This window comes from Cyprinus carpio, chromosome A6, assembly GCF_018340385.1.
Source record: "Cyprinus carpio isolate SPL01 chromosome A6, ASM1834038v1, whole genome shotgun sequence".
Taxonomy (NCBI): domain Eukaryota; kingdom Metazoa; phylum Chordata; class Actinopteri; order Cypriniformes; family Cyprinidae; genus Cyprinus; species Cyprinus carpio.
The window spans coordinates 10517394-10661572 of record NC_056577.1 but is presented as its reverse complement, the minus strand read 5'-3'; the positions used below and the strand labels follow the sequence as shown (position 1 = coordinate 10661572).

Here is a 144179-nt window from a genome sequence, read left to right as displayed (position 1 = left end):
ATCTCATATTTCATAGGAATATTGATCTATAATTTATTTTCATTTTGTTTTTTTGTGTTTTTGTCTTGTTGTGTGTCTTATAAGTGTGTTTTTTATATTGTTTTTGTCTTGGTGTGTTATAATTTTGAGTTGTATGAAAATGATGCCCAAAAAGCCATATTATGATTTTAAGACATGTGTTATTTTTATGAGATGTTTATTTATAAAAAATAATTTTAAGATTTGAAAGATTTAATGATAGTTATGTGTCATTTTTATATTTCCCCAAGAGTGCTAAATCTGATCATTCTGTCAATATCAGTCATATTTGAAGAGTAAATCAAGACCAAGAAGAGGGAGTGTTTATGATCAAACCTCCAAAACATTTTATATCTCTAAAAAGCCCTGAATGTGCTCTGTATAGGACATCCAGACTTAACACTGTGGCATGTATGGTCTCAGAGAAATTCACTAAAATATAATGTCCTCTACAGAGAACAAAAGTCCATGCCTGGGTCCCAGGAGGATATTATTTTCTTTAACGTCCACAAATGACATCAACCGTAAGCAAACACCACCATTTCACTGTAGAAACAGCAGTCAGAAGCTGCCGGAATACAGCCGCTTTATTAGTAAGAGTTTATATTTTCATTCTGAAGGTTCAGCAATCTCTTGTCCATTGTAAGCTCACATTCTGGATAATTGTGATTAATAAACAGTCTCCCTGTTGTGCAGCTGAATTGTACATCTAAGTAGAGTTTCACTTATATATTTGCAAATCTATGGCACCAACCATTAATCAAACCTGGCACCCACTCAAACAATTCAACTGCATGTTAATAATGTATGCTACAATGAAGTAATCTTTGCATTCTAGACACTAGATAACAATGCATTTCAATGATTTTGTAATTTTACCTAATTGTTCCATTACAATAACAGTTATTGCTGGATCATAAATATTATGTTCAGGAGGTATGGTAATAATATAATGGTAATAAATGGTCACATTGTGAACAACTAATCACACAGCATGCATTTGAGTAATGTGTGAGTAAATATATTTTAGGCATGTAACCTTTTTCATCACCAAACCTCTCAACATACTGACAATTTCAGTCCTTTAAAACCTCAAATATTTCCACTAATCTATATTCCCCAGCGAAGTCTGTCTAGTTGTGTGTATAGGTTTTCCTAAATTGAGAGTCAGGATAGCTCTACATCTAGATGAAAGAGGAAATTGTGTTGCATTTCTGGCCTTGTTGGGAAAATTAGAAACTCAGTTTTTTGTTAGATAGAGCTGGACATGGTGGAGTCTAGATTTTATCTTTTGTTCTTCATCCTCTGAGGTTCTTTTGGACCCTTAACTCGTTGCTCTGGGCAAAGAGTGAAACAAATAAACCCCATCACAATTTTTTTTTTTTTTTTTTTTCATCAAAATAATAAGCCCTTTTCAAAATAGCATTCTTATAGTGCCCATAAGAAAGCTACTATGCTACACAAACCTTTTGTGTGCTGCATGGGTACATAAACAGTAATGACTATATACTGAGATAAGAAAAAGGATGGGAACAAAAGGCAAAGAAACAGTGAGAAAACATGAAGTGTATCAATCAATGCCAGCTATTACAGATGTATATATGGTGCATGTGAGAGAAATTGTGGTGTATCAATCAATGCCAGCTATTACAGATGTATATATGGTGCATAACATCTCTAATCTGAGCAGATATTCTTCTGTAAAGCACAAAAAAAAAAAATAATGCAACCCTCAAATACACATCATTTTGTGTCTGCAATTCCTGTAATGTTTTTTTTGTAAAATAAGTCTTTTTTTTCTAAGCAAATTAAGATGTGAAATGCATACATGCTATCTGCTGTTCACAATTCTCCTGAATGTGAAACTAAAGCAGTTTTTGTAAGGTGCTTTGAAAAGGAACATCTAAATGGCTTAAATGTCAATATAAATGTGCCTTGAAAAATATACAGAAATGCGCCTTTACATTTGAGGATATTTTTGAGACACACCTGCTTGATTTGTCAAATCCCCATATACATATATGCACACATGCAATGTAAGAAAAAAATGGATAAAGTTGTATTTGCATGTACTTTTCTTAGAGTGTGTAGTTTAATGCAATTTTCTTAGACATTTATCAATAGGTTTTTTGTTTAAACCAATTACCTGTTGTTTTTTTTATAGATGGTCTTTTTTTTTTTTTTTTTTTATCATAATGACATTCTGACATTTCCAACACTGTCAATATGAAACACAGTGATAAATACCAGATAACTGCTTACTCCATCAACATACTCCTATGGGAGAGCCCTATTGAACACCTTTAGAATGAATTGGAATGCCAGCCAACATCCTTGCCTGACATTATGAATGCTCTTATGTCTGAAGGGAGCAAATCCCCGAAGCTATGCTTCAACATCTAGCAGAAGAGTTGAAGCAGCAAATAAATTGAGGACCAATATCAGTATTAATTACTTTTGTTGAAGATATTGAATAGGGGTTGAAGCAGCAAATAAATCGCCATGCAACAAAACAATAAAGTTTCTAATCTGAAAAGATCTCAAAGAAAACCATTTGCTCAACTGTCCCTTCACCCATCCTTAAGCCACCCTTCTTCCTTCCCCACCTCAGTATCAGTAAAATGACTTTGTTTTATATATATATATATATAGTTTTTTTTAAAAAAGTTATTTTTATTGGGGAATTGGGAGTTGTTTGATTCACACTGTCACTGACATTTGCAATGTATGAAAGATGTGAAAGTCAGAAGGAGTTTACTACGCGTTCACCTGTGACAAGCTCCCTGAGGTACATGCCAGTGTGTTTCTATCAACTGTTACCTTTCCATGAATCTCTCCAATCTAAAGGCCAGAAATGACGACATGTAGGTATGTCTAGTGTCAGTGGGGGATCTAGAACATGACTTGTGCATTACTGAAAGGAGCTGGTACTCTTCACACTAGAATTTAGGGGAAGTTTGATGTCGGTGTCTGGGTTACTGCACTCACAAAAAAAAAAAAAAAAAAAAAAAAAACACAACAACAATGACCTTGGAAAAATTTTAAAAGAGTTAAAATTAATTATGTTTGTTTTGTTTTGTTTTTGTGTTTTTTTATTTTTGGTTTGTTTAGTTGAAATGTTTATCTACTATCTATCTATCTAGGCATGTGTCGTGGTACTCTTGTGAACACACACCGAACATGGAAGAGAAGAAATTGTAGAATAAAGTTATTTTTGTTTTCTTTGCACACAAAAAGTATTCTTGTAGCTTCATAAAATTACTGTTGAACCACTGCTGTCACATGGACCATTTTAACGATGTCCTCTTTACTACCTTTCTGGCCGTTGAACATGGTGGTTACTTTGCTGTCTATGCAGGGCGAGAAAGCTCTCAGATTTAATCAAAAATATCTTAATTTGTGTTCCAAAAACGAACAAAGGTCTTAGGGGTTTGGAACAACATGAGGGTGAGTAAATAATGACGTTATTTTCATTTTTGGGTGAAATAACCCTTTAAAGCATATTGTATAGTATAATGCATTTATTTGTCAATTCCATACACAACTTTGCTGGGCTCCAGAGACACCTCTCAGCCTGGGTGTCAGACATTTCTCTGATCTCAGCATGTGAGAAGAGGCAAAGAGTGCTTTAAAATTGAACCAGACCACAGGATCTCTCACTTTGCTCTATAGGATGTGCAGAGAATATAATTTTAGTGTGATTTAGTTCAGTAATCTCCAGGAGATCGAAAGCTGTTGGAAACATAATGATAACATGATGTTAAAGAAAATAATATATATATATATATATAATATATATATATATATAAATATATATATATATATATATATATATATATAGACAATCTTATCACAGGGCAGTAAAACATATTTATATATGGTTCACATTGGTTTACATTGTGAAAGTTTAATTGTAGTTGAGTCTGTTTGTGGTGTCTGTATTTTTTCCATTTATTTGGAAAACGCAAAATCAGCTGTTTACCAATTTCTCTGCTACACCACTTTAAACTTTGGTTAATTTTTTTTTTTTTTCCAAGGTTGGTCTCTAACATATTTTTTCTCTTCTTACAAATCTTGTTATTTGTTTTCTTGCACCAACATTTTTTGTCCAATATTTGTAAAAAAAAAAAAAAAAAAAAAAGTATCCTTTACCATCCTCATTTTCACTCTCTGTGCAAAACAAAGTTTCCTCTTGTAAACCCCGTTGAGTAAACCCCCACTGCTGTTATTGGCTAACTTTTCGGTTTCTTCAACAGGTTTCTTTTATCTAACCAAGGAATAGTCCACAGGTAGTTTTCTGCATCATATGCTCATGCAGCATTAGGCTGCTGCTGTTCAGTCTGTATTTCATACAGTGTGATGAGCAACGATGGAAACGTCTCTTGTCCAAAAACATGCTTGTTTTGCTTTTTAAAGTATTATTTCCTCTATTATGTATTGACTTATTAAATATTATATTTAATTTATATATATATATATATATATATATATATATATATATATATATATATATATATATATATATATTAATATATAATATAATATTATTATAATTAATCATTTATTTATTTATTTATTTATTTTTTTCACTCTGCACGTTGTCTGCTATGCTATGGCTCCACCTGTGGAGGCGCATGCCACACATTGAAAAACCTTGAATAATCTCTTATACAGTGGGTATAGAAAATAATCAAACTCCTTTAAAATAATCACATTTTGTTGCTTCAAATGTCTCTACTAACTTTGCACATCTAGGCTTTGCAATATTTTCGTTGCCAAACTGTTCAAGTTCAGTTAAATTTGATGGTGACCATTTATGGACTGCAGTCTTCAAGTCCTTCCACAGATTTCCATTGGGGTTTACGTCTGGGCTCTGACTAGGCAATGCAAGGACATTCACCTTTTTCTGCTTTAACCTTTGTTTCAGTTTTGCTGTGTGATTTGGGTCACTGTCATGTTGGAAGGTAAACCTTCCTCCCATTGACTACTTTCTGGCGGAGGGCAACAGATTTTCCTCAAGAATTTGACAGTATTTTGCCCTATGCAGTTTTCCTTCTATCCTGACAAGTGCTCCAGCCCCTGCTGCAGAGAAACACCCCATAACAGGATATCACCACCTCCATGATTTACTGTACGAATGCTGTTATTTGGATGTCAAGTTGTATTGGATTTCAGCTAGACATATTGTTTGGGGTTAAGACCAAATAATTCAATTTTTATCTCATCTGCCTCAGAATCTTCAAGGTGTGTTTTGGCAAAGCTTAGTTGTGACTGCATGTGGCCTTTCTTGAGTGGCTTTTTTCTTGCAACCCTCCGATACAAGACACATTTGTGGAGAATTTGTGATATTGTTGTCACATGCACACAATGACCACTCTTTGTCATAAATTCCTGCAACTGCTTCAGTTGCTGTAGGCCTCTTGGTAGCCTCTCTGACCAGTTTCCTCCTGGCTCTTTCATCCAGTTTGGAGTGACATCCTGATCCAGGGAGGGTCTGTGTTGTACCAAATACCTTCCACTTCTTAAAAATAAAATTATTGATAAATCTTTAGATTTTTTTCATATCCATCTCCTGACTTGTGCCTGTACACAACTTTATCCTGGAGATCTTTTGACAGTGCTTTGCCACCCATAGTAGATTGTTTGCTTCAGTTGCACTACAAAGACCTGAAATGCTCCAGGAAAGCTCTTTTCATGCTGAGCTAATTAAAATGACCGCATATCACAGCTGAGAGTTAAATGGCTTTTTGTGCCATTGAGAATGTAGCTTCACCTGATTTAGTTTGCAAATCATATTATGAGGCGGGTGATCCTTTTTCCAACTCAGTGATTCTGGTTTTAATTATTTTTTTCTCTCTGACATTGGTGTTATATCTCTCTTCAATATTATAAGTTGCACTGAGTAAATACAGGTGGATAAAACAAAAACTGTGTCCATCTTCATTTCAGGCTGCAAAAAAAAAAAAAACTAAATGTGATTTTTTTTTAAAGGGGGTGATTATTTTCCTATATCCACTCTACGTGCAAATATCATGAACATTTGAGTATCAAATTCATGACTCCTTTTAAATAAATGCATCTAAAGTATTGTCTATGTTCTCCACAGGTTTCCTGGTGGTTGCAGAGTTCAGTGGTTAACTTTTTTCAAGATGAGCTACTGTATGTCAACCGTGTGCCATTGTGTGTTTAATAAAAGTTTTTTTACTACTCCTCCAACATTGTTTTGACCTATACTTTGTGTTTGTTTTTATAATGACCTTGAGACTAAGTAGCATAACACAGACTGAATTGCTTTTTGCATAGACTCTGTGCAAATAGACATAGATGCTGTAAATAGCAACAAAAATAAATAAATAAATATTTTCTAAGTTTAAATAGTAGTTAGATGCTATTCACACTAAGTGTCAATAGTGTTATATGCTATAAATACTTAGTGCAAACAGTGACATATTTGTACCTCAGTATATTGTATATCATAAAACCTTGTGCAATAATAACAACAGCATATGAAGTGTATAGGATTACATTTATCAAAATCATAAATGGATGCTGCCTTATTAGAACTTAACTTGTCCCTCATCTGAAAGTCCACCCCTAATCCTAGCCCTAAGTAGGAAGGGAGCCTGTACCAATAACATGAAGACAGAGTTTCTGAATATTTACTTAATTAAAAAAAATAAAAAATAAAAAAAAAAATAAATAGGCTAAATGCAATAGGAATAGGGCTAGAATAAAATAAAATAAAATAAAACTCAGGTTGGTTGCGTCAAAAGCTAAATGTGGCTAAATCATAACTTTTCACATCATTTCACTTATTATTAAATGGGTTTCTTAATTTTATTTGGCTCAACCAGACAATGTGGGTGGAGTTAGTGTAAAATAGACAAGACTGACTATTTGCACTTATTGTGAATAGACACTCAGGTTCATTAATGCCTACACAAATCTTCAAGCAGATCAAGCATGCTGTGGTGACAGTAATTGATTCCAGCACTGTGCAGAGAACAGCTAGCACTACCTTTGGGCTGTTATCAAATCTCTGCAATCACCATTTCTCCTTTGAAGGTTAGCAAAGCCTACGTTATGCTAAAGACCACAATTCCATCACTCTAAAAAAGACTGCACTGAATTATTGAGCACATCATCACTTTTAAGATCATTAAACAGGAGATATCTCAAGAGCCAGGAACACAAACAAGGTTTCTTAAAGCTCATTCCAGTGAATTTTTCAGCCACAAAACCATGAAATCATGGTATGGGGTATTTTTACATGCATTTTGTAGCATAAAATCTTGACACCTCAAAGGGAAATCAATAAAGTGTTGATGTTTTGAATTGGGTGGAGGGCCAACTTCATGGAGGTAAGTGTTTGTGGAGGGATAGAGTGATGACTCAAATGTGGCACAAAGTTAAATAGGAGGATAAATAGAGAACCAAAGATAATACCAAATAAAATAAAGACATACAATAACAATGAATGTTAAACATGGTCAAAAGAGTACAGAACAGAGTACCTCTGGATATGATAATGCCTGAGCAGTAGTTTTGTTTGAAATGTTGTCAAGAATAGCATTAGAATAGGTTTTCCACAGGTGTTTTTGATCTTCAAATGCACTGGTACTTGTAGCAGGGTTATATAATAAATCTCTCAGTGCTAAAGACAGAAACCAACAGTATTAGTTTAGAGCTGGATATAAATGAAGGATTGTGAAGCAATAACATCAGGATGATGGCTAAACCAGGGTTCTGATCCACTGTAGACTTGTACTTCAGCCCTGAAGTATACACATACAGACATCCATACACATTCAAGCATCTGGCGTGATAAAGACAATATGTGTGGAACGTCATTGCAGACACCATCTGCAACATGAAAAATGTAAAAACATTCTTTCGTTTAATACATCTGTAATACATTTCCAGTGTTTAATTTTCTCTTGATTAAGGTAAAAACCAAGATGAAAATAAAGCCCTGATTCATTAACAACACATCATTCAGGATGGAAATCTGACTTCTGTGTGTTGCACAGTTGTTCATTATGCTTTGACATTGTTTGGAAACTGATTTTATATATTTGAGTATGTTGAAACCCAATGCTTACATTTAAAAGTGTAATGCAGCATTTTTGCTCATAAAAAAAAAAAAATAAATAAATAAAAAATAAAAAATGAGATGGTCTTGAGATAGTCTTCCCAAGTAATGCAGGAGGCATTTGAAATAGGACAGCCTTCATTGCACCACAGCATTCAGTCATGGACTGCGTTCTACAAAGGATGCAGCCCCAAAATTGGGACACAACTATTGTCTGGTTTAAATTTTTTGAACATTCTATTTATAAAAAATCAGAGTAACTGAATTCTGGAAAACAATAGTTTTTGTCTATTGTCCTCTATTTGTATTAATAGTTTACAAATGAGGTTTATATTTCCTCAGCCTCAGATATTGTGGCCTTTGTATGAATTGAGTCATGAAATCATTACATCTGTTAATTTGAGCTCATTCATTTTCTAGTTAAGTGAGTCATATCTATATGCATATCCTTTTTGTACATGTTTATGCAAGCTTGTGCAAGTGTGTCAGAGTCACAATAACTGTTGCACCATTTTAAGCTTTATTTAAAATGTAGCTGCTTCAAACTACCATTATATTTACAAAACAGTCAGGATGTAATACAATCATAGAATACAAACAGGGTTTTTTTATTTATTTATTTTTTATTCACTGTGCATTCATTCCTCTCTCTATTTTGATTTGCTTCCCCTAAAGCAATTGCAAAATCATACTCACATAATAAAAAAAAATAATAATAATAAAATGACACCAGCTAAGGGACATACAGTAGCCTACTAGGTTCTATGGGATGTACATTGCCTTAAAGCAACAAAGAGATTTACAGAACCACCAGCTCTCACAGTGAATGTTAGGTTCTAGGGGTCTTAATAGTAATCATAATTGACATTGGCCCCGTGTCTGTAGGAACTGGGGTCCTGTTGGCTCATAGGTGCATTCTCATCATGATGATGCTGCCGGCCCTGGTCATTTGATCTGGCCTGGTCCATCCAATAGGAGAGATCAGTCTCAAGTCTCTGGAAGTAGATAACGGTGAAATGAGAGCGGATATATGACGCTGTATGGAAAAGGATATAGGTTACATCTGAGCTCTTTTTTTGCACAGATGCAACAGAGAATGATAGAAAATTAATGGGGAAACAGAGTGAATGAAATCAATGCACATTGGAGACCAGACTCTAACTCAGTTTCACAAGTGTCACAACGAATCATGTCAGGAACTGGATGAAATGTGTTGATGAAAGAAATTGAAAATATTAATAATAATAATAACATTATTCAAAATTACAATTCACCCAAAAATGAAAATTCACCATACATTATTTCATCATTTACTCATCTAACGCATCTGACCTTTTTTTTCTTGCACGGAACACAAAAACACAAATATAAGTACTGGTGTTTTTTGTGATTTTCTATTTAAAATGTGATTCTTAGAACAATAAAACAAATGCCTGTACACTTATGTACACTGGGGAAAAACATGGATTATCATATGTCTACTTCAAATTTCTTTTGAGAGAAGAATTAGTTTTCCTATTTTTACCCAAAATAGGATGGATTGACCATTATTGAGTGCTGTAAACACATGTAATATCTGTTTCATTTATACTGGAAGCCGGAGGGCCCCTCGTGCAGAAACGCCACATATACATCACAGAAGTAATATAACTTATGACGCAGGACATCCCTAATATGGACAAAGGCATCCAACTATTGCTGTGACTGAATAAAAATAAGATAGAAACTTTTTGAATGATGAAACATGAAGACAATAAACACTCAACTGCAGCAATATATGGTTTATCTATATATATGTATTTTAACCAATATATGGTTAAAATGAATTAAATTAAATTAAATTAAATTAAATTTTTCAAAAATGTTCAGTGCAAGTTATTTTTCACATGGATTTGTCTGTTCAGATCGATGTGTGAAAAATGGCAGACAGGCTAAATAAAAATGCAAATTCAAGTTGACAGTATACGTACAGCGGCACTTGTTACAGAGAAGAAAGGGAGTAAAACAGTAATTATATGTTTTCAGTCAAGCATTCAGATTTTAGTAATCACTATGGTGTTTATCAAACAACAAATACAAGAGTACAGTGACAAGAGAGTCGTGAGAAAACAGGGTCTCCATTAGGACCCCAAGCAATTCTGACTTACAATTTGCATATGTTTACTTTAAATTTTGAAATAAGCATTATTTGTCCTATATTTACTCAAAATAGGGTGGTGTGAGCATTATGTAGCACTATAAATACATGTAATGCATGTTTCATTCATATAGAAAGCCAGAAGGCACTTATGCGCAGAAACTCCAAATCAGGGAAGATCTCCGTTTTTAAGTTTCGTTACAAGCTGTTATATATTAGCAATAAAAAAGCGCTTAATATATGAAAATTCTTACATATAGTTAATGTCATAATGTTTTAATATTTTAAAATTTAGTTATATAGTTTTTTTTGTTTTTGTGATTTTTGTTTAATTATTGTCTGTTGGTACCTAATTTCAAGCGAGAACCCATTTTCTCACAATATATATATATATAGTCTAAACAAACCATTATATCTCATCCATTCAAATTAAAATGTTTATCACATCGAACATTTGTTTTGGTGTGAACAGGCCTTTTAAACAGAAGAAAGTCAAACGTACTGTACATACACACACAAGCAGCTGTGTCCAGCAGTTGACCCAGTGTTATTATATGCATCAATAGTCAGCTGCACAGTACTAATCACATAGGGCCTAGTGAAATCTTTGACGCATTCTAGATTTAGCTGAGCCAAAACATTACCTTGTCCTCACTATAACTATATCTAGGCTCAGCTTCATTTGACTTGGCTGATAACTACTTGACATTTAACAGTTATATTGAAATTGAAATTGAATTCAGTGTGAATTTTTAATGCACTTAAAAATAAAATGATGAGGCAGACTGCGTGATAACACAGTCAATGTGAGTGCAAATGCACTTTTTGGATATGTTAGATATGGATATTACATACAGTAATTGACACAGTTTGTATGATTACTGTTTTACTCACTGCCTCATCGTAGCCCATGTACATGAACTGCTGGATCCACTGCTGGACATCAGGACGGCTCCGGTCCCATACATTTCTCTTAGGCCTGTGAAAAACTGACAGAAACTCTTTAGCCTTGTACTGCGACACTGCGATCTGCGCTTTAGGCCTGGCTTCTAACTCCTTTGCTGTGGAAAGAGAATAGGAAAAAATCAAAGCCAGAGTCAGAGATTATACGATTATATATGATTAGATGCTTCCTACTGTATCTAATGTAAAACTAGATTACTATTACAACAGACCAGGAGCGACTGAAAGAGCAGGCCCCAGATCAGTGTAAAAGAGAAACATGTATTAGCACAGAGGATGATAACAGCCTAAAGGGACAGAACCGCTGCCCAATTATCTCGCTCTGATGATGACACACAAAGACTCTGACCTGATCTACAGCCCAAAGCTTCCACACCTCCATGTTATAAATATCAGCAATGTCTTTTGCTTATAATCATCCATGTTATCTTCCCTTGGAAGACATCAGCCATCAAACTCTGTCAGCTTTGGAGGTCAGAAGCTGATGGGGAATTCTGGACAAGTGTGAAGAATTGATGGAGGAAAAGATGGAGGGCATCAGGCTATAATTAAAGGATTTATATTAAATGACTAAACTATTGGCATGATGGGCAGGATGGGTGATTAGGTGGAATATGGACTGGTAGAAAGAGAGCTATAAACCATAGATCACTAAAATCTTATTTATATATATATATATATATATAGATAGAGAGAGAGAGAGAGAGAGAGAGAGAGAAAGAGAGAGAGAGAGAGAGAGAGAGAGAGAGGCTGACATCTCACCATCTTGTTTCATTAGGATCCTCTGTAGTCTACTCCCAGATGAACCACCTAAAATAAGCAAACAGATAAAGTTATCTGCAATATCCATATCAGTTGTAAACACTCATATAGATATTATAATTGACTGAAACTTACTGTATTTTTCCCTAGATTTTCCTTATTTTTGTGCTTTGAAAATTTTGTCAGAATAATGTAAATTTTAGAAGAAGGCTACAAACTTTATGGGATGGTCCTAAATCCTTACAGACAAATCCTTAATAAATCCTTAGACATATATTAAGCACTGAAATGTTTAAATGTGGCCCACAATGATTAATTAACCTATATCTTCTGAAGTCCAAACTTCAGGACACTTGGACACACCCCTGGTATAGACAATAGGATGCAGGCCAAATTATGTCACATTTTGCCTACAGGAGGCGATACAAGATTTTTCATGTCCTAATATTATCAAGCAAGAAAAAATGGCTGTCAACAGCCAATCAGAACTCAAAAGCCAGTACATTCTTTTGTGATTGGACAAAGGTCACAAAACTTAATTCATAAGTTGTCAATAAGATGATTCTACATAAACATAACTGAAACAATTTCAATTTAGAAACAAGCTAAATTTGTAATGCAAGGGGTGTTATGTCTACATCAAAGATATGCAACTGTGATTAAGTTTAAATTTGCCAACAAAACAACTGTATTATTTTTTTATTTATTTTTTTCTGCTTCCACATATGCCTTAACTGCAGCTTGTTGCTATTTTAATTTTTCTGGTTGTGTTGATTAGATTTCAAAATGAATATTTTTGCATTTTGAAAAGATTTTTTAAAAGAAAGCGCATATTCTAAATAATACACTTTAAAACAGGTTATTTTATGCACAGTGAAATGTTGTTTGAAATGTAATTTGCAAATTAAGTTTAAAAAATAAAATTTTCAATACTAAAATGTAATGCAATTCATCCTTATTTTTCCAGTATAAATGAAACTAATGATAACAATAATGAATTGAATTGATGAAATGAAATATTTTAAAATATAAAAATTATTTTTCTTTATTTTTATTTATTTACAATTTTGTTTATTGTTTTTTTACTCAAACTGAAACCATGAATCACTGTTACATTTGCACTGAAACATTTTAAAGTTGAGTTAAAAGTTAAACACTTTACAGAGTTTCAGGCATTTACGTTTTATGTCACACTTCATAAAACCCATTTACAAGGCTTATAAGTTCACAACACCCTCATTAACTAATGAAGCCACTTTAATATATGGTTTCTGAAAGCCCAAAATGGTATGGAAATCTTTAAATGACATACCTGAGGGTGAGCAGAGAGACAGGATGCTTATGAGAAGGACGGCTTGAATACAAAGGCTGTGGAGTGACATGCTGTTGTTCTATCAGCTGTGGCTGCACTGTGTGCTGGAAAAGGATTTGGTCAGGGATGAGATGAACGACGAGGCGCCATCCTGGACGAACAGGCAAACATTCCTACAGGCGACCTGTTAGCACTTGTGGAGGAATGTGTGCAGGAGGCCAACAGAAACCCCCAACCCCTACAAATACCACAGTGTGTGTGATGTTTGAAGTGTGCTTTATGTGGTTTGATTCCTTGTACGGTTGTTTCAGGGTCTCAGGGTTTTAGTTAAATTAAGTTTTGATCAACTTTTTGAAACAAAGTTGATCAACACCTTCTTGCTGAAAGAACAATTATCTTAAGCAGTAAACAGCATTAATATCAGGAATATTCAGCAATCACTGGCTGGTTTCTAAATTGACATTGCCCAGTCACAGCAACCAAACTGAATATTTAATATTTAATTTATGCTCTGAGTTTAGTAATCCTATTTTATGCTCTTTTTTATTTCCACTTTTCCTAGAGGGTATATTTTAAGACAAAACCAGCAAAACAACTTGGGAGGGAGAGATGTTTTTCCTGATGTAATAAACATCTTTCTTTTTCTTTCTAACTCAATTTCCTGCTGCAGCTTTGAAGTGCCTGAATGCTGTAGGACATCAACTAAGGCCTATGGCTATTTCACAGGGTGCTTGAGTTCTGAAACTAAGACTAAAAAATAAAAAAAATTGATCACAAAAAATAAAAATAAAATAAAATTTAAAAATGCTGAACTAAGTCTTGACAAGAGTCAGAACCAGAGTTCTCATGTCACACAATGCACCAGATGCTAGTCATTTAATGCAGTTAGTGGAACTCACAGAAGATTTCCATTCTTTATCAAATTATTCTTCTGATCGTTTTTTAACATAAAACATATGGATGAGAGTTAAAAGCTCTATCCCTTACTTTGAAACATCAAAGTCAGTAACACTTTACAATAATGCACAATAAATGTAATCTCAGCATATTCTACTACATGCATTTTTAACATTTCAAACATTAACCTGGATTAATAAATGCTGTAAAAATGTTGTTCATGATACCTAACGCATTAAAAGAATAGTTCACCCAAAAATGAAAATTTACTGAAAATGTACCCTCATGTCTTCCAAGATTAAGTTTGCTCATCAGAACAGATTTGGAGAATTTTAGAATTGCATCACTTTCACCAATGGATCATCTGCAGTGAATGGGTGCCATCAGAATGAGAATCCAGACAGATGATAAATACATCACAATAAACCACTAGTAATCCACACGACTCCAATCCATCAATTAATGTCTTGTGAGGTGAAAATTTAAATGTTTATAAGAAACAAATCCATAATTTAGTTATTTTATGTTATATTTTGTTTTTAAATAATAAAATAAAAAAATAAAAAAATTGCATTTTGATGTGAGAGGACAACAGGTGGTGGACTGTTGGAGGAAACATTATTTTGGATTATGGACTGGTATTTTGGCCAGAAGCAAAGTTGTAAAGTTAACTATTGTCAGTGGATTGAACTGTCTTGTAAAATGTTACCACAAAATCAATTAATATCCAAACAACCCAAAATAAAGTTAGAATCACTGAAACACTTGTTTTTATATTTCTTTGTATTTTATAAAATCTTACACTCATGATAGTAAACAGTACACATCATAGTATACTGGAGTGATTTTGCTGCAGTCAAACATATAAGGACTGTGTTCCTGCATGTACTGTACTTGTCCTGAGGGGGATGATCCTCACTCAGAGGTCATCTCTATGCACCTGGACTGCATTCCCACCTGATATCAGCACACCTGCGAGCTCTGTTGTGCTGCTCAAGCTTTTTGCCCTTCTACCATACCTGTGTGTACCATACGTTTATAATGTTCTATTTGTTTTATTTTGTAGCAAGTAAAAATCCAGAGTGTATTTTTATTTTAAAGAAGAACCAGGAGGAGTAACTATTTTGTCCAAGCAATAAAAGACAGTTTGTGAGCAAGACACTTTTACCAGATATTGGATGCTGTTACATAAGGGGTTTTACATAACTTTTAACAAAAAAAAATAAATAAAATGAACTTTTCTCAAGATATCTTGTCCTGGCTCAAATCAAGTTAAGCTAAATAATAAAGACTGTTTTTCTCTTTTTCCAAGAGCTGTGCTATAATGAAAGGGGCAAATAGCCTCCACAACACAGACTCAACTCAGATGGCATTATTCTTTTGGAGCAGGAGGGTCATAACCCAGGCGGCTGGCGGAAGGGAAGTGAGCCCAGAAGGTTCTGGCCAATTCCTCAATCTTGTCATAGCCAGCGTGAGAACGCAGCTCTTCAATCCATGCGAAAAAGTCAGAGGATGTCAGCGCCCAGTTAGGAACACTCCTTTTTTCCCTTGATTCAGCTATAAGCCAAGCAGAAAGACAAATAAATAAATAAATAATAATAATAATTAAAAAAACCCGGAAAATTCAAGAACAGATCCTTACGCAGAACATCAATATTCAGTTCTAAAGTAAATAATGCAGTTTAGTACCAGGTACAATGGGGTAAAAGTTCTTCAAACTTTCCAAAAATAAATAATTAAATAAATAAAAATAAATAAATAAATAAATATCATAGCACTTTCCTAAACATCTGGTTGTCCTGATTCATAAGGCTATAATGTGCATTGTCAAAAACTTATTTTGGAGTAATTTGACCTAATATATGTAATAATATTTAAATAGCTGCAGATTCATGTAACCAATTACAATTCTTAGAATTATCACACATATATTTCAATGATCATATTTTAGGACATTGTAGGACCCCATTGCACTATACAGGATACAAGTGAAATTTATAAAGAGGATTTAAAACTCACCTTGGTTTTCCACTGCCTCTATAAGGATTTCAAATATAGGGACATTGAATATAAAAATGTATAGATGAAAAGACAGTATAGATGCAACTCTTTCAAGGCTAGAAACCAATAAATGCAAATAAGATGTAAATACTAAGTAATGTGTAAAGCTTGAATAGAATGTGGCACATCTGGTAGGAAAGCAGACAGTAGCTGCATGACTTTTTAACTAACAACACTGATCTTAATTTCAGACTATTATTCATTCTGTTATTCATGCCCAGCTTCTGAAGAAAAAGCAAATAAGTAATTTTATTCTGAAAACTGAATATTTAAACTAAATGATATCTACATAGAGAGTAGTAGTTCATGTATATATACAATGCTTAGAGTGTTTCTGAAGGTTTTGATTTAATGCAAAGGATATCACATTATTCATAAGCTTCCATTCAGGGCTGGACTGGGGTTCAAATTCTGCCCTGGACAAATCCCATCCAGCCCACGAGTTCCCCTGTGAATGTTTTGCCAGATTATATAGGGCCTTAAATTGAAGTAAATAAATGAAAAAAAAAAAAAGGACAGAAACAAATAATGATAGATATTACTGAATTCACAGCAAATGCGATAAACTTAATAATGCATTTTTGTCATGCAGAAATGCACTTGACAGTAAAGCACTGATTCTGAATTAGACGTTGAATTAGAATGTAGAAAATTTACTGCTAAACTCTGTCATCAATTCCTTACCCCCATTTCATTCCAAACCTTTATGACTTACTTTCTTCTGTGGAACACAAAAGAAGACTTTGTTGAATGTTACCAAACCATTTTGGTTATCCTTGATTTGCACTACGGAATTTTTTTTCTTAAATTATCTTCTTTTATGTTCTACAGAAGAAAGAAATTCATACAGATTTGGAATGACATGATGGTGAGTAAATGATGACGATTTTCATTTTTTTAGGTGAAATTAAGAACTTCAGCATTTGTAAATAGTTAACACCTAATTTATATAAGACAATGATATTTATCTTTAATCAGGCTCTTGTTAAATTAACATCTTACTTCAATTAAAATAAATTGACTAATTAATTAACTAAACATTTAAAGAGAAAGCTATTAAAGCTATTCTGTTAAATTATCCTTTGCCCTAATGAAATCTACTATAGGCTAGTTCTTGCATAGAATCCAGAGTTTAACTGACTAGTATTAGTTAGATGGTGGTCACAGCAAGTAAAACCATGATCCACATTACCATGGTTATATGGTTTTTAAAACAAATAATGAGTAATAAAAAACTATGGAATTTGTCATTTAAAATAAATAAATAAATAAATAAATAAATAAACTTAACATGGTGCTGAATTGACAAGCTTGTATAGCTTTATGTATTGGCATTTTTCAATTTACCTCGTCATGCGTTTTACATTGTGACTGTTTTCAGTTAGCATCACTACAGGACCTTTAATGTTCTCATATCACATCGAAATGGATCAAGCGACTTGCGCATAACTGACTGTATTTAGTGAAAACTCACCATGACTGACATTTTGACCTAGGCCTATACAAAGCGCAAAGGGGTCTATATTTGTCCGTGTTTCACTCCGTCTCGAATTGCGCACATTGAAAATGCTTGGGAGACGTCTGTTCCGCAGTACAGTGCGATTTCTATTTTTTGTAGGCTATCAAGCAAGAACGGCAGGAGACTGTGGCGGTCACGTTACATGACTCAAGTGATTTTAATGTAGAAAGTGTGACAGCGCACCGGAAAGGAACATTCATGTTTTCATAACCATTGGCCAAAATAAAAAACGAAACTAAAATTAAATAATTGTTGAGAGCAATGGGCCCTTCTGGTGTTTCAGGGGCCCTACGCAACATGTGTACTTTGTGTATAGAGAGGATCAGCTCTGGAATTATTTTATAACTATGGGAAGTTGGGAACTATAATTTATTATAACTTAAGTGAATATAACTTGGTATTCATTGTGTGTTATAAATAATCACATTCCTAAAAGTTATAACCACAGATATGTATTATAAAGCATTATAATGGTACTATTTTTTTTGTAGAGTTGTTGTTGTATAATTATAATGTTACATGTTTTTTTGTATGTTTGGGGTATTTAATAATTATTCAAAAGTTTGGGGTCAATAAAAATTTTTAAGGAAAGAAGCAAGGATGCATTAAATTGATCAAAAGTGACAGTAAAGACTTTTGCATTCCTAGAAAAATTTCTATTTGAAATTAGTGTTATTCTGAATTTTCTATTCATCAAAGAATCCTGAAAAATTTGTCATACTTCCCTCAAAAAACTCAAACAAATATTAAGCAGCACAACTGTTTTCAACACTGATAATAGCAAGAAATGTTTCCTGAACACCAATTCAGCCTATTAGAGTGATTTCTGAAGGATCATGTGACAATGGAATAATGGCTTCTAAAAATTCAGCTATTTTAAATCTTACTGTTTCATAGTTTTACTGTTTTTATTGTATTTTTACTTAATGAACCCTTGGTGAACATGAGATAATAATATATACAAAAAAATTCACACTGACCTCAAACATTTGAAAGGTAGTGCACATCCCCAAATTGTCAGCTTTTCTTACCTGTGGGACAGAGCAGTCCAAGCCAAAGCAAACACAGGAAGAGTGTGAAACACAGACGAAACATGGTCACCCACTGAAAGTAACACAGCAACAGACTACATAAGGCTGTACAGTCATTTTTCTCACCATTTTCAAACTTCAAAGAGATTCAAACATAAAACACTTCAAAAAAAGAAAAAAAGATTGTATTAAAGGAAAATAATCTTGCATCATTTGTCTGCTTAAGATTACCTGCAGCAGCTATTCCTGAAGACTGTGGTGTGTAATGGTGCCCAGACCTTTAAGAACACCAAGTCAGGGCTGGAATGGTCTTGTTTACCCTTCACATGGACCTTTCATATGTCATACCCTTCATTTCTTTGCTCACTTACTCTGTACCTCTTTGTGTACATGGGATTCTCACACTTCTCTCCACAGATGAAAGAATCCCTTGTTAAAGTGGAGGCTTTACTGTGCAAAAATTCACAGACTTAAGAGATCTCATAGAAGCCTTTCTCAGGGTTTCCACCTCTATTTTATAAAATATAATGTTGTCTGTATGTGTGTCATTTCAAATAAATATTTCATGTCTCCAAACTAACACATCGTAACACATTCCAGGACAGATTTGTATACAGTCATGGCCAAAAGTATTGGCAATGACATAAATTTTGTGTTTTGCAAAGTTTGCTGCTTCAGTATTTGTAGATTATTTTTCCACATGCCTCTATGGTTTACTGAAAAACAATGATAACATATAAGTTTTAAAGGGGTCATATGATGCGATTTCAAGTTTTCCTTTCTCTGTGGAGTGTTACAAGCTGTTCGTGTAAATGGTTAATTTTATGTTTTTTAGGGTTTTTATTTTTCTGTTTAGTGTTTTCCTTTCTCTCCTATTTGGGAAATATATATATATATATATATATATATATATATATATATATGTGTTTATAGATGTTTTTTTTTAATTTATGTATCTATTTTTAAACATTTAAAAACACAATTTAAAGCAATGAAGCACTGACTGTTATATATCAGATATAACACACACAGCCATGTATGTACTTTTATTCTGTTTTTGTCTCTCACTCATAGGGAGATGCATTAAAACACAGCTACAGTATAGTAAACATTTCTTGATCAAAATATCTCCCCTGTTTTTTCCCTACGTGATTAATTATTTTAAGAGAATTACTTTTTCATACATTTAAAATCTACTTTTCAGTAGACTTTTTATGTGCCACACAAAACTTAAATTAAACTTAATTATTGGCACCTTTTCAGAATCTTCAGAGATAATTGTATTTCAAGCATGTGATGCTCCTTTAATTTGTAATTAAACTCATCTGTAGCAATTCATAGGTGTTGGCAATATAGAAATCACACTTGCAACCAGTTAAATTTGGAAACTCAGCCTTTGTGAGGATTTGAGAACCAAAATTGTGGAAAGCATGTACAGTCTCAAGGCTACAAGTCCATCTCCAGATATCTTAATGTTCCTACTGTATGTCCACTGAGCACAACATTGTCAAGTTTAGAGCCCATGGCACTGTAGCTAATATCCCTGGACGTGGATGAAAGAGTAAATTTGATGAAAGATTGCAATTAAGAATTGTTCAAAGAGTGGATAAACAACAACTTCCAAACAAATTCAAGATGCACTGCAGGCACAGGATACAACAGTGACAGCTTGCACTATTCGTCGCCATCTGAATGAAACGGACGCTAAGGTAGGAGACCCTGAAGGACCCCGCCACTAACACAGAAATATAAAAAAAAAACAGATTGGAGTTTGCAAAACATACCTGAGGAAGCCAAAACCTTTCTGGGAGAATGTCCTGTGAACAGATGAGACTAAAATATAACTTTTTTTTGGTAAAGCACATCATTCTACTGTCTTCAGAAAACAAAATGAGGCCTTCAAAGAAAAGAACACTATCCCTACAGTCAAACGTTATGGAGGTTCACTGATATTTTGGGGTTGTTTTGCTGCCTCTGGCACTGGATTTCTGACCCAGTGTCAGAAAGCTGGGTCTCTGTCAGAGGTCATGGGTCTTACAGCAGGACAATAACCAAAAGCATGTTTCAAAAAACACCCAAAATGGTTTAAGACAAAGCACTAGACAGTTCTTTAGTGGCCAGAAATGAGTCCAGATCTAAATCCCATAGAGCTCCTGTGGAGAGATCTCAAAACAGCAGTTGGAAGAAGAAACCCTTCAAAATTGAGGGTGTCAGTAATTTTGTCCAATCCATTTTTGGAGTTCTGTGTAGAATGTCTCAGATTGTGTGTGTGTTGTTCCAATTCAAAAAAAAAAACAAAAAAAACATGAGATTATCAAAGCATATGTAATTGCGATGTTATGCTAGCATTTTCATATTAGAGGTCCCTGGCTTGAGAGAGAGTCTGAGTGGGCATCCCTGGGATCCAAAATGTTGCCAACCTCTGATGAACTTGTTATAGCATAAAGTTTTACAATGGCAAAATACTTCTGCGCCCTCTAGTGACCAGTACATGTAGACACAAGGTTTTTTTTTTTTTTTTGGAGGCTACACTACACTCATAATAGCATGCCAACTAGTAATGATAGTGTGCAAGTGGTGTACTGTTCACAGTATGCATATCATTTTTATTAACAGCTATATTTATATAAATTGATATATAAATGGATGGCCTACTACATTTGGAAAAATATACAGTATAAAATCACTGCACATTGACTGATGTATCCCACAATGCAACAAACCTGACCTGACTTACTGTTTGAAGTGTTACATAATATTATCCAAATTAAAATCATCTGCGATCATCTACTGTGACTCATTTATTGACTGACCTGCCAAAAGTTAACATTTTCCACTGCAAAAAAGTCAAATAATTGTATCTATTTCTGAGATAACTATACCTTTTTTTCAGTGTATTTTGTTCCAAATTGCATGTTATCTCTCAAATGTTTAATGGTAGGCAGTATATACAGTGCAGAATACAATACAGTTGTATTTCTTTTCTCTTTTTTAAAGATTTTTTTTGTTGTTGTTGTTCAGCAATGATGCATTAAATTGATCAAACATGACAGTAAAGACATTTATAACATTATGAAAATAAATACTGTTCTTTTGAACTTTATATTCCTCAAATAATTCTAAAAAAAAAAAAAAAAAAAAAAAAAAAAAATCACAGTAAGTTTCTACAAAAAAAAAGCTAAATTGTTTTCAACAAGAAATAATAAGATTTTTTTTTCTTAAATACCAAATCAGCATATTAGAATGGTTTCTAAAGGATCACGTGACACCGAAGACTGAAGACGTACCATGTTGCTGAAAATTAAGCTTTGAAAGTGAAAGTGAAGTGACGTGTGGCCAAGTACGGTGACCCATACTTGGAATTTGTGCTCTGCATTTAACCCATCCATGAAGAGTTTTTTGACAGTATTTTACACAATTATGGTTCTTACTGTAATTATTTTTTTTAATCAAATAAATGCAGCCCTGGTGAGCATAAGATTTATAAAACATTTTAAAAAATCTTACTGACCCCAAACTTTTTAACTGTAGTGTTACCAAGAAACAATAAAAAGCACACAACTTTGACATTACTCTTGCAAAATTTTTAATGCAAAAGTATTTCAACTTTTTGCACAGCTATCAAGTGGAGCTCACTGTTGTCCTTCTCCGCAGCTTTTTTCTCACGTTAAATAAACATGGTTTTAAATAACAATGCTCAGTGACATTCAGACGTACCATATTTTTTAAAAAAAAAGCTCTGAAACTAAAAGCTGAACGGACTGTAATATGGAGGTCTATGCCAACACTTTAATGCTGATACAGATTTGTGAATCTGAATGAGGTGGATATAGGATATATTAGATGAACAGTGTTTGAATGTGAAAGTGGCACATTTGGTTAAGCATCTACAAAACATTCTTCTCATAAGACCCTCCCGTTAGCATTTCTCAGTTCATTCAGCAGGGGGCGACAAGTACCTGTCACCAACTCTCTCTTTGGCAACTCCCATGTACTGTATGTACAGTTTCCTGTAATTCCTCTGAGTCTGCATTATTGCGCTTGCCCTGTAACAACTGTATCAGTCTAAGTCTGGATCAGATGAAGGCTGCATCTGTTGGCTTTCTTGAATCTCAATGTCGGCTAAGTGTGAACAGAAAATGAGCTATCGTCAAGGCAATAGGCTTCAATTATCACTTAAAAAGGCGATATTCATTTAGGTGAACCACTCCAAGTGAAAAGAAGAGCTAAAGTAACATGGAACCACATGGACAGAAAGGAGTCCTCAGCGGAAACAACATCCTATTATTTTCCTGTGGGTTGGTATTCAGTTTGCTGGTGAGAAATGAGCGGTAAGTAGGATTTGCAAATCACTTGGCTCAGTGTAAGGTCAGATCTGGTCTGGTCCAGTCAAGTCTGGTTGTAAGGCTCATTTGTGTGTGGAAGGTCACTGGAGGGGTTTGATAAGGTAAAGCTTCTCTCCATGTTCGTTAGTGAAGATGGGAGCTTTCTTGTAGTGCTCTAACAGTTCATCCATAGTATTGAAGCGGCGTTGACCGATACAGTAGACTCCATTCAACAGCTGCACTTTGAAGTGTTTGTTCTTCCCGACTGCTTTCAGAGACACTGAGAAATCACTCGGCTAGAGAGGAGAGAGAAAGAAACAGAATTTCCATTTAGTGAATTTCAGCCTACAGATGGCGCCATAAACCCTAGCATCCTGGCGCCTCCCCAGCATTGCACATTTTTGACGTCTTCTTTAAGTGAAGTGAAAGTGATGTGACATACAGCCAAGTATTGTGACCCATACTCGGAATTTGTGCTCTGCATTTAACCCATCCAAAGTGCACACACACAGCAGTGAATACATACACACCGTGAACACACACACGGAGCAGTGCGCAGCCATTTATGCTGCGGTGCTCGGGGAGCAGTTGGGGGTTCGGTGCCTTGCTCAAGGGCACCTCAGTCCTGGTATTGCCGGCCCGAGACTCGAACCCACAACCTTAGACAGTTCAAAGGAGTCAAACTTTCTAACCATTAGGCCACGACTTCCCTCAAAGAGTACATCTGAATTAACTCATCAGCTGATTGACTTGAGCTGGGTGTATGCAATAAGGAAAACATTCCAAAAAAAAATACCTTATATTTGGTAGGAGTTTTAATTTCAATGACACATGTCCACGATAAAGAAATGTATTAAACTGTAAACGCGTCAAGCTTTTAAAAATGTACTCTTTGCAATTATGCTGGTTTCATATGGTTTTAAAAAAACTTTAAACAAAAGAAGTTTAAACATTTTCCTAAAAAGTTTACATTTCCTTATACACTGAATACACGGGAATGTACACACCACAATCATTTATTTTCATTTGCAAATGTTAAAATGTACTTTTTACAAACACCATTAATTTATAACTATTAAACTTTTGGGTCATACCACATGACATTTTACAACAAACTAATCTTGACTTGTCAAAGTATGTGATATTTTAAGTTGTCCACAAAATTATGTCTAATGTCTAATAAATAACATAAAAATAAAACAATTAGAATAAATGACTAAAAGCCAGGCAGTTTTTTCTTTTAAACTCTTTTAACTGTGAAGTGACTTTTAATTTGGAACAAAAGAAACCAGTGGACTGACTTTATTGCATCGGAGATGCCACATTTCAGCGCCCGGTTTCAAGAAAGCACTTAAGCTAAGAAATCCCTTACTTATAAGGTTAAGGGAACCCTTAGTGAAACTTGGGATGCAAGAAAAAACCTAAGGTAAAGGAAACAAGGCTGTCATTAATTATCCACCATTAATTATTTAAGTGTTCATTTAAGTTTTGTTATATTTGTGGTTAGTAAACATTTCACTTTAATTAATTTTAGGGTCAAAAAACGGTTGCTTGTTTTTCATTTCACCTTAATGAGTTTGTGGGGTCGCAATTTATTTTTTTTACGATTTTTTAGACTCTATCTTTATGATACACAATTATTGAGAGAGTATAGGAGGAAGTAGCCTACCAAGGCATGTTTTTGTGGTTGTATCTAAAGTTAATGAAATTTAACTTTTGGGACTCAAAACAGACCCTGGTGGTGGATTTCAGGAGTCATCACCTAACACTCAGCTTCAAGTTCCCTCGGTGTTAACATCAGTGAGGATCTCACCTGGTCTACACACACTGAGTGCTTTATCAACGTTCCTGAGACGGCTGAGGAGTTTGGGAGCCCCAGATCCTCAGTCGTTCTACTACCTGCCAAGGCATCCTGACGGGCTGTGCCTTTGGAAAAAGACCGCAAAGCTCTAAAAAGGGTCGTGCGAACTGCCGCCACATTGTTGGAGGTGAGCTTCCCTCCCTTTACACCAGGCGGTGTATAATGATCATCAGTGACTCCCACCATCCTTCCACAGATTGAGAGAGTATCCGATTTGAGCCGACTGAGGGATAGCTTTTTCAATGAACAGTCTGAACTAATACACCCTCAGTACTCCACAATATGGTATGCCACACACTGCACAGTTTGACAGTTCAACACCGAACTTTTAACACAATAATCTGCTACCACTGGATTTTCACATCCATGTTCTGTATGCCCACGTATTCATCCATAACTACATAATCTAGAATGTGTACATTCTGTGTATAGTGTTTAATGTGTAGTGCTAACTGTATGTATGTACATATTCTAAAAGTGTAGGCTAACTTAAGTATGGTCCGACTATATGTATGTGCAAATATTGCATATTTTCACCTGTTGAAGTTGTGTTTATGGTTAACTGTTTCTGCAATTGTGCACGCTCCCAAGATTTTCACTCACCAGGGCACAACTGTGGTGATAGACGAATAAAGTGACTTGACTTGACTTGACTTGACTATAGCAACCATGGCACCCATTGCCGTAGGTTCAGAAACAGTGGTCCGTTTTGTTTGTGTGGTCTGTTTATTGTGAGATGTAGTAACTATAGCAACCATGGTAAGAGATTTTTTCCCCTCAAGGATACACCCAAGTCAAATGAATTAAGGGCTTTCATGCAGCCGGGCTGATCTCTAACCCACAGCATAACCTGTCCCGGAGCAGGTTAGTCATTTCTATGGCAAAAAACACTGGTAAAAGCCAAGCCACTTTCTTAGTGCCTAAAACCCAGGGTTGTCACAAACTAAACTGAAACACACAATTACGTCAAATGGCCAGTGACATTTTAGTATTATTTATATACTATTGTAGTTTTTATTCATATTTTGAATGAGCTTTTATTTTTAATAACTTTAAGTTTTAATTTTAATAGAATTTAGTTACATTTATAGTAATTCTGTTAAATGATTTTGTAATTTTTATTATTATTTTTTAAATATTACTATTTAGTTTATTTAAATTTTAAAACTTTAACATTTTTCAGTTCCAATTTTTAATTTAAAGGCTATGACACACCAAGGTGATAATCGGTCATCGGCGAGCATCTGCCAGCTCAGTTTTTGCAGTGCGTTCCACATCATCTGCACTAGTCGGACCCGATCGGTGACTTTTTGGAGACCAACTGATCAACATGATTCATATTCACTGTAAGTGATATTGTTATATTCACTGCAGGGGGGAGGGGTTGCCTAAAGAGTCAGACTGGTAACCTTGAAGGTTGTGAGTTCGAGTCTCAGGTCCGGTGGGGATTGTAGGTGGGGGTAGTGAATAACCAGCGCTCTCTTCCACCCTCAGTACCATGACTGAGGTGAGACCCTTGAGCAAGGCACCAAACCCCCAACTGTTCCCACAGCTCCGGGTGTGTGTTCACTGCTGTGTGTGTGCACTTAAATGGGTTAAATGCAGAGCACAAATTCTGAGTATGGGTCACCATACTTGGCCACACGTCACTACACTCATATAAATGGTAAACAAGTGCTAGTGCTTTGTTTACAGTTTGTAATCTTGCAGTCCTAGTTCTGCCACCTGATGATATAAACAGTTATTTCCTCTCAAGCTCAACAAGAATGTACTGGCTGCTGGCTGTAGTCTTCACGGTGTGTTCAAGCACAACTATTTGGTCGTCATTATTCTTTGATGTCGGCTTGATGTGTCACATCCTTTATATTTATATTATATTTTAGCTTTGTTTCATTTCACAAATTTTTGAAATAGTTTTAGTTACCAATAATAACCCTGCAAATGACACCATGAACACAAATAACTGCACAGCACTCGAGTGACTATTCACAGCTACCGAAAGCAGTTGTCTGGTCACTGCATTTTGATTAGATCCAGATAAATACTTTACTCACAGAGGACTCGCTGTCTCGCACAAGGAAGTCTCCCTCCACCCCCCTCTCATTCAGCGCACACTCAGCCTGGTGCCGTGTCACGTTGTTATAGTACCAGTCCTTTCCGGCAAATTTCCCCGTGTGGGAGGGTCCCGTGTGGCTGTTCAGCTGGGAATGGGAGCCCAAGGCTAATGGACCATCGTTGAGCACAACCACATAGTTCTTTGGCACCAGACCCACCTCCCCATGGCAGTTCTTACACCTCCACCATTCTGGGTCATTCTCTGGCTTCTCCAGCACCTCCATCATCTCACCCTTCTCAAAGTTCAGCTCCTCCTCAGTGACGGAACTGAAGGGGTAGAGAGTTTGAACAGTGTGAAGGACTCTGTAGCCCTGGCCATTACTGAGGCCCAGCCGTGATGAGAAGACAGTGGGAAGGTCAGCTGACGTGTCCTCCACCTCCTCCACCTCCTGGACGTAGTTGGAAGGGAACCAGCCCACCTGACCATTATAGCTGCCCCTCCACCAGCCGTCACTGCATTTCTCCATCACCATCAGCCGGGCTCCCTTCACCAGGCTGAGCTCATCCTCCCGTTCTGCATTGTAGGCAAACTTCACCACCACTGGAGCGTTCATATCATATATTCGTTCCACTCTGCCCCCATTAGACGAGTACTCATCTGTGCTGGATGTTGGAGAGGCTTCCCGTGTGCTCGTTTTGCGTTTCGTTTTTCCCAGGCCTGAGAAAGAGAAAGAGATGTAATTAGACATCAGACACAGTCATTATGTAAAACGCAAGCCTCTGAGCTCTGCTAATTAGACGTAGAGAATAAAAGGGCAGGGACATTGATTAACGCTGTAAATTCATCAATACTAATCATTTCCTGCTGTAAGAAGACGTGATATTATTACTGCAGCCCACCACATTTCCTCTTTGGGGTTCTCTATCTACCTTTGTCCTTTCTATCTTTCTCACATTCTTAAACTCATCCATCACATCTCCAGTTGCTGCCAACCATAAAGAAAATTGTATTTATACCGAAAATTTTCAGTACAGGTCTTTCGGTTTGGTATGCATGTGTACCGAACAAATAGTGTTGGTTTAACTAATGCATGTGCTTAACTTCATTGAAAACTTCTGGTTTTATATATTGTTACTTTTGATAATAAACAAAGTATTTTCTTTCAAATTCTGTCCCTTTCTTTTCAGGAAATTCAAACAGTAAATGCTGTTTTGACGCTCTTTGATGTAGCGCAACAGTTCGCTGTATAAACACCTCAGTTCAAACGGCAGCGCAAGCATCCCTTCCTCTTTATACTATTTTTAACAAAATAATGTGAAAATGATTATATTTCAACAACAAAGTGTTTTAATTATCTCTTATTTTTCAAAAGTATAACAAATAATTAGAGTAAAGAAGTTGGTGTTAATTAAGCTTGCTTTATTTCAAATTCTGAATTTATGATTGGAGCCTTAATGACAGCAAAACTCTGTTTTTTTTACGTCCATACTGACATAAATTAACATTGTCCAGGCACTTAAACTCAGATGATCCAAGTTATACTGATGTATAAAAGCTGCAGTTGGTTAATCAAATCATGATAAAGCACAGTTTTGGACGTCGACATCTTTGATATTTACTTTTGTCACTGTCGCTATGGTTACAGCCAGGTAACAGTCACAAACAGAATTCATACATTCTGCTACTTTTATGATGTCATGGACTTTTACAGCAGTATTGTAGTAACTTCGGATCATATGTTTGATTAGTGTGAACAAGATATTTTTTTATTTATGAAGGTAAATCTATATAAAACAAATTACATTAATACAGCAAAAATTTTTGACTTTTATTAATTACATAAAAGCATTTTTTTTTCTGAAAGGAATCTCATACACGTTGTTCTTTGTTTCTTTCCAACTTCATGTCACTGCCATGAATGTTAAGAGTGGCATGAAAGACAGACATAAAAGGTTAGCTAATTCTGAATTTACAAAAAAAAAAAAAAAAAAAAAAAAAAATCTGAATGTGTAGTGTATAAATACATTAAAAACTGTATTACTTTTGTTAAAAAGCATGATTCTTACATGTGGAAATGGCACCGTATTTCTGAATATGTCTGAATATCATATGTGAGTATTTCTGAATATAGGTAAGTCAAATCTCAAAGTTTTAAATGAATACATCAAAATACTAGTATATTCTGGAAAATCATTATATTTCTAAGCATATTCCCTGTTTCTTTCTTTCTATTTCCAACTAAATGCCACGGTTTGAGCCGTCACAATGGCAAACAGGCAAGTCCATTCTTAAAGTTTTTCATATGAATAAATTAAAAACTGTAATAACTATCAATCTTGTTTTTTTTTTTTTAATCTCTGTATTTTTGAAAATGTTTTTCTGTTTTTCTTTCTTTGTATTACTCTTTCTGTCTACATGCCATGGTTTGTGGTGCCACAATGGTAATTATGCTAAGAAAGATCATGTGATGATGAAAAAAGTGTATTAAACTGTGTTAAACTGCAACATGAATCTTTTATTGTTATTGTTGTTATTATTATTATTATAGAAAATCAGTATATTTCTGAGCATTTTCTCCTCTGTTTCTTTGTTTGCATGACTCTTTACAACTACATGCCACGGTTTGATCTGCCACAGCTTACGCTCTTCTGTGTCAGCTGCAACACAAGGAGAAGCTGTTTTCTTTCAAATCAAAGTAAATATAAGTAGAAAATGTATCCTTGTGGCGCAGCTGACACAGAAGAGCGTAAGCTGCCTAAAACTTTGAATAAAGTTTTTATTTTTGTTTTATTTGCATACAAAAAGTATTCTCGTCGCTTCATAGTGATAGAGTAAGTAATTAATGACAAAATTTTCATTTTGAGGTGGAGTATCCCTTCAATTAAAACCTGAATAAGAATAAATTAAAAAAATAAAAATAATCAACAATCACCTAATGCATCAAACCTGTAATAACTTGTATTAAAGTGTGGCAAGTTTTTTTTTTTTATTATTATTATTCTGATAATCACCATTTCCATACATGTTATTCTGTTTCTTTCTTTGCAAGACAGTGCCATCTACATGCCACGGTTTGAGCCATCATAACAGTGAATATGATAAGATAGATCACATGACAGCAAAAAACAGTGCTTGAAGTGGGCCATTACACAGTAGCGGCACTTCTATATTTTAATCTTTATATTAATCTATATAGAGCCGTGTGTCCTTTATCTATATACTGTAGATATAGACAATATATAAATCAAACTACCCAGGAGAGGGAACTATGTGAATTATCTCTCTTCTCGACAACGCATGTGAAAGCAAGCAGAGTCGGTCTGGTCTTCCCTATTGCTAGACCATCTCTGCAAATGCCGATGAGAACTTCCATATTTCAATCAATCACGGACGTGCACACACACACACACACACACACACACACACACACACACACACACACACACACACACACACACACGTGTTTACTTAGCTATCTAAATGGGGACATTACATAGACTTCTATTGTTTTTATATACAGATAGTTAGACTTTTTAACCTAAACCCACCCCTACCATTCACAGAAAAGACTCAGATGAGACCGACAGTGGATGCATCCAAACTCCGATATTGCCATTTTCTGCTGAAAGCGTTTACTATTCTGTGTAATAGTTGAGCCCCACGAAAGGCACAAAAACATAAACCACCAAAAAGTTTTTGTGCACTATATTTCAAGTGTTCTGAAGCTGTTCCATAGTTCAATGTGATGTACAGATGAATATTTAAGTCATTTAATTTAAGTTCACATAAACTCTTCTTTCCACTGCGGCTGTCTGTCATTCTCCGTTCAGCAATCAAACTGTGTCTTGTGTTCGGTTACTACAGTCAAAACGATTAAACTCTCTTCAAGAGCGCACCGTAACTGAGGTTTAAAACTGTTAAAAGAAAAGGCTCAATAAACTAACGCACATATTTAATACACCACGTCAGCAGTTCTCAATTCTTGTCCTCGTGCCCCCCTGCTCTGCACATTTTGTATGTTTCTCTTATCGCTTCAGACGTTTGTTCTATTCGAACGTAAGTGCCCTGCGAAGTAGACATCACAGGATATTCCGGCATGTTTCCAGTTCGAATCGAACATATATTTTCCATTCAAAGTGCATTGAAGTGTGCAAGACGTGAATTTAAATTGTATTTATTTACTGAGGAATATGATATCACACTTGTCCGTGTAAAGACATTGTGCAGTGCAAATCCGTGAATAAATGTTCCGAAGTGAAGTAAACTTTTACAGATTTTCCCTGCTCAGGGAGTAGGGAGCGATGAACACTGTGTAGGGACCATGCCAATTGAAGCTGTCTATATGTAGTAGATTGTGTTTAACACAAAAGAGTGATGATCAGGTCAACACAGGGAAGTATAGTAATTCTACATTGATAAAAAAAAATAAAAAAAACTGCGCTGGTATCGGATTGGATCGGTATCGGCAGATACTCTGAATTTTCTGTGTTAGATTGGATTGGCTCCTTTAGTAAATACATTTATGTTGTACCAGCAATGGAAACCTTAAAGTCACACTGAAACAGGAGCAAAAGATCTTATTGTGATGCACAACCAGAAAAATGTAGGGTGGAGACTTGATTCTATCAATCACTTGATGACTGGATGGAGGCAGATCAGCAGAATGTGAGCTTGTGATCATTTGTTAGAAAAGGGCAGGGTTTAAGACGACTCATTTGATTGGAGAAGTCTGGCACACATCATCACAGAAGTCTGTCATTTAACTGGAAGATCAAGTTATGACATTCAATAAAAAACAAACAAACAAACAAAAACATTAATTTACAAAATAGGGTGCATTTGCATGATGACTTAGTTGTTTGGCATAGTTTGGCATTATTACTCCTGGTAATAAACATTAGTCTGTCTATTTAGAGTTAGTCAGGGAAACTGAGTCATTCTACTGCTGTTTACAGGCAAAACAATGACCAAGCCTTTCATTTATAGGCCTGTCTGTGATTTCACTGGCTAAACATTCAAACTTGAAATAACACCGTGTCTTGTTTTCTCAACTCACATCATCTGGTTGGCTTTTCAGAACAGGTGAACTAGTCACAATTCTGCCACACCAGAAACATGTAACACTTATCACACAAGATGCAATGGTTTTGATCAGCACAACTAATCAATTTTTCTAGATTTTTCAAAAAAAATCTTAGTGCCAAGTGTTAAGGTAGTGTGTCACTCATAAGATTAACCTAATTTTTCCTTTTCTTATTTAAAATATTCACAAGCTTGCATACCATGTCGTGAATAATCTGATATTCCAATTAAAAAATATGTGTAAATGAGTGTGTTTTGTCGTTTAAAAATCTTTCTAATGATCTTGATTGTGATCTGTAATGTGAGATGGGCGCTGCCATGTTTGTTCACGCTGCAGCGCAGAGTCCTGTCAGTCAGATTTACAGCACGTGAATTCATCAGTTTCTCCAGAAATACAAGTAATAAGTGGCGGGTGAACTGGGTGAAGAATAGAGTGAACTGTATAGTTACTTACACTGTGTATCTGATATGAATAAAACGCATCTGCAAATTAAATTTGAATGGATTGTTATTGTTGCTTCCATAGACGTGTGTATTTTTCAAACTCTAAATGTATTGTTTTATTAGTATTTATGTGTATTTAAATGTCTGAAACCTAAAATATGCATTATGTGGTTAATAACACTGCATAGTTGTGATAATATGACAAGAGCAGTGCACGTCTATCTCTGGCTCATCGCCAGCCAACGCGCGAAACCACAGTTTTTAATTTGGCAGTTATGTGGTTTTGTTCCAAGTGGCTCAGAAATGGGAACAGAAATAAGAATCCCGTATGTGGGACCGTACTGCTCAAAGGGTTAAAGGGTGTGTTTGGGGAAAGAGAGGCAAGCCACCACAAACCTCTCTTGCAACAGAAGAGAACATGGGTGGGAAAATTATCCTTCACCTCAGGCTGTTTTCACAACACTTTTAATTGTGATGTTATGACAAAGTGCACCCTATTTCATCAAGAATGTGCATAAAATCATTGAAGCTTATTCAAACATACTGATACTAAATGTAAACCAGATTTTGACTTCAAGGCCACACATTGTTACAGTATATAACTTTTCACTCAGACTTCCACAATCTAGGTTTCAAAATGGAAAGTGGGTTTCAAGTGGAAAACCTGGTTCTTTAAAAATAAAAAAAGCTGTTGAAAAGTAAATAAAAAATTAAGAAATATGTTTTTAGTGGTTTTTGTTTATTTTTGTTTTGTCCTTTCTAAAAAAGTTTTAATCAATTTAAGCCCCTCTTGGAAGTTTGCTGAAGCCCCCCTAGTGGGCCTGGGACCCCGGTTAAGAACCACAGATCTAACAAAACAATTAAATATGACATCAAGATGTCGCTTCAGGTTTGACATAAATGACATCAAATGTCATTGGTTATCATATATATTGTGACCATTCATCATTGACATCAAAACTCCTGCAACACATCTTGACATATCTTATTTGAATATACATAAATACGACTTACAAATAATGATTCTATTCTAAGGCTATCATACACCCTTATAATACATTACATATTGTGTGAATTTTTATTTGTATTTTTTGGAAGCTGAACCTTTTACTGTAACTGCATTGAAAAGGGCTGTACAAACATTCTTCAAAATGTATTTATTGCTTCACGGAAGAAAGCAAGTCATACAGTTTTGGAACAACATGGTGGTGAATAGTGATGACAGAATTTTCATCTGTTCAATTTCCCGTCTCTAAAGAGCTCACTGAGTTTTTTTTATCATTCAGAGATAAAATACTTTATTTATTGATTGGTAAGAAAAGAAGTGGTGGAGAGGAGAAAAAAAGGGGGAGAGAGAGAAATGTGGGGTGTCAGAGAAAGGGTAACCTTGTCACAATGGATGAGCAGAGGAAAGGTAACCTTGACAACAACAAATCAGCAGGGAAGGAGGCAGGAGCTGTATGCATGAGCGGCAATGACTGAATGACCTCAGACACGAGCAGAGATGAGATTATGAGGCCAGCAGGTGAAAAACACCAATACACCAGCACATCTGTGTGTGTGCGCACGTTAGTATGAGATGAGCAATTGAGAAACACGCACACACACACACCTTATTTATGTAGCCCATAAACACACCTGAGTCTCACCTCACAGACAGCAAATGAGCACATTTATCAAAGCACACTGAAAGAACAAAGAGCCTGTGAGAGAGCTCTCCTCGCTCTGTCCACAGAGGATTGATAGGCCAATAGACTAGGGACGAGGATGAGCTTTTAAAACATGACACCAGAGGTCAAGCACTGAGGCTGCCTGCATGGTCATGACATAGCTTTTGACTAATCTAAACCTTCAATTTATTTAATTATTATTTTTTGTGGACTCAGGGAGCACTCTTTTTATTTGAAAGAGACCATGTCAAAGTGCTAAAAAAATAAAAAATAAATAAAAATAAAAAACACAACAACAACCAACAATAAAGGTAGCTTGACTCGTTAAGTCAGTGAAATTAACTCGGAAACCATCTAAACCTAGCCCTCACAGAAAACTTTCTGCGTTTTTACAATCCCAAAAAAAAAAAAAAAAAAAAAAAAAAAAATCTCATAAATGACCTAAAGAGCCATCAAAACAACTATTTAATAATGACCTTTAATGCCACTGCAGAGGTTCTCGCCTCCAACCTCCCATTTCCTGTCTTCGACTCCATGCAAAGATACATGTGTCAGTAATTAAACATAGTATGTAACATGCTTTTTAAGGAAAGTGAGGGAGGGGAGAAAAGGATGTTCTAGAGAGGTTAAGGTCATAGGGGCAGAGAGCTGTGGCCCCTTTACCCTGACAGGGAAGGGGTGGTGCAGTGTGTTTGTGTGTGGACAACTTGTAAATAGCTGTCAGCAGGAAAGCAAAATGGAGTGGTCGATCCTAATTGCTCTGTCTGTCTCTGAAAGTGATGATTTTGCACTGAACAAACATCTCTCTCTTTGTGTAGATATCTTGATGACTGCCAAATCCCCCACCTCTATGAATTCTACCTGTGTACATGTAGAAAGCCATATATGCTACCAGTCAAATATTTGGAATCATTAAGTTTTTTTATGTTTTTGAAAGAAGCCTTTAATATTCACTAAGCCTGCATCTATTTAATAAAAATACAGTAAAACAGTAAAATTGTGAAATTACATTTAACTATTAATTATTTATTTTTAACTATTATTACAATTTACAAAGTTATTTTTGAATATATTTTACAATAAAATTTATTCTTGTGTATTCAGCACAGATGCATTCAATTGATCATGTTACATATTATATTATTATGTTACAAAAGATTTCTATTTTTAAATAAATGCTGTTCTTTTGAAATCTCTCAAATAATCCTAATTTTTTATTGAGCAGCAAATCGGCATATTAGAATGATTTCAAAGGGATCATATGACAATTAAAAAACTGGAGTAATGACTGCAAAAAACGTAGCTTTGTAATAATAAATTATATTACAATAAAAAGTTTTTTGTAAATAATATTTTACAATATTACTACTGCATTTTAGATCAAATAAATATAATACATAAAACATAAAAATAAAAAATAAATACTTTTTCCTCTGACCAGATAAACTTATGACCAGTGGTGTACATGAGCTTTAAAACACAAATTAAATCAATAGTCTCTCCATTTCAATCTAATTTACCCATAAAATGTGCTTACTTAAACCACCTTGTTGTTGATAGGAAGATTAAACACGACGTCGAGGAAAAGATGCAACTGCCATTAGGACGGCTCATTTCCTACCATCTGCATATCAACTGCCTTTAGCTTGTTCATCCCAGGTGGTTAAACCATAACCATATGTGTAACACAGAAGAATCTCCACCACAATAACAACAATAACCAACCATGCTACTATAAAAACAAAACCACAGTGAGGTTTCTGGGGGGCTGCAACATGCAATTCTGCAAAAAAAAAACAAACAAAAAAAACAGCATAACAGCTCTGTAACCACCATTAAACAGTCAAAAAAAAGTCAATGTTGTATGTTCGGCACTGGAAATTTGGGAAACATAAGTCTCCGCTTCACAGCCAGGAGAGCTGAGGCTGACTACTCTGAACATGCACACTCAATATGCCCCAAGACACAGCTGATCGATCAGTTCACCGCTCTCCCCTGTGTGATTAACGGCTGGGCAACTAATTAGGTTTTACAATGAAAACCTTCAAATTAGTGCTTCCCTCTTACACACTCTTCATGTTGAATATTTTTCTTTTTCCATTTCTGAAGGCTTTGAATTTCTCACATGGAAATAGGGATTAAGTCAAAAATATCAGAGGGATGGAACTATCCTGAACTTTCATAATTGGGAAAAAAAAAGCTCATTAAAAAAAAATAATGTATATTTAAAAAAAAAAACAATGCAGTTTGGAATATTCTTTATTTATTTATTTATTTCTAAGAAGAAAAACATCCTTAGGGATCCTTATCCATATCAGTATTTTAAAAAGTTTGTGGTGGAACCAATACAGAGAAACAAACAAAACAGGAAATGATATCGTCATGCAAATCCCTGCAGATTCTCATGACTGCATGTCAAGGTCAATAAATCTTTTTAAATATTAACCTTTTCATGTCAGGGTAAGTTTAGCTGATATTTCTGATAATGATATTAATAATTTATTAAATCCGTAATAAAAAAATAAATAAAAAAAGTATTTTACCTTGGAAAATACACTACCGTTTAAAAGTTTGTGGTCAGTAAGATTTGTTAATGTTTTTGAAAGAAGTGCTAACCAAGGCTGCATTTATTTGATTAAAAAGACAGTAAAAAAACACAATAATGTGAAATATTTAAGACAAATGTTTTCTATAAATCATTCTAATATGATGATTTGGTGCTAAGATAAAGTCTTAGTTTAATCAATATTGATGGTTTTCAATGTTGTGCTGCTTAATATTTTTGTTCAAAGGAACACAGTTTATTTTTTTAAATAGAAATCTTTTGTAATATTATAAATGTGTGTACTGTCACTTATGATCAATTGTGATGTAGCCATATGGAATAAAAATATACATTTCTTACTTTTAAATCGCAGTGCATATTTTGGAATATAATGATTAGATGTGTACATTCGCATTTATTTAAACTGAAAAGAAAATATTACGTTTCATTTAAAATGTTTAGTATCCTTGAAAATAGTTTTTCAAAACCAAAAGAAACTGACATGAATCCAGAGAATCTGACACGAATAAGAGTATTTCTAACCATGTGCTTTAAACCGGACATTCTTATTTGTTATTATTTCAGGATATTACAAAATCTTACACAGCCATCATCCAGACATTACTGGATAACCCCTTTATAAAAAGAAATCATAATATATAAGTCTCTTACCAAGTGTATCTTTGAGATTTTTCACCAGAGAGCCTTTCTTTAGACTGTTCTTGCGTTCGACATAATTAGAAGGAACGAAACCTGTTCTGTTGGATGCATTTCGTACATGCCACCACGTTTTTGAGTCATCGAGGAGCCACAAGCGCTCATTTTTCCTAATGTCAAGTTCCTGGTCTTGCTGTGCCGTATAGTCCCACTTGGCAATAACAATCGCCTCCTCTGACATCTTTCATGGAGTCCCTCTGCAATATAAATAAAAGAAGAAATTAGAATCCTTGTCTATCATCTATCATAGAATCCTCGTCTACAAAAAAGTGCATAAATGCCATAAAAACAGCAGATTGTCAGGAGTCAAGCCGAATAACTTTTTAATGTAGGCTGAAGGATATCCTGGACTCCTGAACACCAATGTAGACAGTCTTCCTCTTGTGAACACTAGCATGCAGCTTTGGTCTGGACATTTTATCTCTAGACGCCGAGCTGGAACCGCAGGAGTGACAGGACGGATCAAAAGCCCAGCAAACCTGCCGGTTTCTAAACGAACAGCTCTAAATGTGTGAGTCTCTCTCTCTCTCTCTCTCTCTCTCTCTCTCTCTCTCTCTCTCTCTCTCTCTCTCTCTCTCTCTCTCTCTCTCACTCACACACACACACACACACACACACAACAGAAGGGCTACATTTACACACTACCCACAAACAAACAGCTTTTAAAGCCTCTCCTTTTTACGTTCCCATCTTAAAACAAAGTAAATTATTCAGCAGATACACTGAAGGAGAGAGAAAGAGAGACAGATATTGAAGGAAAAGAAGAAAGTGAACAAAAATATGTTCATAATATCCCACAAAATGACTACAAGTAAAAGAAGGAGAAAACAAGAGAAAAGGAAATATAGCTTTAAAGCAATAGTTCACCAAAAAATGAAAATCCTGTCATCATTTAATCACCCTCATGTTCCAAAGAATTGTTTTCATCTTTGGAAAACAAATGAAGATATTTTTAATATTCTCTAATTTTTGTAAATCCATTGAAGGTCTACAAGATCAATATATTCAAGCTTCAAAAAGTATGGTTAAAAGACATTATAAAAGTTATCCATATGTGAATGAAGCCCGAAAATGCATGCTTGATACGCAAGAATAAAAACCTCACTTGTTCTTGTGCATCAAGCATGCAAGTTTAAGGTAAACGATTGAAAAGTTTGAGAGTAAGTAAATGTCAATCTTCATTTGTGGGTTAACTATCTGTTTAAAGAAAAAAAGTCCATTATATCAACATTAAGATTTTTGTGACCTTTAGTCTGGAGTTTGTAACATACTTTTAAATTACTAAGCAACATCACCTAAATATCAAATAGTGTTACTTCTTCTATGAATTTATCTTCTAGCAAAGGATTATTTTACTGCATAAAAAAAAAAAAAAAAAAAAAAAAAAATTGAATGGAAGTTGGAACTCATAAATTATAATCATGCCTAGTAACAAGACTATAGCAAAGTCCCTTTGAAATACAAGCTGAAAATACAAAGCTCCAGTAGTTAGCGCATGTCTCCAAAACATGCTCCAGAAAGCTGCCTGTTTCTATAGCAACCGGGACTTGCAGTGACACAATGACTTTAATGATTAGCGATTGGCTAATTTATTCAGAAGGTGGGGTTTCCTTGAATAGAGCGGCCATAATGAGCGTTGCAGTTTTCTCCATTCAAAACTATACGAGTTACACCTCTAGAGTATTCTAAAGTATGTTTGCATGGCAGTTTACACTGAACTATCTTCTAGTGTTAAAAATTTCAAATCGCCACAAAAACATAATTTTTCTGATCCTAGATTGATTCTTTGCATAGCATAAGAAAATAATGTATAATAATGTATAATAATAATAATGTAAAAATATATATTTTTCTATACACTGCTGTATGCTAAAGCATTTCTCAAACATCCTTATTCTTATAAAATCAACATAGGCTGCATTTAAAGAACATTTACTTAGACATGCATTTATTGGATTCATCTTTCAGCTCAAAGAGTTTCTAACCGTTTTTTTGTTGAAGCTGCATAAATGAAAACACTGCATCATTTTCAAGTGTCATTTCAAGAGTGTGTGTAAGTAAGAGTGTGAGGGAGTGTGTCGGTGAAAGAGGCTTTATTGGACTATGACAGTGCTGCTTCCTGCTCCAGGGACAGTATGCTCAGTATGCTGTCGTCCAATCACTCTGACAGCTGTCACACAGAAATGCACATGCTAGCTGAATGCCAGTCAGCAGGGAACAGCGAACACTTCATGATACTGTACACAAACACTTGCCACTTCATCGTTAAACAGCCCCTTGCCTGCTTTATCACTGACAGCAGGTTACCTCATTCATACTGCAAGCACAAAATGACGAAATGCAAGTGTCTTTAAATGGTAGGCTGCTTGTATCAACACAAATCACAGGTCTTTTTAACTACACTTAGATTCAGATACAAAACGACAGCTCACAAGAAGCAGCAAGCCTCAGGTATAGCTATAAACAGCTACTTTAGAAGTTTAAGAGCAAACAAACACAGCAGCCATCATTCAAAACTGCTGCCAGATCTCCATGTTCCACTCTCACCCATCCCCAGTGGAGTAGGGAAACTTGTCAACTCACAGATAAAGCTGTCACATGTGTCAACACTGGCTGAAACAATTACAATGACTGCCCGACGGCCAGCATTTTAAACAGCAAGGCATAATATCTCCTCTTTAATAAAAATGCAGGTCTCCCCCAGGATCTTTCCATCCCTTGTGTGGTGTTGAAAGAGAAACTCGCCATGAGTGCAGAGAGGAAAACATTTTTTGTTTGCTCTGACACTCACCTGTCAAACAGGACTCAGTCATAATAAAAGCCTTCCTAACACATGGGGTCTGGGTAAATAGAGGACATTCAGTGCTTACAATGCAACGATATATCCCTGTTACTTAACCATGGCGCTAAGCTCATAAAGCCACATTGTCTAAATTCATAATCTGGTTATGTAACACGATTATGGATCCAAAATCCCATTTTTAAAAGCATTCATATTGAGGTGGAGTGGTTAAAAATCAATCTCCATTACCACTAAATATTGCGCTAATGACTGACTATAGGAAAGGCAGGGCTAAGCAGATGATTTCAAATGATATTATGACACAAGTACCATGGCCATCAGTTTACACACATGCTTAGTTCAGAGTCAGACATAGTGAATCATGACTGAAACTATAAAATAATCCCTGTCAAATTCATCTGTGGCAAGATACGACATCTTTTCTTTAAGTATTTTTAGCCGAAAACTAAAACTGTTGAGTTATACAAACATTTAAACTTAACATAATGCATTTTTTATATCAACCTGTTAAAGATGTAATTATGTATCTACTCCAATTCACTGCTGAAATATAGATATTTAAATGATGGCTGCAATGAAGACTTGCTTTTTACAGATTTATTCAAGCACATAAAATAATGAAGACATGACTAACAGGTTAAATAAAAATATAATAAATATAATGTAGTGCATATATTTAGCAAAAAACTAGAGATATTTTTTTCTAGCTAACTAACAAGCTATGGAAATAGCTGTGTCCCATTTAAGGGGCTGCATCCTTTGAAGGATGCATACTTTAAAGGCCACAAAGGTCATATCAAGCATCGTTTAACCTAACCTTTGTACTAAATATTTGTTAACATAATGGTTGTACCAAAACCATTTTGGCTAAAACCGAAAATTCATTTATTGCTGTTCCGGTTGAATATTTTCGTTGCTGAAATTTCTGTGCATCACTGTTGCAGACTGTATCAGATCAAGAGATGCTATGGGAGCTTTGGTTTCACTCTCGTTTTCAGCAGATGTCCCTCAAAATGGCAGCTGGAAAATGAAACAGCTGAACAACTCAAGAACACTTGAATTTCCTCTAACAAAAGGGTGTGCCAGTCCCAGAGCTTCAGAAATCAAAGAAGCTCTTCAACAAAGGACCTTGGGCATCTCATTCTTCTCTAAACACCTGTTCTCAGGTCAATGCCTTCATAGTGTACAACTGCTTAACACACAATATAGCACTCTGCCTTGAACTGTGAAATATATGTGACCCTGGACCACAAAACCAGTCTTAAAGTGCATATTGCAGGTTAAAAATTCTAATTAATATATAACCTTGTATGAAAATACCATATGAACCATTAATGCAGGATTTGAAAAATGTATTACAAGTTGTGAGGGCACAAATTTAGAAGAAAAAGTGACTGTTTCCTTGACAGTTCTCAAAAACCGCTCAACTGTGCACCGTAAGTCTTGTTTTTTTAGAGCTTCCGCTCCTAATGGAGATGCAGATGTGATGAAGGCCATGTGGAAAAGCATGGTCAGCAGTGAATGTGATCTAAACTTTTGCTTGCTTCTCCCAGCATATGCATCAGGCCTCATGGAGTCTGAGAAAGGAATACTGCAGGTCACCACAGGCTCTACGAGAACACAGCACTGTCCTCCACTACACCTGCTCCTCTTTCCAGATCCCTCCAGAGGATCAACAAGATGAGGCTGTTGTGTATCTAGCACAGCATTCATGATTTCACACACGTTAACAACACATTAGTTATACAGGTGCATCTCAATAAATTAGAATGTCGTGGAAAAATTCATTTATTTGTAGTAATTCAACTCAAATTGTGAAACTTGTGTATTAAATAAATTCAATGCACACAGACTGAAGTAATTCATGTCTTTGGTTCTTTTAATTGTGATGATTTTGGCTCACATTTAACAAAAACCCACCGATTCACTATCTCAAAAAAAAAACTGAATACTTCATAAGACCAATAAAAAAACATTTTTAGTGAATTGTTGGCCTTCTGGAAAGTATGTTCATTTACTGTACATGTACTCAATACTTGCTAGGGGCTCCTTTTGCTTTAATTACTGCCTCAGTTTGGCATGGTGATCAGCTTGTGGCACTGCTGAGGTGGTATGGAAGCCCAGGTTTCTTTGACAGTGGCCTTCAGCTCATCTGCATTTTTTGGTCTCTTGTTTCTCATTTTCCTCTTGAAAATACCCCACAGATTCTCTATGGGCTTCAGGTCTGGTGAGTTTGCTGGCCAGTCAAGCACACAAACACCATGATCATTTAACCAACTCTTGGTGCTTTTGGCAGTGTGGGCCGGTGCCAAATCTTTAAAAAGCTGGTCAGCAGAAGGAAGCATGAAGTGCTCCAAAATTTCTTGGTAAACGGGTGCAGTGACTTTGGTTTTCAAAAAACACAATGGTCCAACACCAGCAGATGACATTGCACTCCAAATCATCACAGACTGTGGAAACTTAACACTGGACTTCAAGCAACTTGGGCTATGAGCTTCTCCACCCTTCCTCCAGACTCTAGGACCTTGGTTTCCAAATGAAATACAAAATTTGCTCTCATCTGAAAAGAGGACTTTGGACCACTGGGAAACAGTCCAGTTCTTCTTCTCCTTAGCCCAGGTAAGAAGCCTCTAATGTTGTCTGTGGTTCAGGAGTGGCTTAACAAGAAGAATACGACAACTGTAGCCAAATTCCTTGACACGTCTGTGTGTGGTGGCTCTTGATGCCTTGACCCCAGCCTCAGTCCTTTCCTTGGGAAGTTCAGTCAAATTCTTGAATCGGTTTTGCTTGACAATCCTTATTAGCTGCAGTTCTCTCGGTTGGTTGTGCATCGTTTTTTACTTCCACACTTTTCCCTTCCACTCAACTTACTGTTAACATGCTTGGATACAGCACTCTGTGAACAGCCAGCTTCTTTGGCAATGAATGTTTGTGGCTTTCCCTCCTTGTAAAGGGTGTCAATGATTGACTTCTGGACAACTGTCAGATCAGCAGTCTTCCCCATGATTGTAGCCATTGGCATGTCACCATATTCTAATTTGTTGAGATAGTGAATTGGTGGGTTTTTGTTAAATGTGAGCCAAAATCATCACAATTAAAAGAGCCAAAGACTTAGAAGAATTTATTTAATTCACGAGTTTCACAATTTGAGTTGAATTACTGAAATAAATGAACTTTTCCACAACATTCTAATTTATTGAGATGCACCTGTATATATTAACAGTTGCAATGTTGTGTTTTGAGTTAGGTATTAAAAGTGCTAGAAAATAATATTTGTTGATTTAGTGCTGTATAAATAAAACTGAATTCAATTAACCATAAATGTAGATCTGCTTGATATTTATCTGATGTAAACTTCATAAACAAATTTTTATGCAGTAAGACAATTTGTGATTGTGATTATTTTTTACTGATTGTCACCAAAATGGGGCCATACAAAACCTTTATAAAGTCCTCCTTCCTCTGGAAACTGTCTAATAATGGCTGACACAACACATGCAGGTAAGGCCTTCCTGATGTGCCTGCTCAGAATGCCATAGGCCCAGCGGACAACTTGCCTGTATGCTGTCCAAATGTCTTATACCAATGGCATCAAAAAGTATGACTTACAGGTAGTTGTGACCTAAATAGAGGCAGCTTGTAATTGAAAAAAATTCAGATGTTTTTAATATTCAAATCTTTTACTGTGTATTTATACATACAAGTATTTAGCTCAGAATATTTACTATGTATTTATACATACAAGTATTTAGCTCAGAATAATAAATTATCTCTGCCCTAAACACATGTGTCTGCTGGCCTGGAGAGGTCCATGCTCCGGTTTGAAGTGCATATATAGGCTGTCTGTAGCACATACGGGTGCAGAGTCAGACGCTGCACAGCAAGTGTGGGGGTCACATTCTCCAATCTCCACTAAGACCCAGTATGCATCTAACTCCCTGCAGCACTGACTTTCCTCAGCTGTGACCATGGCCTCACATTTCCCACACATAATGAAACGAAAACGTGTTTATTTCTCTTTCTCTCCTGCAGTGATGAGAAACCGCTATATCATGTAATGTTAGAGTCAGATATTAACTAGTGTGACACGCCTGACCCACGCTGATTAGTTCCTGTTACTGGTAAGTATCAATACTCATAGACGACCAATACTAGCTTTGCTATTGCCTGATTACATATCGTTGGCTAACGTGTGTATATCTGTAAGCTAACACTGGTCTCGAACCAAGACACCTGCCATGTTCTCCTCACACAAATCAATTTGTCTTCTTTAACCGTTGTTCTGTCTAATTCTGGCCTGTCCCTGCTCTCCTGGCCACATAGCAGGCTCATAATTGTATCTGTGGTCTGTCATAAGTGTAAATAAACACTTAAAATTTCCTCAGCATCCAAACTGTCATTGCGATCCATTGTTTTCCTATGGATCGCACTCCCTCTCGTTACGTCACTTCTGGTTTTGGCGGTTTTCAGATGTGGAAGTAAAATTATCTCACAAAAATGACTCCAGAAGCCTTAATAGCGTATTTTAAAGTATAGTTTAAAGAAAATCTAGTTCCTACATAATTTTTTTATACATCGACTCACTGGGGTCTCTAAACTGGAATATGCACTTTAAGTCGCTGGGGTTTATTTTTAGCAATAGCCAAAAACAAAAAAAAACATTGTATGGGTCAGAATTATCAATTTTTCTTTTATGCCAAAAATCATTAGGATATTAAGTAAAGATCATGTTCCATGAAGATATTTTGTAAATTTCCTAATCAGTTTTCAGATTATGTATAAATTTCAATTTAAAAAAATTGTGAAATGTGAAAACAAATTAAAAGATGGAAGAAAAAGATGAAATTAAGCTACAAGAGATAGAGGGAGTTTCACTGTCCTTATCCATTTGGTTAGTCAAATCCCATGTGTGCTGTGGAGTGTGTATTGAATAGCAGCCAAATATTGCTTTAGAAAAGAGTGAGGCATAGATAAAGAAAAGATATTCAGAAAGATGCTTTTCAGTTGCCTGTGCTCTCAGATCCTATCTACATATGCAATACTCTCACACAAACACAAACCACACATCTAATAACACAGTAATCCAGCTCTTAGAGGCACCGTCTTCATCGCCATTGCTATTATTCTAAACATGAGCTGATTTAAGGCTCTCAGTCTCTTTATTCTCATTACTAAACAGGATTAGGGTTTTGAGCTAGGTTTATTACATACAAATAGTTCAGGAGCTGATACCAGCCGTGAAATTTCAGAATTTGAGACAACTATTCCGATATCAGAGCAAACTAATATAAATACTATAAATATACAATACTAAATAAAAATATATAATAAGAATACACTTTAATATAAAAACCTACAATACGGTCAGTAAAATAGTTTAAGGCTGCGTTTATCTGATCCAAAATAAAGTAGAATTTTTTGTAACAATATAAATATATTATTGGACTGAATTAATTAATTAATAAAGCATTAAAAAACGTATATTAAGTATAAAAAAGTATTATAAAAATACTGTATACTCTATATACACTAGCCTATATAGTATCTAATATTTTAGTATACATTTATTATTATTATTATTACTATTATAAATATTAAAAAGAGGGAAAAGTGACGTTTCGGGGAAAGGTGACGTTTTAAGCAATGTGGTTCTTCATCAGAGAATGTAGAAGTTTAAAGGTACAGTAGCAGTTTATAGTCATACCTGAGTCTTGTCTGATGAAAAGCTATATGGCTTGAAACGTCACCTGTGGTGAGAACAAGAAATAATTTATTTTTGTACTTTTGGAGCAGTGGTGTGCCAACTTTTCCCTCTTTTTACTGTTTTCATTAGCTGAGCACCCTGACTGAAGTTTTTGTTGCCCGTCAGGTGTGCATTTTTAAAAAATATAATAAATATTAACAAATTAAATGAAAACAAATCATTACACATCAATTAAATCATCACTGTTTAATAAACAAAAATAAATTAAGAGCAGTGGTTTTGTGTTTTTCTTGTTTAAGTAATTTTAAAAATCATAATAGACAGTAGCACAGTATTAGTTTGCATGATAGGACTAGGTGTTATGATCCCAATATTCAGCACCATTTAGACGCACCATAAAAAAATTTCTCCTTTGCTGTGAGCACAGCGAGATGCAGCAACACTCTGATTTTGGTTCAGCAAGAAGCCAGGATCATGGCCTAATCCATGTCCGTGGTCCTTGCCTCAATACCCCATAATCAGTCATGAATTTACAATTGCTTTATGCATGACTGGGGAACAATAAGAAAAGGACTAGTATGGTAAAATGGATAGATGAAGACGGTACAATTCTTCACTGCAGTCATCGGGTGGGGATCCTTGACGTTCTATTCGCCATGGGAGTTCCACTCGTTCATTCTTGGGAGTGTTTACATTCCTCCGTAAGAACATGTGAGCTCAGCTTTACAGAAACTTGCTGATCGGATCACAGAGACAGTGCAACAACACCCAGACTCTGTTTTAATCATTCTCGGGGACTTTAATAAAGCAAATCTTTCCCATGAACTGCCAAAATACAGACAGCATGTTACATGTCCCACCAGAGACAGTAATATACTAGCTCACTGTTAAACAGCAATAAAGGATGCATATTCAGGGATGCACATAATTTTTTCAGCCTGGTTCTCACAGAAGAACCTGGAGATTTGGTTTGGTCCTCACACTGCATATAGCGTGACCCATTAAATATAACTATAAAAAAAATCAATTAATAATAGTTATAATATTATTGAACTTTATTATTTTTTAAATAAAATAATAAACTAAATAATAATGTGTGATTATATTATTACAAATAAAAGCTAGGCCTAGTATTAAACACAAATACAATTATTTTATAGAAAACTTAAAAATAAAATGCTAATATTTACTACTACTTTCTTTGTTTCCCTCTTTAAGAAGAATCGCTTTAGGTATTCCCCAATTTTAAGTCGCTTTGGATAAATTTTGGCAGGTTGCCGGCAAGTAAGTATATGCGCTTCCAGATTTAGCACTGCTGCTGATTAAAGAGCGTCAGTGAATGTCACAGTTTTGCATTGTGCTTTGAAAACAGCATGGGATAGCCTAGATTTATGCTTTCAGTTTGAAAAGAAATCTTATATAGTACAGTTTGTCGATCTAAAATGGTAATTGTGTATTAACAGCTGTCAACTATGTCGGTACGCAAATGCGCTGTCAGAACTTATTTATATAGCGCTTTTTTTTTTTGGTCGCACATTCGGACCTGTGGATCACTTATGTGCACCCCTGTGCATATCACTCTGTCCCACAGGCAGCTTTGAGACTTACTGATCACTGCCTGGTTCATCTTATACCAACCTACAGGCAAAAACTTAAATCTGCTAAACCTGTAGTAAAGACTGTAAAAAGGTGGACCAACGAAACAGAGTGGGTTTTAAAAGTCTGTTTTGACCTCACTGATTGGAGTGTTTTTGTGGCTGCTACCACCGATCTGGACGAACTCACAGAGACCGTAACATCCTATATTAGTTTCTGTGAGGATATATGCATTCCTACCAAGACTTATTTCACTTCAATTCTAATGACTCAGCTTCCGTGTGGAAAGGTCTGAAACCCATCACAAATTACAAGACACCATCCCCCAGCAATGAGGCAAATCAACAACTTGCTGAAGACCTGAATGAGTTTTATTGTAGATTCGAAAACCCCCACACCTATTCTGACCATCTCCCTACACAACCATTAACACCTCCTGCACCTTTTTACAGATCTTCAACAGATCTCTGCAGTTGTGTGAAGTCCCTTCCTGCTTCAAATGCTCCACCATCATCCCTGTTCCAAAGAAACTCAAGACTTAACGACTACAGACCTGTGGCTCCAACGTCTGTCATCATGAAGTCATTCGAAAAACTGGTCCTGGCTTATCTAAAGGACATCACTGGACCCATATCGGACTCCCTGCAGTTTGCCTACCAGGCAAACAGGTCTGTGGATGATTAAGTCAACATGGGACTGCACTTCATCCTGCAACATCTGGACAAAACTGGCACTTATGTGAGGATCCTGTTTGTGGACTTTAGTTTGGCTTTCAACCCCATCATTCTAACAGTCCTCCACATCAAACTAACCCAGCTCTCTGTCCCTAGCTCTATCTGTCAGTGAATCACCAGCTTTTACATCCATTTTTAATGAGTCTCTTGCTACATCGGTGGTTCCCACCTCCTTCAAAAAATCTGTCATCATCCCTGTGCCTAAGAACAATAACCCCTTTTGCCTGAATGACTATCGTCCAGTTGCCCTCACATCAATAGTCATGAAGGTCTTTGAGGGACTGGTTAAAAACTTCATCTGCTCCTCCATCCCGGATACTTTGGACCCTCTTCAGTTTGCTTATCGCCCCAACAGATCCACTGATGATGCCATCTCTTACATCCTGCACTCTTCTCTCACACACATTGACAGCAATAACAGGAACTATGTAAGGCTGCTATTTATCGACTACAGCTCAGCTTTCAATACTATAGTCCCCATCACGCTAGCTTCTAAACTCATGGACCTCGGCCTGAATTCTTCACTATGCAACTGGATTCTTGATTTCCTCAACGGCAGACCTCAAGTGGTGAAAGTAGGCCAGTTCACCTCTAACTCCATCACCCTGAACGTAGGAGCTCCACAGGGCTGTGCTCCTGAGTCCCCTGCTCTACTCTCTCTACACACATGACTGCGTGTCTTCCCACAGCTCCACATCTATTATCAAATTTGCTGATGATACTGTGGTTCTGGGCCTCATTTCCAACAATAATGAGACCGCATACCTGGACGAGGTAGAGAAACTTACATCATGGTGCCAGGACAATTGTCTCTCTATGAATGTGAGCAAAATTAAAGAGCTGATTGTTGACTTCAGGAAGAGACAGCAGCAGCCCTATACTCCTCTTATGATCAGCGGGGACGCCTGTGGAGAGGGTGAGCAGCTTCAGTAGCAAATCGGTGTAAACATCTCCGAGGACCTGACTTGGACTACACACATTCAAACTCAGGTTAATAAAGCCAGGCAAAGACTGTACCTCAGTGTATATCAGTGTGGCATGGGAACAGCTCCAGTCATGACTGCAAAGCCCTGCAGAGAGTTGTGCGCTTAGCTGAGCGCATCTCAGGGTCTGCTCTCCACTCTCTGCAGGACATCTACCTCAAACGCTGCAAAAGCAGAGAGCTGTTAAAATAATCAAGGACTCCATTCACCCCAGTAACCCATCTTTTCACTTTGCTGCCATCTGGTAAGCGTTTCCGTAGCCTGATGTCAAAAAACTGAGAGACTTAGGAGGAGTTTCTTCCCCCAGGCCATCAGGCTCCTAAACTCAAAACCAGCCTCCTAACATCTTCATGTCTCCACTTAATATCCACTTTATCAGTAAGATATTCATCATTCACTACCTCACATTGACATACTGAAAGTGTCAACCTGTTTGCACATTTGCCTCTTGTACATTCCTGTGTATCATAATATTTAAGACTACAGTTTACTTTCATGCACATTATTTTCTACTATATATTTAATTCTACAGTATACATCTCTTTATATATTTTATATTTTATTCTTATATTTTTATTGTTTACTTTTATTTCATTCTTTCATAGCTTTATTTATGTATATTTTCATCTGTGTTGTATTCTTTAATAATTGCACTGTCCATGGAGTGGACCTGACTCACATTTCACTGCTGGTTATATATGCTCTATATAATTGTGTATGTGACAAATAAAAATCTTGAATCTTGAATCTTTCTGACAGATAGGTAACAGATAGTGAGACTGAGGAAATTCATGACAAACAGCTGCTCCAGCAACAATGGTGCCCCTATGGGATGTGTTCTCTCCACCACTGCTCTTCTCCCAGTACACCAGTGACTTGCCCTCTAAAGACCTCTCTGTCAAGCTCCTGAAGTTTGCAGACGACACTACAGTCATCGGTCTCATCCAGGACGGCGATGAGTCTGCTTACAGACAAGAGGTTGAGCAGCTGGCTGTCTGATGCAGTCTTAACAACCTGGAGCTGATTGGCCAAATCATGTTAGCATGTTCCAAACATCCTGAGAAGCCCCCTATGCCTGCCTTTTGCACTGAGGTGTCGACAAAGTTGTTGTTCTTCAGGAATGCTGACAATCTCTGTGCTACAAAGCTAAAGAAAATCTTACCTTCCACATTCAGGAGGCTAATTTGATGAAACTGGCCAATAGTTGCCGAATGTTTTTTTCTTGTGGATGAAAGTCCCTCGAGTCCTTCTCCAGGCTTTTGGTATCACCTGCTTTTTCCATGCTACTATCATTATCTCCAAGGGTACCTCAAGACTCCTGGGGCATTCTTGTAGTTCTTGTATGGAATACTGTTGGGTCCATTGGCTGATGCTGATCTTGCCCACTTTACCACACTCTTAACTTTGTTGTCCTGGTTTGCTTCTTTTTTCTTTGCTTTCTCAAGGTTTCTGCTCTTTATAGCGTTGCAAGGATATGTTTGATATTGCCCTGTAGTACCTCTAGGCCTTTCCTTTCTGCTTCAGTAGCCTTCTTCCTAAGGCTGCTCGATTATGGCAAAAATTATAATCACGATTATTTTGGTCAATATTGTAATCACGATTATTTAACACGATTATGAGGGGGCCATATGACCAAAACTTTATATGAGTGGTTTATTTAAAGATTGTGATACATATCAAATATGTATTTCCTGTAATTATGGTTGTTACAATCCTTATATCTGCACTGTTTACTTCACTGGTTTGCAGTCTATCTACCATGTGCCTTGTGCTGCTTTACTTATCTTTCTTTTTATATGACCTATTTGTATATTTGTATAGTTGTACTTTATATTTTATTATCTGTATTTAATGTTCTACTGTTAGTGTTATCTGTATGTTAGTGTTATCTGAGAGTAATCCAATTTCAATTCTCTGTATGTATGTACTGAACATACATGGAAGAATTGACAATAAAGCAGACTTGACTTGACTTGCTATGACATCTACATTATAGAGACCAGCAGAATTTCAAACAAACAAAAAGTCCTCAAAATAATTAAAATAATTAAACTGTCAGTAATAAAAAAGCAAACGAACAAATACAATAGAATAAAAATATACAAATTAAACAAACTGTGCTTTAATGTTTTTTTTAATGCAAGTCTCAAGCAGTATGACTATTTCATTTATTCACTATACCATTTATTAGTAATGTCTCATTTCAGTTTAAGTTTGGCTTTAGTTTTGTATTTATTGCCGTTTATATGAAAAGATTCATGTAGCGTTCAGCCTACTGCAGAAATGAATAATCAAATGTAAAATAAAATATAGCCCGCTGTCACTTTAAGAGCCGCATGGATCCAAATTACTCTTACATGAGTATTTTCATTCTCAACTCTATACATTAATTTATTACATGACCGACAAAGGTATACATGAATAAATCACCAAGTGCAGCATTTTGACACATTTTTGCATGTACCTGACCGATTAGGCGCGCACCTTGAGCTAAAAGATGACTTTAAATGGCCGTGTTCTGTTCTGTCTCTGAGCACATATCTCTTCCTGAGGAGCAGCGCAAGTTCTCTTTCACGCTTTTAAAAACATGAATAAATATACTTGATTATTGGATTTTCATAATCGTTGGAGGCCAAAATCGAAATCGAATCTTTTTTCGATTAATTGCACAGCCCTACTTCTTCCACTGTTTTCTCAGGCTCCTCCTTTCTTTCACAAGTTTGTCAATCTCTTGTTGTCCCCTGGATTTTGGCTCGCCTCCCAGCTTCCGTGAACTCCACTTCTTCTTTTTCACTCCAAACCTTTGTGCCCCATAGGTGTAGATAATCTCCCCCATCTTTTCCAGTTTCCTTTCTACATCTCATTTCAGGCCTTCTAGCAGCTGAATGAGATCTGTGTTAATGGTTGCCCACTCGTTGTGGCAGCATTTAGGCCAAAGTATCTGAGGTCTCCTTCCATCCATCTTCCTTTCTACTGCTGGCTGTGGCTGGGTGGCTTCTGGGTTAATCAGTGGGGGTAAGTTTGTGCCTAGTTGGGCTTTGTTTGGGGCTCTAATACCCTGTGGATTGTGGTGTTTGTACCACCACTGGGCTTCACCTGACTGATTTCCCCTACTTCTGAGGAAGTATTGGTCAATGGAGGCCCCTCGCTAAGCTCTCTCAGGCACTTCTTCCTGCCCTGATGGCTTTTAAGACCCTACTCTGATGTTATCTATGCCCAGCCGCAGATGCATCTTTGTAGTTTTTGTCCTGTCAGTCCTATTGTTCCAGCCTCTGTTGTGCTGTTCTCCTGGCTCATTGTAATTTCCGTTCCTAAATCTGTTACCATGTGGTCTGTCCATGAGTCATCTTGTGCCCCCTCTTTCACAGACTCCAGGGGTATTCTTCTTCTTGTGGTTTTCATAGCCAAAGATGGGTGGATCCTATGCACTATAGTGACGGATCCTGCAGGTATGGGTAGCTAACCCATGCCAGCCCCGATGGGGTCTATTCCCTCCTGTCAGCAGTCTTTCCTAGCTGTCACTAGGTCTTTTCCTGGTTGTCAGGTGCCCTTTCACAGCAGTCACTGGTTTAACCAGGTAGTTTAGTTTGAATGATAGGACTAGGTGTTATGAATTTACATTGCAAGGACCACTGTACAGATTGGATATTTTGAAACATTTTATTCATTTATTTATATTGGTCCTGTCTGGCTGCATTACCTCAAGACATAACCCACTGTGTTTACATTAATACCTCATCCAGAGAACTTTTGTTCAAGAATTTTGCAACAAGCACATTTGATCATTCATGCATATATATATGTGTTCATGCATGGCTGTGTTCAAAAATAGCCGCCAAGCAGTCAGACAACACTGGAGTACTGAGACTACTAAAAGTACCAGTACTAAAGAACTCTGTACTAAACCGAACTAAAAATAAGATAAAATGGGCATGAATGCACATGTTGGTAGGTGATAACAATAATTTGCATAAATGTTGCATTATGGGTTGTGAAGGAGATGAAGGATAGTGACTGGGGAAGTGAGAAAGAAATAAATAGGAAGAGAAGGGGGGCCTGTTGTGGATTTTTGGCAGTAGTGTTTAATTCTTACTGCAGCTGTGTGTGTGTGCGCACATTTATGCATGTTTGACCCCTTTATTCATTTGCGTATTTGTGTGTTTTAATGACTGTAACTTGTGTCTCTGGATATTTTTTCAGCGCTCAGGCGGTCAAGCTGAACCATGTGACTGTGAACTCCTGTAACCCAGTTTCTGGGAAAGTCTTGACCCTGATGGGAAGAAGGGTTCAAAAGAGAGGAAAACAGAGAAAGGACAGGCCAGCTGTGGCACACAGGAAGTCAGAAAAGTAACCTTAAAGTTATAGTTCAAATAAGAATGAAAATTCGGTCATGCTTTACTCTTCCTTATTTCCATCCAACATGAAAGATGATGTTTTGAAAAATGCTGAGGTTACTCTAAATGAAAGTGGATGAGGACTAGGCTGTCAAGCTCTTAAAACAGAAAAAGCTAGATAAAATTCTTCTGGAACCAATTTATTTGTGCAAAAAAACAGACTGAACATTAAAACATTATTAAATGAAAATCTGCCCCTCTGCTGTAACTCTTAAAAACTAATTTGGGCATTTGTAAATATTTTCAACTAACAGTGACTTTGTATGACTTCGTGAATTTTGTATTGCTTTAAAAGACTTGGAATACAGTGCGCAAGTCATATGGGCCACTTTTACATTCCTGTTTGGAGTCAGTAATATATATTTTTTCCTTTATGTTTTTGATAGAAGTCTCTTATACTAACCATAGCTATATTTATTTAATAAATAATAACTTATATTATAAAATATTATTACAATTTAACTGTTTTTATTTTAATATTATATAGAAACATTTCAAGAAATATTTCCTATTTGTATCAAGTTTTTGATTTATATATATTTAAGATTCTTTGATGAAGTTAAAAAAACAGCATTTCCTTTAATAGAAATCTTTTGTAGCATTATAAACATTTAATGTCACATTTGATTAATGCATCCTTGCTGAATAAGAAAATTCATTTCTTTAAAAAATAAATAAATAAATAAATAAAATCTTATCCCAAAGTTTTGAACATAGTGTATCAATTTTTTTTAATCCTTTTTCGAGCTTGATAGCCTCTGGTCACTGTGTTGTATATAAAAGAGCAGCATGAACATTCTTTAAAACCTCTACTTTCTTGTCCCATTAAATAAAATAATCATGTAGAAAATGATGACAACAATTTTCATTCTTGGGTAAACTATCCTAGGAGTAAAGAAAGAGAGAGATCAGCAAGTATATTTGGCTCAACACTGCAGTTTTCCTTATTCGCAGAAAGGAAAATTTGATTCTACATCGTGCAGAATAAATGGAAAATTATGATGGCAAAAAGCATTTTCCCTGCTCTCCGATTTTCACTATTAACACTATAATTTCAACTACCAAGTACAGCCTGTACACACAAACACAACAGATAAAGCAGAAGATATTACCACTGGCAAGATCAATATCTTTGACAAACACAAGACAGAGTGCTCTGGTTTGCCCTTTTCTTCATTTAGAGTAACCTGAGCATTTTTCAAAACATCTTCTTTCATATTCTATTTCAAGTCAAATATGACAACATAATCACACTATGCTGTTTCCTTCTCTAAAGTCTATTTCTTGACTTAGTTTGGTTTTCATACCCCACACTCACAGACCGTCTACACTAATGTTACATTAAACTGGAAATTGTTTTTCAAAGCAGAAAGTCTAAATCAGATTGCTTGACGTACAGGATTCTACAACAAAGCCATGTTTACAAGTTCCACGGCTACAGCAATGAACACTTCAGAGAAGCAACTAAACATAGTATTTGAAAAAGTGAAGTTCACAGCCAAGAAACTTTAAAAACATTTAAAAGTTTTGTCTGAGGCAATTTGTTGAATTTCCAGTAAAATAGAAAGTATTTTCCAATCTTTTGGATTACTTCTGTTTCATTTTGTTCTATTCTGCATTCCAAACATTCCAAACTTTTACTGCATGTGAAAATAGCTTTTGTGACATCAAAACCCCTGATGCTTGTTTTAGTTGAGAAATCACTGGTCTCTGACAGTATCTAGCTTAGTATCTGTCTCACCCTGTTTTTTTCTTCTCATCTCTTTGTGGCATAGTATCTCTCTGCCACTATTCTCTTTCCAAATTCCCACGGTTTTAATACACAAGGGATGTAAAATCTGTTTCTCCAGAATACTTGACTGCAAATCTGGTAGTTCAAACCGCAGATCCCATAAGATCCAGCTGCAGTGTCTTGGCGCCAAATGTCCTGTTCCCATCCCAATCTATCATGCAGGTGCAGACATCATCCTTACAGCACTGTTGCAATAGGAAAATAAAAAGCTAACAAATTTGACTGACACCACAATACCATCCAGAACACCCAGGGGGTGGGGGATTAGAGTGCACCTTAAACCTGTCACAATCTCAGCAACTGCACAAGAGGGAAAAGAACTGATGTGGAACCGAGACCATGCTGTACACAAACAGCTGTCAAGAATAAATTGTCTGTTTGTCTGCTGCCTCTAATGTTTTGTTGCATTCATAGTTGGATATGGGATATTGCTAATTGATATGAAGGCATTCCATTGCTTAAAGCTCAGATGACATAATGTAGTAGAAATGTTGATTCTGTTAGCTTCAGAGTTGTTTGCCATCCAACACAAGTCTCTTGCTTGGCAACCAAACTGGCAGGATAAATGGGCCCAAAAATGTTACAGTAATCAAAAAACATGGCTAATTAACAGAAATCACGAAACTTCTACAATTTAACAAGAATTATTTACATTTTTAGGGCACAGTGAAAAAGAGGGTTTATTTCTTCCTGGATTCTGTGTGTTCTGTTTGATTTTTCTGAATTCATAGATAGCACGCACAAAGAGATCTTAGACAAAAACATACCTCTGCAAATTAAACTCCACAAACAATCCTGTTTGTTTTTGCGACAACCATGAGTTGAAAAACAGGTTTGTGATTCACTATAAAAAGGTTTGTAAGAAAAAAAAAACACAGCATACACAAGTATAAAGTCTGGACTCATTTTACAGATAGTGGCACAACATTTGTTTACTCTAAACTTGACTGGCATCTTTTGCTTCCAGTAAAACAGTAGTTGAAAAGTTATTATTAGTAATTTACTCAGGGAGGCACTGGTCTCTTATTAGTGGAATAACAAAAACAGTGAAAGTCTTCACTTTGTAAAGACACTCTGTCCCATACTCCATTAAGTAACAAGCTACATGAGGTACAGTGAGTACATGCAAGAAAGTGAAATGAAAAATATAACGGCACAAAAGTAAAAAGCACATATTTACTCCATAACTACTAAAAGCAAGGACATTCCAATGAAGCAACCTGGGGTGACATGCCTCACTTGAGGGCAAAATCTACAATTCCTACAAACGTTTGTCAATAAGTGAATGAATCACTCTCATTCTAAATCCCCTCTCCCTTTTAAAAACATGTGACTGGTTTTTATAGAATGGCAATAGCATGAGATATAGTCGTTCTTGACCAAACTGAATAAATTATGACAACTCAGTTGCGAAAGAGGATCTTTTGACCGACTGAATGTTGGTTCAGTTCAGCACGTGAATCACTGCCCTTCACAACAAAGAGAGAAATGCTGTGGAAGAATTACAAATGTGAAAAAAAAAGAATAATAATGCAATTAAAGGGGTCATATGATGCTGCTAAAAAGAACATTATTTTGTGTATTTGGTGTAATGAAATGTGTTTATGCGGTTTAAGGTTAAAAAAACACATTATTTTCCACATACTGTACATTATTGTTTCTCCTCTGCCCTGCCTTCTGAAATGCGTTGATTTTCACAAGGCTCATCTCTCTGAAAAGCAAGGTGTGCTCTGATTGGCCAGCTATCCAGCGTGTTGTGACTGGCCGAATGTCTCAATCGTGTGACAGAAATGTTACACCTCTTAACATATTGTGAAGCCTTGTCCGGCCAGAGCGACGAGACAAAAACATAAAGCCCATTATAAATTTCTAGTCATGTTTTCTTTTGGAAGGCAAAAACAAAGTAGTTTTGCTTTCTCAACGGAACAACGTCACATACCGCGGCCTTGAGTGAGCAGAGGCTGGAGGTCTAGAGTGAGCCGCAGTCTACAGTGAGCCGCGGCCGGCTTGAATGAGCGGAGACGGGCGGCTTGAGAACGGTGCGGCAGGCGGATTCTACGAAAGAGCGTACCTTGGTCTTGCAGCAACCACATGTGACAACCCCAGGCTGGACGCCGTTTCATCCACGGTGAAAACCGATTCGGCGATCCACAATGCAAAGTTTATGTATTTCATCAGCGACCAGCACGGATCAGCTCCAGGCATGACAAAGTGGATATCGTCCTCTTTTGGAAGGCCAAACAAAGTAGTTTTGCTTTCACAGAGAAACACACAGCGTCTATACGACATGGCAGTGGCAACAACAATACTACAACGAGAATAGAAGGTACGCTTCTGTCTTTGCGTGAACATCTGTGCGGCGTTATGCAAATCTTCCCACATACTGACGTAGTTATGTGGGGGCATGTTAGAATGAGCCGTTTCAGGGGGGGCGTGGACGAGTCTCAACTTTTATAAAGAATATCTCTTTGGATTTGAGACTTTAGTCTTTGCAACTACACAGATCTTCTTTATTCACCAAGGGCTTGTAACACTCCAAAGAGAAAGGAAAATTTGAAATCGCATCATATGACCCTTTTAAAACTTTTTCTTCTATAGCTGGATTAAAGTCATGTTCAACAGGTCACAAAGTGGAAAAACAATAAATGATAATTCTGCTTTCACTGTGTAAAAACACTGTACTGACTCAAACTCAGCACTCTTTTTTTTTTTTTTTTTTTGGTCAACAGATTTTTTCATTTGCTCATTTTTAGCATGCTGCCCACAAGGCTATCGATGCCAACTTCTCTTAGCAGACTTGTCAGTAGCCAAATTTTAATAATCAGTGATTCGGTCACCTGTTTGACTGTTGTTTGACAAAAGGATTCAATGACTCATTCAAAACACACACACCTACCAATGTAATAATGTAACCTACAGAAATGACTGAATCTGTGAATTAATCATCTTGTGAAATGGTTCAAAAGATTCAAATTCACTGGTATGAATGAGTCAAAACACAAACCTGCTATTAAAACAATACAACATGGAAACTTTCATAATTTAGCAGTGTAATTAAAAATGGAAAAATTAGAATGATTTCAGGCAGCAAAATGTGTTCATGCATTGGAACTGACTGTCTTGCCTCTAGGCAACTCCTAGTAAATTTGCAATTTTCCTGATATTTGAATAAAAGACAAACTAAAGTGAACATTACAGCAACTGCACTGAAAGCGAGCAATCATGTCTTTGTTCAAATGTTTATCTCACATTTGACATTCTTAAGGTTCAAAACCATCTTTTGCCATTCACTTTTTTGTTGAAGAACATCCATTCCCACCTTAAATAAGATGTTTGAAATTAATTTGGATATTAATGTAGCATAATGATTTGGGGATTTCAGTAAATTTTAGCATAATTTTCTAGTTCCTCAGGAATGTCTTGAATCAACAGATGAAACAGACAACCCCATATGCTGCATACAATGTCCTCTCTTCTGTCTCCTCTCAAAAAGCACCAAATGTTTAACTGACTCGAGATCATATATGGCATATGACTGCAGTCCAATTCGCATGCCTCTTTGCTCCCAGAGTGGGACAAAAGCAGACCAATAGCCGACCAATAGCCCCAGGGTAGAACATGTTGCCTTCTAACTGTTGGTCACCAGAGCTCTCAAACATAGTAGAAACCAATTGCTTTCAGAACACAAACAGACTAAGCGTGAATGTGTGTGTGAGGGCTGTGTGTCCACCAAAGGGTTTTTTTCCCGAAGCTAGTGTAATTTTTCAATTATTTTCATTGGGAGCGCAGCATTTTTTAAAACGCCAGCAGCATGACTTTTTTTTTCTCTGCACTGAGAGTTAAAGAACGTTCAGCTAATGAATAAAATGCATTGCTAATCACGGTCACTTTTTAGTCTGGCGTCCAATCACAGTAGAGTAGGGGCGGGACTAATATCACACTTACCAACTGTAACACATTCTGCTTGTACCAAAGACTGTAAAATACCCAATACGTGAGACTCGTATAGTTTTGAATAGTTGTTTATATACATATTTATATACACACACACACACACACACACACACACACACACATATATATATATATATATGTGTGTATGTATGTATTCTGGCAATGTATTCCAAGCGCAGTGATTGTCTCCTCATCGAGTCTATTTTTGCTCTGACAGCGAGCGCATCACGGTAAAAATGAACATGGCTTGACATGAAATGTATTAATACACCATGAATGAATATAATTAAAGTCTACTATCTTTTACACATGGCTTTTTAGCTATGGGGTAAAGCAAGGAAAAGTAGGCTAACATTCACTTTAAGATAAAATAAGAAAACAAATTTGAAAAAATAAAATAAAAAATACATTTTTAGTAACAAAGTTCGGATTTGGTATCAAAATAATGGTGGTAAACAGCCGGGGATAATTTTCTGCTGGCTAAAAATGCTTTGGTGGACACACGGCCTAAGAATATAGAGTATCTGCATGAGCATAGACTAAGTGTGTGAGTCAGAGATGTTGTGACTATCATCACAGCTCTCAAAGGGATGACTAAGATTAATACGTTTTAAAGCCTGTCAGAGGGCCACTGCAAAACACGGCCATCCATTACAGCCAATGCCACCTTCCTACAACAAATTTTGACCATAAACACTGAAAGACAGCCAGATATTCAAACAAAGTGTGGGCTGATATTTAGAGCAGCATTTTTAATTCCTCAATCTTCACCAAACCAGCCCATATACAGGCCAACAGGGAGATGATGTTTAAAACAATAAATCACTAAAAACTAATCAGGCAGGTACTGATGATTGTGGTCTTATATTGGAGTGATATGTTCAATAGTTGTCACATGAGAGTGGAAACTAGCTAATGCACTATATTTGCATCCAAACAGCAAGTTCAAGCCCTGGAGCTTTTGAATAATCCAAACAGATACTGAAAGTGGTGCTTTCGGCAACAAACAACCAAAAATCACATCCTTTTTATGTTGTTTAATACATCTTTCTCAATCAGCCTGATGTACAGTACCAAGCTTACAGACACAAAAACAAGCAAAACTTAATCCAATGACATTTTAGATTTTATTTTTAGGCATTCCAGGCAAAATCTAACAATGCTGTGTGTGTGTCTGCCTCTCTCTCTCTCTGTGTGTGTGTAGTGAGAGCTAATGGAAATGTTAAACTTTTAACATAACATTAACATTTCATGAAAAGTACCTAGTTTAAAACTGTATAAATGTATACATTTAAACAAATGACTGTACCCTGCAAAAACAAATAACTGATAGTAAAAAAAACACAAAATAAATCTATTGACCAAAAACACAATATGTTTCCTTGTCCCACATTTGTGAAGCCCTATTACTGCATGATTACCCTGTCACCCAGTTGGTGTAAGAAAAATGGTCACAGGACAAAAAAGAAAACTGATGAATTTTCTTTAACTGAGAAATATTTATCAATACTTTCAACCTATCAGTATTTCAGTAACTTGGGACTAATGTAGCTAGCCAGATTTAGCTATCCTATTTAATTTATGCTTTGAGCAACCATGTTACAGATTCTGTCATATATGTGTGTGTGTGTGTATATATATATATATATATATATATATATATATATATATATATATATATATATATATATATATATATATATATATAGTTTAAGATATAGATATATTTTTTTACTTTATCCTATTCATGAAAAGTGCCACCAAATATCATTAGATTCCATATTGATTGTCTGCTTAACATCACACTCAAATCATTTTAGTTTAGTGCTTATATGTGCCACACACACACACACACACACACACACACACACACACACACACACGTTTGTTGCACACACACAGGCTTCCTCCTACTCCTCTGTTTCCTGTGTGATCAGAAAAGACACGCGGTTTCATTATTAAGAAAGCTAATAACAGAACAATTGAAAAGAGCAAGTCATACTTGAATTCAGAGGAACAGTTGAGCACAGGTTTAAGCATGTTTTTTCTGCAGCTGAAATGGATCTTTTTACTCACACTGGCAAAATATTACATTATGTTCTAAACGGTGGTGAGATACTAGCCAAGAAACCCACTGGAAAATAAACCATTTAGAACAGGGAAACATAAACAACTGGCCTGAGATCATAGAGCACAGACATAATATGTAGCATACACATGTAAACATTTAAGAAACCATACAGCATGAGTCATGCAAGAATGAGTGTCCCATGTCCCATGAACAAATGGAACAAATGGATGAAAAGAAGTATTAAACACAATAAGATTGCTAATTTACGTCTAATGAATCCTTAATGTGAACTAATGAAGACATCAGCTGCCTAAAACAAGATACAGAAAGGAAGAGAAGAATGATTCAAGAGGGTAAGAATTCTTCTCGCTCTAGTCTAGTCTAACACTTCACAAGTAGGTAAAAATAGAGCGACGCTGCCTGATGTTTTAGAATAAATATATCAAAAAACCCATAAAAACTTTTTAGAAAAGAGTTGATTTGTTCTTTTACATGCACTGACCAAATAGTAGGCTACTATTTGGTCAGTGCATGTAAAAGAACAAATCAACTCTTTTCTAAAAAGTTTCTCTGAAAAGTATTTTATACAATTTTGTTTTTATGGGTTTTTTGATATATTTATTCTAAAACATAACAAGGATACTGGATGATTTTTAACAATGTAAATTGTATGGCAGAAATGGGGTGGAAATGCATGTATGCACAATCTTTCTCTGACTAAGATTTATAAAGGGATTTTTGTGCAGGTTCTGGCGTAAAAATGGTTTTATAAATCTGAAAACCTTTGTGCGTATGCAGAATCTAGCTTTCATGCATACATGCACTTTTAGGATGAATTCTAAGTAAAGTTTTATAAATGAGGCCCCAGGCCCCTACATTATCAAACTTTACCAAGAGAGGATGAGATATATTTGTAACTGAAAATAAGGTCCTTGCCTGTTTCACTGAAAGCAGCCAAGGTTATCTTACTTAATTAGGTCATTTAAAGAGTTAGCAGCCTGCCAACACTTCACACCCGACAGGGAGTGGGAAAAGAGTAAGAGAGGCAGTCAAGTAGACAAGCTGTAATTTTGTTTGACAAGCTGTTTTATGGTCAGACAGGAACTCTTTTTCAACCTCTTTGCTCATGTGTCTATCTTGCTCTCCTCATATCTGAAATAAAGCCATCTCTGGCTGAATGGTCACACAAACACATTTCTAGATTGGCAACATCCAGCTGGGTGCAAAACACGTTAACTGAGCTGGTGACATGTCTAAAATGCAACAGAATGCTGATGAAAATGTATCTTAGATTAAAAAATAAAAAATAAAATAAAAAGGATCTGCAAGTCGAGATAATTCAGGATGGAACCAAAACACTATACTTTTAAAGAAGACATAATTAAAACACTAGCATATATTTTTGAGCATTAAGCTAAAAAATGAGATGTCGTAAACAAACTGTACAGAAAAAGAGGACTGATGAACCTTTCAAAATGAGGGTACTTTCATATCTAGTTTGGTTTAACTGATATTTAGACCAATGAGGGTACAATTTGTTCACATGACTTCATTTACATTTGTCATTGTTATGTACTAAATGATTGGTATAATGAATTTGTATTACATTGTCTTTGATTTTGTCCATTAAAAATGCTTTAAATGTGAAGGCAAACTAAACTAACTAAATACATAAATGAAGTAAGTAAAAAAAGCAACATTGTAAATGTCCTGAACTTACAGCAGTAAGAAATGGAAAGATGGGGTAAATAAGTAATGCAATGAAAAATGGCTCTCACCAGGCTGAGACTGTAATAGTTCTGACCTCAGACATATCTCTGCAATAGTCTGTCTTTTTCCTACAACAGCTTATTATGAAATATGAGAAATCGTAAATGTAATTAATCACCAAGAGATTAAATAAAACCACAGGATAATGTCTTGTCTATTAAACTAGACACGTCATCCAAGTTGCTATTACAAGGAAAACTGACAGCTATGACAAGAGTAGCCATATTTCACTCACAAACACAGTTCTATTAATGTCTGTATTAATCAATCAATTTATTCAGCTCACACTGCATGGTGACAGGCTGGATAGACTGTTGTTCCTGTAAACTGACGCACCACACACCATTTGAACTCATAGGAAACAATTCTGACAACTTTGAAAATCAGTATAGTATAAACTGCCATTTATTTAATGAAGACACCGACAAGCATGCTCTCAGAAATGGGACATTAAGATTCAAGAGTTGGTTCGAGATTCAGTAACAGTATCTGGCCTTGATTCTGGGAACTACATGTATGTCTCTAGCTGAGATTTAAAATCTCACATAAATCCTATCATTTGTAGAGAATAGTACCACTTCCTCACATAAAAGACAAACATGTGTGGTGGTTTGGTTAAACAACATTAAGTTATTTTTAAGCAGCAGCTTGAGGAACCACAACAATTATGATTGTTTGTTTTTAGAAAAATCATGTTAAAATGTAAGTATAAAATGGTGATACATAATTTTTTAGAAAAATCATTATTTTTTCATATATGAATTATTGTATTTCATTGTTTTGAGTGTTTTTTATTTGTTATAAAAAAAACTAGAGAGTTTTGATTATAAAACCAAACATTTAAATATCAACTTACTAAGATATTTAAGGGGAAGTCGTGGCCTAACGGTTAGAGTGTTGGACTTGCAATCCAAGGGTTGTGAGTTTGAGTCTTGGGCCGGTGTAGGCTTGTAGGCTCTCTCCACCTTCAATACCACGACTGACGTGCCCTTGAGCAAGGCACCAAACCCCCAACTGCTCCTGGGGCACTGCAGCATAAATGGCTGCCCACTGCTCCGCGTATGTGTTCACGGTGTGTGTGTGCACTTTGGATGGGTTAAACGTAGAGCACGAATTCCGAGTATGGGTCACCATACTTGGCTGTATGTCACATCACGTCATATTCGCTGAGATAATTCTGTGTGAGTATTCTGCTATACTAACATAAATATCTCAGTGTCTTTAAAAGCTATCAGAATTTCATCTTAAAAATCTAAAGATAAAAATGTAAAATCTTATAAATATAATCAACTGCACCAAAAAAAATGCTCTCTAAATCAATTTGTGATGTTTTTCCCACTCCTTGAATATGAGCTCCATATTTTACATCATACTACATGAGACATAAAAAGTCTATATCAACTATGATTTCATATATTAGGCTTTGCAGGGTTAAAGAACTTTACTCCTAAAATGATATACAAGTTTTAATAGAAGAATTAATTCAAGTGGTAAATTTATAAGCTTCACATTTCTGCTGTTAAATCCTCCAAAAATGGGTCCCATTTACTTCCATTGTAAGTGTCTCGAGAGATGAGTCAAAATATTTTTTGTGGTAATCAACATGCCACAAATGTTGTCAATTGATCTTAACTTCTACTAAACCCAGAAAATTCCTTTAAGCCCCTGTTAGATAATGTTGCTACAGGGCAGGATTAATCACATAGGTAACTGGGCGCATATTCAGGGGCACAAAGTCCACCGGACACCATGCAGGATTGAATAAATATTTTCATATAGTGGGAAATGAGGCAAAATAGCCCTGAATATCTGTTTAATAACAAACTTTATAACATGCTCTGCCAGTCATGTTGGAACAAAGGAGGATCATGCACTTTACATGAAGCCAAAACACACACACACACATAATGTATCTGCCACATTAAGCAGTCGTCGATTTAACATTAGCATGAGATGACTGTTCAAAATCAGAAAAAGTGCATCAACAATCTTTGCCTTCAGTTTCCTTAATGCTGTCTAATATTTTGAGCAGCACAAAAAGGGCCCAAATTTGGTACCTTTCTAAAGGTCTTTACTGAGATCAGAGCTCAGCAGGGGCTTATTCTGGAGATCCAGAATTTTAATAATAAGAATCAGAAACAAAGAGTCACAACTCATGTAATTTGACTTCCTCATGGTAGCTTTTAACATAGCCTATTTTTGGAGGGCTCATACTTTTTCCTGGCACAAATGACAAGCTGTGCACTGATGAAATATTGAGATGCTACATTTCCCCAGACTGTTAATAAAATATGCATCATCCACACTGAGCTGCAAATTGCCCTGTTCCTGCGCTGCATGGGGGGAAAGGATAAGCCAGTAAAGAAAAAAATATCTAAATGATGACAAAATTTATAGTTTACAATGTACACTAAACGCCTTGATATTATTCACTTTCTAAGTAATTTTATACCAGGTCGAAAATTCTCAAGGATCAGACCATCATAACTCCTCAATAAGGTCAATAAGGCTCCGCGGTCAATCTGAGATCAATAAGGTGCTGAAATGCTGATCAGCAATTAAAATCCCAATGGGACAAGATTCCAGAGTTCAAACCTGGAGAGAGGATGTTATTTTTGGCAGAGCTTGGCACCTACAGAGGCAAGAAACTGCCATAAGCACATCAGGAGAGAATCTTCACATACTCCTTTGACTGAAGCAGATTCTGACAATGATGACTTCAGTATTTACATTCTGTGCATATGGGTCTGAGCCTAACACTTAAATCACATAAAACCTATGTGCATTTAAACAAATTTGCAGGGCGTCTAAATTATCAATATGATCAAAAGATTGCTGAAAAACTCATTGTACACAATATACTACATGCTTTCTGTCGTATTTTTATAAAGTAAACTTAAAATAATAATAATAATAATAACTTAAAGATAGGGCTGGGCGATATGGCCAAAATAATTATGATTTTTTTTTTTTCATATCAGTCGATATCGATAATTATCACAATGAATGTCAAATCTTTATTTCTTTCAAGTTTAAAGCCATATTTTTGCTCCAAAGTGAAAGTTGTAGAAACCAGACCATTAATTTTCCTTAACAAAATAAATATCTAAATAGAAAAATTAATTTCTTAGTTTCTGCATGCTGTAATGAGCGATTGTTTCAAATCAAGAAACTGGTTTGGGGTGCCTGATAATATTAATAATAATAATATCACTTTTTTGTCTCTTAGAAATGCACATTTGATAGTACCTCAATACCATGGTAAAAATATAACTATGAAAAATAGTAGTCTAAAACATTCAGTATAAAAGCACACGTTTTAGCTTAATTACAAATACATACTTTAATTATATATCATTACTCCTGTAATAAAATCGGAGTGTCTATTTACACTAAGAGCAAATAGCCTGCTTTATTGGCAGAGGCTATTTACACTAACTCCACCCATGTGTGTCATGCTCATTTTCGAATCCGCCTTTGTTTTGGCAAACTTTTTTCTCCTTTTCCAGATTTCAAATCAATTTTTTTTTTTTTTTTTTTAAGTGGAAAATAAAGTATAGGTTAGGGTAGCTGTAGGGAGGACTTTATTGTCCCAACAAGGTGGGATCCATTAAATAATTTGAATTAAAATAAAAATTTACACTCAAGTCACTGTAGCTGAATAAACAGAAGATTTAACTGCTTTCTTTGATTCAGCGTGACTAATAAACACACGACTACCGCAATATAAGGTTTATTATTATTCTTGTTATAATTTTCATCATTATAAAGTATATCTATAATGAAATGCTAATCAACATAGCCTTTATCACTGCTTAGAATACAATGAAATATTGTGTACCTTAATTATTCTGTTCAAGAAACCAAATCATTTCACTGAAGGATTTATTTTAAACACTCGACTGACGTTATGAAGTGAATTTGTAGTTAAAACATGTTATTAAATGCGGTATTTTCACGTGCTCTCAGATGGAGCAGCATTTACTACACAGAGCCGTAGTTCACTGAGTAGATACACAAACAGCTGTCATTATCGAGAATGATTTTGTCGATTTCATAATCCTACAATTATATCGTCTGCGATTATGAACACGATTTTGCATAGCTTGTCAGAGAACTACGGCTCTGTGTATTAAATGCTGCTCCACCTGAAAACAGGTGATGGAGATTTACTGCTAATCACAGAACCGGCTTTACTGACTAAATGCGCATGACAATCGCAATTAATCGCATGCAATTAATCGTGCAGCCCTAGGTGGAAGGGTGGTTAAAAAAAGTTTACTTGTACTGTATACTGAACTGATTCTTTAAATTGTCGATGTGAAAATAATAAATAAACTGATTAAAAGATAATTTTTACTGGACTGAACTTAAGACTATCACTTATACATATACATCACTTTTTTAGAAAAATCATGTTAAAATGTGAGTATCAAATATAATACAACAGGCTTTTGATGAATGTTTATTTGCAATACAGAGCTTTGATCAAAACTAATCATTTAAATATCATTTTATTAAGACATTATTATAGGGAGATATAGAGTGACAACTGATATTTCTGGGCATTTTAGGAAAGCATTTTGCAATACCGTTATAAAGGTCTCATTGCTTTACATTACAAGCTATCAAAATTTCATCTTAGTTTTTGGCCATATAAAAATCCCCAACAGCACCAAACTGCATATTTTTGCATACTTTGGGCCTCTGAATAAATATTCTCGTACTATATGGGCCATAAAAGCCTTTTGACTAAAGGTTCAATAAATGGTTCTATTTAAAAATAATAATAATAACTTTTCAGATTATTATTTCATATGTTAGGCTTTACAGGGTAAATGTACCATTATAAATTATACTGCTAAGAGGCTAAGGGATACAAATACAAAAAAAAAAAAAAAAAAACACTTGTCTAACACATGAGAGGCACTTTAAACTATGACATTTTTACACATCTGTATGAATTTAAATACATGCAGCTTAAATCTAATATCTCTTTGAGAGGGCTGGCACTATCCTAAACGGCATCTGACTCTGATGTCATGTGAGAGAAGGTAAATCTGATCCCTTAAAAAGATGTAGCTAACCAATTTAGCACACTCACCATATGATATTGACACAATGCATGTATAACCAACCATATTTCCACTATCGACTGCAGCCCACAAATGAAAATGCCAAGGGAAACGGTGCCAGTTCGTTATGCATGACCTGTTCTTAGCAAATGAGAGAATTACAGGATTCAGAAAATGGTCCAATTCTGTTATCTCTGGCATGCACACTGTCTAGAATGCTGCAGAAAGAGCCAAGGATGCTCCCTTTCCACAGAAATACCACAGGAGGGTAGAAGGAGGAGTAACAGACACTGAAGAGAAAGACAAACAGAGATAATGGACCAATACTGCAATCCAATATATTGACATTTTTCTACTTTAACTGTCAGGTCTACTGATCAATAACTTTTGGTTGGTCCCTAAACAACAACACCACCATGCAAGCAACAGCATTAACACAACAGTATGAGCGACAGGAAACAAGGGTGTTTGAGGTAAATTATTTTAATATCTTACTGTGTTGTTTACATGAATAGTTTGACTTTAGACATAATGGCCATATACCCAAACACAGAAGTCATCATTTACCAACACATTGTTGCATTCTTCTGTTGAACACATTTTTTCATAAAATCAAAGTCATTGGGGTCCAAACATTTTCGAGTTACTATGTTCTTGCAATGTCATCTTTTATGTTCCACAGAAGAAATGCAAACAGGTTTGAAATAATGCTGAAAGCGACAACAGAATTTTTGTTTTGGGGTGAACAGTTCCTTTAAGCATGAATTATTTGTATATTTGTATAATTATTTTAAGACGAAAAGCTTGACATTGACAATTTAATGGCATCGTTTTGTAAGACTAAATACATAAATGAATTGTAATAGTTTAGGCCATGCTTAAAATGTATGCAATCTTTATAACCAAAAAGGTTAACCCAAAATATTACTGAAATACTTGAAATAATAATGTATTTGTTTTATTGTTGTACCATAAAAATTAGGTCTGCCTTGTTATAATAAACAAATAAATAAATAAATATCGTTGTATTGTTCACTTAATATCAGACACATTTAAAATAAATAATCGCTCCTTATAAACATGCACTTTATTTTATAGTAATAAATAATAATACTAATAATTATAATAATAATAATTGCAACTGTGCCATGTGGTGTTGTACAGTGACACAGAAAAACAAACAACAATATCGTATAAAGTCAGCTGGTTTCGGTACAATAACAACAGCTCTGCGCTCTGATTCGCAAAGAAAGATTCGAAGACTCAATTCTTATTGACCTCGCTGCTATTGTATTGGTGTGGGCACACAAAAGCTTAATTCAGTATTTAACCAGCAGCACATTTAGAAGACAAAATCACTGTGTGTGACTTCACGAGACTTATGCTGGGTTATAAGCGATTTAAAAAGGCTTTCGCTTCTCAGTTAGACATTCTCTGGATACGTCTATTAGTGAACCACGAACACCGAATACACCTCCCGTGAAGCCGCCACACAAGCTTACGCACCAAGTTTACGCACTCGCTGTTGTTTACCTTTACAGGTTGCCTCTCGACAGTTTGGGGGAAATGAAGGGATGCGGATGGAAACAGCCTTTAGCCTCTGCGTGGGTGCATGCAGAAGAGATGGAAAATCCCGTTCAGCGTGCTTTTCGATGTCCTCCCAGTGTTTCGTTCGCAGGCCCTAGGAACTCCGCCGCAGCGCTCTCTCTGCTGCTCAACCCAGTGCTCGATGACGTCACCGCTGCCAAGGCTGGACTGCCCCGGGCGAGCACCGTTCGTGACTCAAAGCGAAAGGCAACGTACAAGATCACCATGTACTGTCAACTTAATTATTTGCGACGTGTTTCTGTTTCCTAAAAAAATAAATAAAACAGGAGCTGAGACCCCACCCAGACTCTCGACCAACCCAGGGACCCCCAGTAGCCTATATAAAAGCTACTTTTTCTTGGGTTACACTTTATAAAACTTTCATAACTTACATTGCTTAGCTGATAAAAAGTTAGGATTTAGTTAACAGTTTAGTTGACATAATTGTAAGTGTACTACGAATTTAAGTGCACCCTAAGATATGTTAGTCACTGAAAGTGGCAGATGTATGCCTAAAACTGAAATATGAGGTCGAAAGACTGAAATATGAGAAAGATGCATGTGAGAATGTTACCGTGGCAATCATATGACATATTATATCAATAATTTGGAGATTCTTAATAGTTTCAAAAATAAATGCTGTTACAATATAGAATTAGTTTTTCCTCTCCTTCTGTATGCTATTTGATATATATATATATATATATATATATATATATATATATATATATATATATATATATATATATATATATATATATATAAACTTTTAATTCACGTTTTTATGTACATTTTTAAAGCTTAATTTTCATAAAACAATATTATAAGCACAAAACCAAAACTGTAGGCCTATTCAGGAATTGTTTATAATCTTATTAATCGTTTTAACCTGAATATTTCTGCAATCAGTGTAGATTGCAAGTATTATGTTACAAAGTTCTTAGATGTTGTTCTAAAAATATGATTCAAGTAAAAGGCAATGATCTATTGTTTTTAATCGCAGTGTTAATTAGTGTCCAGTGCGTCTGTATGCATTTGATAGCAAAGTTCGAAAGATTATAGTTTTAAAAATAAAGTTTTTCTCAAAAAAATAATAATTGTGAGTTGTGTTCATAAATGTGTCTTAGCAAAAGAAGAACTATAAATGTGTCACAGAAAAAGATAGTGAGAGAGGTCACATGATTAATGAAATGAGTGTTTGCTTTTACATGTCTGTTTAATGTCATGTTGTTGGCGTCTGTGTAAACATGGTCATTCTTGACGTTGACTCATTTGATGCAGGGATTCTCTCTGAATTGAAGGGTGGGTGGCAGCCCATATCCTCTCCTTGATCAGTTCATTGAGAGAGTGAGCTAAAACGCTATTGACCGAGTGCAGCATTCCTGCTGCTGGCTCACGAGGGATGCCACAGTCATCAGAGAGTTGGGACTTTCAATATCATCTAAAGGACAGAAAAGTGCTTTCTCTCTCTCTCTCTCTCAGATCACAGTAGATCAATGAAAGCCAAATTATGCTTTGTGAATATATACACATGTTGGTTAAAGTCAAAATGGTGCATCATTCATAATTGCCTTCAGTTAACATGAAAGAATAAAAGCACTGACAAGGGGAAAAATAGTGTTAGCCAATCAGTTTTAATAGTTAATCGATTGTTGTTGTTTTTTTTTATCAACTAGCTTGTCAAATGTGTTAAAAGCATTACTGCATGTTAGGGCTGGGTGATATGACAATACATATTGTGGCGACGATATAAAGTGATATAAACTTTTTCTAAATCATTAACAGGCCTTTCGGGGTAAGCAAATATATCCGTGCAGCTTTTAGTGGGCAAGAATTATTGGAATGTTGGAGTGGAAAAGGAATCATGGTTGAATGAGTAATAGAATGTGATGTGCTTGGTGCAATGGCACTTATTATAAGTGTATATGTGTATGTGTACATTGTAAAAAAAAAAAAAAAAAAAAAAAAAAAAAAATTGTATAGCCTCAATGCACTGTAAGTTGCATTGGATAAAAGCATCTGCCAAATGCATAAATGTAAATGTAAATGTATGTGTCCTTTATACTTCTATGGCGCTCAATAGATTCAGTGGTTGGAGTTGGGTTAACACTCCTAGACAAGTTCTATTACTACTTTCTGAGTAAACGTTAAAAATCAAAACATATTGATAATTAAATAGTTGTTGTAATGCTAAAATGTTTGTTTTGAACCTTTGAACTTTTGAATAGGTGTCCAACGATTGATAAATAAATATTTGACATAGTGAATATACTGAATATTGTACCCTAATTGAAGTAGCTGTTTAGTAGGATCATGATTTTGCATATCATTGCATGAATGACTGCCTGACACATAATATATTATTATATTTATGATTAACAATCTAATGATTAATTAGTTAGAAACGAAATGCTATGAATACAGGTGCCATCAGTTGTCTTCTTATGAATGACTTGTTTGTCACTGAGTCAGTGTTGCTGATGTAAAGTAGGCCCTTTGTTACCAAACACCAAGTAACTAAAGTAGGATACAATTATGAGTCATTCGCAAACTGTTAATCATTAAACTGTTGGTTACTTTAAAACTAACCTTCATCTGGGAGATCACAGGGATATGTGAATATTTGATCTGTTAACTGGTTGCATATGTCAGATTTATTGCATGACTTGGGCAGAGAAAAGCTGTTGCTATCAAACATTATTTACTTAATCAACGGAGTGAATGTAATGGTGAAGAGATAGATCAAATAAGACAACTGATGGAAGGTTTGTGAAGAAATTTCATGCTCTCTTGGGGCAGTTGTGACCTAATGGTTAGAGTTGGACTTATAACCTGAAGGTTGCAGGTTCGAGTCTCGGTGCTGGCAGGAGTTGTAGGTGGAAGGGAGTGATTGAACAGCACTCTCTTCCACCCTCAATACCCATGGCTGAAGTGCCCTTGAGCAAGGCACTGAACCCCCAGTTGCTCCCCGGGCACTGGATATAGCTGCCCACTGCTTCGGTGTGTCTACTTCTCACTGCTGTGTGTGTACAATTGGATGGGTTAAATGCAGAGCACCAATTCTGAGTATGGGTTACCATACTTGGCAAATGTCACGAGTTTCACTTTTAAAGCATTTTTTTTTTTTTTTTTTGTATTTTTAAAATACAAATAATTAAAGCTAATGAGTGTTTGCTTTTACATGTCTGTTTTATGTCATGTTGTTGGCGTCTGTGTGAACATGGTCATTCTTGACGTTGACTCATTTTATGCAGGGATTCTCTCTGAATTGAAGGGTGGGTGGCAGCCCATATCCTCTCCTTGATCAGTTCATTGAGAGAGTGAGCTAAAATGCTATTGACCGAGTGCAGCATTCCTGCTGCTGGCTCACGAGCGATGCCACAGTCATCAGAGAGTTGGGACTTTCAATATCATCTAAAGGACAGAAAAGTGCTTTCTCTCTCTCTCTCTCTCTCTCTCTCTCTCTCTCTCTCTCAGATCACAGTGGATCAATGAAAGCCAAATTATGCTTTGTGAATATATACACGTTGGTTAAAGTCAAAATGGTGCATCATTCATAATTGGCTTCAGTTAACATGAAAGAATAATCATTTTATGCAGGGATTCTCTCTGAATTGAAGGGTGGGTGGCAGCCCATATCCTCTCCTTGATCAGTTCATTGAGAGAGTGAGCTAAAATGCTATTGACCAAGTGCAGCATTCCTGCTGCTGGCTCACGAGGGATGCCACAGTCATCAGAGAGTTGGGACTTTCAATATCATCTAAAGGACAGAAAACCTCTCTCTCTCTCATCACAGCAGATCAATGAAAGCCAAATTATGCTTTGTGAATATATACACATGTTGGTTAAATACAGTAGTTTATTTTGATACTTGGTGTGGCTGCTGTATTTTGTAGTTTATTTTGATACACTTAAAATTAAGGTATTTTATTTTAAAATACATTTTAATGCATCTTTGCCCAGCCCTGTGTATGGGAAGTAATAACTACTGTAATAACTACAAGCCATTTGCGTTACTGAATTCTAGATTTAGGCTAGATTTGCAGTCATTTGGATTTACATTTGCATTATAAACAAATTCAAACAAATTCTGTATTGGGTGTCATACATGACCTACAATTAGAAAATTATTTTGTACATATTTTTTCTTTTTGTTGAAAAATGGCACCCCCTGGTGTCCAAAAGTAATGCCAAGAAGTACACAATGGGAAGAATCTCATGGGGTATTGTAAGATAAGCACTGATTTTAGTCATTATTAGTTCTAAAACACACACGCAAAAAAAAAAAAAAAAAAAAAAAAAAAAGGGGGGGGGGGGGTTCGGCTGAAAGGACAGACTTGGGGAAACCCTGTATAAAACACTTTACAAAAAAAGGTTAAAAAAAATATTCAGGAATAGCACCCAAATTACATAGAACCAAAATCCACCCCATTGACAATGGAGAGATCATTTAAGTCTTTCAGTATTTTTGTATATAATTCTTTATAAATATTAAATATTTATCAAACTCCAGATGTTCTCAATTCCTGAAAATGTATTTTCAATTGAGAACAGGGCATGTTTTTAAAAGTTTTTAATTTAAAAAAAAATTGTAAACATAAATAACTTTTTACAGAATAGTAAATTGTGTGCAAAATCTTGGGGCTAAAAGTCACAAGTCCATGTGATCAGTTTTCTCACAAAAGATCTGCATAAGTGAAATGACAGATGTGTGTATTAAGTCCATTATCAGGGCAAAGGCTCGGGTGAAAGAGTCATGTCGATGTCTATGTCTCAACTCTGGGCCAGCTCCAGTTTGTTTTCTGATGTTTTTGGTGCTTCAATTACTTCTCCACACATAAACTGCTCCTACAACAACAACCATAATTTTCTATTTTAGGCATTTAAAAAAAAAAAACTAACATGAATTTGAACACATTTCTCATAATTTAAACTTTAAAATAACTGAGATCAAATGTTATGAGAGATCATAAAGTAGTCGCAGTAACAGAATACTCTAAGAAGGTATTTTTAAGCCATTTCTACAGAAATTAAATGTCTGTATTTCCATGTACTGTAAATAGCTGTGCAAAATAACAAATAACCAAAGTTGTCGACACACAAATATCAGAACATACTAAACATCCTACCTTATCATAGATTACTTTTACTATAAGTGAGCAACTCGGACAGGTGGCCACTTCTTCACCATTCTCAAGATCCTCCTGAAAAACAGAAGCAGTTTCCCCTCAATAAAACAGAATTTCGTTCACCTAAAAGTATTTGCCACTTAGTTATACCCTGACACCTCTTGAGTCAATACACAGATGTATATTATTAGATCAATTAAATGTCAGTTTAATGTCATGACTGCCATTCTGATGTTCTAGGAGAAACAAAACTTGCCTTCGTTATCGCAAATCTGTCACCACATGGACAAGGGAAATAATATGTTTCTGTTTCGTCATCATATTCAAAATCTTCTATTTCAACCTCGTCGTGAAACACCGTCATTTTAAATCAACTACTGGTTAAACGGCCTCACCGCCGGTGGCCCGGTGTTGATTCAACACATGCGCCCGCAGTGACATACAGGACGTGGCGCACAATTTTGACGTGGTCAACAACTAGCGAATTACAACAAAAAGCTGTTTACAATTTAGCCACCAGGAGGAGACAAATTTCCATTCACCATACGCTACACAAATTTTTATACATCTCGAATAGGCCTACATGCAGGTTTCTGGTTGTAACGTTAGAGTTGAGTTGCGGGTTTCAGTAAACGATTAAGTGGAATTCACACTGCAATCAATTATTATTCAGTCAAACACAGGCATGCAGACCTAACTAACTTTCTCAACGCAAGTTGGTTTGATTTGCTTCCATTTGAGTCACTTAGTTAGGTCATATTGGAATAGCATATTAGTATTATCATACTTAATATTTCCAAGGTTATACTGTGAAAATAATGCAAATCTATATGCAAGAAACACCCCAGAAGACATACTATTTGCTAGAAGATTGAGTAAACTATTCCAACGTAATGCACTGTAATGCATTATGCATTCAGACTTGTATTTGAGATGTGAGAAATGAACTGTAAGCAATATCAGCCACAATCTTTTAACATGTTTTTCATTCATTACTTCACATAGCTACTATTTGTTTGTTGTATATGTATTATGTGATATAAGCCATTATAATTTCATTGTACATTTGTATAATGACAATAAAAGGCATTCATTCGTACCAAGACTCAAGACTCTTAACCACATGTTTTTGCCATCAAACACTTACATACTTGGCAACATGTTTTCACTCCTCCCGTGTTTTCAACTTAGTACTGAATTAAATTTTACGATTTCAAGCTTACAGTTGAGTGAGTCTATGACGTAACTGGAGTAAAGGCTCAGAGACAAGAATTCATTCTTGCAATGCAAATAGGATTAATTGGTCAAATAGATTTGTGCTATTGAGGAGATAAAAGAGGAGAACAAGATTTTCCCAAGACCTGGTTTCATGAGGCCACATGCAACAGTTACAGTGCAATTAAAAGTATTTGACATCAAATCTTAAATGCAAGATATTCGCTAATATTCTTTTCTGAGAACTAGCATATTATCAAACAACATGCAACATTATAGGGAAGTTACAACACGGTGCAGCATATTTATGCTTTATTTTCTTCTTTCAGTCAAATAAATAAATTAACATTGGCTCGTGTCACCTTTGTGAACAAGTAATTGCCTTTGTAAAAAAAAATAAAAAAAAACTAGAGTTGCACAGCAGCAATAACTGCAACTTAACATTACCTGTAATTTGAAATGAGCTTTACTCATTTTTCCAAAAGTAAATTTTGGCCTATTCATCTTTGCTAAACTGCCTGAGATTATGATTAAGATATAGATTATGATAAGTCTATATATATATATATATATATATATATATATATATATATATATATATATATATAAAATATATATATATATATAATGTATAATAAAAAATCTGTGACAGTAATTTCTTAACTTTTGTCAGTAAATCTTATGCATCCACTGAGAGAAAAATAAACTCCTGTACACTTCTCCATCTGGGAAAAACTTGTGGACTTGCATGAGAGAAATATTACTTTTCCTGTTTTTTTTTTCCTCTCTTTTTTCCCCAAAATTGGGTGTTGTGAGCATTAGTGAGTACACATATACATTATATATCAGCCATTTATATTAATGTGATTCAGAGATAAAGGCCATAATACTAATGTTGTCCACATGAGGGAGTAAGAGGATATTAAATCCTTCAAGATCTCAGTTTAAAGACTGTGAAAATGGTTCAGTAAATTGACTAGTAGTAAAAAATTGCATATACACTCCCCTAAAGGATTATTAGGAACACCATACTAATACTGTGTTTGACCCCCTTTCGCCTTCAACAAGGTCCTGAAAGCATTTTTTAGAAATGTTGGCCCATATTGATAGGATAGCATCTTGCAGTTGATGGAGATTTGTGGGATGCACATCCAGGGCACGAAGATCCCATTCAACCACATCCCAAAGATGCTCTATTGGGTTGAGATCTGGTGACTGTGGGGGCCATTTTAGTACAGTGAACTCATTGTCATGTTCAAGAAACCATTCAACTGATTCGAGCTTTGTGACATGGTGCATTATCCTGCTGGAAGTAGCCATCAGAGGATGGGTACATGGTGGTCATAAAGGGATGGACATGGTCAGAAACAATGCTAAGGTAGGCCGTGGCATTTAAACGATGCCCAATTGGCACTAAGGGACCTAAAGTGTGCCAAGAAAACATCCCCCACACCATTACACCACCACCACCAGCCTGCACAGTGGCAACAAGGCATGATGGATCCATGTTCTCATTTTGTTTACGCCAAATTCTGACTCTACCATCTGAATGTCTCAACAGAAATCGAGACTCATCAGACCAGGCAACATTTTTTCCAGTCTTCAACTGTCCAATTTTGGTGAGCTTGTGCAAATTGTAGCCTCTTTTTCCTATTTGTAGTGGAGATGAGTGGTACCCGGTGGGGTCTTCTGCTGTTGTAGCCCATCCGCCTCAAGGATGCGTGTGTTGTGGCTTCACAAATGCTTTGCTGCATACCTCGGTTGTAACGAGTGGTTATTTCAGTCAAAGTTGCTCTTCTATCAGCTTGAATCAGTCGGCCCAATCTCCTCTGACCTATAGCATCAACAAGGCATTTTCACCCACAGGACTGCCGCATACTGGATGTTTTTCCCTTTTCACACCATTCTTTGTAAACCCTAGAAATGGTGTTGCTTGAAAATCCCAGTAACTGGGCAGATTGTGAAATACTCAGACCGGCCCGTCTGGCACCAACAACCATGCCACGCTCAAAATTGCTTAAATCACCTTTCTTTCCCATTCTGACATTCAGTTTGGAGTTCAGGAGATTGTCTTGACCAGGACCACACCCCTAAATGCATTGAACCAACTGCCATGTGATTGGTTGATTAGATAATTGCATTAATGAGAAATTGAACAGGTGTTCCTAATAATCCTTTAGGTGAGTGTAAATTCAAAATATTTTCATAAAGTTTAATAAAGCCCAATATAACAAGTATGCAAAAACGGTTAATCTCCTAAATACTTACAGACCATTTTATATATATATATATATATATATATATATATATATATATATATATATATATATATATATATATATATATATATATATATATATATATATACACATACACACACACATTTATTATCTTAATTTGAATGGTATTGACAACATATTTATTTGTCACGCTGTCATACATGACTAAATGTATGTCCAATTGAAGAAGGGACACTATTATTGATCTATTTTAATATTGTGCATTTAATAATACTTCCATAAAGACTCACATTTTACTTGAAAAGAGACATGTCCATTGGATAACTACATAATCTACACAAGCCATTGTTCTTGGATGCGATAATCGCCTCAAGTTAAACTGCATTGTGTCATTGTCCACAATGCTTTGGTGACAGGACTTTGAGATAACAAACAGGGAAAACAATAAAAGGCATGATTTACATCACATCCAGCTAGCCAACTCCGTCCAAACTCCATGATCCATATTTTTTTCTTGAATGTCTTGTGAGGATATTTTGTAAAGATAAAATCGAATTTATACTTTTATATAGGAAGAGATATCCAATCACATGAGGCCTAAAAAAAAATGCAAACAAACAACAACAACAAAAAAAAACAATACTGATTTGCTAAAATCAAAAGTGGGAGGGTCTGGGGTGCCGTGCTCTGAACCCCTAGGGACAATCTGAAACATCCCTGAGCTGTCAATCTTTCCTGAACTATCGAACAGGCTTCTGTGATGACCATGGAGGTAATTCACCTGTCCGCCGTGCTCCCGGTGTTGGGAGTCGTGATCCGGTGTGTGTGGACAGTACACACCATTCAAGAATCTGCTGTCCATCACGAATCCCCACCCAGCCTCCCTCTCCCACATCCTCTCATCAGTCGGCTGTCATATTCTACCCCTCTGTATCCTACAAATCCCTCAGCTCACCCTCAGCCCACCATCTGTGATGTGGTTTCACTGTGGGTCTGCCAGGCTCTATCGGCTCATGTCTGGAGAATCCCTTGTCTCTGCCACTGTTAGTCAGCCCCCTGGAGTCATCAGCCTTTCCTCCACCGTGGCTTCTCCCTCCATTGACTCCACTGTGGGCAGCATTCGTGGCTACGGTCTGGTTCCCGGCTGGCTCCTCCTGATCCTGTTCTCTCCTGTCTGCTCCCTGGCACCCTTGATCCCTTGATTTTACATAGCTTGTCAGTGAACTACAGCTCTGTGTAGTAAATGCTGCTCCATCTGAAAGATTTACTACTGATTACAGAACCGGCTTTACTGACAAGATATGCATGACAATCGCATTCGATTAAGCGTGCAGCCCTACCTGAGCCTCCATTTTTGGAACTGAAAGCTGAGTTTATCCGCTTGTTTATCTTTAAACATACCCAGGTATGTCACATAACCTGCTTTCTAGGATACCCCCCTGAACTCCGGTGTTTTGAGCTGTGAATGGATTCAGACTACTTAAACACCTCTGATTGTCCTTTGCGTTCAATAAATCATGTCTGTGATTTGCTATATCACTAAATGCAGCAAAAACACATAGTAAATAGAAACCTTTGATTCAGGGTTCCCAGGTTTTCATAACAAAACCTGCCCAATTGCTACTCAAAACTAGCCCAAAACTAGCCCTACCAGAACGTTATCCTATCAGTATCGATTGGATATCTGTGTAATGTAAATGCAATCTAGCCATCGCATCTGCATTTACAGGTCAACATCATATAAATCATAAGTTCTGAATATAACTATGGATCTGTGAGACCGGAGGATGACCGTCACTACGGTCTTAATAGAATGATAACCTTCGTTCCGTCTTCGCTCGAGACCTTATGTAAACAAAGTCATGCCGATGAGCCTGGAGGCGGAGCTTCCCGTACTATAAAAAGCGGGATGAACTTCTGGCTCATTTTCTTACCTTGAACGCCTAGTGTTCTGAGCGACAAGGATAGCGACGGTCATCCTTAGGTCTCACAGATTCATAGTTATATTAATAACTTACAATCTGTTTCGACCTCACTCTGACCGTCACTATGGTCTTAATAGGATGACCTATACCAAAAGGGTCGCGAAGAACAGAAGAATTAGATTTTCCTAAATCTCGCTGGGCAACAAACATCAGAACTGCAGTGCTCACATGTGCTGCATGGTAACATCAATTATATAAATCTCAAAAGTGTACATGTAGTAGACCATGAAGTTGCCATATAAATATCTCCCACAGAACTCCTTTTAGTGCAGTGAGACTGTGGCTCATCGTGGGAGTGGGCTCTTATTCCTGTAGAAACCGAAACCCCCTTTCAGTATAGGTATAAGAAATAACATCGACTACCCAATGTGACAAAGGCTGTTTAGACAGTGGCAACCCCTGCCTGGCCTTACTGTAGTAGAAAAAAAGATGAAGATTAGCTTTCCTCAAAGACTGAGTACAATTACATAGTATACAATGCCCTCACTGAACAGAGGTTAAGTAACTGCTCCTGTTCTGCATGTGAGGAAATGGTTCAAATTGAACCACCTCCAGTATCTAATTGTAACTGGGGCGTAAATACTTTTGTCAAAAATGCAGGGTTAGGCTAAGTGTCACTCCTGTGCCATCTGCCTTCCACAGCTAACAATCTCCACTAACAGAGAGAGAACAGAGCTCTCCTACGTACTCGGCAGAGCAGAGTGCCAATTAAATCCATTTAGAGAGACATATTTCAATCTGTTTTCACAAAAGGCCCATACTGGGACTTAGTGAGAGAGTTCAGTGCCTGCAGAGTTCGGTCTGGACACAGGTCAACTCCCTTTGGAAACTTACTCATTAAAGGAAGTCGGCCTAATAGCTGGTCATTGGCCCTTCATGAAATGTTGAAATAACCAAGGCATAACCCTAGTTTGTACTGGCTCCCTTGCCTTGATCCAGTTGAAACCGTAAAAAAGAAGGACAGGTGGCAGAGAAATGGGTCTGCCTTAGTGTTCACACACCAGTTTTAAAAAAAATAAATAAATAAATAAATTCCAGCTTAGAGAGTAATTGGCCTGAATAGATGGGACTCTAGCATTGCTCAGTGTCTCCTGTGTCATCTAACTGTTGAAAGATGACTTGAGGAATCAACGGAAGAGGGGGAAAAGCATACAACAATCCTGTTGGCCATTCTTGAGATTTTGAGAACACCTAGGCCAGAGTAGTCCTCCTGTATCTATAAGGGAGGACCATTCCTGACAATTAGTTGTTTCCTTGGATGCATAAAAATCGATCTGGGCTTCCCCATAATAGGTTCAAATTTGACCCACTACTTTGTGTGTAAGCGCCACTCTCCTGGGAGTGGCCCTGTCCTGACAGGATATCAGCTGCCACTACTGGGATGTGAATTGTTCTCAGAGATGCTAGACGGAGCCATGCCCAAGTCAGTAACTACTTAGTCACCTGGAGACTGCACAGTGTAGCGACTTTGTCCCACCCTGGTGAATTATATGATACACCATAGAGGTGCTGCCTGTTCTCACTAACACAATCTTGTGATGAATGAACGGTAGCAGCCCCTTGAGGTAAGAAAATGCCTTTAGTTTGAGCACATTTGTGTGTTCCAAAGACCAATGGAGCTTCCATGTGCCCCTAAATGACCAGCCCTCCCAGACAGCTCTCCAGCCTGTCAGTGATGCATCTGTTGTGATCACTGCTCTTCTGTGAGGAAGAACTCTTAGTGGGACTCCTTTGAGAAGAAAGTCTCTGTTCCTCCAGGGGAGCAGAGCCTTCATGCAAAATTGTGTCACCAACAACTTTACTCCTTTGTCTTTATTGGATGGAGATTAAATGAATTAACCAACAATGTATGCCTCGCACTCTCAACAAACCCAGAAGGATCACCACTGATGCTGCTGCTATCATCCAAAATAACTTATGTAATTTGCATGCATTCACCAGTTTTCCTGACTGGAAATGTCTTAATGCTTTTCCCAGACTGTTGGCCCTCTGAGGTGAGACGTGTATTAATTGTCACAGAATCAAAATGGATCCAGAGAAAGTTCACTTGTTTTCGAGGCTGGAGACTGCTGTTCTTCCAGTTTGCAGTGGAACCAAGGGATTAAATATGAGCCAGTACCTTCTCTGTGTCCATTAGTCCTTGATTTAGAGTGGGGATGCAGATCAACCAATCTTTTAAAGATGGAAGAATTTTGATACCCTGTAACTGAAGGGGGGCTAAGGCCTGAAACCATTTGAGGAATACTCTCGGTGAATCATTTTGAATAAGAGTACCTTTAAGTATTATTTGAGACTCATGAGGTTGGGAATGGGGCGATAATCACCAATTTTTCCCAATTGTGGAGTAACACCATTTTGCAGTGTGCTGGGAGGCACCTCTGAAATGGCTCCTTTTTTTCAACACACTTTGAACTTCCTCCACCAATTCTGGCTCCAAAAAGGGTACCCTTGACAATAGTCATTTGGACCCCTGAAAAGGGAGGTAAAACTGCAGTTAGGACCCCTGAGTTACCATGGACAACCCTTGGGGGAAGTGAGGTGGGAATCTGACTGTTGACATGAAAGGTATGTTCTTGGACACCAGCAGGGCCACCACATCATGTCAATATCAGGCAGGCCATTACGGCATGAGGCCCCTGGTGATTCCTTACCTCTGCAGCATCTGAATGGGAGTCTCCCGATTCTGATTCATGCCCACCATCGAACAGTGAGTTGGGGGGCAAAAATAGGCAGTACATCATCTACAGCCTCTTCTCCCCGAGGCACAGGTGGCAGAATGCTTTCCTGGCCGAGGGAAGAAATGGATCAGGAAAAGGAATGATGGGCCTCAAATCTCCATTCTCAGAGATGAACTCTAAAGATTAGTCAGAATCTTAAGATGTACATTTGTACTTTCTGTTGGTGGAGCAGTGGTTGGTTTATCCACACACTTATGACTTGTTGGTTTGAAATTGCAGTCATACTGGTGGTCACACAATGTTTGCGAGCACACTCATGAGCATGACCACCTAAAGAGCATTCCCTTTTTCTACCATGCTGCGAATCCGGTTCGCATGAGAGAGTCGTTCCTCTCTAGGCAGGTCGGGGCCCAGGAGCAGAACTGAGACACCCTACCTTAGAAAGCAGGCGACTGGCTGTGGGAGAGAACAACGGATGTCGTTTTACTCACATGTCTATGGCAGGCCTGGCTGCTGCCAGGGAAAGCATGCTGCTTTTACGAGTACATGCAAGGCCTCCTTGCCTTGATTAAATCACTGCTGGCAGCAGTGGGATTTGAACCTACGCCCCCCAAGAGACTGGAGCATAATCCAGCACCTTAGACCACTCTCACAAGCTGCACTGTAAGGATTATCCATATCCCTTGTTAGGTGAGCAATCCCTAGACATGAGGGGCATCCCAATGTCCATCATGGGGGTCCATTGCTGATTGACAAAACCAGCAGCACTGAGATGACATGGTTGCAACGGTAGTAAATTAAGCCAACAAAAAGATCACCTATACCTGTACGCGAACATACTCAGATGGCTTATACCAACCCCCACTGATCGTGGCATTAGTAATGGTTTATTAAATGCAACTAGAAAAATTGACCTTCACTAGTAAGCGAACATACTTTGAAGATCCAAAATAAAACCCACAAACTGCGAACAGTAGTCAAGAGTAATTTAGCCCACAAAAGGAACTGATGTGCACCAGTACTCAAACGTACCAAGCAAGTCAAACAATCCCCAACCACTGTGAACAGTGATATAGGGTATAATAGGGTTTAATATTACCCAAAACTTTGCAATAGAAATATATTATATTTTTTAATTGATGATGATAATAATAATAATAATAATAATAATAATAATAATAATTTGTTACATTTATATTGTGCTTTTCTGGGTACTCAAAGCGCTTTACATGGGGGGGGGGATTTCCTCATAGATAGATATCTGAAAGAGAACAGAATTACACCAACACTGCATAGCTTAGCATGCTAGCCAGTTACAAAACAATGCAATGGAGATACTACCATGTAGCAATAAAGCCATATAACCACCACAATTCACAGGGACACAAGGCACCTGTACCACAAGGTGATGAATTGAACGGTGGATAATCAGTTTAATTCTGTTTGCCTACCTGTACCTGGTCTCTTGAGTTGAGAAAGGTAAGAGAATGAACCGGAAGTTCAATCCCAATTTATATAGTGCGGGAAGCTCGACCTCCAGGGTCATGGGCATGACTTTGTTTACATAAGGTCTCGAGAGAATGCGGAATGAAGATTATCATTCTATTAAGACCATAGTGACGGTCAGAGTGGGGTCGAAACAGATCCCCCCTTACGAAAAAGAAGTTTATTCAAGTGTGCTATTAGTATACTTCTTTTACACTAAAAATAGGAGTTTATTCTTTTGTTTTATTTTTTTTGTTCTTTTAAGATATTTGCTTTTTGTTATGGTATTTAATATACTTAAAATGACATTTAAGTATACTTGACTTATACTTACAAAAAGTCTAAATATACTTGAACTTTACTTAAGTATACTTAATAAAATAAACTTGAAGTATACTACTTTTTGGTAAGGGCCCTTCCACTCCCTCTGGACAATTGAAGAATGTCGCTAATGTGGACTACTGATAGAAAAGGTTAGTATGGTATCACACTCTCATGGCAATTTTTGGTGGCTAATTTGTATGAATTTGTTCACTCTCATTCATAGGTTTGAATGTTTTTATACAAATCAAGTCAAATTCATATGAAACTGCCACCTCATAAAATAATAACATCTTCTCTTGAGATTGGGCTGATTACTTTTTATATTTTAACATTACTGGATTTAGAAAGAGAAACATGTTCTTCTGCTGGGTAACTGTCTTAGATTTATCCAAACTCATCACATAATGAAGATAAAGGGAAGAAACAGATGGGGGGAAAACTCTATAAAGGTAGTTTCATTTTCCATTCTAAAATTAAATAATATACAAAACAACTATTTTCTGTGTCAACAAGGAGAGAAACAGATATTCAAAAGGGATCTTTTTCACATTTTGCAAATGTATTACACTAATTTTCTGTGCCTGGGATGGAAGGTTTTGCTGAAAAAGTCACACAGCTTCTGTGTATGGAGAGCACAAACACAGAGGAGTGTTGTTTAAGGTTAAAAGAGTAAGATGACATTCTGAAATAAATGCATAATTGGCGTCAGCAGGAATTTGTTTGTGAATTAAGACCTGGGAAAACTTCAAACACTTGGTTAAATACTTATTTAACTAAACGCTATTAACTAAAAAAACAATGCTTGAGAATATAAAAATGACAAAGTTTTTTTTTTTTCACTTCAAAAACAAGGTAATATGCACAAGTAATGAACACAAGCTTGTCTTTGTGCATCAACTCAGCCAAATGTTATGCCACCACAGTACTTTAGAGATCTAGCAAGTCACAAACACAAATGTAAAAGCAGAGAATAATTTATGGTCACTTAATTCTACTTTTCACAGCAGATATAGTTACTGTATATAATGTATCTATTAATGGAATAAGGTTGCGCTAACGAAGCTCAAGCAGCCTCTCCAGGAGAAATCAAAACGCGCAACACAAAGCATGCTGAGGTAAAAATTCAAAATGAAAAGTTTTTTATATTTAAAATACAGTTAGTTAGGTAACATTACACAACATTTTCATCATAACGAATATTTAATAGTTCAATAAACATTTCAATAAGCAAGTATAATAATATTAGGTCACTTAATTTTCACTGCGCACCTCACAGCAAACAGTCAACTCATTGCTGAATGATTCCGCATTTTGAACGAATCGGTTGAGTCAAAGTTTCACTAGCACAGTGGTTCCCAAACTGAGGAGCGCAGAGCTATGACAAGGGGGGCTCGGCAAGGCTGAGGCAGTCAGCAGACTATTTTGCAAAAGAAACCTCTGCAGGGGGATAAAGACTACATTGTGTAATTTTCCCTCTTATCATGCTGCCACTTGCCTGAGAAGTTAATTAATTAAACACAAAATATTAAATTGACATATTTTAATGACCTCAACATGACTGCAGAACCCGCTTGAGCGCTCCATTATGTTGTAGCAATTGTGGTTGTATCAATAACAGACCACTAGATGGTGCGATTGAGAAATCAGAGATGTATTGCAGGGAGCCATGTAGAAATATAAATGAACGATGCATGGTTCTGCTCTAAGCATATAACATTAAGTTACAAGTTAGTGAAAATACTGCCAATGCCAGGTACGTAAAGCAGATGATGAATATACTTTAGATTCACAAAAACCAAAACAACGTGTCTACACCAGACGCGAACGGCGCAATGTGACAAAAGCAAATAGAAACCCAGTGATGTTCTCTGCTGTAGAACCCTGCCCAAGCCCGACCCGAGCCCGTCTTTTTTCCCCTTCTCCCTAAACAGCTTATACTACTGTTTCAGCTTTTAAAATTTAGGCTAACTGCGTTTAGGCTAACTGAGACTTGTTATAGCACTTATATATTATTGCTCTTTTGTTTTTTTTGATTGCTTCCATTGTCCTCATTTGTAAGTCGCTTTGGATAAAAGTGTCTGCTAAATGACTAAATGTAAATGTAAAATAGTTCAGTTTTGTATGTAATAGCAAAGTGATTGTATTTCGTTTCTTTTTTTTATTAAGTTAATTCAGAAAACATTTAGAGCATTTTTTGTTTGTTAAATATAAGTTTTAGTTTTTTTAAAGTAACGACCAAGCGGCCAGCGGCAGACATTGAGCCTATTTGATCCATTTCGCCTTCTCAAATCATCACAACTAGCCTAAAATAAAATCTATAGATATAAAACAGTTCAAGCATATAACAATATTTAAATGTTAAACCTACATAAATGTGCGCTATATCCAATAGTTTGTGCAGAAACGCTTTGCAGGACATGGAGAAGTCAGCATCACTTGCATTTTGTTCAGTGGATACGCTGTCAGTTTTGCTCATAAAGGTAAGAGTAGTCGTTCGTAACTCCAAAGGGTCTACTTTTATTTGTGTGCACTCACAATATCAACAAAACTTTGTGCTTTTATAAAATAAAGAAAACAAACATGATGCACTTTCTGCCATCTCGTCTTTAACAGGAGTACAAAAATTAACCGAAACTCAGCGAATAGATGCCTCACAGACACAATAAATATATCTATAGAAAGCTTTAAATGACTACTTAACAAAATAAAACCAATCGAAAACAAAAACTCTTTCATAATAATCATAATCTGTAAAGATGCACTTCTCTAAAGTTGCGTCAAAAACTGATGCCCCATTCTATTTATGGTGAACTCCAGCGCTCTGACACAAAGGACGATTGAATTTGCAATTTTTATGTCGCGTCCAGTGTGGTGAAAAGACAAGAAAATATGACTAGGCATATCTCGCCCTCAGATTCACCAGTAAAAAGGTGGGTACACAAGTTTAGATGGTAAGTAGGCTAGTTAAGTAGTACTATGTTAATCACAGTATTTCAAATCGTTATATAATCTTGCAATCAAGGTCATGTCTGAGAGGGTGCATATATGTATTCATAATAAAAAAAATATGAAGCTTCACAACTGTTTTCAGCATTAAAATAATCAGAAATGGTTACTGAGTAGCAAATCAGCATATTTGAATAATTTCTGAAGGATCATGTCACTGAAGACTGGAGTAATGATGCAGAAATTTCAGCTTTGATCACAGGAATACACTATATGTTAAAACAGTTAAATAGATATTTTAAATTGACACATTTAACAATATTACAGTATTAACTGTATTTTTAATAAATAAATGCAGCCTTGGTGTGCATAAGAGGCTTTAAAAAAGAAAAAAAAAATATAGGCCTGAAAATATTTTTCTTTACAAAAGGGGGGCCTGGCAGAAAGAGTTTGGGAACCACTGCACTAGCCCATGCATAAACATCAGCCGTTTGAATGTATCCTTTGAATGAACAACTTAATGACTCCCTCATTAAACACTCACTACTGGCACCTACTGGCATTTTAATTTTGTTTAAAAGTATAATTTTCACCATCATTTCTTGTTTGTATATTCAAATATATATACATATATATATATATATATATATATATATATATATATATATATATATATATATATATTTATTTAAAACAGTACTATACTATACTAAAAACATACTATCTACCTTTTACTATTGGCAATAGCTGGACCGAGGCTATGGAATAGCCTTTCTTTATCTGTGAAAGCTTCAAATTCTATCTATGAGTTTAAGACTAAATTAAAATCTTATTTTCTTATTGGCTATTTAAACTTTGTATGTTAAATTATCTTTTGAGTTACTTTTTTTTTTTTTGCCTCCTGTGGGGTTATGATGTGTGCATTGAGTTTGTTTTTTTTCACAGTATATCGTATGCATCTTTATACAGTGTTTGATCTCATTTTTTTTAATTTTTGATTGGCGAGTAACGGAAGGAGGAGGGTAGGGGGGCCTCCAAAGCTGCATAAGCCCAGGGCCCCGCAAAGGCTTAATGCGGTACTGCTCGCAAGCATGGACTTTCTGAGGGGCATTTTTTTACCCGGAACTTTATTTAGATCCTGGTTCCTGCGGTGGAAACATACCGAGTACCAGCCCAAAGTCCCTAGTTCCTGGGTAAAGTTCCAGCAGTGGAAACGCGGCTTAAGGGAAACATTGTGTCCTGGTTAGGGACAGGCAGTGGACAAATACACATATGGGCCACAATAGGAGCCACTACATATCTATTATGAGAGATCACTCGAAGAATCCTGCAAGTAATAGATTCCTCATCACGGTGTTGCTGGAAGTTCGCTTTGAGTCCGCGCGAACTATTCGCGTGGAGGAGTGCACGGCATTTTTTTTTTTGTAACTTTCCGCATAGCTCCGCATCCGAACATGCACGAGTTCAGGACGATTCTAGCCAAACATGCACGTCTGTGTCAGCATTTGTGTGAAACAGAAGCAGTGAAGTTCAAACTCCATCAGGTGCTTTTTGACGGAAAGCGCTTTTTTTTGGAAAAAAAAATGTTTGCATAGTTTGTCGAAGGCTTCTTATTTGAAGTACGTTTTATTTTTATTGTATAAAATAGAATTAGGATTAATTTAGATATTAATTATACACTATTTGCTTAAAGTTGTCTTTTGTTTGATGAGTAATACAGCCAATAGTTTAAGATTGTTTTAAGTTTGTACATAAAGAAATTATTAATTCATCAACTCATTCATCACAAGACTTGCAAAATAATAATAATAACGACTAAACAAGATGAAATACGTTATAACATTTTGTTTTGTCTCGTTTTGGTCAACGAAAATTAAGAGACATTTAAGCATAGTTTTTATTTTGTAAACCACATTTAGTCTCATTTTTATTCGTCAACAATATTGCATTATACATTTAATTATAGTCATCGTCACATGACCAGCATTTACGTTGCGTCTCGTTTGTTTTCGTCACATGATAAAGGTTTGTTGACGACAATATTTAGTCATAATTTTCGTTGACGAAAGCAACACTTCTCTAACACAATATGTGCCATGGTGCTATGCCCATCTCAAGACTCTGGTATGAAGTCAGTGCTGAAGCAGTCACATATGCATCTACCTTAGCAGTGTCACCATGGCTGAGGGTGCCATATGCCCCAGTTTGAGAGGAACCGCTGTTTTGCGCTCAAGAGTCCTCAAGCAAGTTCTGCACAACTGGGCATGAACCTCCAAGAGTTGTGCTGTCATAGTGGCCGAGTCCAGCTGCACACCAAGAAAAGAGATCCTCTGTACCGTACCGGACAGAGTTTGCTCTTTTCCCAGTTGACCTGAATCCTCAGTCGAGCTAAGTGGTCAAGGACTTTTTCTATTTGTTTTTGAGCACCAGATGAGCTAGTTGGTAAGGGTATGAAAGTCGAGATAATTGATAATTGAGATAATTGAAAATGCGAATGCCCCCTTTATTGAGAAGGACAAGGGCAGCCTCCACAACTTTCATAAAGACGTGAGGAGACAGAGACAGCCCGAAGGGAAGTACTTTCTATTGATATGCCTGACCTGACCTTAGAAACGACCCGTGTCTTGGAAAGATCAAGAAATGCAAGTACGCAACTTTCAGGTCTATTGCCGCAAACCAATCCTGATACCTGACACATGTTAAAGGGTTAGTTTACCTAAAAATGAAGAAGGGTAACACCTTCGGAAGAAGGGTAACAATCTCTGTGTGAAAAACAGCAGCATCCTTGCCTCTCACTGAGGTGAAGAGAATGCCACTGAACTTAGGTTGAGCGCCTGGTGAACTGAATCACGTAGCCAAGCGGAACTGTTCTGAGAAGCCATGTGGAATGTCTGGGTAGCTGTAGCCAAGCATCCAGAAACCTCACCAACAGCCTCAGTGGAACTATGTTTGACGTACCTCGGGCAGGGTTTCTGCGGCTTTGTGGGACAAAGGGCACAGCAACAGAGGATGTGAGATCCTTCGGGGGACTGTGTGACTACTTATACTACCCACTTAAAGTATGTACTCTTTTAGTGAAGAAAAAGTGCACACTTTTGAGTGTGTAGTTGAAGAGTAGGCAAGCTTTGGGACATATGTACGATCACGTCACACAATTGCGTCTTCCACTCTGTCGCACCTGTTACACGCAACCTGTCACTGTAAACTGGCCTGTCAATCATCTTGTAACAGTTAACATCCTCCACTTTTGATTTCATTTAACTTCCTACCATACTGGAGAGAAAAGAAGTAGCTCATTGATCTGCCAGTCACGGATCTTTCATGCAGAGAACTCTGCTCATATTTTCTGCATAATGATGCATTTAAAAGTTAACGACCAAATGGATATTTATAAAAGTTCACATTGCTGTTGCAGGTTAAATATAACATGGATAACAATAAATAAATATTTTTTACCAGGTTAAGTGTTGATTATTAGTAACTCAAACCCCTTTTTTAAACCTCTCTACCTAGATTGCGCGCATCCGCCACATTTGTAGTTTTTCTAACGCGTTTTATTCGTGTTTGTAGTTCTGGACTGAATCCTTCGCCAAAGTGCAATGGATTGTGGACAATTTTAGCCATTAGAGTGTGCACAGATCCACACTTCAAACATCAACCTGATATAGTAGACCATCCGAGAACTTTTGGCATACTCTTTTCAACATACTATGCTTTGGGACACACTTCTAATCTCACATACTATTTAGGATGGATAGTATGAACATTGAGATGCAGGGTTAGTCTCCTGAAGATGAAGAAGACCGCTGTTGGGTCACTGAAGAGTCCAACAAGGGAAATGGGGGCATCGAGAAAGCATACTCTCTCATCTCAGCCAGATTGAGCAACAGGTGGCACTCCTGGACCACCATATTGGACATCGCCCATCCCAGAGCCTGCACCGTGACTTTAGTAGCCCAGAGAGCATAGTCAGTCACCAAGCGCAGTTCCTGCAGGGCCTCTGGGTTGGGACTGCCCTTGGGACCACTTAGAGTCACGAACAGCAACCAGCCCCCAGAAACCATTCATTGACCCGTGAGTACTCGGGACAGGCTGGGGGAGACCACTCCAGCCCAATACTCTTGGCCGCCCGGGCAAGCACGGCTGCCATTTCAACTTCTGTCTCAGACTGAAACTCAGTCCCTGTGAAGCATCTGTGTCAGATGGCTCTAGCCCACCCTCCGATGCTGAGTGATACCTCGTCTTCCTCATAAGCCCCGAATAAGAAATTTAACTCACCCAAAGACGAGCTCTCAAACCCATCTGGAAGCTCTACCGGGGTGCATGACACATAGGAGGTTCGGGACGTCTATGGGGAATCACCTGGTGGAATCATTCCCTCCTCCCTACACTCTTCCCAATCACACATCGCTGCGGCCTCATAACTGGAAGTAGAAGGACCAGAACGGGAAGAAGAAGGGATGATTCACGGTCTTTTAGAAAAGAATGCAAGCCGCAAGCGGAGCATCACCATGGGCATGTTTCAGCATGTGTGCAGCCCAAACACTGAACACAGCGATCGTGTCCATCAGAAGGTGAAATGTAAAACCCATAACCAGAATGAAACGGATGAAAAGGCAAGATGTAAACCACACAATTTCACCTGTAAAAAAAATGCTCTTTTAGAGGATATACTCTTTTAGAGGAAATAGCTCTCAAAGATCACCACTGAAGCACCCAGGAGTACTCTCACAACACTTTGCTGTGGGTAGAGAGAGAGAGATCATTGTCTGTGCTGTAGATCCAACGACAAGAAGATCAAGAGTTGAATGAATGCTGCAATTCTCACAAAGAGATGCTGTATCGGTTCCGAAGAACAGAACGAATGAGCTAATACTACGCTGCCCTAATTTATAACCGGATATCCGGGTGTGTCCAGCTATGCAAATTTTGCTCACCAATTGTCATTGGCCTTTTTTTAAATGATGTCAGAGGTGTCCGGGTTCCCAAGTGTGACCCCTAGTGTCGAACTTCGACACAACTTCGAAGTGACCGACTGAAAGGGAACCATGATTAATTTGCGGTTACCGTGGTTTAATTAAAGTAACCATGTTTTTTGTTTGTTTTTGTTTTGTTTGTTTTGTTTTTTATATAGTAAAGCCATGGTTAAAAAATTTTTTTCAGGATTAATGTAAGATGTGTAAAATAATTGTAAAAAGTTGTTGTTTTTTTCTAGCTTTTAAAGACTATGGCTTTAATATGTGTAATGTGTATCTCAAATTATCTGCAGACCCCAAGTACCCTTTTCCGTGGGTGTCCAATTTTAAAACTCTTCACGTAGAAAATATTTAGATGACAAAGACATAAATTAAGTGATATTCACTGAACACATAATTTTGTAACCAAATGTTCTTAGGGTGTTATTAATTTTGTTTGTTCCAAAAGAAATCACTATAATGAAATTACATGGTAAATTATTTATGCCAATAGCCGGTCATTGCTATTTTAAGTTTAAGAAAAAGCAATTACAACCCAAAACTGCAAGAAACAGCAGTGAAAAATATGCCTAAATGTGCTTCTTTTGAAAGTCTGGTAACACTATAAAGTTTAAAAAAAAAAGTAATGTCATGAGTCTCTAAACTTCTCCTAACTTAATTTGCAATGACTCCAGACAGTGTTTATGGTACTTTGCAGGACCATGTAGTCAATGGGGAAAACTATGACTCTAATTGTGTTATGCTGTGTACGTAAAACACATCAGGGTCTAAGCTAATTGCAGCTTTCAAGTTGTAAGCTGTGGAATTTGTACAATCACTGAAAGATTTGGATATTTTTGCTGGACTTCAGTGGTCTCTTACACAGAGCCTCTACAGGGGGTCCGTTTCATGCGTCATAGACCTCTTGTATGTGCAACCTCTGATGAGTAGCAACATTATGTTCCAAAATAAAAGATAATACGGTTGCTGCAAACCTCAGTTGCCCCAACAGCACATCACAGATGGTGATTCAGAACACATATTGCATAATGTGAGTTAAAAACATCAGTTATCATCATAAATGAGTTCATAAAAAGTGAATTTTCACAAAAATAGACAGCAATATTGGATAAAAAGATTGTCATGCCATGTAAAAATCATTCAAATGGAAATGGACAAAGTGTGCACTGTTGGTAAGCACTAGTTGCTGTAACTTTCAGATGGTTTTAGATGGCATTTTTAGATGAATGCTACATAGTAAAATATTTAAAAGCAACTTCCTGTAAGATACATCTGACATTCCTTAGCATAAAAAAGTGTAGCATAAAAAAGTAGCTACATATAGGTCAAAAATATAGGTCAAAATCATTGGTGTGGTCACACGTCATGTTGATGTGTCCTTGTTACAGTGTAATTGCACAAATAATTAATGAGTAGCACTAATTAACAACATGTACCTATATATTTAATGTTAAGTTTGGTTAATGTTAGTCACTAGTATTTACTATTTACTCTTAATACTATAGTAAATACATGTAACGTGTAACAAGAACACTTTAGTGTTACCTTAGATTTACCACCATACACTCTTAAAAATAGGTCCCAAAATGGGATTTTCACAGCAATGTAATCAAAAATACATTTTGGGTTCTTTAAATAATCTTTCAGTGAAAGTTCTTTTTTTTTTTTTCTTGTGTAAAGAATATTTTAATAATCTAAAAAAAAAAATTCCATTGCAAAGAACGTTTCGTGCAATGGAAAGGTTCTATGGATGTTAATGTTCTCATATGTTCTCAGAAGAGCTCATCTTGTTTTGGGAACCAGGGTTAAACAATACTCATATACACACTGAACTATTCTACATCTAAGGCCAGGTACATTGTATGGAGATGTTTTAGGCCAAATAACACTGTACTATAAACGGGCATCATAAACTGATATTAACACATCTTTTTTAGCTACTGTATGTACACTGTTGTTTGACCAGTCAGATCAAGTGCTGGTTGATTTACAGCCAGTGTGATGGTCCAACAGGGAGGATCACTGCTGACCTTATAGAGCTTGAGCTGTAACTCTCATATTGTAATCTAGACAGTTGCTGGATTTATCCAAGGCCTTATCACTGGGCAGAGAGGCTGGCACAGCAACACCGAGGTGTGTGGCACTGGCAGCTCTGCGTACGTGTGATAATCAGCCTAACCTGTGCACTTATGGTGGCATCCATGGTTCTGTCTTCACATTCTCTTGTTGTATTGATGGTGTGAACTATCAGCGGCGTGAAGTCCAAGAAGTTGGGTTTCCCTCTAGTCCACAATTGGAACAATCAGCTCGAAATGCTTAAACGGTTAGCGTATGGTTGAAATAAGTATCTCTCTGATTGCTTTAACATATTGAGACTTAATTTGGCCAGTGCATCTGACATTGCCTTTTGTTCAAGTTTCAATCAGATTGAAATATACATCATGACATGAACTTGGATGTCTTTCTTTTTCCACTGCAAAACCACTCCTGTATTTGAATTGTTTTGCAAAGGTATTTGCATTGTCAAAATAACTGTTTTGTTAGTGGTGTTTATTAGACAGAGATGGCATAATATTATTTAGACTGTGGAAAAAGCATTAATCCTGTCAGTTTTGTTGTACAGAATGTGTACACAAAAAAATAAAAAAAAATCATTAGCAATATAGAATGGTCATGGCTTTTGTGTTGCCTAGTTATAAACTATATCCCCTGGAAATAATAGTCACAGCCAGGGATAAGTGACGCCTACTTTTGCAATCTGATCATGGGAATTCAAGTGTAAACTGATGAGCCATAAGGAAATCTTAGTACCCATGGGAGAGACAGATGAGAATAGGCAAAGTTTGGAGCAAACAGGTCTTGGGACTCAACATCTCATTGTAAACCATCAGCTGCAGTGACAAAAGCCTTCCAAAGTTTCCTTCTATTCCTTTACTCTGTCACTAAGCAACTGTACAGTATCACACACAGGCCTCTGCTTATAGCCAAAGGGATGGAGAAAAGCCAGGGTAGGGCAGGGTAATTTCTGAGAGATGCACAGAGTGGCAACAGCAATGCGGTGTTTGATTTGTGCTCTTTTCATTCATTAAGTTTACGTTCATTCACTTCACACACTCATTGAGTGAATTTAGAGGTTTGTGTAAAATTTTGCGCTGATCCCCTGGCTCACCTGTGAATCTAGCAAACCAGACTTTTTTGCAGCCTAAGCCAAATATTCGGGCAGAATTATTCGTTATCCATTATTCGTTTTTGAAGCCATTATCCGTGCCTTTCTGAATAAGGTATTCGGCTTCGGGCACACCGCTAGTTCACATACTTTTAAGACCACCTAATCACCAACTTACAAAAGCCTAAGAAAGTGTAATGATGGCATGACATTAAATTTGAAACACAGCAACACATAAAACAAGAACTTGGTTCAACACAGCTAATGTTTGGAAAGATTTGAGTAGCACTTACATTACAACAGTACACAAATCGAAATAGTATTATTTAATTTGCTTTTGTGCAAATTTAATATCTTGCATGTGGAATGAAAGGCACAGAATGAATTTCTAGGGCAAGAATGATTGAAATAAGATGGTGCTTGTCCAAAATTTAACATTCTGAAAATGTTAATTTCTTGTTTGTTCACTTTGAACGTTGCAGTGTATATATTGAATAGATCAGCAATACTGATCATTAGCATATGTTGTGTTTTGGTGTGTCAGCATCCCAAAAGGCTTTAGAACTAGAACTTTAGAACCAGCAATATGTCCTTCATCACCCAGCATGGTATTTTGGGTGGAACTTCTTTTGCTGACAAAATATGTCTTGTTGATAAACGTTCTGGCCTAAGATGATCTTTACAGTTTGAAAAAAACAATTTTAGGATGAGAATGTGAGTGTCCTACAGTATATGCTGTAATGATTAGATTCACACCAGTTTGAGAAAATACATGCATGGCTCCGCTATGGATTGAGTGGAGATATATGTTTACTATTACATATGAGTGTGCACTGTGAAGTACTGGCTTAGTAGTGCCTATGTATTTATAGTGCCTGATAAAGTGTCCAACCCATTTCAATCACCCCGTTGCTCCTTCCAAAGGGGGAGTATTCCAATAAAGAGGAGCACAGGAGTCACTCCTCCATCTCTCTTTCAAGAACCAAAGACGCACAGCACACCACATCACTGCACAGGACAGGCAAGGCTCTTCTCTTCTCTTCTCTTCTCTTCTCTTCTCTTCTCTTCTCTTCTCTTCTCTTCTCTTCTCTTCTCTTCTCTTCTCTTCTCTTCTCTTCTCTTCTCTTCTCTTCTCTTCTCTTCTCTTCTCTTCTGCTGTGTGTTATAGCTAGATGCTTTATACCTTTGTCCTATCATCTTTTTCCCCACTATTCCACCTGCTTTAGCATGTTGCTTTAAATTAACATTTAGAAAGCTGCACTGATGCTGAAACCTGCAACTTCTTAATCTGCACTAAAATTTCAGAATCTTTTTTTTTTTTTTAATATTCAGATTCTTTTTTCATCTGTCCATGCACAGATGGTTTACTTTTAGGCATGTTATTTCCAATGCTTGTGAGTCAAATACTTTTCTCTGCACAATATTTTAATAGTTTATAGTGGTAATTTATTACATTACAACATATTAGAAATTATTGCATCAGTCTAAGGACTGTTGTGGAAAGTATTTTAAAATTGACATGATTACAAAATGATTACTAAAGCATATATGAGCATTTGTATTTTGTCTGTATTTTTGGTATGAAAAGTTTGATTGTCTTTCTTTTTTTTTTCTTTTTTTTTTGGTTCCTAGTTGTTATGGGGGGAAATAAATGTGTCAGGCATCTCCACAGCCACCTGACATTCCTTTATACAGTTATGGCTGAAAGGTTCCACACACAGAGGCCTTCTTGTAGTCTTTAATTAGCTGCACGTTTCACTTTATCACTCTTGGTTTAATTGGAAGTGGGTTGGTTTGGGGCTTCATTAAGGTTCAAAAGTAATTCACATGTCACAAAAGATTCTCCAGCTAAGCTCCTGCTTTTGTCAGCCTTGTTTAATCCCTTTATGTGTATATCTGTCTGTTTGAGACTAAGGAGACTGAGGGAGATATGTCTCTTTATTGATAGAAGGGACACACTGGGGACAGCTGGAACCACTGAGACTTGTCTTGATCTGGTGCCCAGTGTTGGTGCCAGCCAGCCAGGCTTAGGACACATCAAAGAATCCATTCAGATACAACAGTGTGATCTGACAAGAGTTCACAGTGCAGATTAAGCTGACTCCATTACCTTTCTGTAGGAGACATACATTACATAAAGGAGTCTATGAAGTTATTGTGAAGGTCACAATGACTTCAAAACACTTTTACCATAGTGCATGATTTGTAAAGTAACATTTATCATGTTTGCATCACATAACTAGAAGTATGGACTAGCTGTATAGATTTTCTGACATTGTAAACTTGCTCTGTAGCTCACCTTGTAGGCCTACGGTTTTGCACTTGCAATGTGAAACACAAATCATGACATTTGATGAAAGTGCTCGAAGACTTGAAGAAGCAAGCTAAAATGGTATGTTTGCTTCAGAAAATGTGTTTTTAGCTTATGTTTGTTTTTGTTAACACCATTGGTTAGGTTTAGGGTAGACTAGTATAGATGGCATGTTAGACACTCACTGGACATTTTTATTTCCAAACTGCCACGATTTGTACAATAAACAGTGTATTAAAACGTTTTTCAAACTTAAAAAAAAACAATGTTAATGCAAAGTAATAGTGGTTGAACGCTGAATAGTGAAGAAAAGTTTACTGAAGTGACTGCAAGACGAGCTTTATAGAGACTTTTGTGGTGTTTGAATGAGACTCACTGAGAAAAGAAGCTACAAGTTTGGTTTGGAGCTCAGAGCAGGCAAGCACTGGGTGCACAAAAGCTATTCTGGATACAGTTCTGAGGGATAACGCAGGAATATTAGCAGGGCTTTACTAAGGGAGACATAACAGCTGGGACTAATACATTGGCACGCCTTCCGCTCTTGCTTTAGAAAGTTTACATCATATAGTTAGCCTTTATCTAGCAGATGTTAAGCAATGGTATTATAGGCCTACAAGTTAAGTTTCGTACCTAGCAATGGCATTTTCAGTGACCCCCTTAACCTGTCTGCACCATTTAAAACATGTTTATCTTTTAGGAATCGTTTAAATCCAAGATGGCGGAACGCTATGACTGCCACTACTGCAAGGAGTCTTTGTTTGGGAAGAAGTATGTTCTGCATGGTGAAAATCCATACTGTGTAAAGTGCTATGAGAGCCTCTACTCCAACACCTGTGAGGAGTGCAAGAAACCCATTGGCTGCAACAGCAGAGTATGTTCATCTTCTCACTTTCTACTTTCAAATACAAAATGTTTTAAAGATACGATCCAACGCTTTTGAAAAAGCAGTACACTTTAGTATACTTTAAGCATTTATTTTGTAATAAATGCTTAATTTGTAATAAATGGGGGCAGCTGTGGCCTAATGGTTAGAGACTTGGACTAGTTACCCGAAGGTCGCCGGTTCGAGTGGCTGAAGTGCCCTTGAGCAAGGCACTGAACCCCCAGTTGCTCCCCGGGCGCTGGATATATAGCTGCCCACTGCTCCGGGTGTGTGTTCACAGTGTGTTCATTATTCACTGCTGTGTGTGTGCACTTGGATGGGTTAAATGCAGAGCACCAATTCCGAGTATGGGTTACCATACTTGGCAAATATCACGACTTTCACTTAAATAATATACTTTAAATGAATTTGTTCAAACTGAATGTGTTTTCAGACACTAATTGCAGGTTAACTGCAATTAAATCAAAATGTATTAGCTATTAGTTTAAATGTATATTTAATGCAATTGGATTTAATGCAATTGGAGAGCTTTTTTTTATACACTTAAAGGGATACTCCATCCCAAAATGAAAATTTTGTCATTAATCACTTACCCCCATGTTGTTCCAAACCCGTAAAAGTTCCGTTTGTCCTCGTAACAATTTTTAAGATATTGTGGATGAAAACCTGGAGGCTTGAGACTGTTCCATAGACTGCCAAATAAATAACAGTGTTATTGTCCATAAAAGCAGGGGCGTGTCTAGAGCATTTTAAATGGGGTGGCCAGTCTGGGGCACTGGCTCAAAAGAGGGTGGCCGGGGGTGGGGGGGGTTATGGTTTGCAGCACGATGTATGTTAAAATACATCGTGTATACACTCACTAAACAGAGAGTGACAGCTTTTTTAGTGGTAAAGAGCACTCTTTGCAAGCTTTCTAGTCTATGATCCATTTAAAATGTAGAACTTTGTTTTTTCAGCCACACACACGTTGCAAAGTTTCGGGAATGACATCTGCATATTTATGTGGGATTCACTCTTGAAGTAGCAGTGACACAATGATGACCAAAGCAATAGACGGGATGTGAAAATGGGCATTAAGACTAGAGCACCCTCACTAATTTTAGAAGCATCCTCAGTGATTATTTCTGGAACCTGGTTAATACACTTTTATTGCAAAACTATATACAAAAACAACAAAATACAAATGCACTTAATAAAACAGTTGAATAAATGCATAATTATAAGTTAAGCACTTAACTAAAATAAGTAGGCTATAAATAAAATAAATAACTAAAGAAGGCTGACTGTAATCAGCTTGCTTCCATTTAATGAGATAAGCCTACTCCTCATCTGAATTAGAAAAAAAGTGCTTCTAGTCTTCAGTGATGCAAGAACGTTTGAGAATACACGTATTCATAGAAGAACAATGTATATTTAAAAGCACACATCAAGTTTTTTGTGACTGAAGGAAATCCACTTGCGAGTGGAGATTTGTGCTCATGCATTATATGGATCATGTAACGTTATGCACTCTCGATATGTCAAATATCACGCTATAGAAACAGCCTAAAATTAAGTATAAAGAGGAGAAGAAAGCGTCCCTAAGCAGCTACACATGCCAGGATCCGCTACTGCCAGATGCAGTTAGAAATTTACTAAAAACAAGTCTATCGCAAGACATCTGGTGGGGGTGGGGGGGCACCTGGGGTGGCCAGCCAAATTTCACGTAGACAGGCCTCTGCATAAAAGGTATGAAAGTCGTCATCGTCAGAATACTCCATCTGCCATCAGACGTGCAATCTGGGTTATATGAAGTGACGGGAACACTTTTTGTAAGTGAAGAAAACAAAAATAACGACTTTATTCAATTCCTTTGTCAACTGTCTCCTATGTGTCTCTCATTAGCACCGTATGCTGTGTATGCTCTTCTGTATCATCTGCACCACAAGGATGTGCTGTTTTATTTTAAATCAAAACTAAATACACGTAGAAACAACGCATCCTTGTGGCAAGGATGACACAGAAGAGCAAACACAGCAAATGGTGATAATGAGAGACAAAACAAAGAAATAGTACCCAACCAACCCCAATAACAAAATTCAAACAAACCCCTAAACCAAATCAACATACAACAAATCAAGAATGTACTGGCTCAAACGACCACCAGGAAGCAGCAGAACAAGAGGCAACGATCTTGCGTTTCCCAAGCAAGCGATGTACAGACAATAGTGAACTGAAGGCGTTCAAAGCAACAGTGCGCAAGCACCAATCCGGCGTCCCAAAACTGGAACCAGTTTATAAGCCACAACAAAGCAACAGATGGCGACTTCTGCAAAAAAAACAAAAAAAAATTCTTCTGCTTCTCTCCCTGTTTTTCTCCCCTCTAACATTTTAGAATATCAATAAAGTAAAAGAAAATTTACCTTCCATGCACAAGACACTTACATACTAACAATGCCTGGAATGTGCACCATATAACTCAGAACTCAGTATCCAGAATGAGATGGTCTGAGCGCTAACTATTTGACCATTTTTATTAAGTAACACTGTACACAATGATTTGGAGCTTTGTTTGACCCTCTGAAAGCTGAGGAGGTTCACCAGGAGAGAGGTGGGGAATCGTGGAGAATTAATGCCAGCTCATGCACTCTGGACTCAACCCAGCAGGAAATCAGTGCTGGGGACTGAGTCCAAAACCAAAAAAAAAAAAAGAGGCCAGATGAGCTTTTGTGGAATTACCTGCACTCATTCACCTTGGTGATGGACACACAGACCTCCACCGCCATTTCAAAGACAAATTTAAACTTTTTATAACCTTTACTTACTATAAACACTACAGATAAAATTTATTTGTATAAAATTTATTTATTGTTCTATTTGTTATCATTAGTTTATTCATTAGACTAACAATGCACAACACCACTGTACAGCGTTAAATGTTAAAAATATATTAGTATATTTAGATTAAGAATAAATTCTGTAAAGTTATTGTAAAGGCAAGCATCTCTATTACTACTGGACTACTGTACAATCTCAGAAAAAAAAAAGTACAAAAGTCGTCACTGGTGTGCTACTAATATGTACCATTTAGGAACTAATATGTACACTTTTGTGTGCCTTAAAGGAAAAAAATATGCTCCTTTAGGGGTAAATAGACTAAAAATGGACTGTGTTATGATTTTTTATTTTTTTATTTATTTTTTTATTTTTTTTTATTTTTGAAGCATGAACATTTTGGTTGCATGGCTTTCAATGGATGAACAAAAAATATAAGCATGTGTGGAAGTCTTATGGGTTTGGAATGACTGGAAACTGATGAAAGTGAGGAAATAACAGCAAAATCTTCATTTTGGGGTAAACTATCCCTTTAAACGATATGTTTCAGACTTGTGCTATAGAGGTTATTCATACCACAAGTTGTGCAGCTTGTTGAGAGGAAGTGTGCTATTGCACTGAATTTATGATTTTTTTTTAAATTGCAGATGATAAAACAGGTGAAAAATCCCACCACTTGCATTAAATGAGGAGGGATCAAAATAGAAAACACCCTAGCACAGTGCTAAAAGCCTCTCAGAACACTTTAACCTCAGCATAGTAATACCCTAAAGACAATGTTTCATGATAAAAATAAAAATACCAAAAAAAATAGTTTATCATAGTAAATGTTATAGATGATATACGAGAACCATATAGTTACAATGTTACTTTAGAAGTACATTCCCAGCCCTTGCTATAGACGAGTGGTGCTTCCGTGACTTTTTGTTGTTAGTGTCACATTTCATGGTCATTAGTCCTGATGAGGAGGCTGTCATCGGTCTAGAGGACAGGCCTGGGGTGGGGCCAAATCTGTCTGGCCCGTCCTTGGCCCAGTTAGCTGCTGCTCCCCACTCTGGTCCCAGGCAATCAGAATGACCTCATAGCACCTTGGGCCAGCAATTTAATAAGCACACACTCTCTCTCTCCAAATTGGTGGATAATTAAAGCACTGGTGTTATACACTCCTCCTGAGGCGGTGTGTGTTCACAGCCTGGGACAGACTTTTACTAACATACTTCTATTGGCAGATCACACTGCGATTGGTCGCAGACACCAGCACATGCGGCTCTCATTGGCGAGTGACCTCCTGCGAAGCTGACATTGAGGAACCCTACCCTCCCGCTCTCTCTAATTAGCTGTTCAGAGGCTTAAAAAAGAGCAATGAGGCCATGCACACTCTCCCTTAAACCCAAGTTTAATGCATTTGAGACAATGTACTGTAGGTTCAAATTGTCCTTACCTGTATGCGTTTGTCCTCAGGATCTGTCTTACAAGGACCGTCATTGGCATGATGGCTGCTTCCACTGCTTCAAATGTCACCGTTCCTTGGTGGACAAGCCGTTCTCCACCAAAGATGAGCAGCTACTGTGTACTGAGTGTTACTCCAATGAGTATTCCTCTAAATGTTTTGAGTGCAAGAAGACAATCATGCCAGGTAAGTGAAACATTTGCTTAATCTGTTCTTCACACATGTACTTCAGAAACCCAAATGATACATTAAGGTAAGGTTTATCACAATGAGACAGTTGTAGTGTTGGACAGCAGCTAATGACATAATAGCAATAATTAACTTTACTATGGAGAGCTGAGAAACTGAAAGAATCCATTTAAAGTAATAGTTCACCAAAAAAGTCATTACCTCTTTTTTGTCATCACTTATTCACCCTTGTGCCATTCCAAACCCATTAGACTTTTATTCATCTTCGAAACACAAATTGAAATATTTTTAATGAAACCTGAGAAATTTCTGTTCCTTCATTGAATGTCCATTCCACCAAAACTTTGACTCTTCAAAAAGTTCATAAAGACATTGTAAAAGTTGGCTAATTCACTTGAATTGAATGGTTTAGTCCAAATCTTCTGAAGTGAAACAATCATGTTTTATGATAAACAGATTTAATATAAACATTAAAGGGGTGGTTGATTGAGATTTCACTTTTTTAATGTTAGTTAGTGTGTAATGTTGCTGTTTGAACATAAACAATATCTGCAAAGTTACGAAGCTGAAAGTTCAATGCAAACGGAAATATTGTCTTTTAAAATTCTGACAGTTTAATGCCTTCAGAAACGTCTGGTAGGGACTACAAGTTACTTCCCGGATTCATGACGTAACAAACCTTGATAAACCACACCCTCGGGAAAAGGCAGCAAAGGGGGCGTGGCCATGATTGTGCTTTTTTAGAGAAAAGGAAGAGAAAACTAGAGGTGCAGGTAAAAATCTATTCATATATGAACCGCGATTCTGTTTTCTAACAATTCTACTGGATTTACAAGTTACAAAATCAATGTTCTAAATGTTCAATGTTCAATGTTCTCTCTCTCTCTCTCTCTCTCTCTCTCTCTCTCATTCAGCTTAGCTCCAACAATGAACTGTTCCAATTATACACTTATTTTCACATAGCTATGAGAAGCGTTAAACATGGACTCGCTTGCAGTTGCCGTACTGTATTAAAGCTTTAATCTAGATAAAACCGTATATTAAAAGCTAACGTAAGCAGTAGCATTTACAAATAACAGCGTGTCTACAAGTATGAGACATGAACAAACAAAAAACATAGGCCTACCATTAAAAGCCGAGCTTGCACAGGGTTGTGCACAATCCCCTTTAATAATATCCTCTGCTTCTCGGGCTCAAACTGATAAGCAATATTAATAATGCCATTTGTTTACAATACAACCAGAGCACATGCCGCTGAGGTGAGGGGCGGGACGTTTAGACGCACACTAGAGGCGGTTTAGCCAATCACAACACACGGGGCTAGCTAACCAATCAGAGCCCATCACCTATTTCTGAGAAAGGGGCTTCATAAAAGCAGGAAATGATCAGCGCGTTTCTCAGAGAAGGAACAGAGCGGTGTGGAATAAAGGTCAATTATGTGAAAAATATGCATTAAAAAGCATTAACACGTTAGACTGCACCCCATAAACACAATCAAGCCTAGAAAAAAACTGTGAACCACCCCTCAACACTCATCGAGCAAAACAAACACGATCAGTGGCAGTTCAACTGTTGTGCTTGACATGCAAGAACAAACCTTATTGGTTGTTGCAGAGGCTCAAACATGCTTGGAATGAACAAAACTCATTGAATATCTTTCACATTGTCTTTATTAACTTTTTTTAAGTTTCAAAGTATTGGTGGAATGGACTTTCTTTCAATGGAGGGACAGTTGGGTGCGTGTTAGTAAGAAACAATTTGCATTTACAATATGCATGTACAGTACGAAATAGCATTGTACTATTATGATAGACTATATAACGATTGAATTTACAGCACCTTCATAAAATTAATAAGCACATATAAAAGAAAAAACACACTTCTTCATTTTGTAGAGATAAAAACCATGTTGAATTTAATGCAGAAAAGGTAAATACAAAATTTCCCAGTAATTTAAATTTTTGGGTAAACTAACCCTTTAATACATAGGCTATAATCAATCATCTCTATTATCCAGCCAAGTGATGGGATATTTGTTTGCCTGTCTGCATTTTTCTATATTTCTCTCAGGCTCCAGGAAGATGGAGCACAAGGGGAACAGCTGGCATGAGACCTGCTTTACCTGCCAGCGCTGTCAGCAGCCTATTGGAACCAAGAGCTTCATTCCTAAGGACAATAGTAACTACTGCGTGCCCTGCTATGAGAAGCAATTTGCACTGCAGTGTGTACACTGCAAGAAGGTAAGAACAGTTGGAATGCAACATTTTGCTTTGAAGAAAAATATTATATGACATCACACCTTTATCATTTCTTCTCAGCCAATCACCACTGGGGGCGTGACCTACCATGACCAGCCATGGCATAAGGACTGCTTCTTGTGTACTGGCTGTAAGGAGCAGCTGTCTGGCCAGCGCTTCACCTCTCGTGATGACTTTCCCTATTGCCTCAACTGCTTCTGCAATTTGTATGCCAAGAAGTGTGCTGAATGCACCACCCCTATTAGTGGTATGAGCAACTAACACATTTACATCTCCTTATCTTGCTTATCAGGACCAAATGGAACCAGTATAAACACAATTAATATCTTTTCAAATGACATAAAAATGTAGGACAGGGATTTGTTTTTTATCCGTTAGGTATTGATTGAATCCAAGACGTTATTTCTTTATTACAAAAAACATTATTATTATTATTATTATTATTATTATTATTATTATTATTATTATTATTATTATATCAAAGATATTTTTTCAAAATCCACCTTTTGTGTTTCATGAAAAAAGAGATAGTCCTACAGGTTTGGAATGACATAAGGTTGAGTAAAAAAAAAAAAAAAAATAATAATTTTTAATAGGATTATTTTGGTGTTGAAATTGTGCCTTTCTGTTCTCAGGACCTGTATGAGTCTCATAGCAATCTTCTTGTCCACACTTTAGCAAATAATAATCATATTTACCATGACATTATTGCTATAGTGATCATGAGCTTTGTTATTTGTTAGTGTTTTATCCTTTGCAGGTCTGGGAGGCACCAAATACATCTCCTTTGAAGAGAGACAGTGGCACAATGACTGCTTCAACTGCAAGAAGTGTTTGGTTTCCCTGGTGGGCCGTGGCTTCCTGACAGAGAGAGATGACATCCTTTGTCCTAACTGTGGCAAAGACATCTGATCAGACAGACAGACAATAGCACTGCAATTCCTAACATTGTATTATTATATTAAATAACATTTATTCTTAGAGTTAAATAGCAATCAAAGCTTTTATCGAGGGTAATATATTTGTCTAATAAAAGTTTTCTTTAGATAATTAACTTTAAAGGGGTCTGTGCATGCCAAGGCCTATTATTATAATATTGTGTCATGTTTTTGTGGCCAGGGTTTAAACTATAGCCAAACCAAAATAATCATATGTAGTGTGAAAATTATTATTTTCATTTTAGATATAGAACCATAAAGTACAATAAATGTTACATTTTATAATATAATTTTTTTTGTGACTAACATTTGCTTTTGACTCATCAGTCAATATTTGTCACTTATAGTCTATGTGAAGAATTTGCTGTAGCTCATAATAAACTTCTGAATGAAAAAGGCATTCATGTAAGGCTCAGTACTGCTTATAGGAGATCACTATAATAAAAAAATGACTTACATTCATTGCATTTACTCAAAAAAAAAATGCCTCAGCTGTTCTTATCTTTCAGTGAAACCCAAAACAGCATCTGTCACATTGCATCTGTCTCTGTAGCTTATTAAAAGCAACTTATGTTTATTCAAATCAAATCTTACTAGGGGTTAATTTTATTCAATCGGAAAAAAACATAGTCATATTAATTATTAATATTATTATAATGTGTATTTATTTCCCAGACCATGGCAATACTTGCTAGTATTGATGCCTATTCTGACCTTTTCTGGCCTATTCCCTTAATAATGAGATTACTTTGGCTGGTGAAATTATTAAGATATGTTTCCACCCTTACCCATATATTATTATTATTATTATTATTATTATTAGTAGTAGTAGTAGTAGTATTATATAACAGTTTTGTGATTAGCCTTGTTTAAACAAACAAACAAATAAATAAACAATTTAGCAGTAATGTAAGACAATGTTGTCGTCAGATGTTGAATCATCAGTGTAGATCCTCATGAACCGTTAAGACTGGTTAACTGGGGAAGAAATTGGCTTATGGCTCCCTCTTGTGGTAAAATGTTAAAATTCGCATTCGTTATTTGCAGATATTCAAGTTGTACGATTACTCAATCACGTAAACTCACATCTTTGTAGTTGCTGTTCGTATCTAGTGACTTGTTACAAAAAAAATATTACAAAAAACCAACCAATCCCTTGGCTTATGATTGTATGTATATTATGTTGTAATATAAAATGTGCATCCAAAACCCGTATATACTACTTCTACTACTACTACTAATAATAATAATATTAATAATAATAATAATAATAATAATAATAATAATAATAATAAATAATACTTGGAAATCCTGAGGAAGCCCATAACTCGAGAATGCTGACGTTCTTAAGAGTATAAACGTAACAGTCTATTGTAAAAATCTAACATTCTGACGAAGCTCTGAGTAATTTTATTTATTTTTTAACTACATTAATGCTAAAACTACATTTATTATAAAGGTTTTCAAAGAACGCCGCCTATGGTGCGGACTACGCAAAAAAATCCAAAGAAGAAGAAATAAGAAAGCCAGAGCCCACCCTCATCACGTGGCCGGATGTATTTCGGCGGAGAAACAGGAAGCGTTACCGCAGGGAGAGAGCGAGAGAGAGAGGGAGGTGGAGTGGGGCGCTTGAATGAAACGGGCAGGCCGTGAAACGCTGCCAATCTCTCAAATCAGGACAGCACTGACCGCGGCTGGGGTACGATATGCGCTCGGCTTTCTTTTACATCACCTGCGCTCTCTGCATGCCGAGACACACAGACATACACACTATGAGGCACGTAGGCTGTGTCTAAAACCTAGCGAACTGTCGACCAGCACAGATTTTATGGCATAAAAGGTGCATATTCGAAAACCCAAAAATGATTTTTATATTTAGATTTTTAGGCACCTAAACTAGGTTTTGAAATACAGCCATAGACTCCCATGAATTCACTTCTGTCCGTCGTTCATGTAAATGCTCAGACTGGGCTTGTGGATGTGTAGCAGGTACTCTTGCTTAAAAGAGGAATTAAATGATATGGTTTTGCTAGCGTAGTCTTTAGCTGCGTTGACAGAAATTTATCTCGCAAACAACTTTCTATTACTAAAATAATATTTTGCGTTTTGTAGATGAAGTTGCTGGGACAGATCTGTAATGACCCTGTGTAATACAAACCACTGGTTGACAGGCACCTGTTTTTATTCTTGACTGTCAGAGCTGTGATTTATTGCTTAAGAATATGCTGATAAATTATACCAGTAAATGAGCATTAATAAGCCCTTTAGCGTTTCTGTTTACAATTTTGCTCATATTTGTTGTCAGTGCAAGTCTAAATGAAGGTTTTGTTTCTGTTTTCTCTCTCTTGCCACATCTTGGCAAAAACAGAAACAAAACCTTCAATTTAGACTTGCACTGATAACAAATATAATCAATATTATAGAGCATTTTATTATTATTATTATTATTATTGTTATAATAAACCTTTAGTTTAGACTTGTACAGCAACATAGAGGAAACTCTTTTCTCTATAATATTGTCTTTTTACCGTGTATATTATAATTATAATATAGCTCATACTTGTTAATACAAGTCTAAACTTAGACTTTGACTTTGTCTAAACTTGGACTTTCTCTCTATCTCTGTAGATGTGGGTGGCACTATGAGCGTGAAAGCTTTTGAGCTGGTTCCCGCCGTGGAGCGGGAACAAGTGATGGGTGAAAAGGTGCAAATAAACATCGAATGCATCGAGTGCTGCGGCGTACACCTGTACCTTGGCACTAATGACTGCTTCATCCATCACTTCCTACTAGAGGAGCACACTACATCCAAAGGTAAGCTGGCCTACAATGCCCAGAAGCTCCTCCACAAATACCTGGGCCTGAAGAAGCCAGTCGCAGAGCTGAAGGCTGCCTCTGCTTTAGAACGTCTAATCGTCCTCTGTGACTCAACAATCACTGTTGTGGACATGGTTACTCTGGAGCCTGTGCCCACCGGGGGCACAAAGCTCAAAGGTGTAACTGCGTTTTGCATCAACGAGAATCCAGTGACGGGGGACGCCTTCTGTGTGGAAATGGCGGTGGTTTTGGCACGCAGACGGGCCGTCCAGATCTGTACAGTCCATGAGGACAGAGTGCAGTTGTTAAAGGAAGTGACCACTCCAGAGCAGCCCTGTGCCCTGAGCCTGGACGGATACAATATCTGTCTAGCTCTGTCCACACAGTATATGATTCTCAACTACAGCACAGGAGCCTCACAGGACCTGTTCCCTTACGACTGTGAGGAAAGGAAACCCATTGTTAAGAGGATTGGCCGGGAAGAGTTTCTCCTGGCTGCTCCAGGCGGGCTTGGTGAGTTAAATGACCAAAATGGCATTGATCAGTACATGCACTTCTACATTTATTTTTGTTTATTCCCATTTTAACATACAGTAAGCTTGCGCCAGCATGAACTTTTTCTTTTCTTTTCCTTGAAACATTTTAGTCATCAACCTTCAGCAAATTTGGAGGGTTTCAGTCAGATCTCTGGCTGAATATTTAGATTGAGTTTTGTTTCTTTGCTGTCATAACTGTTATGGTTTAGGAGATATTAAAGGTGGTATAGAATACATTGATACTATATTTTAAATTGTTCTCTGATGTCCCCAGAATGTGTATTTGAAGTTTTATCTCAAAATACCCCACAGATAATATTTTATAGCTTGTTGAAATTGATATTTTTAGGGTATGAGCCAAAAATACCTCACAGATCATATTTTGTTTGTTGTTTTTATTTGTATTTTTGGTGTTTGTGCTGAATTCCTTTTCAGAAGAGTACGGTGCTTCAAGAGCTCATGCTCACAGGCATACCACCGGTGTTACGATATAACTGGTGGTGACCGTGTTACTGACCTCAAATTGCTTTCAAATGCAATTTTTAACTGCCACATTCCTATTCACGATCATTCTGGTAGCACGTGAAGGCAGCATCGGTGAAAACAGGCAGAGACAATGGTAGCTTTAGCAACATTAGCCTTACAGAAAGCCAAGAAGTCTGGACGTTTGCAAAAAATTAAAAAAAATTAAATTTAACCACTGTGTCCTCAGCAGTCTATGGAGACTCCTATGTTCATTGGTGCATCCCAACACACAACACTTTTAATGGTTCTTTGGCACTGAAATTGTACCTCCAGCAGCTATGGCAAGAAAACAGTAATGGCGGACCGCTTCTTCTCACTCAGGGCTATGTAGATCCTAATACGGCAGAGAGCGTCACAAATGGGCTGGACTTTCCCCGAGTATGATGTCATAGTACTGAGAAATCTGGAACTGCTAGTGTGGAGAGACTGTTTATGATTTATTAGGATTATAAAACGAGTGGGTGGATTTTTACCATTATAGGCTGTAGCCACACAACTGTGTTCAAACACCATATAAAAGTGATTTTTGCATTCTGTGGCACCTTAAAGGGGTGGTTAATTGTGATTTCACTTTTTAAACTTTAGTTAGTGTTATTTTGTATATTTGGTGTAATGAAATGTGTTTATACTGTTTAAGTTTAAAAAAAAAAAAAAAAAAAAAACATTATTTTCCACATACTGTACATTATTGTTTCTCCTCTATGCCCTGCCTTTCTGAAACGCATCGATTTTTTACAAAGCTCATCCTTCTAAAAAGTGAGGTGTGCTTTGAATGGCCAGCTATCCAATGCGTTGTGATTGACCGAATACCTCAAGCATGTGACGGAAATGTTACGCCCCTTACCATACTGTGATGCCGTGTCCCGGTGCGACAAGACAAATCCAACAAACCCATTACAAACAAGGCATTTGTTGCATTCAGTGGGGCCATAATTACTGATTATAAAGACTTTTACTGTCTTTTTACCCATTGCCTTGCATCGCGCCTAGGGGTGTGAACCTATATTGGTCTCACGGTTCGGTTAGGTTACGATTATCATGTCATCATTTCTGTTCAATTCGATATCACCATGCATCACAAAACTTTGTTTTTTCAATTTTACTTCACATTTATAAAGTGTTGTCAATAAATACAAGCAGTTAGATATATGAACTCAACCGGACGTGGTTTCTTAACCACCAGATGGCGCTGTTTTCAAGACACTCTCACTCAAATGTTGACTTTTTAAGTAGTTGGAGCATTTTTAATTACTCGCACTCGCGTCTCGCCCTCCCTCCGCCATTAGGCGCGTTCGATTTGAAGATAATGTATAATGATAGACATCTGATTTCTTTCTCAGCTGTTTACATTCATTTAAACATAACTGACTGCGTTTACGAGAATGATCGTCGAGACTAATTCTCTGTGTATGTGTCTGTTCAAATATGAGGAGATGCAAAAGATGAATCAACTTGGTGTTCACGCCTCTGTGTGTATGCGCGTGCTTTGCATGTATGGGACAGAATTGAAGAGACACTGTGCGCACTTCAGGTGTGAGTCAGACAGCAAGACGAGATGGCAAAGAGTTGTTTTCTGCAACTTATTGCACTTAACTCTTTTTAACGTCAAGCAATTCTCTGCTATATGCATCGAACTAAAACTTTGACCTTTTGCAACGTTTTGATTTAAGTAGCCTATTATTAAAATGATTCAGATATCGTACACTCTTACGATATGCATATTGTGATATTTATAGTTGCGATATTTCGATAATTTCAATATATCGTGCAGCCCTATTCAATAATATCCTCTGCTTCTCAATTGGGCTTAAAATGATAAGCGATATAAACGACACCATTGTTTACAATACAACTGGAGCACATGCCGCTGAGGTGAGGGGTGGGACGTTTAGATGTGCACTACAGGCGGTTTAGCCAATAACAACACACTGGGCTAACTAACCAATCAGAGCCCATTGCCTATTTCTGATGGAGGGGGTTCATAAAATCAGGAAATGATCACCGCATTTCTCAGAGAAGGGACAGAGTGGTGTGGAATAAAGGTAAATTATGTGAAAAATAATGTTTTTTTTAAAAGCATTAACACGTTAGACTGCAACCTATAGACACAATCAAGCCCAAAAAAAAAAAAAAAACACGGTGACCCACCCCTTTAATATAAATGAAAAATATGCACTTAGCTAAATATAAAATTTTATTCTGAAATTTTTTTTAATAAAAAAATAATAATTTTATATAAAAAAATATATTAAAATTTTGCTGTAAATAGTGTGCTGCAGTGATGACTTTTGTTGTAAGTTTTGATTCTTACCTGTTTTGTTCATTGTGATAATCTTTACAAATAAACCCAACTTTAATGAGTTTTTAAACCTAAAAACAATCACTTGAAGTAAAAAGCTAAACGTAATCTGTAAATGAACTACACTAGTTGCATGACTAATGTCACCACCATTAAGCTTCCGACAAATCTTTAAATCTCTATTTCAAATAAAGAAAGAAAGAAAGATAAATTTTCCCAGAAAGTTGAGTTAGAATCATTTGCAAGAGCGTGATTAGTGAGTAGCTAGATGAGTTTACCTGTTTTGTGTGATGTTTAATGTCCCCCATTTAGCCACTAGTTAGCAACCAGCTTTTTCAATACAAGTAAAAGCTTTTAAGGGGTATTACTGATGTATTTAATGTTGAAGAATAAAATATGAAAATATCTTTTGCTTATGTCAACCACAGACCTTATTTCAGGCTTTTAACCAAAAACCCACTTAAAAACCCCATTGACTTCAGAATAATGGAACCATATATGCAAAGTGGTTGTGGCCTAAAAAAAAATGTCATCCCTGCAAGAGATGCAAGCCAGTATTACTTTTTTCCCCTTTTGTACTTTGGAATATAGTGTTTGAGGTCTGAGCGAGAAAACCCTATTTGCACTAGTGCATTTGAGATGGAAATACCTCTTCATATGTCCCCGAGGACTCTGTATCATGAATTGTTTTCTATGGTGAATGCATCTATTATTTGTTTGTTTGTCATTTTTATTATAACTTTAGCTGCACCCCACCTGAAATATGAATCTGTCTTCTCGGCTGTGACTGCCGTCATGGCAATCATTCGAGATAAGTCATGCATCTCTCTGTATCTTTATCTCTCAGGTATGTTTGCTAATGCAGAGGGAATATCTCAGCGTGCTCCGGTGAGCTGGTCAGAGAGTGTGATTGCAGCGGCTGTGTGTTTCCCGTATGTGGTTGCACTGGATGAAGACTTTGTGACAGTTCACAGCATGTTGGACCAGCAGCTCAAACAGACTCTGTCATTCAGAGATGGACATCATCTACAAGATTTTGAAGGTAGGAGGGTTGTCCCATACATGTACCATCTATTTCACCCTTACACTGTGTTCAATGTTGGTACTGGTGACATTTAGGTACAGTGTACCTATTTGGCATGTAGTCAGTCATCAAAATATGTCTTTCCAGTATTCCAGAGTCTGTAAAGAATACACACACACACACACACACCCATATATACAGTATATATATATATTTATATATATGAATGGCTTATAAAACTGAATGGCAATATATATATATATATTTTTATTTTTTTTTGATGGTGTTTTTGTTTAATGTTTAACTTGTTTTTGTTTGTATGTGTTAATTAGGTCAATTTCCCTACAAAGCAGCAAGGAAATTTTCTCCTGACAAGTCTTGCTAAAGCTTGATAGGGCTTGAATCAGGATGTAGAAAACCAGATTTGTTCACATTTAATAAAGCAAGCAGTGCAGAGAATGTAGTGAAGGGCAATTTACTCAGGAGCTCCTGATGTAATGTGTTATGACAAGCTCAGATCAGGTCAGTCGCCATACGTTCTTGCGTCAAAAACTCATTATTGTGCCGATCACATGCTTGATTATTTCTCAGTTGGTAAATCATGTACGACCACTGGCAGTCACACATTCTCTTGTATTATCAGTGTGCTGTACTTTAGAGCATTTACTTCCGTGAATGTGGCTTGTTATGATATTGGCATTTTATGTGAACACCTGCCATCCCTACTTCAGCTACAGCATTCCAAGTAATGCAGTGCTCAAAGTTCTGATAATTTCTGATAATAATCAGCTTTTTCGAATGTATTTTTGTGTCAACTTTATAAAGAACCTCTAAAATCTTTATTTCTGGTGCCCTCTCTTTCAGGTAAGGTGGTGCTGGCCTCTTCAAAAGCGGTGTATATACTGGTTCCTCTCCCTCTGGAGCATCAGATCCAAGACCTTTTGGTAAGCCATCGAGTTGAAGAGGCCCTGACCCTCACCGAGGCGGCACAGAGAAACATTCCCAAAGAAAAATATCAGGTACACTAAACTGTTCTGATATTGGTGGAGATACAAGGGTGCTTCTCTCAATTGGACAAAGGATTTTAATTGATGATTTTCTCTTTTTATGTTGTAGATATTGCACAAAAGAATTCTCCAACAAGCAGGATTCATCCAATTTGGCCAGCTTCAGTTTTTAGAAGCAAAAGAACATTTTAGGTGAAGTGCATGATTTTGTCATGTAATTAATACTGTTAATTGCCGCTCAGACCCAGATGTTTCAGAGGATGACTGAATAGAGTTAATTAACTTCTTTGCTAATTGGTTCTTATTCCTCTGCGCAGCTGACCCTAATCGCCTTATGCTAATGGATGGAGAACAGCAACTTGTCTAATAGCTGAATAAATGGCCGACATAAATATCATGTTGAATTTTGCATGTATTTTAAACTTCTACATCTATCATACAGCAAGAAATAGTAATCTATTTAAATCACTGATTGCTAGTACTACCGTAATATTCCACTTAGTATAGAGATGGCATGGAGAAGGTGCATCTGGAATGATTTACTATGTACAAGCATGGCCTTCTGTCATTAAAACCTGGAATAGAATTGGACAGGTCATTTTCCACCTGTGGTATTAATATAGATTTATGGTATTTATTAATATTTAAATATTTTCAGACTTAATTTTGTGCATTTGTCAGTTTTATAAATTTTTCTTTATCAATATTTCTATTTAGCTTTTATTTGTTTGTTTGGTCATTATTTATTTATTTATTTGCTTGCAATAATTTCAGTACTAATTTTAAAAGGCAACAATTTATTGTTATTTTTTTTTTTTTAAGTATTTTGAGTACTTCTGTTAAAGTATTTCGGGTAATATTTGTGTTTTACTTTAGCTTTATTTCAATTAACAATTTTTTTTCAGCAGTTTTAGGTTTAACAACCAATAACAACAGATTTCGCTTAATTATTTTTTATTATTTATTTAATTATTTATTGTAATTTAATATGGCTGATTTACTTGTGTGTATGTATGTGTATGTATATACAGCAAAATAAATATGATAAAATAATAACCTTGTAATAATAATAATACACTGATTCATATCAGACAATAATTTTATATAAATTTTGCTTTTTCCAATACCCATTTTAGGAAAGGACAGCTGGACGTAAGGGAGTTGATCTCTCTTTATCCTCTGCTCCTTCCCGCCTCTTCCTCGTTCACACGCTGCCATCCACCACTTCATGAATTTGCTGACTTGAACCACCTGACACAAGGGGACCAGGAGAAGGTACAGCGCTTCAAACGTTTCCTCATTAGCTACCTGCACGAGGTGCGCAGCAGTGATAGCGCTAATGGTTTCCGTGAAGATGTAGATACAGCATTGCTGAAGCTCTACGCAGAGACCGGCCATGAGAGTCTTCTGGACTTGCTAGCCTCCGATAATGCCTGTCTCCTGGCAGACAGCGCCCCCTGGCTGGAGAAGCATCACAAGTGGGTACTCGCTTTTATTTTTCCTTTGAGTAGATATTGAACAGAAGATTCTGTCCACTTTTGACAGTTTATTTTTGCAAGAAAACTAAAGATGATATTCACATTTTGTAGTTATTTTTTATTTTTTTTTGGTATCATAAACCATGATATATTAATCATCCATGCCCTCTGTCGTTTTATTCACTGCAGTTGCCATGGCAGCACATGGCTGTGTTTGACAATGCTTAAATAACTTTTGCTGCATTTCTTAATGTGTGGGATTTGACTGTTAATGATTTTTCTCTCTATTCAGGTATTTTGCTCTTGGGCTTCTTTATCACTACAATGGTCAAGATTCTGCTGCTTTACAGGTGGGATCTGATTGCTGATGTGTTGTTTGAACATTTTGATTGTGGTGACATGAAACCAATGTTAAAAGAATATTCTGGGTTAAATACAATTAAAGACATCATATGTGGCATGCTGTTGATTACCAAAGAAAAATAATCCAGATTACTAATATGCTGATTTAGTGCTCAAGAAACAATTTATTATTATTATTATTATTATTATTTTTTTATTTTTTTATCATAAAAGTTGAAAACATTTGTGTGGCTTATTTATATTTTGTGGAAACCATGATGCAGTTCATCAAAGAATTCTGAAAAAAAAAGAACAGCATTTATTTGAAATGTTTTGTAACAAATGTTTTTACTGTCACGTTTGATAAATTGAATGCATTTTCACTGAATAAAAGCATTCATCGCTTTTTTTTTTTTTTTTTTTTTCGCTTTTCGTCCCTGATTTTAAGAAAAATGCAGTTTTATTTTAATAACTTTACAACTGGATACGCTCTCATGTAATAGATGACTAAGAGTATTTTTTGGTCCTGTCCTTTGGTAGATGTGGGTGAAGATCGTCAGCGGAGATCTCCAGGACTCAACACGACCAGATCTGTTTGAATATGTTGTAGACTTTCTTAGTTTTTGCTCTAACCTTGATCTTGTGTGGCGGCATGCAGACTGGGCACTACAGAAGGATCAAAAGGTTTGTACTTCATATTAACATTTGCCCACAGAATAGTCTAGAGGATGTTGGATAGCTGTCTTTATCTTTAAAATCACCTTCAGACAGGTGTCCAGATCTTCACCAAACGGCCTACCTCAGAGGAGAAGACGGGCCAGTTAAACCCAGATGACGTGATCACGTATTTGCAGAAGCACAGTCAAGCCCTTCTGTTCTACCTGGAGCACCTTGTTCTAGAGAAGAGATTGCAGGTAGATCATCACTGTGCCAAAGCATTTTTAATTCTTTAGTCCAGTGATGTACCTATGCTAAAGGTTTCCCTACACTTTGTGTGTTTTGTCTCTGTTGTTACAGAAAGAGAAGTATCACACACATCTGGCTGTGCTGTATGCAGACAGAGTGCTGGGTCTGATCTCACGACCATCAGCCACTGATGACCAGCTGTCTGCCTCCCGCCAGAAACTACAACGGTTACTAAAAGAGTCTAATCTGTACAGGGTCCAGTTACTATTAGGTAGGTATCCAATATTTGTGCCTCTTCTCCATTTGACATATTAGGTTTTTATTTTAATGTCAGACACACTGACACCCTTTGTTTGCAGTATAATTAAGTGGATGCTTAGGAAAAGGGTATCAAGAGCAGAGTTGAGCTGATCTCTAGTAGTTTTTGTTGAGCTTGAGGATATGGCTCATTACATTTGTTGATTGTTCATACAGTAATAATGTCTTACTGTTCAGGTGTTTTAGTAATATTTAAAGCTAAAAGCTACACTATGTAACCTCTGGCCATCTAGTGCAAGGTTTCTCAAATGTCTGTTCATGAAGTGATGAAAACCTGCTAAATTGAATGTAATACTAAAATAAGTCTACAACCCCAAGTCCAGAAGAGTTGGGACGTTTTGCGAAATGCCATAAAATCAAGAATATGTTATTATTCATTCTCTTGAACCTTTATTTAGTTGACTAAAGTACAAAGAAATAAACAACAATGTTTTCACTGGCAAACTTAATTTTATTTTGTAAAAATAATTTTTTTTTAATTTTGATGGCTGCAACACACTCCAAAAAAAGTTGTGACAGAGGCATGTTTAACACTGTGTCACATCAACTTTTCTTTTAGTTACAATGTTTAATTGTTTGGGAATTGAGGATTGTTTAGTTTTTTGTTTTTTGAGCTTAGTTTTTGTCCGATCTCATTTGATACAAGACTTCAGATGCTCTGCAATCTCTGATCATCAGTGTCTGGTTTTTCTTTTCATGACTGGTCATACGTTTTCAATAGGAGACAGATCTGTACTGATCTAGTACATTCACTCTGTGTCTACGAAACCACGCTGTTGTAGCCCATGCAGAATGAGAGCTGGCATTTTCTTGATCTAAAAAATATGGACTTCCCATGAAAGATGTCATCTTGTCATCTTATATGCCTCCATGTCAATGGTATCTTCTCACATCTGCCAGTCACTCATGCCGTTTTCCATCAAAATAACACAGGAAAGTTATATTTTACTATTGTAGTAATATTGCATTTTAAAGTAAACATGCTCTATTATTTTTTGGTGTTGCTGTTTTTTTTTTTTTTTTTTTTTTTACAGTAGAATAGTGATACTAAGGCAGAAATGAACTTCTTAGTCTTGGCAGAAATTCATTTATTATTAGAACTATAATTATAATATTTAAAAAAAATGAATATTCTATTTCAGTGTTTTTTTTTTTCTTATATAAGTTGTAGTCATAGGAGATTTTATGAGATAACCGTATTAACAGTAATGAAATTTAATTCAGTTCAAATTCTAATCACAGTATACGCTCACCGGCCACATCTGTTGAAATGCTCGTTAATGCAAATATCTAATCAGCTGATCACATGGAATTAACTGTATTTAGGCATGTAGCCATGGTCAAGTTTGCCTTGAGCATCGGAATGGGGAAGAAAGGTTTTGAACATGACATGGTTGTGCCAGATGGGCTGGTCTGAGTATTTCAGAAAGATCTACTGGGATTTTCATGCACAACCAACTCAAGGGTTCACGGAGAATCTGAAGTCAAAAGGTCAATTTGTACCTAATAAAGTGGCCGATATAGTGTAAAGAGCTGTAATATGGTTTCAGTATCATATGCTTGTGTGCTTGTAGGTAAAATTCAGGATTCCGAGATGCTGCTGCTTGAGCGAGCTACACTACATGGGAAGTTAGAGGAACATGACAAGGCCTTGCACATTCTAGTGCACCAGCTCAAAGACTCGGCTGCAGCTGAGGAATACTGCTCTTGGGCCTCTGCGTCTCATGACCAGTCCTACCGTCAGAACCTTTTCCACCAACTCTTGAGTGTTTACTTGGACCCGGATGTACCGGGAGGGGCACAAACAGTATCTGCCGTTGACTTGCTTAACCGGCACGCTGAAGTTTTTGATGCAGTGCGTGTGTTAAAGCTGCTCCCAGAAGAGTGGTCTCTACCGTTACTCCGTCCTTTCCTGTGCGGGGCACTGAGGGCCAGCGTGCATGCACGGTGCACTTCCCAGATTGCAGTGGGGCTGGCCAGAGCACAAAACCTCCAGCTTCAGCATGACAGGGTGAGTTCTAATAAATTAGGATTTTATCAAAATCAAAATAGTTAGCAAGACATAAAGTAAAAAAAAATATAAGGGGGATACAACTGTTCAGATATCATAATAAAGGGGTGGAAAACAATAAAAGAATGAAAATCTTAAAAAGAAAACCTAATTGAGTAGTTTGGCACAATATTGTATTATTATTTCTTGGAGGTTTCTAAACAAAAACTACTCAACTGTTTACTAATATTTGGAAAAAAAAATAATTCTGCAAAAAGCCATATGAGGGTTAAGTTCAACAAGGACAGATAATTGAGTTTTATGACAAGGCAAGATTAGTTCAGACTGTAAAAAAAAAAAAAAAAAAAAAAAAGAAGAATGTCATGCAGTGTGACTCCCCAGCAATTCATAAAAATTTATCATTCATGAAATTTGTTAAATGCATACCATATTTAAATATTTTTTAAACTCTTTTTGGAAACAATTTGATGTGTATGCTTACATCTCCTAGGTAAATTTAAATTTTCTTAGTATTCAATATCATTCAAAAGTTGGGGGTCAGTAAGTATTTTTTTTTTTTAAATACTTAAAAAAATAAATGAAGTATATTATGCCTACTAAGACTGAATTTATTTGATCAAGAATAAAAACATTAATTTTGTAAAATATCTTTTCAATTTAAAGTAAATATTTTCTATTTTAATATTTTAAAAGGTGTTTTAAAATGTAATTGAAAGCTCAAAAGAACAGCATTTATTTGAAATAGAAAACATTTAATCTTTTCTGTCACTTTTGATCAATTTAATGCATTCTTGCTAAATAAAAGTATTATTATTACTATTATATGACCCCAAACTTTTGAATGTTAGTGTATATTTTTAAATGTTTTTTTCAAAACAAAAGAATTCAACAGTGAACCCAATTATAACTCAGCATGTGTTTTAATCTAGTATAAAATATTCCATTTTTTTTTTTTATATTTGAACACTCTTTCAATAAATGTAATTGACCCACTAAACACTGCATTCTGTGTTGTACAGCTAAAGTATCGAGGAGGCCCAGTATTAGTGTCTGAAAAGAAAGGATGCCAGCTGTGTCACAATACCTTTAGCGAGCCAGACTGCGCCTGCTTGCCCGGCGGAACGCCTGTTCACATTCACTGTGTCGCCAAGAAAGCCCTGAACTTACCAGTAGAGCGCCAACATGAAAATGCCCACCGCAGCAACCACACATGAAGCTGATCAGTACCGTGGGGCACTCGACACATGCTGGCGTCGCACACACAGGGAGAAGGCTGAGTGCATAGAGCAGCCGTTCAGAGCCCACACCTTGGTGCGAACAGGACCTACTTTCCTTGTGTGTAAGAGGAGTCAGTCAGCAAATGAGTGTCTGATAAATACTATTTATTCCATAATCCCTCTGTGTGTACACACAACACTGACAATGAATATGAGAATATTTTAAAGAAAATCTGACATTGTCTTTTGGTTGGTCTTTTTAGCATTGCCTTATGATGACTGGTCCAGTGGCTGTCTTTGCTTTTAAATGGATGGTGTCCATAATAACTATTGTTTTCAAGCTGTTTGGGGTCAAAATACTAGTGTCTTGACTGTCTGTTCTCTGTAAGCAGAATTATCCAAAATTAGTTTGTGGTCAATAGTTTTCATTAAACAAACAAAACACCAAAGCTCTTAAAGGGAGAAATGCTAAAAAGATATCATCAACATGAATATTGTTTGTGGTCATCATAGGCATTTTAAACCATTTAATAGAGATAAAAAGGGAAGTTTCCATGTTCATTTATAGTTCAATCTGGAAAAACTTCAGAGTTAAATGTAAGATTCTACAATGAAATTTATGAATAATTAGCACAACTCAAGAAAGATTTTCTTGTGTGTGTCTCTCTCTCTCTCTCATTAGCACGTCAAAAGTTGATTTGGTTTGATATTTCCCTTTGAAGTCAAGTTTAAGTGATATTTAGTCAAATTGTGGCTCTATCAAACAAACCAATGGACTCGGCCTGTGCTTTGTTTGTGTACATGTTATAACTAAATGGTAAAATGCATATATTACATCCAATCTGTTCATTTCTCATATGCATGTGGTGATTATGGGCATGAGTCCTCGTGTCTTAAGAATGCTAAGAGATTTCAATGATAAAAAAAAAATGTTTTAACATGAGCAGTCATTTGTGATTTTTAGGGAGGCACGGTAGCAAATAGCTGTGGAAGGTTTTGCCTGAGAATAATCTTGAACCTCATATTCGAATAAGTATTTGGAAAATATTTTGTCTGTGAAAGTGAAAAAAGTGGGATTTTTAAAGGTGGATTAAGTGAAGAGTGAAAGATGGGGAAAAAGCACAGATTAAACACTGCCTACTTAATATAAATGCGTAAAATGACCTCGGCTATGACGAGGGAAAGTTAGGATGACTATTTGCTTTGAGATGTTTTTAAAGAAACGGTTTGTTATTCTGGTCACTGGCTACAAGGATGATGGTACATTCTATTCAAAAAAATGTTCCACAGTTTACATAAATTACTTTGGGTATCGTACACAATATCTTGGTTTGTGAATCCGGCACAATGCTTGTGTAGTAAAGTGTATGTGCGCTACTGGGTCTTTGCTTTGAATTGCTGATGCATTTTTCCTAGAAAAAAGTTCCATTCGTCATATATGCAACCAAATCTGTCTAAAAAGAGTGTAAACTTTTTCAGCTTGAGCAATTACAAATGGAAACCCTTGTTGCTACATCTCTTTATATCCTCTTAAAGTATTTTATATATATACATATATATATATATATATATATATATAGATACTGGTCTGTACATACTGTATTATTAACTGTTTGTTGCTTTGTAAATCAATGCCAGTGTGGATGGAATGTACAGAATGTAAAGACGTCCATTTTAATAAACAAGACTATGCCTACATGAACGGAGCACACTGTTTGGGATATATGCGATATCAGTTTTTCAAACTTGCTGCTTAGTGTTGTCATGGTTACAGGTGAGGGCAGTAGTCATGTTTCTTCATATTTGCACACTAGCATGTAATTTGTCCTCCAGGTCACTGCTCTAAAACGCAGAGCCTTGCCCAAGTTACTTGCCAGATAATATAATGGAGGACAAAAATTATGTGTTTTTAATTATGTGCCCAAGATATTTGAAATTGAGTGCAGACAGTGTAGTGACTTGAGCTATCATGTATCTAATTTTCTCTCAAAGGTGATACATGTGTGGGTAATAAAGGTTTAGATTAAAAAAAATAAATAAAAAATACTAGCTCTGAAAATACTTAACATGGAGAGAACACTGTGCAGCCATTTATAATGTGATAATGGCACATAATGCAAATATAGTTTCAAAAGACTGACAGTTGGATGCAAATTAAAAGTATATAAAAAAAACATGTTACATTTATAACATTTATGCTGCATAACTGTAACAGTGGTATGTACTTAAGATAACAGTAAATGTTTTTCTGTAATGAAAATAATGTTTTACAATGAAACTGCACTTTAAACATATTTTGTATTATATTGAAGACACCATTGTGTGCTAGACACATTTCTGAGGTGTAATATATGTAGTAACTTCCCCAGCCAACATGGTGATAAGATTATTAAATAAAATTAAACAATAAAATCTTAAACTAGCTGAATCAATAATTTTAACAACATAATTTGATAAATTGAATTAATTTCAAAAACAGATTATTGATTAAGAGTATTACAATCTAACCAATATTCTGGCAGCTGGGTTCATTATTGAAAAATTAAGCTAAAAATATTCACATATGAAAAACAAAACGTTTATTGAAAGATGTTTATATTAACATTTTCAATACCGCTTTAATATACACAACAGTTAAATCTCAGAAAAGGAAAGATCTCCTTTTTGCTCACAGATGTCCAGTGCCACCAACCAATAGAGTCTGAAATTTGTGAATTTTAACTGATGCAAGCTGGTTTGATGCAGCAGGGCTGGTTTATGGGTATGACTGTCTGCGGAATATTCCAATAGTCCAGTGAGAGGGAGAAGTTGTGTCCTCTCTCAGGGTTCCTGTGCTGTATTGATCCTTTCCTGTTCAGCGCTTTTTCCAAGTGAACTTCTTCCGCGCTCCCTCCTGTCCTGGTTTCTTCCTCTCCCTGATCCTGGGGTCTGCGGTCAGCAGGCCAGCTGTTTGGGTAATCAGAGAAAACAGATGATGACTGACGAACAGCATCTGTAACATGCTGTTATGCCACAGAAAAGCCAAATAAATAAATAAAAAAAGAATCAAACATCAAAATATTGGATCTGTGCATTTAAGTGCAGTCTAATATGCCTGCCAGTGTTGGTAATATGAGTTAACTCACATATTACCAAGAACAACGGGAAAACAAACAAATAAACACTCACTATTGTTGGTAAATAAAGAAAAAAATAACATTAATTTGAGGGAGCAATTTGGGTAAATTGGTGTAAATTACTAAATTTAAATGATTACTAAAATTACTACTAATTACTGAAATAATAGCATGCGTTCTGCCCAATATCTGCCAAATTCTACACTTTATCTGACTAGATCAACATTTTTTTCCTTCTTCTTATGAGGTCACAGCCACTGCAGTGGGATGGTCAATTTCATTTAATTTTTTTTGTTTTCAAAATTATTTTTTGTGGTATGCAACATTAACTACACATTAAATAACCCAGAATATTCTTTTAACTATTTCATAAAATAATAATAATACATTATTCATGTCAATATCAAAAGTGCAAATTTTATATGGGTGTGCATATTCTGCACAATTAAAGGTGCTGTATGTATTCAAGAATTCAAAAAAGGGGCGGGAAAGCAACCAATATAAGCAGCACTGAGCAGCATTTCATCAGAATCTTTCTCGATTATAAATGCTTAAGTCTTCACCATTGATTCATCCCCAAAGCTAATCCCCTTGTGCGTTCCGATGGAGAATGGATTGAGATATCATTTAGGTTTACACAATCTGTGTGGGACCCATCAGCATCCCAGACTGACTCGAACTTTGCATTTTCTGCCTGGCCTCGACCAAGCAGGAGCTGACACTAAGGTCCCTAACTGCCCACATTGTGATGTTAAAAAAAGTGAGAACTCGCAGTTCGGTTAGCCCTAGCACAGCCACCCCCTCTTCCCCTCTCAGCAAGCAGCTGAGGTAGAAGCACCGACATCCTGATTTGGAGCAGAAGTGTTAAGTGGGGAGTTCGTGCCTCCCGCTTCTCCGATCCATCCATGAGTGTGACGACTTGCTGCCTCAGCAATGATCTGTATTGTACAAAGCACAAAATATTCCAGCCAAGGCACTTCAACTGTTTACGCAGTATATAACAGTGCCCGCCTCAACGCTTAATTTTAAGCAAATTAATCCAGCCACTTACTTAATCATATAAACAGCTCCCCCGACCCAGTGGCGAGCAGTCATGTACAAAGCAGCCGAGCAGGCAGCTTCAGCGTTCACAAGATTATGACGCATCACTGTATAAACACCAGCTTAGCAGTTGTTTTCAGTAGAGGAGTGTAGTGCTTGTCTATACTAACAACCATAAACTCACACTGACTTCCTATAGCCCCTTTCACACTACACGCTGGACCCGGAAAATTGCCGGAACATTGCCGGGTCGCCTTCTGTGTGAACGCAAACACGTCCCCGGATTGATTCCGGGATTGATCCCGGGTTGGGGATCTAGTAACATTGCTGGGTTCAGTCCCGGAACGAGCTCTGTGTGAAAAAAGCCAGAACTAATGCCATAAAGGGTGTCGTAGTGATGATGCACGTTATCGCGCAACTCTTTTATCAGGTGTTTTAAAGGCGGATCAGCGTTTGCGACAAAAAAAAAAAAAAAAAGTGCAAACTGTAATTACACTCTATATAATGCCGGCACTGCCACCACTCGTTGCCTTCACCGGCTGTGCCGTTGTCTTTAATACAGATGCATAGTGTTGCTTACACTGGCCACTATGTGTACTATGCTGTACACTGGCCACTGACTGCAATATATACCGGCACTGCAGCAGCGCGTTACCTTTCTATATAAGCACCGGATGTGCCACTGTCTTTCATACAGATGTGTTGCTTACACTGACCGCTATATGCTGGAGCTGGTGCCATACGTTGCCTTTCTGTGATAAGCGCCGGCTGTGCCACTCTCTTTATACAGATATGTAATGTTGCTTACACCAACCAATATATTGGTTTGGCGTTACAGCTAGCATACCTCTTTGCTACTGCATGTAAAGTGTATAGCCTAGCTTTCAATGCTTGCATAAAGCCTGAGCCAGCTGCGAAACCAGAGAACCTGTGGCTAAAATGCCATCCGTTCCTGGAACGGGGAACGTGCCGCATAACGTTATAGGCAGATTGGCAATAAAGTCTACACACTATTTTACTATTCTCTCGGTTTCCCTGCCTATTGCAGGCACGATCACTGGATCTCTTTGTGCTATGGTTTTTCCACTGTGCATTGCAACAAGATGAAAGACAGAATAGAGGAGATACTAGGCTGTAGCCTATCAGAATTCTTTCTCTCTATTTGCACTGTAAAGTTATCTGGCATGGTAGGACTGCTTCACATGTGACCACTTCAACTATGGTTGAAAGCATGTGTTCCTGCATGGGCTCTACACTTGAGCTCAACATGCATCTTGGTGATTCACAAATGCCTAGAAGTGCTGGCCCTCTGGGGCAGCATGGCCTTTTACAACAGCAGCCTTGTGCAATAATCGTCTGGCATTCCGTGCCTGGACCGACATGGAGAAAAGGTATCTGAGAACCTGCCTGGTGATTAGAGCAGTTCACCTGTCTCTTAAATTTTTCTACACTTAAGGTCCATCACAAGCACGTCCTCGTTCACATGGACAACATGGCAGCCATGGCGTTCATAAATTGCCAAGGCGGTCCCCGTTCTTGCCCTCTTCTCATGCTCGTGATGAGCTTGTAGACAGGCAGACCAGCACCTCCTGTCTGTTGAGATGTCTCCCCGGCCACACACAGCCCTCTCATAGGTAGACATCCTCCAAAAATTGTTGCACTTCGGAAGGCCAAGACCGTGTCAACAGCCTGTTATCAGTAGTTTTGTCTATTCTACAAGCATTCGTATGAAGGCTGTACGCTCTCCATGCTCAAGTGTATGTATCCATCATATCAGCATTCATCCTGACATTGATAGATTGTCAGTGGGGAGGAATGATTTAGTGATTAGTTTTCTATGAGGCGCGAAGCAGCTGAAGCCCCGTCAACTAACCCCCCACTGGGGACCTCTAAATAAGGGCTCTCCTTTAAGACAGTGCCATTGCTTGTGCTTGCTTCTGTTAGTGTTGGCTATGATACATTCTTGTACCCTGCTGTTCTGTTTTCAAAATAGCACCGGCTTCGTCACTTGATGATGTAGTTGTTATGATGTCTAGCATGGCTTGCTCTAATGAATGCTGAATCATTGCTTCTATGTTAAGGTTTTCTATTTGTGTTTCAGCGGCCACTAGCTCCTGAACAATGTGATTTTACTGCACTTGTCCCGTTCTTCTAACTGGCTGCTGTATTATGATGGGTCATCAGATAGTGTACACCAAGTGCCGGGTCCACCACTTGTTGTTGCAGTTGCTGTGATATTGTCTATGACAGCTGTTTTCTGATAGTTTTATAGTGCTGCATCTCACCACTTAATACCTTACCGTTGTGCGCATGCTCATACAGCAGTGGAGTAGACTTGCGGGTTTCCACTAGGTTCGCTAGTTTAAAAAAAAAAAAAACACCACTTCTATAGTTGGTGAGATCGGCGCTGCTGCTGCCTGGTCAGCTTTCACACAGATCCCCAGGTAAATGTGCTGTCTATTCCCGGTCAGCTCCACAACTACATATCTAGCTCCGGTGAGCAGCTGTTGTATGGAATGTGCTGCTTATGCATACTTGTGCACAATGCCTGTTACCTGCATTGTGATTGCTGTTGAGTGTCGCTATGCTTATACGCCATCTCTGCTTATACTGAGCACCCTTCACAGTAACATGGCATTAAAGGGATACTCCACCCCAAAATGAAAATTTTGTCATTAATCACTTACCCCCATGTCATTCCAAACCCATACAAGCTTTCGTTTTCGGAACACAATTTAAGATATTTTGGATGAAAACCAGGAGGCTTGAGACTGTCCCATAGACTGCCAAGTAAAATACACTGTCAAGGTCCAGAAAAGTATGAAAAGCATCATCAGAATAGTCCTTTTTGTACACAAAGAAAACAAAAATAACGACTTTATTTAACAATTCCTCTCCTCTGTCTCTCCAAATCAGCTTAGCGCCATTTTAGAGAATCTGAGCAGTACACAGGCCGTCTTGTCGCTTCATAACGTTACGGTTGAACCACTGATGGCAGATGGACTATTCTGATGATGCTTTTCATACTTTTCTGGACCTTGACAGTGTATTTTACTTGGCAGTCTATGGGACAGTAAAATACTTTATGTAGCTAATAGTTCAGAGAGTAAATGCAAGTATGACATAATGAATATGATAATTGCATAGGCCTATATAAAGTTGAATTGTTATATAAAGTTATAAACATGTTTATTAAAAACAAGTTTTGTAATAACAATTATTTCAGACCTTTTCCCATTGATTAGAATTCAGATTCGGAACTTTGAGAACCCCTGGTCTAGATGGTAATATGGCGTTTGCCCGCGAATACGGGACAAACTGTGTTTCGTTTAGCTTTCATACGAAATGCTTCTCTGATGCCTTAAATACGGGTCAATTCCATATTATACGTAACGGTTGGCAACCCTATTTTGCATGGATTTTAATGAAAAGAGCTTAGGCTCATGTAACCAGAAGTTTTAAGATTTTTAATAACTTTTGATTTTTTCTTGCCTCATGGGTTTACATCTTAACAAGCAAAGCAATTCAACATTATTAAGCATTAGTATTCAACATTTTCGTCTCAAGATAAAGACTAAGACTAAATCAAAAATGCCTGTTAAAATTAACACTGGTATGATGACGAAAGCATGTTAGTGCTAGCCCTCCCAGAACTCAAAGAGACTGCATTGCAGTGCCTGCAGTTCGAAAAAAAAGTTTTTTTTTTTTTTTTTTTTTTCAAGATTCTATTAAGAATATAAAGTTATATAGAAGTCTTTACTGTCATTTTTGATCAATTTAATGTATCATTTATGAAAAAGTATTTACTTTTTTTAATCTTTTGCTTTCCAGTTATAGATGCATAATTTCCAACTATTATTTTAAATAAATACAATTTAATTATTTGACACATAAATCACAAATATGTTTTCCGTTCATTTTCAGTCTTTGGACAAAATTATTTTCTGCGGTATTCAACATGAAGTACACATGAACTAACCCAGCATAACTACCTCATAAAAGAAGTTGCAAGTAAATAAACTGCAGATGAGAATATATATGAATATGCATACACATATATCAGTATAATGCTTTAGGCTTCTTGTCACACACCTTGCCTCATCTTTTCAACTTCTCCCTCAGACACAAAGCTGAGCAGTGCCCGTGAGATGGCCAATCGCAGAGCCCCAGCCTGAGCAGAGTGACCACTGCCCTCCACACTGCCTTCAATGTCAAACCGGCCCATCATGCCCACAAAGAGCAAAGGAAACATCAGCTGCTCCCTGAGAGAGAGAAAGATATATATTTATAGTGAGAGGCATAAAAGAGATGTGTGGGGAGAATTAAGAACCTGTTTCTATCCGCTGGACTACTCAAGCTTTCAACATCCGTATGAATGACACTCCTGCAAATCTCCCTTTGAGGACTGTATCATCATATTTAGACAAAGTGATAATCCCACCACTGTAAGAACTATTGAGAGGACGTGATGCAAGTGTGTGCTTTATTATGTGTGTGCTCGCTGGCTCGCTTGCGGGGATGGCCCACAGTGCTGACACAGAGCAACACTCCCCTTCTGCTCCAATTAGGCCTGTGTGAAGCGGACAGAGTGATAAGGGCGGGCAGCCGGCCGCATGCTGACAGCGCCAAGTCTCCGGCTCACTCATCTGTGTAATTAACTTTTCAACCACATTAGAAAAACCCAACACACTCACCACGCATGCTGGACCACAAATGCCGGATTGGAACATTTTTGGTGTGGCTCTCATTTATGGCATACTAACTAGAGTAAAAACAAATATCCAAGCTTTTGATATGCTAAAAGGATCTTTCCACAAAGATGCGATGCATAACAGAGGAAACCTTCATACACACCTGTTTTGTAGCACAGGAAAGTAGTGGAGGTAGTTCCTGCCATTGATTGTGATGTTCCCAGAGCCACTGTCTCTGAGGGTGATACTGGCTTTGGCAGACTTCCTTCTGCCTATGGGAAGGAGAGAGAAGGAGAAAAGTTAGAGTGATGTGGGAATTAAGTGAGTGTGCACAGAAGAAACACAGTTTTAGGTGAGAAGGCAAGAAGAGTGAGACAAGGTGGAAACCTTGCAGAATAAAAATTATTTAACTCTCAGGTCTTACTTACAGGAATACAAGACTTAAAGGAATAGCTCACCCAAATATTAAAATGCTGCCATAATTTACATGTTGTGAGGAACAGATCAGAATTATGATTAGAATGTCTGAAAATCTTTAGTCAGCTGTAGCTGTCAAATCTTATTATATTAATAAATCAGGGTTATTATAATTAACTAAAACTCAAACATTTTTGCTATTTGAAATTTTAAATGAAATAACTATATACAAAATAAAAATAATAATAATTTATTTCAGCTATTTTCTAAGGGAAAAAATTCTTATTTAAATTTTGTTTAACTTGAGGTACTGAACTTTAATTAAATTAACTACTAAAAATTACAAAAACACTACAAAATTATTAAAACCTAAAATTAAAACATAAAAATACAAACCAATAATAATAAAAAAAGAAATAAACTATAGTAGCATCGCAAATATGTCATACAAATAAATGTGGTGCTGTACCAGTGTTGTAACTAAAACAAAAAATTATTATGTGAATCAGTACTTGAAATAAAGCTGAAATAAAATAAAATATAAATGTTAATAAACTTGGAAACTAGAAATGTTAACTAACTGAAAAAAGTTTAAAATACTAAAATTAGTAAAACTAAAAATAAATAACCTAACTTAATTTAACATGACAAAAGCACATAACTAAAAATAAAAGCTCAATGAAAATATTATAACAGTACCTACAAAAATACTAACACAACACTGATGATTTTGAAAAAATGGGGGTGAAAGACAAGAATAATATTAAAACCAAAATATTTCACTTCATCACACTTTCAATTCACAATGGTTTTTGGTACTAAGCCCACCAGAATATTACAATAATTGAATAATGTTGTCTTGTGAATAGTTAATTCAGAACAGCGATATATTTTTGTCCTTAACGTTTCATGTTTTTCACGTCTCACAATTTTGGGCACTCATCTAATGCACTATTAGACCAAAGTGACATAAAAATGGCTTTTATATTTACTTACTGCAGTTACCCCAAATAATCACAGATTCAGAATTATCAGGCCTACTGTATACACTACATATGAAAAAGTTAAGGTTTGATTACAGAACACATCTGCAGAATTCGGAAAAATGTGCATGGATTACATTTACGATGCTTATTGGCATATTCAGAGTATTCAAAAAAAAAAAAAAAATCCTGATAACATATTTAATCAGCCTGTTTATTTGAAATGTCAGTATCGCACCATCTGCAACGCTGAAAGCGACTCCTTGTGGGTCGTACTGCAGGGCAGGAATCTCGTATTTACTGGACTGAACCTCCAGCTGTTTGCGAAACTTCAGTATGAACTCCTCCTCCAGAGAGCAGTAAGGCATGGACAACAACAACTCCATCAGCTGGATCAACCGCATGTACTACACAAAATAAGAGAACTCGCTTAGTTTGCCAACAGCACCCTCTTGTGTTTCCATCCTGAATTACACTCGAACAATATGTTAGTTCTTACATCTTGAACTGAAATGTTCTCTACCAGATTCTCCTCTATTTCCTCTTTTAACAGCCACCTGCTCCCAGTCAGCAATCTGAGAGGAAACAAACAGTTTATCCATTAAACTCCCCACTTTTAGAGAAAAAGAACATTTAAAAACTGTTTATTTTCTAGATTGCTTGTTAATATTCTAACATACCAAGCATTGAATATCACAAAAACCGTTGGCTCTTTGACAGAGTGCTTTTGCTCTTCTTTGGTATGTCACTTCAGATAAAAGCATTTGTTAAATGCATAAATGTTTTTCTTGCAAGCAGTTTTGAAGTGCTCACATTTGTTTGGTATCTGATGTGAAGAGGCCTTTATTTCTCATCTTGTCCTGGTGTCTTTCTATTGCAAGAATCTTCTCATAGACATCCTAGAATGACAGAAGAGAGAAATGGAAAATGCTCAGTTTCAATACCAAAAGCAGAATTACTACTAAAAAGGAAAGAAAGAATCCTTGGTCTCTGTTGACTAATAAGTCAATGAATAATACACAGAATGAAGGACGAGGTATTCTTCATAGATATTCAGGAATCCCTCAAAAGAAAAGATGCAGTGAAGCAAAAGCAGGGATTTGAAAATCCCCCTGACACACACACTCACACAGATACAAACATGCGCACACACACACAGTCTCCATTATGAAGGCAGATCTCATCTCTGTCTCTCTCTCTTCAGCTCTGGCTGGATTTAATTGTGTGTGTGTGTGTGGAGGGAAAATTGAATTGGGGAGCACTTGGGCCGTAACCCCCCGCACTTTCTCTCTCCTTTCTAACACACACACACACACATTTGCACGTCCTCCTGACAGGAGAATCTGCCATGCGGAGCAGGATGGCATCCTCGGGCACACTTGTCTAAATTGGCATCGCGCCCGTGAGCCTGGAGTGCCCGTCAGGCGTGGTGGTGCTGGAGCGGTGCGGAGCAGGGGTCTGACGCGGGGCCCCGACGCTGGCATGCAGCTCACGTCGGCACCTTCCTCACGCCTGTGCGAGAATTCATTTCCCCCTCAATTATCCCACAGCTGTTTGTTTAATTCGATCCTGATAGAGTGCGTATAATCCACCGCTACTCGCCAAAAAAGCAAACATCGGGCGAAAACCAATTTTCAGCACAAAAAAGGAGGAGTAATAGAAAAGAAAGGTGGGGAGGGAGAAAAAAAAAGTGGGGGAATGCACGTTTCACGTTCGTGATCACAGCGGCATAACGAATCCAGAAAAATTCAAATGCCTTTAGGAGGGGAGAGAGGCTCCTCGTCTGAGCTTTTAATATGAAGCTTCAATGTAGCCTTTTGGTTGGCCGAGGCTCCTTGTATTCAACAAATCACGGGTAAATTGTACAGACTCACTCCTCCCAAAGCGCACATGGGATTTTTGTTGAAGGTTAAGCAGAAAATACAGTATTATCAACACAAGTTAAGATCAGAGTTGAAGGGCCTACAGCTAAAAGCAGGAAGTTCTAATTTCATGAGCCTGTGCTTTTATGGCTTTTTCTTTTTTTGTAAATAACTGTTGGTTTAAGTATAAAATGTCAGATGGTGATCTTTGCCGTACCCAAAGTCAGTCCATTCTGTGGCGATCTTGGTAACACACACAGGCAGATAATGGGAAATACTGACATTTTTAGAACTGTCTGTCAAAATTAAGTTTAAATAATATATTTCAAATTAGGTAATAAATCTGACAACAACAGTATCATAAAGTATGCTTGTTTAGCTCAAATTATGCAATAATATAAGAATATTTTTTAGGTTTGTCCAACTGTTGCACAGGCACATTCAAATATAAACAAACAGCTATACCTCTATAAAAAAGGTGAGAGGCTCTTTCCTTAAATGTTCATATTTACCGCCTGTGTATCTTAGTGAGTTTGCGAGTGTTTGTGTTTTGCTTCCTTTCACTCATGCTAGAAAAATATTCCCCTCTGCAGGAAGGAGAGTTGTACATTATTTTCTGCACACTGCAGGGTTTCTGAACACGAAGCACCTCCGTGTGATTCGAAGCTGGATGAGAGAGCCGGTGCACGCCGGCAGATTTGACATACCTATTTAAATTAGCAGCAGGGGTCCCAGCCACTGCAGGGCAAAGGAGAGGATGAGGGGCTTGGGCGCACCGAGGACAATGGCGCATAAGTCAACTCACGCACACACACACAAACTCCTTACTGCTACTGAGAGACGTCTTAGTCCAAGGTCGAGTCCATAGATGAATGGTAGAGAAGGGAAAAATACGCTAAAACAAACAAACTTTGAAAAGGAATTAGCCGTGGTGACAAAGAGGCGGTTAACGCAGGAGGCTCTCAGGGGCTCTTCCCATCACAGTAAAACCCCTGAGGCTGATGTGCACGCACACCTACACACAAAAAACAGCACGTGTGCACGCATATACACTCACACCTAATATCACAAAGCCCTGGTGTGCCTAGTGAAGTGTGTGATGCTCCCTGTTGTAAATGGGATTTAAGGAGGAGAAAGAGCTTGGTCACACTCATCTTCCTAACTCTCATTCCTCTTCTTTTCACAAATCCAAACCTGCCATTTGCATTTACCTTAATCATTCCAATCTCCTGTTTATATTGGTTTGTTTGAACACCAACCGTTCTATTTCATGATTTAGCACACTAACCCCCGGTTTCACAGATAAGGCTTAAGCCTAGTCCCAGACTAAAATGCATGTCTGAGCTGTTTCAACTGAAGAAAACTTGCACTGACATATCTTAAAATATGCTATTGTTTTGTCTCAAGATGAACACCATTATTTTATTTATTTTTTTCTACGGTAAGTTTATAAAAACTATTTAAATGCCCTAATTGAACTATAGTCTAATCCTGGCTTAATCTAAGTCCTGTCTGTGAAACCAGACCAAAGTGTAAAATGTCAAACAAAGCCTGTCTCTGAGCAGAGGGGCTGTCCCCCCGTCACCCCATCCAGGCCCTGTTTAGGGGATCAGAGACCCCAGTCGCAGCCTCCCTTCCCATCTCTCTCTGTCTGCACCCCTCCTCTAGCCCAGCTCTCTGTGATGTGCCCCCACTTATTCTCTGTCTGTGCCACTCCCTTCCTTCAATCACTGACCAGACAAAGCAGGATCTCTCCCCAAACCAGTTCAACAAAATTAAAATTATGGCCGATACAGATACATTTTATTTTATTGAACCAATTATTATTATTATTATTTATTTAGCCAAAAACTGAAACATAACTTTAATTATGAACATGAATTAAATCTAGTTTTATTTCAAACTCTGGATATCGGTATATAAACAATTAAAATGCACATATAGCTGATTTTATATCAACGTTTTAATGGTAGAATTGTTTATTTTCCAATTTCATTTAAACAGTGGAAGTAATAAAACATATTAATGACAGATTTATTCAGACATACATTAAATAATGAAGAAAGGGGTTAAAATGTAATGAATATGTAATATAGTGCATATATTTCGCAAAATGCTCCTCTCTAGAGTTTTTTCTTTCTTTCTTTTTTCTAAAGACTTTTTTGACATCTTATCACGGCTGAAACACTGATTGAGCGATTACATTAGACATGATACAATTTAGTGAGCTTTACTGGTTCTGTCAACATACCTTCTGATGTTTATTAATGTTTATTTTGTGCTATAACTAGTAGTAAAGAGGAAGAAACGAGGCTAGAATAATTTGTTACGCCATATTAAAAAGTATCAAAATGACATTTATTGTTTGAATTTTGTATAAACTTGACAGAAAGCTCAGGTTTTGTTTCATATCAAAAGTAACAAATCACAAAATTGTGATTATTGGATGATAGGCACACTGCAAATATAGATTAATTAAGTTTTGTTCAGGCATCAACTCAAAACAGCATAGACTAAAAGATCTCGGTACATCAAAATCAAATCAATATTTTCAACTCATCCCCTAGCATCCACAGAGATGGCATGAGTACCTGCTATAGCTGGATCTAAGTTGTGTGCATGAAATAGACACTGACACAATTAAAACGTGCCATCAGAGAAGCGCTAATAAAATTTCACCATTTGGTCAATGGAATGGATCTCCAGCCACCAAATTTGTGGTACATCCGTTGATAAACTATTTTAAAAAATATATATAAAAATTAACAGCCACCAAATGATTGATATTAAAATTTTACACTTTTTTTGTCTAAATAAATTAGGAAAAAAAAAAACCCACTAATAACTAAGATCAGTCATCTTAAAGAAAATTAAGCTATGATTATTATACACATGATGCAAAATGGATTTTAATTTGAATATTTGCTAGTCTACATTTAACAGTGTTTGACAGTGTTATTAAATAAAATGATTAGTGTTTTTAAAGTGAGACTAAAATCTTGAAAGTGTAAAAACAGAAATGAGCATGCATACCTATTGTATATAAACACCTATTATTCAAATATCATTTTGCCTGTTGAATGTAAGCACTTAACATGAAAATGAACTTACATGCAAGAGAGAATAGTAGGACTGTTTCCCTGTGTAGAACAGAAAGTGAAAAGGCCGTCCTTCTGCATCCCACTGGATAGCTAAAAGAGAGAACAGGGCATGAGTAGTACATTATCAGATATCAGCATGCTTATATTTGGTGTCAAAGAGCACAGAAAGAGTTAAAAGGCAGCTTTTACATACCTGTCTGTTTTGGGAATATTTCCTCTGGGTGCTAAAACAAAAAAAGGAACATAATGAACATATCAACTGTGTAATAAATGATAAAAAATAAATAAATAAATAAATACAACTTTGGATGAAATCTCACCTTCATAACAGGTCTTGCTCGTTTCTCAAAGAGTCCAGAAGGGAAGAGATATGCAATACTCCTCTAAAAGAAAAATAGATTGTATTTAACTTTTTATTATGAAATCATTTTATGAGCATTCATGCAGTCAGGGCTCAACCCCTCTACTCTAGTCGGTTATGGTATGCAAATAAAAAAAGTCAACTTGTTTCAGTTCTTAAATTACATACATTACATTACATACATCCAGTATGACAATAAAATATTTTATATTTATTGTGCACCCCAGAGGTCTCTCTATGCAACTCAGATGTTTTTTTTTGTTTTTTTTTTTACTATGGTGTGAAACACTGATCTCTTCCATTTCAAATACTCTCATAAAGACCCAAATTATTCCAGTGATAGCATTCAGCAGGGCATAAAACTTTCATTTGCATAATACGAGACAATCAGAATGGCAACCTTTGGGTCTTTGACCCTGTTTTCAGGATAAAGAGACAGAAAAAAGTGAGGTGATGGCAGATGCACTCTAAGAGAACAAACATTCATGTACTGGGCCATCAAAACCAGAGGGTAAGGGAAACTGAGTGAAATAAAGCAACACAAAGAGAAGAACAGATAGATGCAGGATGCAGTGACAGATGAAGGCAGCACCTGTTCATACCTTGAAAAGCAATATGGCCCAACTCCCTAAGGGAGGTTTAGCCTCATCATAGTGTTCTAGAAACCTCTACTGCCTAAACTTCACACAAGGCCAATCTGGGAAAACAAACTTGCTACACTCACTCAAAACAGATTTTTTCTTTTTTTTGAGACATTTGACCACTTGCTTCATGTGCCATGAAAAATGTAGCACTGAAAATCTAAAAGTGTCTGACCTTCTTAAGTGATAAGGACATACATGTTTGAACCCATACTGATCCTGCCATCCCATTGCTTTTGTAGCATTGTTTTTGTTGCTTCTGTAGTTTCTTTTTTAGTCATAATATAATTTTACATCCCCATTTGTACTCTCTCTTTGACCCCTAAATACTGTACCATTAAAGGAAGTTCATACACACACAAAATCTGAATAAACAAAAATTAAAGAATAGTGAATAAAAAAAAAATCTAAATACTGAATAGTTGATATCTAAGTCACCAGACGGCTCAGTGAAATGATGCCCAATTTTTGTCCTGATCTATTAATGTATTAAAAAATTCTCTATCGTTTAAAGTTTGGAGCCTGGAATTTATATATATATATATATATATATATATATATATATATATATATATATTCTGCAAGGACAAATTTTACAGTAAAGAGATTTACAATGCTATAAAAGATTTATATTTCAAGTGAATGCTGCTTTTTCAAACTTTCTATTCTTTTTCTATACATTCAGAAAAAATATATATCAGTTTCCACAAAAGCAGCACAACTGTTTTCTGTTTTTAATAATAAATGCTCCTTAAGCATCAAATCTGCAGAAATGCATTAAGACTGACGCATTATATATATATATATATATATTTTTTTTTTTTTTTTTTTTTTTTTTTGCAGTATCCCCAAGCTGATATTATCAATAGAAATAAACTGTCACACTGCCAAGCTCCAATAATACACTACATAAACGCAAATTATATAACTTGCACTATTTTCCAAAATTTCTGAAACCTGTGCTTTAAGATAGTCTCCTTTAAAGGTTCGCTCAAGTTGGAATTGTCAAAAACTCAGCAAATTTCTTCCCAGTTTCAGTTGCATGGGCTCTGTGAACGTCAGAGCCCACCTGATGGGTGCAAATGCAATGTGTGTGCGAGCAGACGAAAGACAGCGGGGGAAGGCAGGTGAGGCTTGCAGTCTGTATTAATTACTTCCTCCTGGCAGTGCTTGCTGTGCAGCTGTTTCACACCTTCAGCGCATTCACGGGAACGTCATGTCGGCTGAAGCGCTTGGCAGACACGCCGGTGCCAGCTCCGGCACAGACGCCCCATCCTGTACTTGCTCTGTGCCCTGCAGTCACAGCCATTTTCCACCCCTTACCCACCGATCAGCTGGCAGAGGGACGGTACGTGTCAGCTTCTCTTAGCCACACTTACTCTGAGGACTCAATTCATTAATGGTGACAGAGATTGGGGAATAATGCTAAGAATCGAGAAATTGGACCAAATTAGTTGGATAAAACAATTATGGCCATTTCTGTCTATATATTGGACATAAATACTGTTTGTAAATATATGCCAATTTTTAAGCAGGTACAAGAAGCTTCGCTGTGAAACCAGCTGATGACTTTACTTTTATCTCAGAGGAGTCATGATGACATTGATGGTACCAGTCTTTGTATTTCGAGTTTTCTTATCGTCCTTCCTTCTTTTGAGACATGTAAGGGAACCAAAAGAGAGGCACCAAAGAACAGCAGGATCCTAGATAGCTAGTGGAGCCTAGAGGGCCGGGGCCCACTAAGGGGCCTCAGATTGACTTAAAATTGGCTAAAATAAGACAAAACAATAAAATATGCTAAATTAACTTAACGAGATAAAGATATTTATTTTCTTCTTTTAATTTACAAAAAGTAGTTGAAGAAGCTCTCACAGTCTAAGGGAAAAAAAGGAATATATGCATGTGATTTCAATACCTGGAAAGGTCATGTTATTTAGGAAAAACTTAAAACTTCATGGTCATTCTATAATTAATAAACATATATAGAAATTCTTATCTTATCCAGTAAATCACAAATGACTAAGAGTCATGTCAATTTATTGGTTAAAAAAAGTTGGAAAATGAATAACATTTGGATCTTAAAATTTGAAATGTTATTATTTACATTATAATTATAAGTTACTTTTTTCATTTACAGAAACTATAAGTTCCTGTAGATTATAACCACAAAACTAGGACTAGCTGGCCTTTGAATATTGTTGTGGACAGTGGAAGGGCTTGGATTCAAAAAGGTTGAGAAACACTATTCTAGAATATCAACTTCTGTGTTATTACAGAAGATATAGACTGGTTAAAAATAATAATAGAATAAAATCTTAATGAACAGTAGTATTTAGAAATTATTCACACTGTAATTTACTTATCATTAGTGTTGTCAAAATTACTGGTACTTTGGTATCAAGTCAACACTTCAGTTTTAAAAACATAACATTACCAGCCTTTCTGCTGTACCAGTACCATAAAAAATATTTTTTGTTGTCAAATAGTCATTTGATCTCATATGACCTAATGTAAGAGCCTACAATTCAGCTCTCCCGGATGAAATTCAAGAGAAGTAGACACAGACTCAGCAGCCGAACCTGACGCTGCTGAAAGCAGAGTTTAAATGAATATGCAAATATGTGCTGTGCGCTTTCCTCTCAATAATGAAATAAACACACAACAAAAATGACAGCTGTGAAAAAAACACAGTTAAGAAAGCATTTGAACAAATCAATATGGATAAGTTTGCACCAGCTCTGCAACTGGCACTCCAGTCACATCACGTTTATTTATATAGCGCTTTATACAACAGATTGATTTAAAGTACGCAGCTTTACAGTATTAAACGGAAAAAAAGCAGTCTCAGAGTGTCAGTCTCATTAACTTGATTTTCTGCTAAAAAGTAGCTGTCCAGTGTGAAGCAACAAATGATAGAATATTTTTATTACTGAATACAAAAATAAATAAATAATAAATCATGGTTGGGTACACTTTATTTTAAGGTGTCCTTGTTACAGTGTAATTATGCATTTAAGTACGGAGTAATATTAATTAACTACATGCACTTACTATATAGTGAGGGTTTGGCTTAGGGTTACTTGCATATAATTATGTATAATTAATTGTTATTATAATAGTAAGTACATATAAATAGTAAATGATAGTTTGGTTTGCATAGATTAAAGCTTGATCTAGCTCAGGACTGTTTTGATAACTATAACACTATAAGGTGTTTTAAGAGAGCTCATGTTGTGAATAAAACAATTTATTGAAAATGAAATGTCTTAGCACTTTATTTTGTTCCATATATGACTTACAAAAGGAGATGTTAGGCAGAATGATGCATTATTCAGTCAGTCAATAACTTCTTCATACAGTTAACTGAATGGTGAATGAGAGGGTCTCTCTGTTATCTCATTTTGTGTGCCAAATATATGTATTTGTATGGTAAAAAATATAGTAATATACTTGTTTGACATTTGACAATTACTTCAAACCTGAAGTGATTACCTCGTTTTATTTATTAGGTAGAATGTGTGTGACTCAGTATTTTAATTAATTGTAAAAGCAGAATAACAGAACAAAGCCTACTTATTAACTGGTGAAATAATCAACACTTAGTCAATTAATCGTAATAAGCATTAGATTAATCGATTATCAAAATAATTGTTTGTTGCAGAATATTATAAAAATGTAACGCACATCAATATCCTCTTGTGTGAATGTCTCCGGGTCTTCCCCCATCATGTTGGCCAAATGTCGTTTGCCAACTTCAAACTCCTCCACCTGTTTGTCGATGAACTCCTGTGTGAATTTCTGAGGGCCTGCTGCTGCCAGGTTCTTCTTCCATAAAGAGGATGCCACGTAAATCTGTCTGAGTGGCAGCTGGAATTAAGAAAAAATAGTAACAACAAATAAGAACCAATGTCTGCCAACTGCTACAAAGAACAAGGCTACAAGCAACTTTGGTGATCAAGCTCATGTGAAATATCAATAATAAGTATAGAAGAAATAATCTAAATAATAAAACTTTTATTCTATTATAAATAACATTCTAAATAAAAGTAATGATTATAGTCTTGCTTTCAATTCTACTGCATCTGTATTATCTACTAGCTGGCTAAGGGCAGAGACGTCAAGTCATTATGTATTGCATAAAACGCACTATATAAACCGTTCAAATGGTGCAGGTTATTAATGCAACATTTATGCAATGAAACGGGAGGATAGCACTCCATCCTGTCAATCTACATGTTTTATACAGACTCCAAAACAATACTGTTACAAGGACATGATGCATACTCTCAGCAGCATCACTACCGAACACGACTGACTAGTCGCAAATACAGCTCTGTGCCGGAGCAAAAATAAGAAAGCATTTCACCTGCGGGACCATCTTTGACCGGGACACAAATAAATTATTCCCGTAGCTCCCATACTTCCATAAAATCGACCTCACGCCTCTGCAACCGGAGGCAGCCATGTTTGCACGACGACACGCACTTAGACAGGAAGCGAAGACTACATCACATCCTGGAAGCAAACAAGGTCGTTCATTACTTCAAGCGATTAATAAATAAATAAATAAATAAATAAATAAATAAATAAATAAATAAAAATACAGATCGTTCATTACTCACACAAATACCTTTGGCACACTGTAGTGATACATCTTGCAAAATTCCACATTCACAGATCCACATAGGCTTTTCAGATTCCAGAGCTCACTTTTTTGTTATCATAAAGAATCTGACCAATAGGCCTACCTCTTATTGATTAAATTATATATATATATATATCTATATTATATATATTATATATATATATATATATATATATTATATATAATATATATATATATATATATATATATATATATAAGCTGTAAAAAACATCTATTTGAAAGTCTTTTTTCCTGTCTTCGATGACTTCTCTAAACTATTTCCAGTTTATAATGTATTTAATACTTATTTTTTAAATTATTATTGTCTGTGTATTGTTTTCTAAAGAAAATAAAAATATAACATTGTAATGATACTTTAAAATATAAAAATACAAAATAAAATATAAAATATGAATATAAAATATGCCTCCAGGTACACTGTAACTAAATCAATTCTCAGAGACACTAAATATATTTGGAAGAAAACACCAACTTTCTGATCAAAATTAGACTTTAAATATTTCTAACATAAAAGCTAAACAATACAATTTAAGTTTTAAAACTTTAGATTACAATTTCTAGAATGTTTAATATTTAAAATAGTGTACTAAAATACATCTCTAGTAAGAGTGTTATTTGTTTATTTATTTATAAGATGCAGTGCAAATATTGGTACTGAAGTATATTGGTACTTTATTGCTTTATAGATGCATTTTTATGTATTTAGCAAACATTTTGTTCAAAATGACTTACACTGCATTCAAGTTATTCATGCTACATTTTACACTTCATGCACTCCCTTGTGAATAGTACCATGACATTTGTGTTTCTAGCAGTTTTAATTATACATTTGCTTATATTTTTTAAAATAATTAAATTTGGTATAAAAACGGCTAAAACAGATTGCACTAAGGAAATTTTCAGCACATAAAAAAAATTAAGATAAACTAATTAACTCCAAAAAAAAAAAGAGGTAGACTAATTAATTACATTTATAGGCCCCCAATTTGTTTGCTGTATGAAATGGTGGTCTGTCCATGAAGTAGAATTTATGGGAGTTGCAAATAAACAAAATTTTTGATCACATTGAATCTATTTTGATGCCTGTCCCTAAATGTCATGTAAAATAGCCTCATAACTGTTCTTGGCCTGATTATTCAACAATATGCACCAAACCAGAAACTTTCAAAATAATGGCTTTATTCCCACCACCTCTGAGAAATGGCCTAATAGCTGTCAGAATAAAGACTGATGGGTGTTAATACCAACATTCTTGGTACAACTGATGAATACAAATATTCAAGTAAAGCATTAAGGTAGCCTATGTACTTCTGATCTGTTAAAAAGTATGTTCTTCAACTATATGAAGTATAAATATCTGGACATGCTACATCTGACAGGTCGGATTTGTCATGTGACCTAATATGTCAGGCATATTACTGTTCTCTGCCATTGGCAAATCCTCTCCCATGGCCTATAGTGGGATAGTAAAATGTCCATCAGATGTGCACTTCAGAATCTTTACAGAACTAACAGCTCATCCAGGGATTTTTATGTTCATCTCCACTATTCTATATATGAACAAATCAAATGGAGGGTTCAGAGCCAAAGGCCAACATTTATTCCAGGGGTTATATGTATGTGTGTACCACTTCTAATAGATGCCAGGTCTTCACTCATGATAGAGTTGGAGTAAATGTTTGTAAACATTAATCAAAGTGAAGGGGCACACGCTTCTGGTTTGTGCCAGTCAATGCTCTGGTTAGCTAATGTGGAGCAATGATGAACAACGTTTGTGCTCAGGTTTAGCCACAAGCGTTCACAAAGAAAAATAGACTCGACCCCTGGTCTCCAATTCACCATGGGGTTAGTGAGCTTCACATTAATCACATGCTAGTT

The 144179-nt window shown here is 36.6% G+C and overlaps 7 protein-coding genes across 12 annotated transcripts; 2 read left to right on the top strand and 5 right to left on the bottom strand.

Annotated features, from left to right (window-relative positions):
* Positions 1-8599: 8599 nt before the first annotated feature.
* On the bottom strand, positions 8600-13454 carry ecrg4b (ECRG4 augurin precursor b). Its single transcript, XM_019072551.2, has 4 exons — positions 13285-13454; positions 11973-12020; positions 11142-11308; positions 8600-9105 (listed from the first exon to the last, which is right to left on the bottom strand). The coding sequence occupies exons 1-4, from the start codon at positions 13352-13354 to the stop codon at positions 8956-8958; spliced, it is 435 nt and encodes a 144-aa protein (XP_018928096.1). The 5' UTR covers positions 13355-13454; the 3' UTR covers positions 8600-8955.
* Positions 13455-14764: 1310 nt separating this feature from the next.
* On the bottom strand, positions 14765-19515 carry otos2 (otospiralin 2). 2 transcript variants are annotated; one of them, XM_042757997.1, is made up of 4 exons: positions 19024-19513; positions 18793-18865; positions 16201-16218; positions 14765-15738 (listed from the first exon to the last, which is right to left on the bottom strand). In XM_042757997.1, exons 2-4 carry the CDS (start codon positions 18854-18856, stop codon positions 15554-15556), a joined length of 267 nt encoding a protein of 88 aa, XP_042613931.1. In that variant the 5' UTR covers positions 18857-18865; positions 19024-19513; the 3' UTR covers positions 14765-15553. The 2 variants fall into 2 exon arrangements, with proteins under 2 accessions (XP_042613931.1, XP_018928095.1); XM_019072550.2 differs by having other exon boundaries at positions 18793-19515.
* A 3007-nt stretch (positions 19516-22522) lies between these two features.
* nck2b (NCK adaptor protein 2b) lies at positions 22523-70299 on the bottom strand. Of its 2 annotated transcripts, none has more exons than XM_042757994.1 (4): positions 69902-70299; positions 37448-37689; positions 27033-27751; positions 22523-23413 (listed from the first exon to the last, which is right to left on the bottom strand). In XM_042757994.1, the coding sequence occupies exons 2-4, from the start codon at positions 37671-37673 to the stop codon at positions 23219-23221; spliced, it is 1140 nt and encodes a 379-aa protein (XP_042613928.1). In that variant the 5' UTR covers positions 37674-37689; positions 69902-70299; the 3' UTR covers positions 22523-23218. The 2 variants fall into 2 exon arrangements, with proteins under 2 accessions (XP_042613928.1, XP_042613929.1); XM_042757995.1 differs by lacking the exon at positions 69902-70299 and adding an exon at positions 37813-37972.
* A 4214-nt stretch (positions 70300-74513) lies between these two features.
* Positions 74514-75551, bottom strand: dph3 (diphthamide biosynthesis 3). The gene is made up of 3 exons (XM_019080458.2): positions 75341-75551; positions 75085-75159; positions 74514-74803 (listed from the first exon to the last, which is right to left on the bottom strand). Exons 1-3 carry the CDS (start codon positions 75446-75448, stop codon positions 74729-74731), a joined length of 258 nt encoding a protein of 85 aa, XP_018936003.1. The 5' UTR covers positions 75449-75551; the 3' UTR covers positions 74514-74728.
* A 23526-nt stretch (positions 75552-99077) lies between these two features.
* On the top strand, positions 99078-107342 carry fhl2b (four and a half LIM domains 2b). 2 transcript variants are annotated; one of them, XM_042757992.1, is made up of 5 exons: positions 99078-99281; positions 103569-103743; positions 105817-105986; positions 106065-106251; positions 106765-107342. In XM_042757992.1, exons 1-5 carry the CDS (start codon positions 99126-99128, stop codon positions 106914-106916), a joined length of 840 nt encoding a protein of 279 aa, XP_042613926.1. In that variant the 5' UTR covers positions 99078-99125; the 3' UTR covers positions 106917-107342. The 2 variants fall into 2 exon arrangements, with proteins under 2 accessions (XP_042613926.1, XP_042613927.1); XM_042757993.1 differs by lacking the exons at positions 99078-99281; positions 103569-103743 and adding an exon at positions 104300-104519.
* A 1149-nt stretch (positions 107343-108491) lies between these two features.
* On the top strand, positions 108492-123124 carry tgfbrap1 (transforming growth factor, beta receptor associated protein 1). Of its 2 annotated transcripts, none has more exons than XM_042757987.1 (12): positions 108492-108641; positions 109571-110272; positions 113967-114161; positions 115008-115162; positions 115260-115342; positions 116287-116628; positions 116921-116978; positions 117511-117654; positions 117738-117884; positions 117988-118147; positions 119769-120205; positions 121225-123124. In XM_042757987.1, the coding sequence occupies exons 2-12, from the start codon at positions 109585-109587 to the stop codon at positions 121417-121419; spliced, it is 2604 nt and encodes an 867-aa protein (XP_042613921.1). In that variant the 5' UTR covers positions 108492-108641; positions 109571-109584; the 3' UTR covers positions 121420-123124. The 2 variants fall into 2 exon arrangements, with proteins under 2 accessions (XP_042613921.1, XP_042613923.1); XM_042757989.1 differs by lacking the exon at positions 108492-108641 and adding an exon at positions 108682-108782.
* A 366-nt stretch (positions 123125-123490) lies between these two features.
* Positions 123491-142337, bottom strand: mrps9 (mitochondrial ribosomal protein S9). Of its 2 annotated transcripts, XM_042757990.1 has the most exons (12): positions 142266-142335; positions 142002-142150; positions 141320-141502; positions 136954-137016; positions 136827-136857; positions 136644-136723; positions 132484-132569; positions 132170-132245; positions 131909-132077; positions 130434-130542; positions 129672-129841; positions 124134-124368 (listed from the first exon to the last, which is right to left on the bottom strand). In XM_042757990.1, exons 1-12 carry the CDS (start codon positions 142318-142320, stop codon positions 124277-124279), a joined length of 1263 nt encoding a protein of 420 aa, XP_042613924.1. In that variant the 5' UTR covers positions 142321-142335; the 3' UTR covers positions 124134-124276. The 2 variants fall into 2 exon arrangements, with proteins under 2 accessions (XP_042613925.1, XP_042613924.1); XM_042757991.1 differs by lacking the exon at positions 129672-129841 and having other exon boundaries at positions 123491-124368; positions 142266-142337.
* Between the last annotated feature and the right edge of the window lie 1842 nt (positions 142338-144179).

What these genes read in the sequence shown, in the direction of transcription:
- mrps9 (XM_042757990.1), bottom strand. Translation starts at nt 142,320, where the DNA reads ATGTGGATCTGTGAATGTGGAATTTTGCAAGATGTATCACTACAGTGT. An exon ending in GAGCAAGACCTGTTATGAAG is followed by an intron (nt 136,858 to 136,953) that starts GTGAGATTTCAT and finishes TTTTTGTTTTAG; the next exon opens with CACCCAGAGGAAATATTCCC. An exon ending in CGCTTTCAGCGTTGCAGATG is followed by an intron (nt 130,543 to 131,908) that starts GTGCGATACTGA and finishes TCCTTCCCATAG; the next exon opens with GCAGAAGGAAGTCTGCCAAA.
- dph3 (XM_019080458.2), bottom strand. Translation starts at nt 75,448, where the DNA reads ATGACGGTGTTTCACGACGAGGTTGAAATAGAAGATTTTGAATATGAT. An exon ending in ACAGATTTGCGATAACGAAG is followed by an intron (nt 75,160 to 75,340) that starts GCAAGTTTTGTT and finishes TCTGTTTTTCAG; the next exon opens with GAGGATCTTGAGAATGGTGA. An exon ending in TAAAAGTAATCTATGATAAG is followed by an intron (nt 74,804 to 75,084) that starts GTAGGATGTTTA and finishes TTGTTGTTGTAG; the next exon opens with GAGCAGTTTATGTGTGGAGA.
- nck2b (XM_042757994.1), bottom strand. Translation starts at nt 37,673, where the DNA reads ATGTCAGAGGAGGCGATTGTTATTGCCAAGTGGGACTATACGGCACAG. An exon ending in AAATCTCAAAGATACACTTG is followed by an intron (nt 27,752 to 37,447) that starts GTAAGAGACTTA and finishes TCTCTTTCTCAG; the next exon opens with GCCTGGGAAAAACGAAACGC. An exon ending in TGCGAGACAGCGAGTCCTCT is followed by an intron (nt 23,414 to 27,032) that starts GTGAGTAAAGTA and finishes TCTCCTCTCTAG; the next exon opens with CCGAGTGATTTCTCAGTGTC.
- ecrg4b (XM_019072551.2), bottom strand. Translation starts at nt 13,354, where the DNA reads ATGTCACTCCACAGCCTTTGTATTCAAGCCGTCCTTCTCATAAGCATC. An exon ending in GATCCTAATGAAACAAGATG is followed by an intron (nt 11,309 to 11,972) that starts GTGAGATGTCAG and finishes CTCTTTCCACAG; the next exon opens with CAAAGGAGTTAGAAGCCAGG. An exon ending in ACATGGGCTACGATGAGGCA is followed by an intron (nt 9,106 to 11,141) that starts GTGAGTAAAACA and finishes ATCTACTTCCAG; the next exon opens with AGACTTGAGACTGATCTCTC.
- tgfbrap1 (XM_042757987.1), top strand. Translation starts at nt 109,585, where the DNA reads ATGAGCGTGAAAGCTTTTGAGCTGGTTCCCGCCGTGGAGCGGGAACAA. An exon ending in GGCTGCTCCAGGCGGGCTTG is followed by an intron (nt 110,273 to 113,966) that starts GTGAGTTAAATG and finishes TTTATCTCTCAG; the next exon opens with GTATGTTTGCTAATGCAGAG. An exon ending in TCATCTACAAGATTTTGAAG is followed by an intron (nt 114,162 to 115,007) that starts GTAGGAGGGTTG and finishes CCTCTCTTTCAG; the next exon opens with GTAAGGTGGTGCTGGCCTCT.
- fhl2b (XM_042757992.1), top strand. Translation starts at nt 99,126, where the DNA reads ATGGCGGAACGCTATGACTGCCACTACTGCAAGGAGTCTTTGTTTGGG. An exon ending in CCATTGGCTGCAACAGCAGA is followed by an intron (nt 99,282 to 103,568) that starts GTATGTTCATCT and finishes GTTTGTCCTCAG; the next exon opens with GATCTGTCTTACAAGGACCG. An exon ending in AGTGTGTACACTGCAAGAAG is followed by an intron (nt 105,987 to 106,064) that starts GTAAGAACAGTT and finishes ATTTCTTCTCAG; the next exon opens with CCAATCACCACTGGGGGCGT.
- otos2 (XM_019072550.2), bottom strand. Translation starts at nt 18,856, where the DNA reads ATGTTTCGTCTGTGTTTCACACTCTTCCTGTGTTTGCTTTGGCTTGGA.